This window comes from Boleophthalmus pectinirostris, unplaced genomic scaffold (genome assembly GCF_026225935.1).
Source record: "Boleophthalmus pectinirostris isolate CB_2022bp ecotype Guang Dong unplaced genomic scaffold, ASM2622593v1 HiC_scaffold_14, whole genome shotgun sequence".
Taxonomy (NCBI): Eukaryota; Metazoa; Chordata; class Actinopteri; order Gobiiformes; family Gobiidae; genus Boleophthalmus; species Boleophthalmus pectinirostris.
Genome location: NW_026571047.1, coordinates 8,032,708 through 8,176,886, shown reverse-complemented (window position 1 = coordinate 8,176,886; position 144,179 = coordinate 8,032,708). Strand labels below are relative to the sequence as shown.

The 144,179-nt window shown below is 38.5% G+C and overlaps 4 protein-coding genes across 7 annotated transcripts; 2 read left to right on the top strand and 2 right to left on the bottom strand.

The window, feature by feature from the left end:
- The first annotated feature begins 28,310 nt into the window (after nt 1–28,310).
- Nucleotides 28,311–41,085, top strand: LOC110173705 (tumor necrosis factor receptor superfamily member 13B). Of its 4 annotated transcripts, none has more exons than XM_055150062.1 (6): nt 28,311–28,447; nt 31,489–31,608; nt 34,118–34,234; nt 37,313–37,408; nt 38,602–38,877; nt 39,104–41,085. In XM_055150062.1, the coding sequence occupies exons 2-6, from the start codon at nt 31,494–31,496 to the stop codon at nt 39,370–39,372; spliced, it is 873 nt and encodes a 290-aa protein (XP_055006037.1). In that variant the 5' UTR covers nt 28,311–28,447; nt 31,489–31,493; the 3' UTR covers nt 39,373–41,085. The 4 variants fall into 4 exon arrangements, with proteins under 4 accessions (XP_055006037.1, XP_055006038.1, XP_055006039.1 ...); XM_055150063.1 differs by having other exon boundaries at nt 28,427–28,506; XM_055150064.1 differs by lacking the exon at nt 28,311–28,447 and adding an exon at nt 28,468–28,502.
- usp22 (ubiquitin specific peptidase 22) lies at nt 39,556–81,101 on the bottom strand. The gene is made up of 13 exons (XM_020939696.2): nt 80,658–81,101; nt 68,947–69,079; nt 57,074–57,187; nt 55,540–55,641; nt 53,189–53,355; nt 51,174–51,321; nt 48,465–48,567; nt 44,000–44,158; nt 43,538–43,664; nt 42,509–42,600; nt 42,372–42,434; nt 40,687–40,836; nt 39,556–40,612 (listed from the first exon to the last, which is right to left on the bottom strand). Exons 1-13 carry the CDS (start codon nt 80,775–80,777, stop codon nt 40,570–40,572), a joined length of 1,521 nt encoding a protein of 506 aa, XP_020795355.1. The 5' UTR covers nt 80,778–81,101; the 3' UTR covers nt 39,556–40,569.
- Nucleotides 81,102–83,159: 2,058 nt separating this feature from the next.
- On the bottom strand, nt 83,160–92,440 carry cops3 (COP9 signalosome subunit 3). Its single transcript, XM_055150414.1, has 12 exons — nt 92,077–92,440; nt 89,482–89,611; nt 88,268–88,380; nt 87,957–88,006; nt 86,533–86,625; nt 85,813–85,992; nt 85,596–85,736; nt 84,902–85,075; nt 84,745–84,831; nt 84,097–84,210; nt 83,900–83,980; nt 83,160–83,487 (listed from the first exon to the last, which is right to left on the bottom strand). The coding sequence occupies exons 1-12, from the start codon at nt 92,129–92,131 to the stop codon at nt 83,434–83,436; spliced, it is 1,272 nt and encodes a 423-aa protein (XP_055006389.1). The 5' UTR covers nt 92,132–92,440; the 3' UTR covers nt 83,160–83,433.
- A 1,114-nt stretch (nt 92,441–93,554) lies between these two features.
- LOC110173694 (5'(3')-deoxyribonucleotidase, mitochondrial) lies at nt 93,555–102,343 on the top strand. The gene is given in 7 exon segments (XM_020939713.2): nt 93,555–93,579; nt 94,086–94,230; nt 94,233–94,285; nt 95,916–96,016; nt 98,442–98,502; nt 98,637–98,751; nt 101,941–102,343. Coding segments are annotated over 6 exon segments (612 nt in total). The 5' UTR covers nt 93,555–93,579; nt 94,086–94,088; the 3' UTR covers nt 102,081–102,343.
- Nucleotides 102,344–144,179: the final 41,836 nt, after the last annotated feature.

The window sequence follows — 144,179 nt, the reverse complement described above, 5'->3', positions numbered from 1 at the left end:
AGTATCTCCACATCTGCTTTAGACAGTAAACCTTTGATTTTTGCGATGTTTTTAGATGGTAAAAGGCTGCAGTTGTTATTGATTTGATGTGGCTGTTAAAGTTCAAATCTGAGTTCATTATTACCCTTAGATTTGAAGGTTTTAGAGAGAGAGACTGGAGATGACCACTGACACTGTCTCTTTGTTTCTGTGGACCAAACACTATGACTTGTGTCTTGTCTGAGTTTAGCTGGAGAAAGTTGTGTTGCATCCACACACTGATCTGTTGGATGCAGTAGCAGAGTGAGCCCACTGGTCCATAATCCCCCGCTGCCAGTGAGACAAAGATCTGAGTGTCATCTGCAGAGCTGTGGTAGAAGTACAGTTCAGTTCCTAAGGTTAAGGTACACGTCATTGTCCGCATAGTGAAATAGATCCTCTGCATTTGCATCAGTGGTTGAAGAAGTACTCAGTTTTGTTACCTGAAAAGTACAGGGCGAACATGCATACACACAAAGGCCCAGGAATCAAATCCAGAACCCTCTTACCGGCAAATTACTAACTCCATTAAAAGTAAACACATCACATAAAAAAGTTAAGGTACTCAAGTACTCCTTTCAAAAGTATTTCACATGGATTTTGAGAAGTATTAAAGACAAAAATGCAGTAATGTTTATGATTTAAGCTGATTTATGGTCAGTGACTAATTTGATTTCTCAAAGCTGGGACTTGAACTAAACCCTTTCTTCAGGATTTCAGCGTAAATGTGCTAAAAGTAACGCACCATTAAATTCAAATCTCAACCCAAGAAAAAATACTTCTAATTTTCAATCTTTTTGGTACAGGTACAGTTATTCTTTAATTTCCTTATGCATTCTGAGCATCCTGATTATTCACAGGGATCAGACACGTTTTGCTTAAATACACGACCGTTTAAAGTTCCTATAGTACGCAAAATTGACTTGTGTTTTCGATTAGGAAGCAACATTATAACAGAGATCAGAAAGTCAGAGTAATATGAGTCCTTTAAGTACAGCACTTTTTTGTACTTCTTTCTTTGGCACCACTACATTAAAATTACCCCCAGACCAGCGTTCATCCAGAAAAATATGGCTAATACGTGTAGAACCAATCAACACATTCAAAATGTTGAAGGTGCTAATAATGCCCTAAATTTTACACTCAAGGTACTTAGCGCCTTTCAGCTGGCGGTGTAGAACTCTCCGCCAGCTTAATTAGTTTCGCTCCCTCTGTCTTTTGTATTCCTTGCCCTTCTTTCTTCCCGCTCAATATTGTTTACTGGATTCACCGCTGCGAACGGTAGCTGAGCCCACACGGTGTCTGGCACTTAATACATGACCGGGCACATTTAATGGACAAGATGGAACACTGATGCTGGCTAAGTCTTGATAAAAAACACCTCTGTTACAAGTTCAAATAGAGAGGTGAAGACAGTCACAAATAATACTTTCCAAGAACATGTCATTGAAGGTTAATAAAGAAGCCATTGTGGTCTGTGTAGGCGTTTAAAAGTGCCAGTACTACATGTTTTTCCCCATGGATTTGAGCAAAATCTGTCTTGCCCCAGTATAAATATAATATAAAAGTATAGGGTGACTACATTTTCAAAATCAAAAACTGGGACATCCCTGGTTTGGGTTAATTGGTAATAATAAAATTGTGAAACAAGTGCGTAATTAAGTAAAACTGTAATGCACTTGGTACTAATGTATCTAGTCCTGGTTTAGTCCCGGTCTAGTACCTTATAGTACCTGGTTTAGTCCCGGTCTAGTACCTGGTTTAGTCCCGGTCTAGTACCTGGTCTAGTACCTGGTCTAGTCCCTGTGTAGTACCTGGTCTAGTTCTGGTTGAGTCCCTGGCTAGTACCTGGTCTAGTACATGATCTAGTTCCGGTCTAGTACATGATCTAGTTCTGGTTTAGTCCCGGTCTAGTACCTTGTGGTGCCTGGTTTAGTCCTGGTCTAGTACCTGGTTTAGTCCTGGTCTAGTACCTGGTCTAGTCCTGGTCAAGTCCCTATCTAATACCTGTTGTAGTTCTGGTCAAGTTCTGGTCTAGTACCTGGTCTAGTCCTGGTCTAGTACCTTATAGTACTTGGTTTAGTCCTGGTCTAGTACCTTAGAGTACCTGATTTATTACTGGTCTAGTTTAGTCCCAGCCTAGTCCCTTATAGTACCTGGTTTACTCCTGGTCTAGCATCTTATGGTACCTAGTTTAGTACTGGTCTAGTACTTGGTTTAGTCCCAGTCTAGTACCTTACAGTACCTGGTTTAGTCCTGGTCTTGCACCAGGTTTAATCCTGGTCTAGGACCTGCATAGTCACATTTTGTGTTTTGGTCATTTTTAAGTAGCTTTTCTGTATTTTACCTAAACAAATGACAGTATATGCCTCTCTTTACTGTTCTTAGGGATCAAATTGGTCAGAAATAGGGATAACTGGGACATTTCTTGTTTAAAACTGGGACAAATCACTAGTTTTGTATAAATCTGCTGGGACAGGGGTCTATTCAAACATTCCACTTTTCCTACATGAATAATATTAATGTGATAGCCTATTATACATTGCGCTCGCAGATATCATAAGATGCTTGGGCCGGTGCAAAACACTTGATCAGAGAATACTTAAGGCCACATAGGATATCGGACAGTGGAAAAATGTCCTAACTGATCGCCGTGGGAAACAGTCATACCATTTTTAAAAAGAGCATAAGTCAGCCTTCGGGAAAATATCTAATCTAGAACAGAGGCTGGATGGGCCTTTTGTGCTTCATTCATTTTGTCATGTCTGCGGAGAACACCATATAACCTAAATAAATAACCAATCAAGTTCATTGCACTAGCTCAGGGCTTTTCAAATTGGGTGAATGTTAGCCTCCCCTTAGAGTAGGTAAAGACAGCCAAGTGCACGTTAGCATGATAGTTGCTGTTAATATTGCCATGACGGGCGGCAAAGACTCCAAGCTGGTCTCTGAAAGTTGGGAAAAGCACTTGACCTGTAAATTGGCTTGGTGGTCTCCATGGAGATATACACATTTAATACCATACTGCGGAACTAACAGATGACAGACCCACCAAATCTGTATTGCCAACTTATACGATACCTTATCTAGTGTTGTTACGATACAAAAAATTTAAACCTCAATTTCGATACTAAGGGATTCACTCAATACTCGATACCGATTATGATACCACAATGTTAAAATGCTCCTTTTCCAGTATACATAAATTAGTAGTACTTTCTTTATCGTTTTAAATTATGAGGTCTTCCATACGTTCTGATACAGCTCAAAATCATTCTAAAAGTGTTCAGGAAAGCTCAAATTTTGTGTTACTGTAACTTTTTTAGTATCGATTAGTATCCGATTTTGGATACTTTTCACAACCTTCTGTCCAATTCAGCCGGCGTAAAGTCTATTCATATACAGCAGTGCCCTCATTGGCCTTCATTCAACCACCTGTTTGTAATGGCACACCAGGCCTTTGTCATGGCGTCACTCACCATATGGCTACTCACTGAGATTATTTTTCAACAATCAATACTCCCTACATAACATACATACTTTTACAGCTGCTTGAATAATATTTTTATTGATGTAAAAATAGTACTCTTGCATGAGTAAAAGTTTTATGTTATGCTTCCCACTGTGAGTAAGTTTACAAGTGACAAAACGAAATGATTTAAACATTTGTGTTGCTTGCACTGCTGCTTAAGACATGATTGCATTTTCTCATTCTTATGTCTGTCTTAGAAAATAGCTCATTTTGGATATTATTTCATATTTCACCCCTCCAATAACATTAAGTTTAATTTATAAATCAGATGGTATGTCCTGATGTTATTCTTTAAATAACTTACACTTCTTACTTCACTACACTAGATTGTACTTCTGTTTGAGTAATATTATTTTGAAGTGATGCTATTCTTACTTGACTACAATTTTTGTTTTTTCTCATACAAATGATTTGTAACTATATTTACCGTACACTGAATGCCCAAGATAACGTCACCACAATCTCCCCTCTGATAAAATGTTGAAGAGGGTTTACTTAGATCATCATGTTTTATTGTTTGCTCTCTGTGCTAGGTCACTCCCTCTTCAGAGCATTATCAAATCACTATTAGTGTGCATTTTGCCAGGTTTGTTAAGTTGTTGTCCAGAGTTTTGTATGCATTTGTACAATTATGAAGAACTGTCATGTGGGAGCATGGGTGGCATAGGCTTGAGGGCGGAGCATTGGACAAAATCTTACAGCTAATCTAGGGTGACCAGAGTTACTTGTTTATGGTCATTTTCAAGCACAGTTTTCAAACATATTGGTCAAAAATAGGGACACCTGGTGAGTGCTGCATTCTATTGTACTCAGGACTCTGAAAAAACCAACCTCCACCTCGAGAAAGTGCAATGGAATGGCCATTCAAATCAGGGAAAATCTGGGTTCCGAAACATAAACTCAGGCTAGTTCGGTGCAGACCGAGTAGGCTGCACACTAAACTTTCTCGGGCATCTATATTTTCCCCAACTGTTGCAATGGAATGCATTTACAATTGATGTCGGGAGAAGTGACTTGGATTTATCGACTGCCGACATTCAATAAAATGCAGCTTTAGTCCTGGTTTAGACCTGAGTTGGTCCTGATTTAGACCTGATACAGTCCTAGTTTAGTCCTGGTTTAGACCAAGTTTAGATCAAACTGGTCAAAATAAAGTCTTTTAGGATATTTGTTTAAAACCGGGACAAATCATTGATTTTGTATAAATCCGGTGGGACAGGGCATGCAGGACTCAAAACTGGGACTGTCCCGGGTAAATAGGAAGGGTTACACGTTGCTATTCCGACATGCCGCCATTTAGATATTGACATCTAATTGTCGGAGTAGCACCATAAATGTCACTTTTTAAGAGTCCCATTACTTAGATTTTTTTTTTTTTTTATTGTCGGAGTATTGGCACTTCACTATTTTTCAAACATTCCACTTTTCCGACATGAATAATATTAATGCGATAGCCTATTATCTTAGAGCGTATCGTGATAGCCTTTGCGCTCCTGTATATCATAAGATGGGCCGGTGCAAAGCTCTTGATCAGAGAATACTTCGGCCACATAGGACATCAGAGAGTGGAAAAATGTCCTAAATGATCGCTGTCATGCATTTTAAAAAAGAGCATAGGCCAGCCTTCAGAAAATATCTAATCTAAAACAGAGGCAGCATGGGCCCTGTGTGCTTCATTCATTTCGTTATGTAGGCGATCTGCGGAGAACACCGTATATACACGTCGGAATAGCGATACTAAAACGTGTTGGAAAACCAGCACGTCTAAACAGAGGCATGTCGTCATGAAGGACACCAATAGGGATGTCTGGTCACCCTAAACTAACCGTAAGAAGGGTTTGAATAGGACCTAAATTACTGAAACATTCATGGATGAGCTCTAAAACGTCTTCATGGCATATTTTTGATCTGTGACCAATGTTATAACAGAGCAGAAAGCTAAAAAAAAAAAAAAAGTTAAACCTCACAGCTCTCTCACGTTGTATAGTGTACAGTCTGAAGAAGCCACGTTAGCTTCTAAATATTTCATTTGCGAAGGGCTATAGAACGCGTGCACTCTGTATGATATGAAATCCTTGGTGCACGTCGTGTTAGCGTCGATAGCTAGGAGCATCACGGGTGTTGTTTGTAGCACCTTCTGGGCGCTATAGCTGTTAGCACGTAGTCCATACTAGGAGGCATGTTTTACCCCGGGGTTGCAAAGCTGTCGTTCCGTACGGTGGCAAGTACGGATCAGCTCGCTCTACCCTCGATGTGTTTGTCTGTGCGGTGTTGATTACGTTTTGTGTTGTTATTGGATATTGGGTCTATGTGCCTTGAAAAATGTACACTAAGGATGTAACAGTATTCTAACAGTAGCCTATGTTTATGTCATGTTTTGGATCTGCTTGCTGTTTTATACAAATGCTTTTCGATTAAAGGTGCATTATGGAACTTTTCTGGTGAAGGGTCCGCCCCCTGTTTTTCACAATGGTGATGTTTTTGCTTTGTCCGGAATGTTGGAATAGTACATTAAGAATATCTGTCTCCATGGAAACAAGACGGTGAAAAATGTGACACAGCCAGGCGAAATTACAAGTCAGATCAGTGGAGAGATGACAATGCAATCATAATAAGTTCTCTTTTTTTTTGCAATAATATTTTGTGCAATGAAAACACCTATAAGTGAGTCTATACAAGCTACTGTTAATGTCAACATTCCAGACAAATCATAGTGCCCCCTAAAGCAGCCTTTAGTGCAAATATGTTTTTTTACTTTATGATAACTGCACCTTAATGAGCCTTTATAAAGCATGAAGAAAGACTTAATTCATAATGAACACATAATTCATTGAGAATGGTCCAGGCTCAGTGATTACTTGAGAAACATTTATTATGCTAAACTGACTTTTAAGATTGGCTTACTTACTTTTAAACATTGTCGTTTCATCATTGAAGTGGTACTTCAAGTTAGTCACACTGGTTTCAGTAATCCTCTGTAAAAAGTCCCTTTCTTTCCTCTAAGCCTTACCAAACACTCACTTTAAAATGTCCAGGATTGTAATGTCATAAATAGAAACCCTGCACAATTTTTAAGTCCATAAGCAAAAGCAAACTTCTTTGAAGAAGTACTGCTTGCATGGTTACTTTAAGTCTGGAAATGTTCCTCATTAATAGTTTAATTGTTTTTGCTGTGGTAATTCCCTCTGCTGCCAATAGATGGCAGTCTGCACCAGATCAGAGTATATTGAGGACAGTGGCTGTGAAATGGTGTCTGTTTTTGGTTTATATATATCTACCCAAGACCGTGTTTAAAGGCCAATAACAATACAAATATTGCAAATATTTATTGTTGTAATGAATAGCTAAACACTAAGTCCTTAATGAATTATTCACTGAGCCTGAATCATTCTTAATATTTTTTTTTTGTTTTGTGAATGGTGTCCAAATGGTTTACAGGCAAAATAACGCATTTTGTTTTTGCCTAATTCATTTTATTGTGAATGGCAAAACATTGTTACATCCCTATTGTGCATCCATGAAATATTTTGCTAATTGTTTTTTGGGGATTTTTTTTGCTTGTTTTTTTCCCTGAAGTCAAACTACCAAAGGCATTGTACAAACAAATTTGTAATCCGCAGAGTCCAGATGTCAGTCATTTTTACGTCGGATGCCATGGCTGATGTTTATGTATGCTAATAACACAGGAGCAGATGTTCCCGATGTGACAACTGTTGTGTGAAATATAACTGCTCACTGACTGTACCAGACAGGCTCTTGTCATTGTCTCCAATTAAAAATGCATTTTCTGGCTTCACGTACAAGTGTTCATCCCTGTGTGACTATGAACGTGTCAATAATTGTTTTCTCAGAAGGCGATAGTGAAGCTGGGAAAAGCTATTATGAATATTGAATTATTGTACATGGAATTTCAGATTACACATTGTGTTGATGGATTTGTGCAGCTTCCCAGAAGAAAAAGTAATTCTGTAAATTAACACCATGCTTTTATTGGAAGCTGTAAATTTGAGTTGACGCAAGCGTTGCTCAATAGAGACAGAGAAGGGTGGGTCAAAAGGTCAAATCAATGAAACAATTACACTAACAGTGGCGGTAGAAGTAATTTAATTTGATTAGTAACATTTTTGCACAATGGAGTGGTTAATGTTTAAATTTCTAGCAATAATATGGGTTGTATTCTATCAGTTAACTACAGTAGACTTTGCCTTTTTTTTTTTTTTTTTTTTGGTATGTTTTACAGTAAAACAATGAGTATACATACACTCGAGTATCCCAGTTATGATCAGGTTTTTTGAGTATCCTGGTTATGTGAGTCTCTGTGTAAATGCAGCCTCTTGATTTGAGTATCCTGGATAAGCCAGTATCCCGGTGATGAGAAACCAGGATACTCTTACTGGGTTTTTTGGAGAGTATCCAGGATATTGTGGCATGTACACGCAGTATCCTAATTTCTCAGAACTGGAGCTGTACTGAACATGTGTGAATTCTAGTAACAGATACGGTAGGAGCTTTCATTTTCCCAAAACAAATCAAACTATGGCCTATGGCCTTTTTAAGTAGTCATGTTTTATACCTATAAACAAAATAAAACAGTCTACTGTGTAATACAGCCACATTTTAACACCAGGCTCACCTCTGTGTCAGTCTGTGTTGCTCTCGAACTAAACTGAAGCTGTGAGGCTGTTGTATGTTTCTGTTTAAAAATGCTTTTTACTGAAGTTTTGACTGTTCCACACTTACGTTCTTATTTGGATGTGTGTTTTCTGTACCATAGTTACCATAGCAACCACTGTAATTATCCAGGATACTCTGATGGAGCATGTACACAGGGACATGAGTATCCTGGTTTCTTTGAGCGCATGGAAACAGCAGATCCAGAATACTGTCATAACTGGGATAAGATTCATAACCAGGATAATAAAATGTAAATTCACGCAATGAACTTCATGGAAACAACCAAATGATTAGGCCAAGTTACAGGTCATATCTGTGGAGAGGCATCCCACACACAGTAAGAATGCATCTGTAATCAAATACATGAAAGACATTTAAGCGTAATACTATACTGTGGAAGATTCCAGGGAGAGCGGTTCAGTTGAATTCATTAGACTTGGTAAGCCCGAAGCTCCTTACATGGTGTCTATTTTTCTTTGGTGTCTATAAAATATATTTGTTACCACATACACCAGTCTCCACCATCTCAACGTCGCACAGTTCCTAGTTACAAACGTACAAAGAGTACCCAAAAGCAAATTCTTACAGCTAAATACAGCACACACAAGAAGCGTAAAATTGAGCACAGAATTCTATCTCATAACCTTTTTAGCTACGCCATTTGGGGACTGTGAAAATTATACGTACATTAACGGTTTGCAAATGCCCTTTCAGTTAGTTAAATGGAGTGATTTTTCTTCACTGCTATGAACCCCGGCTTGGATAAATTACACTGCAGGAAGACATTCATTTACATTACGATTCTACACCATTTACTGCGCTTTGGGAAAACTGCCCACTTTATGTTTTCATTAGAACAAATGTGTGCTTAAAGGTCCTCGATTACGCAACATTGAGTCCTGTGGGATTTTAGCCACGTTAGAATGTTGTTCCCTCCTCAAAAATACACCCGGAGTTGAGTTTTGTTTCATTCACACATGTTTAAATAATTCTGTGTTGTTAGGGTGTCTATATCTCCAAAGCTCAAAATGCTCTGTTCCACCTTGTGATGCCATTAAGTTTTTTGTCTTAACTAGACTGCTTTACTCTACAATGCACTGGAATAACCTTAATTGTGGCCCATATATTTGTATTTACCCCTGTGTCGGCGGCAAGGTGGGGCATTTGAGGGCCGTGCCCCCCCCTAGCGGCCACTGGTGCCCCACCCCCCAACAGGCCGTTATTATTACTATTTTAAAATGATTTTGATTGGCGCATTTCACTTCGGGCCGAGGGCACAAACTTTACTGTGACATCAATGACATCACAGTCTCTGTTTATTTAGTGTAGTGTGATTGGACAACTGTCCTGTCACTCACGTCACGTCACGTCAACCTGCGCGTCAACTCGTAGCAGCTTCACGATTAGCGGCAGCTTAGGAAAATATCCTAACTGATCACCATGGAAAACAGCCATATATTTTTAAAAAGAGCATAGGCCAGCCTTTGGGAAAATATCAAATTGAAAACAGAGGCTGCATGGGCCCTTTGTGCTTCATTCATTTTGTCAATGTTGCAATCTGTGGAGAACACCATATAGCCTTAATAAATAACCAATCAAGTTCATTGTGCCAGTTTAATGAAATGAAACTCTTGGAGCCCAGCACACACTAATGACGTGTTGGAATAGCGATACTAAAAAGTTTCAGAAAACCGGCACATCTAAATAGAGACATATCGTAATGAAGGGATGTTGGAATAGGCAACGGACTCCCAGAACAAGTATAAGAGCACATAGACTAGCATACACCCATGGACCACTATAGATAGTATATGGTGTTTTTATTATTATTATGGTATCAGAATCAGAATTGAGTATTGAGTTAATTCCTTAGTATCAGTGAAATTGTAATATCAAAACAATATTAACAAAAAGTACAATATTTTCTGATGTACCGAGGCTTAACTACGCTAAAAGAATAGCTGTAATTCAAAGTTTGGCAATTCAAATGATTCTCATGAAGATGTTTCAAAACACAAGGGAATGCTTCCTGTGTTACTGATGAATTACATCAGAATTTGGAACAGAAAATGTAATATAGTCCCTTTTAAGGTTCTATTACCCAAAACTGACTCTTAGGAGCTATAAGCCAAGTTATAATGTTGTTACCTCCTCAAAAACAGACCTGGAGTTGTGTTTTGTTTCATTCACACATGTCTGAGTAAACCTTTGTTATTAGTCTGTCTACATCTCCAAAGCTCAACATGCTCTGCTCCACTTTGTGATGTCATGAAGCTGTAGTTTTCAAGTTATCAGCTACTTTTTACTTTTTGTTTAATAGAGACTAGAAATTCCTCGACTGAAATTAGCCAACTGATTCTTGTGAAGGTGTATGGATTTGTGTGTTAACATGCGTGAATGAAACAAAACACAACTCCACTTATGTTTTTGATAAGAATACTACATTATAACATAAAAACAGCATAATATATATAGGAAAAAAAAGTATGAGGCCCCCAGATTGCTAACTCTGCCACTGCTGACTGTCACAGGAATTAGACAACAAATCCAAAAGAACTGATGCGCTACAGTTTGAACCTTTTAAGGCAGGGGTGTCCAAACTTTTTTCATCAAGGGCCACATATTTAAACACAGACGAAGCAGAGGGCTGATTGAGGGCCGTAGACTGGAGTGCAGTACAGTGAATAACTGAAAAATGTGCATGTTTAAACACATTACAATGAACCATCAGTCTTTATTCCTGCTAAGATTCTTAAAACCAAACACTAAATATTAAATATGAGCTTTATCAAGGTAGATTTTCAAAAAACTTGCAATAAAAAGTTCATTTTTCATTGATGCAAGGCAATTTGGGCCAATTCACCTGGAAGCCTGAGGGCCATGAAAAATTTGTCTGAGGGCCGCATTTGGCCCCCGGGCCATAGTTTGGACATGCCTGTTTTAAGGGTTTAGAACGGGGTGTCAGTGAAATAAAAAAATTAAAAAAGTTGATTTTATCTGAGGTTTTTAGGTGCCGTCACACTATAATTATATCTGGGAGCTTTAATATCAGGCCTGTATCAGATGTAGATGTAGTAGATTTCAAACTGTCATTAAAAAGTGCTTCTCGGGATAATGACGACTAATTCATGCAGGGATATATTTAGTAGTTAGGGTATCATTATAATCATTGAATTTCTTCCGTTCATACCTATTCAGTGAGCACATGTATGTATTAGGCCGAGAGGCTAACAAAGTCTGAAAAACATCGTACACCGTGTATAGGCTATTTCTCTTGTCTTAGGACAGGGGCGTCAAACTGAAATTCAAAATAAAAAACTGGAACTAAGTCTTGGGCCAGACTAAATATTTATTGAAACTTTTCAACAACATCTGCATGTTTTCTCTTCTTTCAAGTTATGTAATGTTAAACCTTTTCTTATTAAAATAAATGTTTAATAATAGTTTTGATTAAACACTGAATCCAGAACAAGTATAATATAAATTAATAACAACATTTTAAATAAAAAATGTCTCTATAGTCTATCTGTAGCCGGCGGGCAGCTCTTATACATATTTGATATGATCTTGTGGGCCAAGTAGAATTATATCACGGGCTAAATTTGGCCCCCAGGCCTAAGTCTAACATGTCTGCCTTAGGACATGTTGCCTAAACAGAACAGCGATCATAATGCAGGCACACATTGCAGGCTGTAACAGTCGAATCACAGCTCATTATTGAGCATTTTATCCTTCAAACACCAAGAAGTGTGCTGTTAGCATACTAGTTATCATTCGTTTTACCGTAATGGAAAAATTAATTTTGCCCATTCTTAAAAAAAATATATGTATATATATACAGCATACAAATTAGCTATGTGGTACTTTTACAGTATAGTGCTGAATTGTATTACATTTATTTATTTGCGTATTTACTATGAATGATGTAACATCAAATTTGGAGACTGTCACATCCCCATTTACATCCACAGAATTCTACTTTCAAAACAGTCTTAAAGATCCTACGCAAAGCAAAGAAGAAATTCAATTTGTCAACTGGACAAACATTTATTTAGGTTAAAAAGGTTTCGCAGCTCTTTGTCCAGCTGACAAATTTAATCTCTTGCCATGGATTCTACCTGGAGAACTGAGGGTTTCTGCACATACATTGCGCAAAATTTAGTCTAAGCTACTTGTTTCCATGGAGATTTTACAGCTTGGCCTGGAATGTTCCATGGTATGACATTAAACATATACATCTAGCATTTATTCAATATGGGTATTTCCATTGCTCAAAAACACAATAACTCCTGTGAATAAGGGCGACTCTCCACAGATCTGAACTGTAATATAGTGCTGTGCTGTTGTGGACCCTCCACTAGAAATGTTACACAATGCACCTTTAAGTCATGTGATAATGCTGTTACCTCATGAAAAACATGCCTGAAGTTGCATTTCATTTCACACATGTTTGAGTGATCCTTTATTATTAGTTTATCTACATCTCTAATGCTCTGTTCCACCTTGCGATGTCACAAAACGGTAGTTTTTAAGTGAACAGCTCCTTTTACCTTTAGTTCAGTAGAGATTGGCAATTCCATGGCTGAAATCATACAGAAGATTCTAGTGAAGGTGTATGGAGATCAGAAAGTTGAAAATAGTGTTATCTGAGCTCTTTAACCACAGTGTCCGTCTGCTTGGTGCCCGTCCAGGATGCCCTCACATCACTTCTCACACATCTACCTCCGTATGACTCACGACTCTTAGCGGCCTTCCAATCTGCCCAGAGTAAACAGCTCCTCCTCCTCAGATCACTGTAGCGGGGGCGATGGCACTGGGCAGGCGAGGGGCCCACACGAGATGCAAAAGTACGAAGAGATCTGGTATTCTCGATCAAACCTCCTCTCAAAGGTGTTTAATATGTAGTGAGCTGGTTTCAAGTGCGTTTAGCCAATAGCAGGGGGCACGTTATGAAAGAAAGGTCTTTGCCTTACCTGATCTGACCTCTCTCAGATGTGACATTATGCACTAGATCTTGATTGTTGATTCAAATCATTTTCAAAAGCTGAATTTTTTGGAGTGGCTGTTCACCTTGCAAATAAAATGTGGTTCAGGTCAGTTGAGTTTTCCTGTTTGAACACGACAGCTTTGAAGTGATCTCATGTGTAATAGTTGTCACGTTTGGAGAAAGACTATTACTGAGTGGGCATCATTTTAAAAAATTACAATATTTTATCTTAAATAGACAGCTGATGTGATGATCTTTCTTTCCCAAAATGCCAGTTAAAATAGATTGCATTGGTGTTGTATTTGACGTCATTCGAGACAGAAATTTCCCAGGATTGTGATGATGATTGTCATAGAAACTCTGTGAAGTTTTTAAGTCCACAAATCATCGTGAGACTCGTTTTAAGTATTTCTGCCATCAAATCACGTTTATTACTGCTTACACCAGTGCTTCTCAATTATTTTCTGTCACGCCTCCTCAGAAGAAAACATTTTGCGCCCTTCCATTCTCCGCAGTGACTATATATCAGGGGTCTCCAACCTTTTTTCTCCAGTGAGTTACCTTTATAAAACAAAAATGCCAGAGAGTTACTAATTTCAGCAGTCACAAAGAAAAAGAGCCACAGCAGGCCTTAGATGAGGAACACCTAAATGCTTATAAACCATAAACCATTATCCATTTATTGGTCAACCAAGGCATTAAAATTATACATTTACAATTAATCAAATTTTGTATGTATGAAAAAGAAAACTAAGTTGTTGTGCATAAAAGTGGAGATTTCTGTCTACAACTGATTAATAATTGTGCCTGAACTGAAATGTACTGTTTTAAAATGTTTAGTAACCATTGGCATAGATGGATTGTCCTGAAAAGGGAAAAGGGGGCAGATAACATAAGATTTCTCTTCTTTCTGCTTCTTTTCATTCATTTCTTGTATGTTTGATGTTGTGACACTGTTGTCACAGTGTCTTTTTATACTTTATGAAATAAATAAATAAAACAATATATATATATATATATATATATATATATATATATATATAATATATATATATATATATATATAAATGAAAAAAACCAACAACAAAAAACACGTATTATCCACAATACATAGAATTCAGAAATCCTGTGGCGAGCTACTTTGTAGGGGGTGGAGATCTACTGGTAGCTCCCGAACTACAGGTTGGAGATACCTGCTATAAATAGTATCATTTGTATTCACAAAGCAGCATCATTGTTGGCAATATTCGGCACGTTTTTTCTGAAAAAACTTGTCAGCGTGATTAGGGTGTTATGTCTTTAAGCGATGCTGTAATTTATTTGGCTTCATGCTGTCCACTGCTAACATTTTTAGACACAGTAAAAACACCAGTCTTTCCTCGTCTCCCACCGTAGTCTCAGTGAAGCCGAGTGCTACATACATTTACACTTCGTCATATTTCCTCGTTTTAGCTTTCGGGAGACTGTCATTTGTTTCATAATCTCCTTCTTTCTCCGCCTTTTTTTGCATCCCTGTTATTTATTTATTTTTTCCATGGTGTCTCTTGAGGGTTTGTTCCAAGCCCCCAGGTTCCAAAATGGCCGCCCATTCAAGTCAATGGGCGGAGCTCAATGGCGCATCATCCCAGATTAGTTTACCATGGCTAGGTACTTCCGGTGGCTGTGGGCCGACCGAGCATGCACAGTAGTGCTCTTTTCTCCCATGGCCACACGCGATTGCACGCGACCACACGCACGGAGCGCGGGCTCGTGTATCACGTGATCGCTTTGACCAATCAGAGCAAGAGGAGCTAGAGCGGAGCAGAGCGGAGTCGGAGCTAACGTATATAAAGCATTTTTTTAAACACAAATGAAGGATTTTGAGCGATAAATAGTTTATGATCTAAAAATAGGTAAAAATCGCGCTCTATGAGAAAAATCTTGTCTCGGCCCATGGGACTTTTTCTGCTGAAGTTCCAGTGAGTGACACTACGTCAACTGGAGGCAGCTACAAGCTAGCAATACTGTATCCAGTTATTTTAATAGATCCATGGTTTGTTCACTGCACTTCATATCTCCTGCTCTGTGTGTGTCTGTGCTGTGTGCCTACGCTCGGTGCAATACAAATATAATGCAGCTGAGCTCTTTACACGTCATGTCCTGTGTTCTGTCCAGCCCTTCAGGCGAGTTTTAGGACCCTATGTGGCCCACGAGCCAAGAAGTTTGCCCACCGCTGGTTTAGATGAAGAAACAACTTTATAACATAGATAAGAAAATAGCACCGTATGACCCCGTTAAATAACAGTTAAATCACGCTACACAGTCTGGTCGTGGTAAGATAGAAATGGGAGAGGCTGGCCAAAGTGCACTGCAAAGAATTTGATTGCGATAGATTTATTTAAATGTTTTTCTAGCGCTCATGCTGCCCCCCACGTAATGGTGCTGCCCTGTCAACCCGTGCCTAGGACTGTCCCTGTACTGACAGTTCAGATACATGCCACAGTTGAAGTTTTTCATTCACTCTTCCTGTGAAAGTAGTATCAAAGAGCTGATATTATATTCCACAACTCGTGTCACACCAGCTCGCACGATTTGAACTAAAACCACATTTCCCTCCATTAATTATTACCGTGTGGGCAGCCAGTTTTGAAATGCTAATTCACACTTTTAGTTACAACTTGTCCAAATCATAGACTGTATGAAGAAGTGGCCTAAGCGAGTGTGACGTCACCCACAGCGGTCAGTGCCGCTCAAATGAAGCTCGACATGCTAACAGTTACTCGGAGCCAGACTTTAGATGATGAAAAGGATTTTTTTTAATGAACAAAATCGCAAAATAAAAACAGAAGGATCATGTACTGCAGGTTAATGCGAACATTTTAAGACCAAAATGACAAGCCTATCAGCAGCAGTTACAGAGAGAAGCGTGTAAGTCAATGGGAGCCAAAGTCAGAAGGAGCCGGAAGAGCCACATGTGATCTTCCTATTTGGAACACGGCGGCTTGTGCATTAGCTCTGTCCATATATAAATATAAACAGTCTGTGGCATGGGTCTTCAACATTTTTTAAGGCCAGGGACCCCCAAACTGGAAAGCTGGAGCAGGGACCCCCTACTATATATATGGCATACAACAGTGTTTTATATTTAATTGGGCTCAGTGTCTCGTAAAAACAGAGCTACTCTGTTACTGCACATTTGTGACCAATATGGGTAGAGCGGCCGGGTTGCAGTGAGATACATGTACAGTGATTTTTTATATTTTCCAATTCTCCAAAATAAAGTGTTTAGGTACAAAAATGTGGTGCAAAACAAAAAGGTGCAGCGAGGATAAGAGCGGGAGGTCTTCTCCAGCAGAATGGAAAACACAGGCGCCTTATATACTACTGGATAAAACCATTTAAAACTCTTAGGGATGTACAATTAACTTTAGCTGTATAAAACTAAATTAAAATCCTTCAATGAAATAACCATAACCAAATAAACCATATAAAACCAAAATACAAAAGATAAAACCATAAAAACAAACATCTAATAAAACACAACGTGACTAAACACAATTAAAAACGAGTGCCAATTCCCCCCGATGTCCGACGTCTTGAGTTAAAAGGAGTTTGGACCCCCGGGGAATCTTTTAGCCAGACACTTGGACACAAGACAAGTGTAAGGAAAAGCACTGACGAATAAACATACACACACGCACATAACACTCTCACACTTTAAAATAGCCACGACACATACGCAAACACACACAAGGCACAACTAATTCAAAACACGGCACATATATTGTACATTTCCAATTGTCATGTTTGGTATGTCTCCGCAGACTAGTGTATGCCATAACAGGAAGTGCCCGTCCGAATGGAACCACGTGATACCCGATAAAAGTTTTCAATAAATATTTTTAAAATGATACAAACGTATGCAATTTTTAATATGTGCAAATTAGCGTATCTTGTAAGTGCTGCGTGCTATAAAAGGTGCAATGTAAATATATATAAAGTGCAAAGTGAATGAAAGTGCATGTGTGAATATTCCTACAGTAACGAGCTGGTCATTCATTAGAACATTCAATACTCTGTTATTGTACATTCAATACTAAGTCACTTAACAAGTCCAGGCTTATCCTGAAACCGTGATCTGGAACTCACTTCATCTCCAGTTTAAGCCTCAACTCGTTCCATGATAGAAATAAGCTTGAGTCTGACCAAATCGAACTCAGGCCTGAAGTTTAAGCTGCGCTCTGTGTGCTCGCGGTGACTCGGAGAAGACCAGAGCAATGGAGCAATGAGATCACGGAAAATGGGCTCAAAGTGATCTGATTAAAAGAGAGAGGAGCCAGAGCACGCATGGACAAGAGTTTGATATGAGACACTGAACTTTTCTGGTCATTCTGATCTGAGGAGCGAGAAGAAAAACATGACTCCCCATCCTCTTCCGGCCGCCCCATAGACAGAGAGGAGGCTGGCTGCGGAGTGTGGAGTCTGGTTAATGCAGGCTGAAGAATGAAGTTGCCTGACTCCTTCCCGATGCGTGGTAATATGTGCAGAGCTTCCGCTGTGCTTAAAAGTAAAAGCTGTAACGAACCACTTCACATGTATCTAACAAGAAATGATCAAATCTGACAATAAAATCCCTGACAAAAATTTTGACAGGGAGCGAGAGATGAGGGGATGAAGAGAGAGAGACAGACGTGATGAAGGGCCACAGACAGAACCCACTGAAAACCTGTTCATCCTCATCCTTCAAAAATGAAGAAATATAAAAAATAATGGATTGAAATGTTCAAGTTAATGATGACATAACATTAACTTGAACTTTGTCTCTGCTGTTTCTCAGAGTGTACAGACCGAGCTGTTCTAACCTGCCTAAAAATGTGGAGAAAGATAACCCACCACCATGCGCCATGAAGGTCAACTTGTTATTTCCAGGACATACTGAAGTTGATCATTGTCAGGAAAATAGAGCTGAAACTAGAGAAGAGAAGTACAAAGAAGGGAAGAAAGAACAGATCCTCCTGTCAACTGTAGGTGGTTCAAACCCTGCTTGGACTAAGTCCTGTCACTGTGTCCTTGAGCAAGATACTTCACCTACCCATGTGCCCTTAAAGGTCCTGTATTACACAAAACTGACTCTTGTGAGTTTTAAGCCGTGGTATAATGTTGTTTCCTCATCAAAAACAGACCTGGAGTTGTGATTTGTTTTATTCATATGTTTGAGTGATCTTTTATTATGAGTCTAAAAGCTCATAATGTTCCATTCCACCTTGTGATGTCATGAGGCTGTAGTTTTCAAGTGAACACCTCCTTTTACTTTTAGCTCTGAAGAGATAGGTAATTGCAGGGAAATTATCTAAATAACTCTGGTGAAAGTGTTTGTGTGTTGAGTGTTTTCGGTTTGAGAGAAGAACACAGCCTAAATACACAGGATTTGTGTGAATGAAACAAAACACAACTCAGGTATGTTTGTAACATCAATTTAAAATTTAATTATGATAGCTGTTTTAGTAAAATGTTAAAGCAGTTTAAGCTACTATATTATGTAACTACTAGTATTATAAGCACCTCTGTCTAGGATGCAATGTGAAAAAGTCGTACAAAGAAGACCATTTCTAGACAGCTAGTTTCACAAGTAAATTCATTTAAATATTAGTCAACACCGACCATGAGAAGAACATAATATGACCTGGAAACCATACAGATGTTGTGTTAGACTGTAATAATGAGTATAATGAACAGTTGGATGTGCAGTGACTATATCAAGAAAGATGTAGGTGTTTTAATGACAAAATTACCAGACCAACATAGATTATGATTATATGTGATTATATATTATGTATGGTGGCCATACCAGCTTGTCAAAGCCTGATCCCGCCAGATCTCAGACGTTCAGCAGGGTCTGGTTAGTACTTGGATGGGAGACCACTGGTAAAATCAGGTGTCACAGGGGGCACCAGTCACAAAAAGAAAAAATGTGCATGAGTAATGGTGGTGGTCGGAGGTTCCAATGGTGCAGACTGGCAGCCTCACTTCCGTCAGCTGTGTTTACAATTGTAGCTTACCACCACCGGGTTTGGAGCGAATAAATAAGTATCTTTGTGACATATGTCTGTGAAAAGTGTTATATAAATAAACACATACTGATTTACTTAACTTATAATTTGAATGTTATGCTTGTGGTCAGATTTTCAAAAGCAGTTTAGCCCAATACGAAAGAAAAAATACATGGACAAGTGACAAACACATCAGATTTCAGCTGAACCACTGAGTGAAGTATTAAAACTGTTAACGGTCCTGTATAACACAAAATGGATTCTTGTGAGCTTTAAGCCATGTTAGAATGTTGTTATATCATCAAAAATATACCTGGAGATGTTTTTTTGCTTGCCACCACACACTACTGGATTTTTCTGTCTAAAACGATTTTTAAACATGCAAGTGCACACTACAGACATGAGGAGAATCTGATGGGATTTTAAATCTCCAATCACAAAGACTGCAGCAGGATATGTGTCTGCGGACCACAGGATATAAAGTTGTGAGCGCAATCGCGTCAGCTGTTTCCTGTCCAGAGTAAAACCACTCACTTTGAGACTCTTAAGTGTTCAAAAGAACAGAGCACTGCACTTCTAGTTTAGATACAACTCAAAATTGTGTTATTATTTGTGAAATGTGGTGCAATACTTCAGATGCATGAGTTGTAAAGCATAATAATAAAGATTGGCGATAAAGTTCACAGGAAGTTAGTCTCGATCACTAATCTGCAGCTTCACCATGATCTGTGCGCTGTGTGAATGTAAAAAGAAACACATGAAGAACTACTCTCACCTTTTTACTTTTAAAGAACACTTCACTTGGATTCCCAGCACTGTTTTGTGGACTGGGGTCACTATTTGTGGAGGTACAAATTCTCCGGATAATGTGGATAAGATGCTGCACTTTAAATTTACCACTTCATGAGAGGTGAGTAATAAATTCTTCTCATTATTTTCGCTATATCCCGAGTTTGTATCTTGCCCCTGTGTCCGTCACTCCTTCTTCCCCCGACACTCGCTTTTATTGGCTGTTGCTATAGCGTTGCTGTTTGGTGGTCACGATCTGACAGAACAGCTCAGAGTCACACTGACACCACGCACACGAGGACACAAAGTCGGGTCACGCCTCCCCGAACTCTAAGAGAAGCAAATCACAGCCAAAATCGGGCAAATCCTCCTGTAGTGTTAATTAAGCAGCGTTTCAATCGGAAAACACTGTTGCACCTTGTGATGTCGTGCGGTAATACATGGATTTTAAGATCCACACACCTTCACTAGAACCATTTGCATAATTTCAGCCCTGGAATTGCCCATCTTTACTGATCTAAAGGTAAAAAGAGCTGCTAACTTGAAAACTACCACTTCATGAAACAGCATTTTGAGTTTTGGAGATGTAGACAGACTAATAATAGAGGTTACTCCAGGTATGTTTGTGATGAGGAAACATTATAACAGAAACTAGCGTAATATGAGCACTTTAATGTGATTTTGATGTCTAGTTATTTTTTGAAAACTTGTGCTTGCTGTAGAGAGCAGGAGAGGGGGATGGCGACGGGACGGGAGGAGATGGGAAAACCACATGAGGTAGAGCTTTGATCACACAGTCAGACACTTTTGTTAATTCTGTGAGGAGAGAGAGAATTCAATCTCAAATACACATTCTCAGACACAGCTTGATGTATATTGTGGATGGACAGATCTTTCTCATAATAATAAAAGTTCTGTGAGCTCATTCGGAATGTAAAACAACATGGCAGAACTGTGACAAAAGATGTACATTTTTGCCTTTAGCTCCGTTTTTATCTTCAAACTTCTTTTTATGCCTTTTTCAAACTTTTCAACTGTTTTATGAAAATCACGTCAACACTTTTTTTTTTTCTTTGAGCCTAATTAAGAAACAGAGGTACTATATAATGCGTGGTGTTTTCTGACACAAAGACATTCTAATGCTCAATGCAGCAACTGTTTACAGGTTTTATCTTTCTGATTATAGGTGCCATTTTGAGGACTTTTCATCATTCAAAAGATAGAATTACCTGATCCCCGAAGGGTTGATCAGGTTTTGTATTCACCCTGTGTGTCTGTGTGTGTGTCTGTCCACCCGCGATAATGGATTGTCACTAAATTAGGTACATGGGTCAAGCCCCCATGCCCAATGCCGCAAAAAAAAAAAAAGTTTGGTGACGATCCGAGGTCATTTGAGGTCACACGGGTCAATTGAAAGGTCACACCATTATAAAGGATCGAAAATTTTGACAATTTCTGAACCATCTGCGGCCTAAAATATTCACCCAATCATCACACAAGTTGACACACACATAACCGGGTACACTGGATGTTACAGGTTGAAAAATCACTTGAAGGTCAAGGCAACCAAGGTCATATATGCGTTTTTGGTCATAACTCGGCGAAGGATTGAGTTAGATCAACAGGAGTGGTCTCAAAATCTATTTATAATTCTATGCATTTGTGTAGTAAAATATTAATAGTTTTCGAGATAATCACTAATTATAACAGTTCCTTTCTGTTTCAGTGTAGCCGTTACAATTCTAATGAAAACGAAAATCATTTCCATTTCTTGTTTTCCTGATGATTCACAACACACTGATCTACAGTCACACAACTAACATACAGAACTCATGAAAAATGACATTTTCGTTTCACACTAGTAAACACAGACATTCTCATGTGTGACCAATATCACACAAATGTTCATGGGCCTGTACAGATACACACATCACATTGTGGATGTAACAATCATGTAATATGGGCTGGACTCCTCATAAGCTGCTTCTGTGGTGATGAACTGACCCCAACAATGCCTCATGGGGACCAGGTTGCTATCTGATTGCGCTTGTTGTGTTCTGAATTGTTAATTGCTATGACAACAGTTCTAGTTTTTCATCACTCTGCAACCCATGGATACACTATAATATTATAATGTTGTTTCCTTATCACAAACAGACCTGAAGTTGTGTTTTGTTTCATTCACACATGTTTAACACACAAACTCTGCATATTTACGCTGAGTTCGTTTCTCAGACTGAAAACACTCACTTCCACCTTGTGATGTCATGTGGTAATACAGGAAAAAGCTGTTTGTCCTTCTGTAACTCAGGAGATCACACAGAGTCATTTTCATGTGAGAATCTGAAAATAGGTGCCCATGATCCATTGGCAGATTGTGGCGTAATTCGCCCAGCGTTGCCTCCTTGTCTTGGTAAATGTGGATTATGAATGTGAATGTGGGTAGATCATTAAAGTTTTTTGTTTTTTTTTACTTCCTATGAGGAGGACTCAAATATTCATTGAGTATTAATGTGTTTAATGCAGCTTTGTGCACATTTGTTTTACGTTTTACAGAAAAGAAACTTAAAACCACATGGCTCATTTGCTTAAACTATAAGCACCAAAAAACTGCTCACTCTTTGTGCGCTGATGCGGTCAACTTCTGTCAGATTAAAAGACATGACACAGTAGAATATGAGTGTTCTCTCTGTGACAGAAGATGTGCTGCTGATGCTGAGTCTGTTCTGTGTTTCTATCATGTTGGAGATGGTTCATGTGAAACCAGTTCAGAGATTAAAAGTCTGCAGGTTATACACATAGGCTGTATATATGAATGGACATATATTCTCTGTAGCATTTTATTAATGTTATAAATGATAAATGAACACAAAATTGTCTTTTAAAAATGATAACGTCTTAATGATATAGTCTTTTTAAAAAAAATGATATGCAGTGTTCTCCTCATTCTCATCCTCAGAACAATACTTTGCCCTTTACTTCGCGAGGCTCCTGATTACAGTAGCCGTAATGCTCTGACAATCCACCAAGCGATGCGGCTTCGTAGGTAACCAAAGTTGTACTAAAACATTTTGACAGATTTCTCAGCGCCATGTCCCACATTAAATCAGTATGAGGTCAGTAAGCACAACCAGAATTAATACATAAGGCGCACTGTTGATTTTTGAGAAAATTAAAGGATTTTAAGTGTACCTTATAGTCCAAAAAACAATGTATTTAAATATGCATCTTAACACTTTATACTTTTAGTTGATGACATTTCAGAGAAGGAATCTGTACTTTCAACTCTACTACATTATGGAAAGAACTGAAATGTAAAAGTATTTTTAATTAAAGCTTGTTGACCAAAATTCTGCACTTTTTTTAAAAAATCAGAATCACTACATTTGAAGCCTTATTGGATCCTAAACTCTGTGCAAAATACTTTTACTTTTTACTCTTTCAGTACATGTACTTTAATATATTTACTTAAGTCTTTCAAGACATTTACTTGAATATTATTTGTTCTAGTATTTGTACTTAAACTTACTTAAAGGTGCATTGTGTAATTTTCTATTGATATTAAACAGTTTTTTTTTATCTTCATGGAGACCAAATGAGACCAAGTTGCAGGTCAGATCTGTGGAGAGGCGACCCCGCTCACAGCCAGAATGTCTGTTTTTCTAAATATTTTTGAGCTGTAAAACCACCTGTGACTGAATAAATGTAATGTAAAGCTGTGGAACATTCCAGACAAAGCAATAACATCTCCATGGACAAAAACATTTGACAGACCCTGCACCAGAAGTTACAATGCACCTTTAAGTAGTTTTTTCATGTGATACTTTTACTTGAGTATTTTTTGCTCTGGTATCAGTATTTTTACTTAACAAAATGGAGTACTTTTTTCACCACTGTTCAATGATCAAGCAAAGAAGTTAAAAAAAAACAAAGTATGAAATCAGATGTGTGCCCAGTGGAGCTGAAAACACATGCACAGGGGCTGCCCAGACAGTTTCATTCTGACGTTATGAAAAACACTTACTCAGATTTAAGACTTCCTAAGGTATAAACCACAACAGAGTAAACACCGGTGCTGCAGTATTTTTATATTTACTGTATCATCTCAAATTTCAGTAAATATGAGAAAACAAATGAGCAACACGTCTTTACACAACCCACAAGATAAAAGTTAGAAAAACGTGATTAAAAATGCATTAAAGGTAAAATAAAACGCATATTAAAGGTGTATTGTGTAACTTTTCTGGTGGAGGCTTTTCTCTGTGGACATTTTATTGCTTTCTCTAGAATGTTTCACAGTATGGCATTTCTATCTTCATGAAGACCAAACCAGGCGAAGTTACAGGTCAGATCTGTGGAGAGGCGACCCCGCTCACAGTCAGAATGTCTGTTTGTTAAGGTATTTTTGAGCTATAAAACCACCTGTATTTGAATAAATGTAAGGTAGAGCTGTTTAATGTCATACTGTGGAACATTCCAGGCAATGACGTATCCATAGAAACAAGCAGTTGACGGACCCCCAGCAGAAATGTTACATGGCGCACCTTTAAAGTACATATGACAGACTAGACTACTCATTTCTCTAAAACATAGTTAAAGGTGCACTGTGCAACTTTTCAGGTTTGGGGTTCGCTACCATGGAAATGCGCTTGCTTTGCCTGTAAAGTTCCACACTACGGTATTAAACTTATATGAGAAAAACATAAATAAGATTTTAGAATTAGGGGTGTTTTTATTACTCAAAAATAAAGCATGCATTCTAAGTCTGAGTGGTGTCGCCTCTTCACAGATCTTACTTGTAAAGTGGCCTGGCGGTACTTTAAGAGTAAAAGTATATCTGTTGTTAATTTGTTACAATCTAGTGATACTGATTAAATAATGGTACATATTTAGAGTTAACAGTTGCAATATGAATCAATTTCTTATTTTTCTTAGGAATTTTGTTTGCAAAGCTGAATCTTGAAATCAAAGTCTTTAGTCAGGTCGTTACCTAGCCAGGCTGGCACCACTTAGTGCCTCCGCTCAAAGTCATTTCTCTTCAGCAACTAGGTCAGGAATTAGAATACACTAGATGGTGTGCAAGAACCTCGGAAGTGCGAGTTCGGGCACCAGCCAATCAGAGACGAGCCATACATTCTGTGTTGTTAACGATAGCTGAGATCGAGGATTTAAAGCCGGAACAAAGAGAATATTTGGTGAATTTTATCAAGGGGAAAGACGTTATTGCCCTTCTTCCTATGGGATTTGGGAAAATCTTAATATACCAGTTAGCAGTGTTAGCAGCGCATTACATATGTCACAACCAAATAGCAGCGATTGGTTAAATAAAAAAAGTACCAGCCCATCAAGCGAACGAATCCTAACGCTGCAAGGTCAGACGGTTTCCACGAAATAAAACCGGTTGATGAATCAGGACATTACCACAAACATGGTCATAATAATCCTTAAAATCATATGAAAAGCACTTTTGACTGTTCTGTCCAGTTGAAAAATGTAGTGGAGAAGAAAGAACAGATGCCATCTCTTAAATGTAGTGAAGTAAAAGTAAAAAGCATCCACATAAAATTGTACTTAAGTAAAGTATAGATACCTAAACCTTCCACCACAGATTTTTTTTCCATTATATTTATTGCATATCTACAAACATGTAAACATACATACAAATACACAGACAAACAATACACACAAAGAAAATGATTCAGATTGATAATTTAAGTTGTAACATGTAATGAGCTTGTTTATGTTTAGGTTTTCAAATGATTTCAAATAATCTTGCATTTGATCGAAAGATTTGGGATCAGTATTATTCCACTTACAGCAATGAACACAATATTTTCCATATAAAATTATAACATTTAATATATATGTGGGTTTTTTATCAAATTTTTCCCAAGCTTAATCCCCACACCATGTAAAGGTTTTTAAAAAGTTTTCAATTCTACACCAAAAAGAAAAAACATATTGTCTCTGCATTTTTGATGGCGGTTCCATTTTAGAAATTACAGCTACTTCTTGTATTTTTGTATTTTGTTGTTTTGTACATTTCTTCACAAACTGCCACTGAACTGATGTAAAACTATGAAAAATATTTACTACTATCCAACAAAACCGAGTCAGAATTAGAAAAATATGTATGAATCAAAGTCAAATGCACATTAAGCTATGATGTTAATGTACAAACAATGAAAGTATGATTAATAAAAAAATAAAAAATGAATTCCCGGTGGATGTAGGTGTATCAGCGAAGGTGCAGCTGGTTTCAGTACGTCAGAAAATACAAACTGATACCAGATTTGATTCAGCCTCACAGGCTGCACTAGCTCTGATACATGATGATGCAGGTGCTGGGTTTTAGGCAGTCACAATTCACATCAGACAGAGTTATTTTTGGTTTAAAGCAGACCTGTTATGCAAAATCAGCTTTTCACAGCTTTTGACCATGTGTATAGTAGCTTCCTTCAAATTTACCCTTTTGAAGTTGTATTTGGAGTGATTTGTGCATGTTTGAGCCATCTTTAACACCTTAGTTTACTTATTTTATTTGTATCACATACATTAGGTCACTTCTCTGTACTTACTTCTTCTACAGTTTTATTTTTTAGGATTCGGCAGTGTTGCGTAGTCATTTTAGCTCAAATGAAAAACATTCCACCACTTGCCAGCGTGATCTGCAGCTACTGTATCCATTGGAGGGACTGACAGCTACACGGCTCTTCGTTGTGATGACTTTTACTTCAACATCAGCTCCCATTGGGCACCACAGTTTTACAACTTAAAGTCAGCGGACTAGTTTTCTTCAATTAATTTAAGATGAATATTATTTTTATTGTTCCTTTATTTATTCAATATTTTATCAGGTAAGTCAATTGAGAACAACTTCTCATTTGCAATGACGACCTGACCAAGAGGCAGGATAAAACAGCAAAAACAGAATACTCTCACTCATCAATCATAACATGAAACAGTGAACTGAAACATGAAACAGTGAAATATTTGAAGTTATAAAAGTCTTAAAAGATCCTGTAAAATAATCATGACTGAGTTTTTAAAAGTTAACAGAGAAAACAAACTAAGATACTATTATAGATTAGATCATAACTACCGAATATAAGGCACACTTAAAATCCTTTCATTTTCTCAAAAGTCGACAGTGCGCCTTATAATACTGTATTAATTCTGGTTGCGCTTACTGACCTTGAACTGATTTTATGTGGTACACGTCGCTCAAAAATCTGTCAAAATGTTTTAGTACGATTTTAGTAAGCTACGAAGCTTGATGAATTGTCAGAGCATTACGGCTACCATAGTCAAGAGTCTCGCGGAGTAAGTCTGACAGAAGTTGACCGCATCAGCACTCAACGAGCAAACAGTTTTTTTCAGCGCTTATCGTTTATGCAAATTAGCCGTGCGGATCTAAGTTTTGTTTCTGTAAGATTTAAACAAATGTGCACAAAGCTGCATTAAACACATTGTGACTCAATGTATATTTGAGAATTACGCCACTATCTGCCAATGAATCGTGGATGCCTGGGCGAAGGATCAGTCTCAAGTGTCGTCCGTTTGTTTCACTTAATGCGTCTTATAATCTGGTGCGCCTTAAGTATGAAAATAGATGAGAGAATTCAACATTATTGATATTGTGCCTTATAATCCGGTGCACCTTATAGCCCGAAAAATGCAGTACATTATGTATTTTATACCTAGATAATAGACACAAACACAATATATCTTCCTATAAACAAGTGGATTTCAGCACTGAAACTGGCAACCCAAATGAGACAGTCATGTGAGGCTCATTCTGTTTTCATCTTACTAATTGTCTTGAGAACCAAAACAGAAAATGTAACAAAAACTACTTGTTCATCATGTGCAGTGTTTTTGTCACTAAGAGTAAAAGTTGTATTCGATTTGAATATGTTTACTTCGTATTTAGAGTCTCTCAAACAGAAAACACTCTGTTCCACTTTGTGATGTCATGCTGTAATGAAGGAAGCGCTCCACTGTGTTTTTAAACTCTATATATCGTCACTAGAATATTTTGGATGATTTCAGCCATAGAATCGCCAATCAGAACATTTTGAGCTTTGGAAAGTAGACAGACTAATAATAAAAGGTTACTCAAACATGTGTGAATGAAACAAAAACCCAACTCCAGGTTTCTTTTTGATGTGGAAGTAACATTCTGACATGGATTAAAGCTCAATTTTGCATAATATTGAACGTTTAAAATGGTAAGTTGTGGACAGCAATGATAGCGCTGATGACTAAATAGGTGTGAAGTCAAGATTTTCGTGAATTTCAGTGAGTGTGTGTGTGAGGGGAACTCCCACAGCACAGAGAGTTGCACTTAGACAAATGAGCGTCCATTTTGAAGGATACACAACACACGCACCATCACACCAGATCTGCACTTTACAGGTGAGTGACTCATCTATAACTGCTGAGACTCAAACTCACGGACGGAAATAAAAACGCAAGTATGATTATGTTTTTGGTCATTATATAGTTCTAGTAACTTCATTTTCTGCCACTACATAGGTGCACTGTGTAACTTTTTGGTTGGGGATCTGTCACCTGCTTGTTTCTATGTCATTGGAATGTTCCACAGTATGACATTAAACAGCTGTACCTTACATTTATTCAATTACGCATGGTTTTATAACTCAAAAATACTTAGAAAAACAGACATTCTAACAGTGAGCAGGTTTGCCTCTCCACAAATCTGACTTGTAACTTGGTTTGGTTTGGTCTCCAAGGTAATAGGTTTAATGCCATACTGCGAAACATTCCAGACAAAGCAACATCGCCATGGAGTAAAATTTTCAGCCCAAATCTGTATCAAAATCAGCATGTCTGAAGCCTTATAAAACCTCAAAGTCTGTGCGAAATACTTTTACTTTTTACTCAGGAAGTTGGTGTCAGGTAGTCATTTTAGCTTTTAAAACCTCAAAATCTGTGCAAAATACTTTTACTTGTTACTCTTAAAGTACATTTTTAATAGGTACTTTAAAACTTTTACTTAAGTCAATTTTTTTCCATGTGAATAAGTATTTTTTGTTCTACCAAAACTCAATCACTGCTAGAGAATGGCAAACTTTACTTCAAAAAAATATTAAGGGTCCAAAAAATGACTCAAGTAAGTATTTAGGAAAAAAAGTATTTGGAAAAACTACTACTCAGGGAAGAGTAATTTAAAGAGTAACATCTGATTTATAATTTGAAGTGAATGTAATTGTAAGGACAAAATGTTAAACAGTACACAAAATCTGCCATTTTCAAGAAATTGTACTTTTCTAGCAGGGTACTTTTACTCGAACGTAATGTTTTTGTTGAAGTAACAGTATTCTCAGTTCAGTAAAAGTTTTGGTTACTCTTCCCTTCCCTTTTTGGACTTCAAATATGAGTTAGCTTTTCCATTTTTTGTGTCTATCCCTTCAAAATACCAGCTTCTATGCATTATTGAACATTTTGTCTTACTTACTTTGTACTAACTTACTATAGTTACGTCCTGAAGTTACTCTTTAAGGGCTCTTACTTGCGTACTTTTCCCAAATACTTTATTACACATACTTGAGTCATTTCTTGGACCGCTAATATTATTCTGAAGTAAAGTTACAGTTACTCGAGTACAATTTCCAGCTGTTCTACCCACCTCTGCCAAGACCAAGCCAACAGTTGCCATTCTCTAGCAGTGATTTGGTTTTGGCTTTTTTCTAAGATCATAACCAGATGTGTTTCAATATTTGTCTGTATTCAGCTTGTCTTTTGGATTCGTTTGAAGTGGCAAAACCTCATCTGCTGTTAGGATTCCCTGTGTTAGTTGGCATGGCAACAACAGAGAGAATAAGAACAAGAAACAAAAACAAGAAGAAGAAACAAAACCAAATTGTGTATCTCGGTATTTTGTCGTCACACGTGATAGAATTCTCAGTTTGCTTAACATTAAAGGTGCACTATGTAACCTCTAAGGTAGCGGGTCTGTTACTTATTTATTTCTTTGCCTTGAAAGTTCCACAGTAGGGCTTTAAACCTGCAGTATCTCCATTGCATTTGTTCAATTACAGGTGTTTGATAGCTGTAAAATACCTTAAAAACAAGAATTCTTACCATGTGCAGGCTTGCTTCTCCATAGATCTGACCATATTTCCATGGAGACAAAAAGGTGACGGACCCTCCTCCAGAAAAGTTACACAGTGCACCTTTAAACCAATAGAAATTTTAAAATGCTAAATAGTAAAGTTAGCGTTTCTTCAAAACTATTGTAGTATTTACCAGTAGGGACTTATTAGTGTATGTGCTTGTTTTGGCACACTTCAAAAATGGTAGGTTTCCATGGTAACAGTCATTTTTGATGTTCCATGCTGCGCTTTAAACATATTTAGTTTTTGTTTGTTTTTTTCGTTTTTTTTTTTTTTACATTTTTACTGTTATAAATGCTCATTTTGTTGAAGGTGCACCACAAGGATCAGTCATGGGCCTTCACTTTTTTCACTAAATATGATAGCAGTTGGATTTAATTTGAGGAAATACACAATTTTGTTGCTTTGGGGTTTTGACATTAGCCAGATTTACACGCCTTTAAACAATTACTACCCGAGACTGTCAAATTTACTGCTAATACCACATTGTTACACTAACTGTTGCATTGTAATGGTGGTTGAAACTTTTGATTTGAATACCTTATTTTTTAGTTTGGACAGATTTAGTATTGTTTTGTGTACTAACCACACTCAGCAAATTCAGTAATGACTACATGGTCTCTGAAGGCAGTGGAGGGCGGAGGAGCTACCACGCCTGACCAGCTCCCCCAGCAACAGAGCGTGACGCCATGCATTTGAACCCCAGTACAGGGAGATTCTACTACAAATCAGCTACAAGTTTACTATTAATTATTGAGTGAATGCTTGAAAATTCTGGTATGTTTCAATTTCGGTGTTTATTTCTTATTTTGTATGTTTGCTTATTTATTTATGTTGGGTTCAGGCCGCGCTTTTTGTCAGTAAGCCCAAGGTTGGCTTCAATAGGAAAACTGAAGTGGGGATTGGTGAGGAAATTAATAATGTAATGTAAAACTATTTGAGAAAGCTGTAGCTGGAAATGTGTTATGAAAGATATAGCACATCTTCATATTGCTGTTTATTTATTTAATTTGTATTTTATTTATGTACAACTATTTGAGAAAGTTGTAACAAGAAATGTGTCTGAAAGATTGAAGACGTTTTCATATTGCTGTTTATTTATTAAATTTTATTTATTTTTTAAATTCTTATTATATTTTACTTTTTAATTTATCTATTATTAATTTATTTTAATTATACATTTATTACTATTATTTTTTATAATTATTATTTTAAAAAAACTTTTCTTTAAATCTATGTTTTGTTTTTGTTTTTTTGTTTGATTGTTTGTTTCTTAATATATATATTTTTTTAAATCTATGTTGTATGTATGTTTCCCAGGGCTCATGGCTAAGGGCTGCTCTAGCGCTCAGTTCTGGGACTCCCTGCTTAACACCTGCATGCCCTGTCACCTCATCTGTCACAAGCAGGATATCATCAGCAGATGCAAAAAGTTCTGTGGTGAGTGTGCGATGCTGTTGCTCTACCTGGAATGTGCCACAGTGTAGCTTTAAACCAATCTATGCCCATTGAGAGTGAGGTCAATGAATCAGGTGAGATCAATGTGAGACCACTCATAATGACAAAATCATTTTTGACAAGATGCACTTCATTTGTTTAAAGTGCATGGCAGGTTAGAGTACTGTTTCACTAGAGCCAAAAAACAAACAAACAAAAAAAACACAAGCCAAACCAAAATGCAAAAACTAAAATGCAATACACAATAGTGATGAGAAAAATGCCTTCCTTCCTTGTAAATTGTCTCTGCGTTTGCATAGAATTCTCTGTATTGATGACATACGTAGGGGGATTCTGTTTTAGAAGTCTCTGCTACTTCCTGTTTTATTGTACTTTTCTTCTCTTTTCTGCTTTTTTCCCCCACAAACTGTGACTCAACTGATGTAAAACTATGATAAATATAGACCACAGGTACTACTTCACCAAACTAGAATTAGAAAGGTCCAACAGTATATTAAGCAGAACTGACTCTTGAGAACTTTTAGCCATGTTATGTATGTATATATGTATGTTACCTCCTCAAAAACAGACCTGGAGTTGTGTTTTGTTTCATTCACATATTCAATTCAATTCAATCTTTATTAAGAGCACGTAGTATCTGGTTCATAATATTAAAAAGAAAAGAAAATAGTAAGAGTAAAAAAGTTAAATACAGTGTATGTTATAATGTTTACAGACAAGAGCGCCAGTGTCTCCACAGCTTAGAGGTGAATCTGACAGAGCTCCTCACAGGACACACTAGAGCTTCAATGATTTGATTACTCAGATTCGTGGCTCTACATATAAATGAATAAATACAACATCTGATTGTGACAACACAGGGTCTCACACCACAATTTACAAACATTTCACTGGTGCTAACAGAACCTCGGCACTTTCAGTAATATTCTCCAAGAATCGTTATAGGCCACTGTCAAACTCTATTTCTTGTAGTTGTGCCAAAGATGCGCAGTATACATACATACATACATACATACATACATACATACATACATACATACATACATACATATGTTAGAGTAACCCTTTATTATTAATCTGTCTACATCTCCAAAGCTCAAAAAGCTGTTCCATGGAGTGGTAGTTTTCAAGTTAACAGCTACCCTTGACCATTTTTTAGTAGAGATTGGCAATTGCAGATCTGAAATCATCCAAATGATTCTCATGAAGGTGTATGGAGTTTAGAAACACAGTGGAGCACTTCTTTTACCACGTGACATCACAAGTTGGAACAGATTGTTGTTTGGGAAAAGTATTTCGCCTAAATATACAGGGTTTGTGTATTAAACATGTGTGAAAGAAACACAACTCCAGGTTTGTGACCAAGAAACAACATTATAACGTCTAAAGTCATTGATCAACCAACGCGTCAGTCTTTAGACCAGGGTCTCCAACCTGTAGCTCAGGAGCCACCAGTAGCTCTCCACCCCCTTCCAAGTAGCTCGCCAATGGATATCTGAATTCTGTGTACTGTGCTGAATAAGTAAAATTTGATTAATTACCATTGTAAATGTATAATTTTGATGTCTAACTGTGCACTAATAAATAGATTTTATGTTTCATAGACATCTAACTTGCCATGGCTCTTATATTTACTCACTGAGTGCGTATACATGCACATCAGTGTCCCGGTTATTAGCCATATCCCGGTTATGGCAGTATTCGGAGTACTGCGTATACATGCACCATGAAGAAACCAGGATACTCAAAAAACCCAATCATAACCGGGATACTGATGTGCATGTATATGCACTCAATGTCTTTGTGACTGCTTAAATTAGAAGCTCTCTGGCATTCCCGATATGTAAAGGAGCTCACTGGAGGAAAAAGGTTGGAGACCCCTGCTTTAGACCCTTCATCTGCTTCAGTGCACACCATTGCTGGAAGGAATCTCCAAGAATCCCCTTAGTTTAGCTTTGCTCCTTTTCCCCTTTTCTTCTTACAGCGACTTCAAAAAGGGACTTTCTTTTGCGGCTGAACTGATCGTGGATTCTTATCTGCCATCGCAAGAAACTTTATGCCAATTGTGAGGCAGCTACAATTCGAAAAAGCTGCTAAGAACCGCTGCGTTGGTTGAGTAAATGGCGTCTTGTGTATGTGGAATACGTGTGAGGTGTCTGCAAACCACTCAATCCCAGCCCACCGGCAAGTCAGTTACAATAGAAACGTAGGGAGTTTGTTGACAACCTAACAGCCAATAGATATTATTGGCTGATGTTTAGCTGGTCCCACCACGTCCACGGCTGATGGATTTTCATTCTTTTTTTCGGTCATCATAATTATAATGCTAGTTTGAACTTTCAGTGACAATTTGAAACAAAAACAAAAAATCCTCCATACAACCTTTAATACATGCATACTGTGGATAATTCATTCCAGGCAAAGCAATAACATCTCCATGGAAACGAGTAAAGCTACAGAGTGCGTAGTTAAGTCTCCTTTGTCTTTTCAGTGATCTCCCAGTGTAATGAACGGGTGCAGCACTACTATGACGGATTACTCAAGACTTGTGCACGCTGTCCTGAGAAATGCACGGATCAGAACGATGGGTGCCCTCGAAACTGCCTGAGTGAGTACAATTCTACATCATACTACAAATACTCATGTACAGTGTGTGCCCTGATGAACTACAATGTGTTCTAAACAACTGGATTTCAGCATTGTATGAGATTATCGGCACTCCACAATATCCAATCATGTTCCAGAATCATTAGAGATGCATATCACATCTTCACAGAGATCAAACCAGAGCAAGTTACAGGTCAGATCTGTGGAGAGGTGACCCCGCTCACAGTCAGGATGCCTGTTTTTGTAGGTATTTTTGAGCTATAAAACCACCTGCACTTTAATAAATGTAAGGTAGAGCTGTTTAAAGTCATATTGTGGAATATTCTAAGCAGAGCAGTGACATCTCCATAGAAACAAACAGGTGACGGACCTCCAACCAAAAAGCAGTAGTGGAAGAAGTATTCAATTTGTTACTTAAGTAAAATTACAGATGCTGAAGCAGAAAAATACACACGAAAAAATCTGCTCAAGTAAACGTCTTAAGCATAACGCATTCATTTAAATATGTACATCAAGAGAAAAACGTAAAAGTATTTCCCAGATTTTGAGGTCTTATAGGGCTTCAAAATATTGATTTTGATACAGATTTGTGTTGAATGTTCTACAACAGAAACAATTCAATCAAAAGTTTTTATTTGTATATTTTTGGCAAAAAAATTAATCTGAGCTTCAGCGTTGGTTGGAGGAGGACAGGAAAAGGGCCGGGCTGCCTGGTGGAGGGAGGAAGAAAGCGAGTGAGGAGCTTGAGCTAAACATGCGGGAATATGGGTTATCAGCAAACGAGCACGCCACGAGAGAGTGCCCCGCAAAATGATCAGGAAGATGGCAAAACAAATGTGAGTGATATCAGAGATGAGGAGTTTGCCGCGAGTGCTGGCAGGAATCATGCTGACAAGGTAGGCAAAAGTAGGCCATCGTATAACGGCGACGTCTCCTACGATGGTTTTTACATAAAAAAACGTAAATTATAGTCATACTGGTTAAAAGAATTTGAGTACCATATTTTCCCAGGTTTCCAAATTGCTGCCCGGTCTCAAATTAATGCCTGGTCTGTTAAGTGATTGAAACAAATAAACACCCCGGCTATTATTTGGTATTTTACAGTATACAGATTTTAAAGTGGAGACTTTTTACTTTTACTTCATTACATCTAAGAGCAGGTATCTGTACTTTCTACTCCTCTACATTTAACCTTTTTTATTAAGGCTTATTTGTAACATGTTCATAGTTTGAGCAAATAAATATAAACAAATAAAAACAGGGAAAAAAGACACAATTCTGCACAAATTGGTATCAAAATCACTACATTTGATACTTTAAGACCTCAGAATCTGCACAAAATACTTTTACGTTTGACTTTCCAAGTGCATCCTTAAACTGGTATGTGATACTTTTATTTTTACTAGTATATATAGTATATATATATATATATATATATATATATATATATATATATAAAAAATTTTTTTTTTTGCCCTGATATTTGTACTTTTACTTAAGTATCAACCACTGTTTAAATGACACATTTACATAACAAATACACGAACCATGAAAATAGCAAACGATGAGTGAAATGAAAGTTCTTTGTGTGTCCTGTGTGGCAAAGGGCAAAGGGCAAAAGGTGAAGCAAGATGAAGCAAAGCCGACAATCCAAAATTACCAAAAAATAAACACATCATGACAAAAAAAATATAAAGTAACAATAACAGATTATCATTTTCATCCTTCAGTGCTACCTTTAAAAATGTAATGTTTTCAAGTAGAGCTATTTTAAGCCAGTAGGGGGAGTCAAGAGGCAATTTTTTCTTAGGCAAAGTACATGGATTTAACTCAGCTGTACCTCAAATGAATTTATGTTGTGACAAGCCAAACGTTGTTGGTCATGTTTGTGAATGTGCGTGTGAATAGGTGAGTGGTTCCTTGATGTGCTTTGAGGTCGAAAAGTGTTAGATATAAATATGACTGTTTCATTTTAACATGTTGATAGGGAGGGGAAAAAAGACAAAATTCCGCACAAATCTGTATCAAAATCACTACATTTGACGCTTTTTTACTCTTCAAGTATATTTTTAAACAGGTACTTTAACATTCACTTAATTACTCTTTCTCAATCTTTTTCATGTGATACTTTTACTTAACTTTATTTATTTATTTATTTTGCTCAGGTATTTGTACTTTTACTTAAGTATCAAAACGGAGTACTTCCTCCACCACTGTTTAAATGACACATTTACAGATCAAATACACAAACCATGAAAATAGCAAATGATGAGCAAAATGAAAGTTCCTTGTGTGTCCTCTTTTAAATAGGAAAAGGGCAAAAAGTGAAGAAAGGTAAAGCAAAGCTGACAATCTAAAATTACTAAAAAAAATAAAGGCATCATAACAAAAGTAGAACTTTTTAAGCCAGTAGGGGGAGTCAAGAGGCAAATTTTTTCCTTCGGCAAAGTATATGGGTTAATTCCGTTGTACCTCAAATGAATTAATGTTGTGACGAGCTAAACGTTGTTGGTAATGTTTGTGAATGTGCGTGTGAATGGGTGAGCGGTTCCTTGATGTGCTTTGAGGTCTTTGATGGTAGAAAAGTGTTAGATATAAAAAATGACCATTTAAAACCTTTCTTTGTTCAACCAATGGGAATTTATTTTTTGTTTTTCTTGAAAGACTAAAGCAATAGCCACATTTATCACCATGAGCCTTCAGGACCATCTTATAACCATCTTATTTGGATAAATGCATGTTTGAGGACGGTAAATCTGTATTGTCCTGCATTTGTGTCTTGAGTTCTGAGAAAATGTCTGTTTTCACCTACCCCCTATGTCCGCCCACTTCCTTATGCTCAGATGCTATTAATAAAAAAAAGAAAAGAAAAGGATATGGTTAAAATATAAATCTGCTTCTGTGAAATGCTCCGATCAGGCCTGCAGTGTGAAACAAGAAATCGATGGTTTCTATGATTAAGACACTTCAGATCAATACTGCGTTTTACAGTGAACAAAACAAAATGTATTTTTCTTTTTCTTAATTCATGTTTATACACGTTTAATAATTTCACTATATTCATTTCATCCTCCCACAGAAAGGACGACAACTGCTGCTGCCAGAAGAATGACACTGCCCCCTGCTGGCGCCAACGCACACAGCACCCTGGACCCTAACATCGTGCTCTACCCAAGTACTGATTCAGAACACACAAACACAAACACACACAGATGCTTTTTTGTGTGTGTGAAAGACTGTCTGTTTTCACCTACCCCCTATGTCCGCCCACTCCCCTGTACTCAGTTGCAATCAATTACAATTAAGACAATTCAGATCAATACTGCGTTTTATGGTGAACAAATACGTAATGTCTTTATTTTTCTTTTATTTATGTTTGAAATCAGCTGCCCTCCCCTATGAGCTCAAAAAATGTCCAAAAATTTCTAAAATGACCAAATGAAAGAATCGAAAATTTTAGCTCAATCCCTTCAGTCGTTTCTGAGTTATGGTCTGTTGAAATTTTGGGGCCATGCTCACTTTTTTGGAAGCCTACATTTATAATGTTTGAGAGACCATAACTTCATACAAAATAGAGCTAGGAAGCTGAAATTATTATTGTAGATTCTTGGTCATAGATTCTAAATCTGTTGTCAAATATTTGGTTTCTTTATTAAGGGGGGAAGCTATGGGCTCCCAAAATCTCACATTTGGTTGCCGATCATTTTTTATTTTTTTTGAGGTCCAAGAGCTATTTACTCCAAACAGATATTTATAAACTAATTGTTGAACCTGAATATTTGAGAGAATAACAATTTCTGACAACAATCTCACACTTTTCTGAGATTTCATGTGGATGGTGTAGAGTCCCAAATAAGGTCACAGACCAAATGTGACCTTTTTGGCCCCTTCTTTGGACCCTTGGTTCCACATGTGGGCAGTTAGATGTTGATAAAATTTTTACCAGAGAAACTTTGGCATATTCTGATTAGTTTAAAGTAATAAAAACATCTACTATTAACTTCCTTCATTTCAAACGGAATCTTTGAAAATGGGATCACAGGTCATTTTTGGTGGGGCTTAGGTACTTTTCCACCTGCTAGAAAGGTTCAATTACATTTAATAGACTTAAACACTAGTTGCTTGTTATAAGGGAAGACAATTGGAGATTATCTGTGGTACATTGCTTGTGATTGTATTGGTGGCACAATAAAACACTCAGCTGCAAGGGACAGTCTTCAGGCAATTTTAGATTCTTTCATTTGGTGATTTTAGAAATATTTTGAAATGTTTTAAATCAAATCTGAGATGGCTCATAGGGGATTCCTTGAAAATGGCTGATTTCATATGGACTGACCCAATATTCATTTAATCTTCATCCTTACACAGAGAGGACTACCACTGCTGCTGCCAGAAGAATAATAACTAAACCTGTCCAGACACTGCCCCCTACTGGCGTGACCACACACAACACCGTGGACCCGGGCACCTTGGTCCCTGACATCCTGCTCTACTCTTTCTGGGCTCTTTGTTCAGTGCTAGTGCTGACCAGCCTGGCTGTAGCACTGAGGGTCATTCTGAAGGAGACAAAGTCCAGATCAGCCAAGACTGGAGATAAACGAGCTCAAGTTGCTCTGAACATGGATATGGTTCTACCACAAGAAGGTTGGGATTCAAAAAGTAGCATTCTAATATTTCTTTCTTTGTAATAAATGTGTAACAATATGCTAATCTCAGAGAAGACATTTATTAGTGTTTTGTAATAAACTTAAAGGCGCAGTATCTAATTTGGGTTTAGTAGGTTAAAGATTTAAAAAAGTCAATTATTTTATGATTTCTCATTTTTACACGTTTTAACAGGTCAACACTGCCCTCTCCTGTTGTTTTCCAGAAACGCAGCTCAGATGTGATCCCTCAGACTGCTCCATTCCCACTGAGAACTGCGTGTGTGTGCATTGCTTCCCTGATCTGAAAAGCATGGACCAGGACTGTCCAATCATAGTGGCTCGTTCAAACCAAGAGACGGCGCCGGAGGTTCAGCATGCAGGAGATGAATGGGCTGGCAGGGACATCTACACTTCAGGCTCAAATTTGCTTCATGTGGGAGCCGTGGGCTGGAGTGACTGCATATATTCAATACATAATGATGGGTGTCAGTGAGTTCTTACTGAAGGAATAAAAGGATAAAATGCAACTACAAAAGGTTTATTATTATCAGTGGACAATATGTACTGTCAAAACCTGGGCCTTCCTCTTCAGAGTACAAATATTCAATAGAAACATTTGAGTTCATATGAACCTACAAAACATCCAAACTACAGGAGAGCTGAAGGAGACACCATGTGACATGTTGGAGTTTGTTTTATTCGAGTGTTTTTCACACGATCCAGTTCTTGCAGCAGTTACATGTGAGGAATGATGACCAGACCAAACTATTGAGGTTTCACCATAGTCTCGAACATACAAATGTACATATTACATACATACATGTGAACAGTCCATCAAACTGTGATACCAGCTCAGACGGCATGCTTAATGCAAGTACTGATTCAGTACACCACATAGGACATACGCACGTGCACACTCACGTGCATACTCACTGCATACTCACCATACACACACACACACACGCACACACACAGTAGATAGAGCGACATGCGGCACACTGACACTGCAGGAGCAGCTCACACTCCACTGACAACAGCCTGTAGTTTACCTGAAAGAGTTAACCAACATGTGAAACATGGACACCACAACCATGAGGGTGAAACCAGACAAAAGAACAGCCAACAGCTGAACACAGAATGTGCACTTTTTTGCTGTGGTGTAGAAAAAGAATGAGCGCACTATGCAACACAAACAACACTGAGTGTAAGAATGGACAAACAAGTAGGTACAGTATGTAGAAAAATAGATTTCCTCCATTCCTCCTTCAGGACTGTGAAGTACGAGGGACACAAAGAAAAGTATCTACAGTCGTGACTCACATCAGTAACAAAACGCTGGCACATTGTCCATGAAGAAGAATCAGAACGCGTTGCATTGAGATCAGAATACACAATGACATTATTTTGACTTGACATATTTGGTCATGGTGCGTTGCGCAAACATGTAGAGTAGGAGTGTGCTTAGTGACAGGTGCAGAGCGACAGGTGAAAGCAGCTCTCACACAGTCACACCTCAGTCCTCCAGGAGAAGTCCAGATTCACAGTTGAATGTTGCAGATGTGTCTGCAGTGTAGAGCCACAGTCTGGGCCTGAGCCTGTACATGATACTGGACTGTACACTCAGTCGTACACTAAGGGCTTTTCCTTATGTCCCATGCACATGGAGCAAAGTCCGGCCTCTCCAGGGCTCTTACTCGTACTCTAGGAACTGCTTGTGGTAGAACAGCAGATACCTGAGAACACAGAGGAACACCAAGTCAGATGCCCTTCTACACATACAGTGACATACATTTACAGTGGAGCTCACCCCTCACTGTCCAGGACGTCCTTGATGCTGGCCTTAGTGATGATGGCATCATCACATTTGAACCACTGGTCCTTGTGCTGCCTTATGAAGGTCGTGTAGTGACCGCTCTCTAGTGTACCCTGGTGGTTTACCACTGCAAACAGGCTGTACCTAATGGAGAGCACAACAGTCGATTGAGTTCAGCTAAAATCTATCTACCTTAAGAGGAGAGACATCCATGCTAAATTATAATTATATCAAGTCTAGTATCCCTTGAAAAAAGAACCAGCTTCTGTTCTAATAACAAAAAATACAGTGTCATTACCTTCCACTTAGTTTGTACATAGATGTTTCATCTTGTTTTCTCTGACACAATCTTTCTGCCTTTATTTTCTACTAATTAAAAATTATGTGAAAGTTTGTAGTGAAATACCTATATTCTTCTTTTATTTGTGTTGAAGTTGAAAAATTGTCAGATATTTTGGTTAAAGATGGGGTATTACACTTCTATGGGGTATTCATTAACTACCAACATATAACATTTAGATCACGTTTTATTGTTTGAAAATGCTATATTCTCAAAAAAAGAAACAAGTTTTAGTATGAGTTTTAGTCACTCCCCCTTCAGAGCACTATCACAAGACAATCAGCGTGCATCCCGCTAATGAAACTACTGCACATCAGAGTTGTAGTGTATTGTTTTGTATCATGCTTTTGTATATCTATAGAAAAGTCTGACAGAATCGCATTGCTTACCGAAAGGAAAAAACATAACATAACATAACATGATAAAAAGCTCCAAAAAGTGGATGAAACTTAAAACATACCATGCTGTTTCTAAGTTTACAGTATTTGTCATTACACAATACCAGTGGTGGAAAGCAACAAAGTACAAATGTAGAAGTACATATTTAATGTATCTGTACTTTACTTATGTAATTTTAATGTGGCTACTTCTTATTTTTATTTCACTACACTTGAGAACGTGTATCTGTACTTCATTTTAGACATCCCTACTTTGAGCAAACCAAATACACAAAAGCGGCTAGAAAATTAAAATCAGTACTAGGTTAGTTCTGGTTTACTCTTGGTTCAGTCCTTGGTGTATGCAGCTCAGAAGTTTGATATAATGTCGGGTTGACAGGCGGGTGTGGTGTTGTACTGCACGGGTGCAGGTCTCCAAAAATGGGCCCATGCAGAACTCTGCGCTGTAGGGCTCCATTACGGAATAACTGCATCTTCGGTTTGTTACATAAAAGAGGAAAATAACAAAAGGATGACAGCAGCAATAAGTTTTCAGAAGGATGCAAAAAGAGTTGTAACTGTCCTGTGTGAGAAAAGTGTATAAAGTGTGTGCTGAGGGGTTTACAGCCTTAAAACAGATATAATCATTGTAAAATATAAAGCTGATTACTTCGTGGATTTCAACTATCGCGGGTTATTTTTAGAACGTAACTCCCGCGATAAACGAGGGACCACTGTAAATCAAATCTGCCAAATTATTTATTAAAATCACTACATTTGATGCTTTAATTGTTTGAAAAATCTCTGCAAAATACTTTTTACTCTTAAAGTACATTTTTAAGCAGGCATTTTAATACTTTTAGATTTTTTCATGGGATAATGTTAAACTATTGTATCTATACTTTAAGTAACAACCACGGCACAATATTGTATTTGAATATAAGTTGGATAATTGTACACACTTGTTATCATTGTTGAATGGGTCCACAGTCTGCTGATACTGCCCGTTCATCCGGCTCTCTTTACTGTGACAAAAATACAAGAGTTTTACTTCAAGCCACAACAGAAACGCGTGCGTGGCGTCAAGTAGCGTGCTCACCTGGACGCCATGAACGGAGTCATGTCCAGCTCTAAGGGGAAAGACACGTACGTTGTGATCTTCCGCCGAAGTTTGGCCGAATGCTCAAATCTCTGCGCACACAAACACAAGGACATTGTAGGTTAATGTTAAACTTATCACAGAAAATACTTTGCTTTATAAAGTAATGTGAAGGGATGGGACAAGACACAATTTCCATAAGACAAGACACGAGACACTAAGAGACTCTGATATCATTTCTAATAGGTAAATAGTGCGATTTAGTTCACAAAGTTGGCTTCAGAATTTGATTTAATTCAGTGAGTATATTTGTTGCCATTGTTCCAAAAGTCACTGCTAGAATGACTTCTCAGAAGGTGCAACTCGCCAGCTCTTACCTCTTTTTTGTCTAATCCAAATGAGAAATAAAAGCTCAGGAGATTATTTTTCTCATGTTTACAGTCTTATGGCAATTTTTTCTCATGAGATCTTGTCCCATCCCTACTAAACCAGGATAAAAACAGGACTAAACTATCATTTTACTACCAGGCATTAATAGTGAGACACAAAGTATAAACCAGGACTAAACGATATATATGGAACCAGGACTCAACTAGGGCTATACAAGGATGTTTTGGAATCAGGATATAACTAAGACTGAAATAAACTATTCCAGATCAAGACTATGATTAAACCAGGACTAAACCATGATTAATCCAGGCCTGAATCAGGTCTAAATATTTCTAAATTAAGAGTAATGCAGGATATTACCCAGCCTTAAAGCAGACCTAGACCAGGACTAGACCAAACCAGGTGTAAAACCAGGCTAAATTATGAATAAACCCAAACTAAACCAGGACTAAACCAGATCTAAACTCATACTAAAGCAGGGCTAAATGAATATTCTGGATTAGCCTTATTTTACAATGCAAAGTCTCAAACTAGAACTAGACCATTCCAGGACTAAAACGGGTATAAAACAAGACTAAAGTCATATCATATCTACTCCGGTTTGAGTGTTACAGACTGATGGTGAGAAAGGCTACGCACTTTGAGATGAAAGCAGGCCACGATGGGCAGCTTCTTCATGGTCAGCTGCTTGGTGGATTCCTGGTAACTATGGCAACCGCTGCACTTGATCTTTGCGCTGCTGCCGAGGTGCTCTGGCCGGGTGAACCTGAACACAACCAACATTCTGGGTCACTGGATACAAGAAGACAATCTCGTTTAAAGCAAGTACATTTTTTTGTTGTTGTTGTTTTGTTTCTTTGATAACTTGAGGGGGAGGAGGAGTGGGTTCTGGAGCGCTAAAGGGGAGAGAGAAGGGGAAGGAGAGATGGTGTCTGGAGGACTAAAGGGGAGAGTGAGGGAAGAGGAAGTATGTGGTCTCTGCTTTTATGTTAATGATCCAATGTGAGAGAAACCTGATACATGCACAGAAATAAAACTTGACTGACTTACTGGAAAATGCTTAGTCTGATCAAATATACCCTCTGGTGACCCGTGCTCTACCTGCGCAGACAGTCTGTGAGGGTGGTGGCTCCGCTGGTGTGGCTCTCTCCGTTCAGAGCGGCTCCGTCTCCCCCAGGGCTCAAGGGCCAGAAGGGCGTGGACGAGCCGGGCAGGTCCAGACTGATGTCCCAGAACGGGTCTATGGTGGTGGACACGCCGCTGCAGCACACAAAAGCACGCATATTGGGTTTCTGGGACATTACACTGACTTGCATTTTTTTTCATGGAGACTGAGCCAAAGCTTAACCCTAGTAACAATGTGCCCAACCTTAACCAATATCATAAACATAACCTATTTCAACCCACATCTGAAATTTTTATATCACATCATGCATCATTCAGTTCTATAGTTAATGGCCTTTAAACATACTCAGAAGTAACTTTGTGCCATCAAGTTTTAGAACTTAAAATAATGCATATGTATTGAAAGGACACATTACTTTCCATCAGTATCTAATGTTGGCACACCATCTACTGGTAGCAGTGGGAATTACCATGAAACTAAAGCAAGTCATTAAGCAACATGGAGTCTAAGTTAATAGTATAGCCCAGGTGAAAAGGGTCCCAAAGTAGGGCCGGGACCACCTCCTCGGGGGCCCCACAATCATTACAATATAATGCATTTAATATGAGATAAGGCTCCAGGTTATTTTGTTCAGAAAAAGTCCTGCCCCGAGATTGAAAAGGTTAAGAACCCCTGGTATAGAATAATGTAGTATACTAAATAGTGAATACTAAAATAAACTAAACTGTATACTAAAAAAAAAAAAGAATACAGTTGTAGTGAACACAATTTGACTGCAGTATAGTGTTGTCAAGATACTAATATTTTAAACTCAATTTTGTTACTAAGGACTAGACTCACTTTTAGGGGTGTAACGATATCCAAGTCTCACGATACAATATTGTCACAGTATGAACCACACAGTACAATATTTATTACGATATCGTGGGGAAAGCTCACAATATGGTGGGGAGGCTCATGGTTCATTAGGGATGTAACAATATCTAAAACTCTCGTACGATATTTTCACGAATTACATCTCAGAGTATGATATTTATTGCGATATTTTGTGGAGGCCAACAAAACTGTTAATATGCTACTTTTTCTCTTAAAATGCCTTGACAAAGAACTAAAGACTTAAAAGTGCTTAGAATTGTTATTTCTTCATGTAGTCTACACTGAAATGGCGCAAAGGATCATGGTCTATGTAGTTCCCACTGTCTAACTCTTAATTTAAGCAAATCTACATTGTTATCAAATTAGGCATTTAAATCAACAGATTAATTATTGCAGATTACTTCAAAACATCCTTACAAGCTCCTTCAGGTGGTACACAGTCCTCTCTTTTCTGTATTATGAGTCTCTTTAATACATATTTTTATCCTCCTTTGGATTAATCCTTGTTTGGAACTAGGACAGCAATTGTGTATAAAAAATGTGCTGTTAGGACACTAGGAATTCGATGCAATTGCAATTCGACATATTGTGAGAAATTTGACGATATGATATCACGATATTTCAGTTATTGTTACGTCCCTACTCGCTACTCGTGCCAATTCTGATACAAAGTCTTCATTTAGATAACAGAATGTGATTTTCAACATTAAATTATATTACTTTCTTTTATATTACCATGCGGCCTTATATCTCTACTATAATCTTTCAGTGGTATTTGTAAGTTCCATAATGGTTCATACTTGTTTTTATAAAAGGTAAAGCTAAAGGTATTCACTAAAGGTTCATTTCTGTCCTGTGAAAATGACTCTTTTAGCTCCTCCTTTCAATACTATTTTCAGTATCGATTAGTATCCAATTTTCAATACTTTTGACAGCCCTACTTCGGAAACTCTTACAACAAGTTTGATGATGATTTAGGCACTTAAAAACTTTGCAGTAGTCTGTCTGGATTTCTGTCTGATGCCACAATCCAGGAAAATTTGAAGGAGTGATTTCTGAGGCTCAAAGCGCAAAGAGCACCTCATAAACAGGATTAATAAAACAAGTGGGTGGAACTTTAATGTAGTCGGCAATGGCCCAGGAGGGTTGTTCTATTATGTTAGCTTTCATATTGCTATGGCAGATCTCTATGGATGTCGCTGCCTGTTGAACTTGAACGTGAATAAAGCTATAGATACGTCTAGCAGAACTGTCGAAGCAGAGCATAAAAGATTGCGCTATAAAACTCGCGGCAATGATAAAAGATCGAGCTATAAAACTTATAGCAGTAATAATATAGACCATGACAGATTTTGGACAACCATCCAACAAAACTAGTGTCAACTGTTGAGAAGACAGGCTTTTTTTTTTCTCTTTTTTTTCCCCATCAGCTACATTGGGATCAAACTGGGTATTTAAATCAACAAATTAATTACTGCACATTACTTCAAACTGCAAGCTCCTTCAGGTGGTACACATAGTCCTCTGTTTTCTGAATTATGAGTCAATTTTGTCCTCCTTTGGGTTAGTCTTTTGTTGGAACTAGGACAGCAGTTGTGTAAAAAATGTGCTTTTAGCTTACTAGTTGTTGGCAGCTTTACCCTGATGCCAAAACTACGCTCTGAAAGTTGTGTAAAGACCTTATAAACTCATTGTGGTGAATAATTAGGACGCTAGAAATGCTTAACGTAAGTGAGAAATAACTTTGGACCGCTGCAAACTGTTTAAAATGAACTACTTCTGTTCAACATGAGCTTTCAAAGTCAATTATGTCCAGAATTGATCTTTTTAAACATGTGGCTTGTGTAGCCAGCAGGTGGAGCTATAGTTCTCCTTGAGACTATTGCTGCAGTGTTGCTAATGTGGCTGTGATTGATGGTGCAGTCTGCGCTCCAAAGCAGGCCCTGTACTGGAGTTCACCTCAGGCCAGAGAATTACCAACTTTCTGATCGCCACAACGAACTCTTTCTCTTACAAGGGATTTGTGGTAAAAGCCGAGTAAGCTGGCAAACCCAAGACGCAGCAGTATTGTGAAGTAGTTTCCTGTGATATTTGAGAACTGTGTGGCGTAGGTTGAATTAGAATAATAGTGGGAATTGTTCAAAGGGGGCTGTTAGGCAATATTTAAACTGCAGAAAATGAAATATGGCAGATTATCATGTACAAACCTGAGCAGAGATGGTTACTCTATTCACAAAGTTAGATAAATGAAACGTACACGCAACTTTTGGATTCTGCCGGCATGGGGAGGTCATTGCTTTGCCCGGAATGCTCTACAGTCTGGCATTCAACTAATCTATTCTAGTTTTTGATTTCAAGAAACTTTACAAAACATGCATTGTCATTTTACTGTTAGAAAAGCAATAACATCTCCGAGATGAGAAGAGACGACGATGTACACTCTTCCTGAAAATGTAAATAGTAAAATTGGAGAATGAAGCACAGAGCAGTGGGCTGATTGTTGATAGAAGCAATGATGTTTTGAATATAGAAATGTAAAGATCACGCTAAATACAACTTCGAGATGGAAAATGAGAAATCTAAACAACTATAACCAAAAGTCGATTTGCATAATAGTGTGACAAAAATCGACAAAACCCCAAATAATTGCCAAAACCAAGCTTTTTGAATCACTGAAGGTGCACCACCTTTTATATTCTCTATAGAAAGTGATGTAATGATGTTCAAATCCCGCAATACAATATTTTCACGATATGCGTCTCATGGTACGATACTGATTGTGATATTTTGGAGGCCAACTGAACTGTTAATATAGAGTGCCCCAAAAATTTGACATCATTTCAAAGGCCAATACTGTAATTTTGGCAATCTTTGTTGAAATAACCTCAAATTTTCACAGAATGTATAGTAACAGATCAAGATGTTATATTTAATGTTTTATTTTTGTTCTATTTTCAGGTTGAGCCATGCCGTTCACTCCCAAAGAGAAGTCATTTTGCGTCTTAGAATATGCTCGCACACAGTCACCCAAGACTGTGCAGCGTGCCTTCAGTGCACAATTTGGAAAAAAATCACTAACAAATTTGGACTTGATGCAAAAAATGTAAAGAGCAAGGCTGGTTATGCGGGGCTAAAGGACCTGATAGACCAACATCAACATCTTCATGGAGCTAGATGTAGTAGTTTTCAAGATAAGTGCTTATAAAATTTTGTCAAATTTTTTGGGACACACTGTACTACTTTTTCCTTTTAAAATGTCTTGACAATAATTTGGTTCTGTCATAACTCAAAGAAACAAGACTTAAAAGTGTTTCATAACATCATTTCTTCATGTTGTCTGTGGTGAAAGCAAAGGATCATGGTCTATGTATTTTAGTTGATGCTGCGCCATAAAAATGAATTTAAGCAAAGAGACTTGTAAATCGTCACATTGTGATGGTCCATAAAATTGACAAAATGATATCACAATATTTCGATGATTGTTACATCCCTAATTGCAATATCGCTCCTGCATGAGTTGGGCTTTCTTCTCTAGTTTTGCTGCACTGTTGTAAAGGCTCTTACTGGCACACTTGGCAGGTGACGTCAGACTGCAGGCCCCCGGTGAAGATTTGGTCGATGATGCAGTTACAGTGGTTGGGGTTGTTGGCCTTTTTGCCGTTGTCATCTGTGCAGGGAAAAACAAGACAGTCACGCCGTGTTAACTTTCTCTGCACACGGACACACAGCTCTTCTATCTGACAGGTGCAGGAAACTAGCTGTGTCGAGGGCAATTTCTCATACAGGTGTCAATACCGAAAACGTTTACCAAGATACTGAGATTTTTCAGAAACAAAAAGCGAACAAAAAGATGCAAACAAAGTGACAGGTGGGAAAGATTTGACTATTTTCACTATTCATTGTAATGCGTAACTGTAATTTCCCCAGATATCGGCATAGGTCCGATATCGAAAATTTTGCTGATGACAATATTTTCCCTGCACTGCCTCAGTCTGTGTGTTCAGTACCTGTCCATTCAGAACCACATGCTTTGATAAAACTTTACAAAGATGAGATCTGGAGCCGTATTCTGTCTCCCTGATTTCAGAGGGCGTGATTGACAGGTGGATTAACCAATCAGAGACACCCATAATCTGAGTCAAAAACAAACATGGCTGCTATCGTGTAAATAGGAGGGAAGGTTAAGTTAAAAAAGACTGAGAAACAGTGTAGATTTTTGCTGAATTGCCAATCGAAGCATCACACTCTTATTTAACTTAAAATCATGCATTATCTTCTGAATAAGGATTTTCACGCTTTATGGTCCAGTTCCAGTACCTCTGGATTTAAACAGACTGCAGAAGGAACTGGCTGCTAAGGCAAATTCTTGTGTCAGTCCCAGTTTGTCCTCAGTGCATCAGATTTGTAAAAATAAATGTATCTGGTAAATTAATTCATATTTTACAATTCAAACACAAGTGCCAAGTTCATTTGTAAACTTCGTTATGACATAAATTTGAGCTGTACTATAGTTGTTAAAGGCTTTATGTCAGTTATTGGCCAGACAAATATCGGATATTGGCATTGGCTCAAAAATTCCATATTTTTTCATCCCTAGCTTGAACAATATGCTAATCCTGCCACACCACAAAACTAACGAATTATATAAGATCTGCCATTTTCAGGGTTATAGTGTTGTTACATAATCAAAAACATACCTCAATCTGTGCTTTGTTTCAGTTGTGCATGTTTGGGATAATCCTGTATGCAACCCGTTGTTCTACTACTCTAGTACCTATTGTACTTTGACTTCCCTCCCCGGCATTCAAACTCTCCCCTTTTCTACACAGCTTATCAACTTTTGTGCACACAGGCTTTCAGTTAGATGCAATTGCTGCACTAAACAATAACCCAGACAGACAGTAGATGGGAGTCCTTGCACCCTCGGATTGTGTTTTGTATTTGACTTGTGTACAAAGGCTTGAATACTGCACTATTAAAAGGTCCTGTATTGGACCAAATTGACTCTTGTGAGTGTTATAATGTTGACAACTTGGAGTTGTGTTTTGTTTCATTCACACGTGTTTGTGTAACCCTTTATCACTAAATCTGTCTAATCCATGTATCATTCCTTTTTCAAAATAAAACCAACACTTTTCTTCATTATTTAACTCCAAAACCAAAACGAGAAAACTGGTAACAATTAGTTTCCCGTTTCTGTGACTTAAACTAACTACATATGGACTGAACCAGGACTAAACCAAGATTAGCCCGGAGGTGTGCCCATGTAGACTGTCGGGTGATCAGGACTGAGACCCGGGACTGAGACCCGGGACTGAGACCGGGACTGAGACCGGGACTGAGACCGGGACTGAGACCGGGACTGAGACCAGTTTAGTCGTGGTTTAGACCTGTTTTAGACCTGTTTTAGACCTGTTTTAGACCTGTTTTAGACCTGTTTTAGTCCTGGTTCAGTCCTGGTTCAGACCTCGTTTAGTCCCATTTTAATTCTGGTTCAGTTCTGGGTCAGTCTGTATGTGGTGCAAAAGTCTGGCATTGCAGTTTAAGTCACAGGCCGATATCTGTTTTTTCCATTATTAATTTAAACACAAAACTCGAAAACTGAAAAAAACATTTTTATTTTTTTGTGGATCTGGAGACAAATAATTTAAAAAAATTGTTGTTTTTTCATTCTCTTATTTTTGATTTTATTTTGAAAAACGAAAGAACAAACGATACACTGATTCTGTCTACATCTCCAAAGATCAAAATAATCTGTTCCACCTTGTGATGTCATGAAATGATAGTTTTAAGGTTAACAGCCACCTTGCCCTTTTTGTTCAGTATTGGCAGTTCCAGTACTGAAATGATCCAAATGGAGTGTATGTAAATTATGAAGAAAACATCTCTCACAAAACAGCATAACAAGGACCCTTTAACAGAATTTCATATCTTCAGATGAAAAACAAATTGTAATTCAAATGGTGCACTGTCCAAATTTTATGATGGAAGGTCATCTGCTTGTCTCTATGGAAATCCTATCGCTGAAATGTCCCATAGTGTGGCATTAAACATCTATCTCAAGCCCCTGTAATTGAATAAATGCAAGTAATATAGGTTTTTTTATTACCGTGGAACATTTCAGGCAAGGGAATAACCTCCACGGATACAAGCAGGTAACTGACACTCCCCCCAAAAAGTTACACAGTGCGCCTTTCATTTTTTGCCATGTGCATACTGCTTCAGCTGATATTGTAAAAATATATAATAGTGTGTATAGTAGTATGACTCGACCTTTGCAATGGCGGTGGAGCACATCCAGCGCCGCGATGAGGAACTCGTGGGCATCCTGCTGTTCGTAGCCGGCCAGGTGACGGGCGTGGGTCCACACCAGGTGCAGCAGCCGGAACGGGATGTGAGGCGAGCGGTGCCCTGAGTAGAACTGGCACAACACGGACATCCAATGTAAAGGATATTATACATTACATTTCACAAATACAAAGCTTTTCATTATTCAGGACAGACGAAAAGCTTTTGCATCTCTGTCTTTGGTGTTAGATTTTGGAATGATTTGTGCCTAGATCTGAAATTCTGAAATGCAAAAGAAATGGTACTGATGAAAATAGTGAAAAGTGCTAATACTCTTTCTTTTCCTCTTCCGTTAATAGTCCATGTAAACTAATGTGTAAAAGAAAACTGAAAAATGTAAGTTATAATTAGGAAAGGGGGTAGGATTAAATAAATTCTACTCCTTCTCACTCCTTTTAAGTCATGTAAACTTACTTACTCTGGCCTTTGCATGTCCATCTATCATTTTGATACTCTAGTGATGTTATTATTTGTGACATGATTTCTATTTTATAGTGTACATGTTTTTTTCCAAATTTTTTTATTGAACACTTTTAACATAACCAGAAAAACAGAGTGCACTGTATTGAATAGTGCTAATACAGGTATGACAGTAGTACATAAGGAGACATGTGAATATCACCTCCGCTCCCCAACCACTGTCTGAAACATACCAAAATAAAAATAAATAAATGATAAAGTAAAAAAAAAAAAAAAAAAAAAAAAAAAAAAAAGTAGTAATAGATATTGTATATTTATTTAATTAATAAAAAAAACTAAACAAAAAAACACAGGGATGCGAAAGGAGGAAAAGAGCTTAATTCATCTGTCTTTTCTAGTAGACATGTAATGATAACACATTTGGAAGTTCATGTTTTGAATTCTGAAGTACACATTTATATAAAATATTTTTGCAACTTATTATTACCATTTATATTTTTTCCCTTTGTTATTACTTGTTGATCAATAAAATCTAAGTGTGATATATTGTACAATAAAAGGATCATACTGGATGCCATTATTTGAACTGATACAATAACCCTAAAGCAGGATGTACCCCACAAAAATACTGTACGTATATAATATTTAACAGTCTTGCTAATGAACATGAGCTGCATTTAATAAATGAAAAAGTCATTGCACTGATACCAATATCTGGAGTCAACCCTCTACAGTTCAGTTGTTTTATAAGTACCAATGGGAAACTTTTCATTTTTCAGTACTAAGAAAATACACAGTACACACAGTGACGGTGCCATTTCATCTATGTATTGAACAATAAGTTGATATGGTATTTACCCCAAATGGTAACTTCAGCTAGGTGGACATTTTCAATTGCTTTTCAAGCACTAAAGGAAAAATGTAGTGTGGTTGGGGGGACTTGTTGCCTTTGAATATGATACGATGAAGGGTTTATCTAGGTACATGGAGTTCAATAGTTTTGTTTTCTTGCAGAGAACACAAGACTTCAGAGCAGCACATCCCACGAATAAGCTGATACTATCCATGCCACTGCCATCTATGGTCAGTGTACTAAGAATCTGCTAACTAAAGAGCCTCTAACCATGGTTTTCATCAAATAATGTTACATCTGTCTTGCCCTAGTACAGCTATATTGTAAAAGCAGGGTCACAATGAGACATAATGTGAACCAGGAAGTAATACTGGTGCACTGCCATGATAATTTTTGTTAGCCGTAACATCACTCAAAAATCGAGACATTATGGTAAATAATTAGGGTGCTTACGGTGCTCAGAATGTCTTAGGACAATGAGGAATAAAGTTTGACTACTGTAAGCGATTATTAAAGACGATAAAAATCTGATACGGAGCCTTTAACAAGTACATACATACAAAATTGCACCCAGTAATAGCGGCTCTCCAGCAGCTCTCTATTCCCCAACCTTATTGTTAAAGCCATTTTAATACTCTATGCAGATATTCCAGAAGTCTCCTTTTACCTCTTGAAACAGCTGGGACATCTCGCACACCAGACACGAGTTGCTCTGCATTTCACACTTGTGCCGGTCAGACAGGAAGAAGTCTCTGAGCAGCGGCGTGTGGGTCAGCGCCTGGACGATGCAGTTCATGAAGCAGGTGTTCCCCAGATTTATGAGCCCACGCAGGCCTGCAGCAGCACATCACAAGACAACTATAAGCTCAACTGGCTAGTGCTTTTGTCCCGGATGCCGCAGTGTGGAGTAAAGCTGAATGACTTGGGAAAAATATCCAATTGTGATTTTTCTAACAGGCATTGCAGTTAGATTTGCAATTTATGTTTTAATAACAGGATACTATTCAAAGTAAAGCTGGGTATCATTAAGAAGTTACCGATACGATACAAACCTCAATACATAGGCAATGATTCGATTTTTCTACGCAGTGCACTTTCGATTCAATATATTTCAAATCGATTTAATACGGTTCAGTAAAAAACAAGGGCTAAATCATGGCTGTAATACTAAAAGTCTTAATTAACCACTAAGTTTGTGCAAAGTTAATATGAAAGACACCAATTTTACTCATGAAAACTTGAATATGTTAAATGTGCTCCATAAACAAGTTAACTTTCTCCAAACAAGCAACACAATTGTAGATCGCCCACAACATAATTTAGTAAAATATACCAAAAAATACTCTTGATACAGTATCGATACATTGAAATTAAATTAATCAACACCATATATTGATATATTTGTATTTTTATACAGATATTTCAATATTTTTGCAAACCCCTAATTCAAAGCTGACATTTTAAGCATGTCCAGAAGAGTTGACAAAATACTGAAAAATGAAATATCAAACTAACATAAGAATCATATTTCAGGACATGTTTGTACAGATCTAAACTACAGGTTTAGCAGTTGTTTTTTTTTTTGCTTTTTTAAATTTTTTTTATGTAGATTCGAGCAGCAATGTCATTTGTGGAAAAAATTAAGGTACTTTAAAAATGGCAGCCTTCGCGATTTGCAATTAATATTGTAAAATCGGTTCAATGCTGATAATTGGCCCCAATATTCTTTCTGCACTGTTCTCATCTTTGTTTGTCCATGTGGCATTCCCAGTTTATAGATGTGATGGACTGAGGACAACTTTGATTTGATATCCCAAATCTACATTTTCTTAATTTTAATTTTAAATGTTTAAAGAGGAAACAACTTTTTTACTTCAAAACTGTTGAACAATTGTGTTTTAATAGCAATGTCTACTGTTCCTAGTCCTTTTTTGGCAACTTTTGTACAAACTAGGTATATGTGTACTGTTTCAAGTACATGATGACATCACATATGACTGCCTTGATAACAGCCACACATTTTTGATCACAAATGCCTGACTGAATCACACTGTTCCGCATAAGTCCAGATTCCTCCAGGTACTGCCCAGTTTAGCAGCTCTCTCTGAAATGTGGTAGTGGGCAGTTTAAGTGTTTAGTCACACTTGAATATCGTTATCGGCAAATATTGGTTATTGCCGGCCACAACAACAACACAAATAGCGGGTCAAAATAAATCCTTATTGGACCATCACTAGCTGCAATCCTAAAGTAATACCCTAGTGGGCCCAGGGCAAACGATTGTCAGAATGCAGCGCAGCAAAACAGAGAAACAGAGTAGAGGATGCTGGGTAATTCTCACTCCCTCTAAATGGGACGGTGCCAGGGATGTTATTGGCCGAGGAGCAGCAGATCCCCACAGGCGCAGACAAGGTGTTAAACGTATGCTACAGTTTCACACCCACATGCTGTCTCACAACCACCGCTGCTGCTTCTGCTCGGAGAACCGCCTGGATTTGTCAGGCTGTCATAATATTTTTACTAAACCAATCTGCACCTTCTCTTTATAGCGTCTTATTAGTGTTCTTAATGCCACAATAAAAAGCGGGTTGGGTTCGCTGTAATTGCAATGCTGATTAAGCTGCGAGATTAGTTGTGAAAAGAGTGTACACGTAATAGATTATCTAACATGATTGAACACAAAAGAGTAAAAAGGTCCTAAATTAAACAAATGGAGTCTTGTGAGCTTTAAGCCATGTTAGAATGTTGTTACCGCCTCAAAAATCTGGTCTTGCATTTTGTTTCATTCATATGTGTTTGTGTATTGCTGCAAAGCTCTCAATTGTCTGTTGTGATGTCATGTACTAGTAATGGTAGTGGTAATTTAAGTTAACAGCTACCTTTTACCTTTTCTTCAGTAGAGATTGGATAATCCTGCTCTGGTATTTTTATCATAACAGACCCTTTAAACATGGCAATGTAGCAAAACTGTATGCCTCTTCCTCAACACATTTTGATATATGTGACCAACCATCTGACCTATTGTACAGTTAGAGGTGATTCTCCTCCTCTTGGGGTTATGCCGGAGCAGCTCCAGCTCCCTCTTTGTGGGCTCCCAGGTGGAGAATTTCTCTCCAATTCCTGGAACAAAAACAAGCACTAAATGAAAACGCAAGTACAAAAGCAAAGTTATGCTCACACGTCCAAGCCTTTGCAAATGTACAAGGCTAGCATGTTCAACGAGAATACAATATACCAAGGATTTTGTGTATAACCGCTTATTTGAATAAGAAGGAAAACAAAAACACTTTGAATACAGATTGCTTGTTGTTGGTACAAAATATTTGCAAGCAATAGGTGCTTAGATTGTTTTTTTCAGTGTTCTAACTTCAGGAAAACAATCTTTTATCATTAGATAAAACTCCAGCCCACAAGATCCTTAAAGATGCATTATGTAGCATTTCTGGTACAGTTTGTCTCCATGGAGATGTTACGGCTTTGTCTGAAATGTTCCACAGTAGGCAAGTTTTTGCCTTATATGAAACAACTAAGCATTCATTCTGAATGGGCACATCTCTCCACAGATCTGACCTGCAACTCTGCCTGGTGTTGTCACCAGCTGTGTCCATGGAGATAGATCAGTTCGATACCATACTGTGGAACATTCCACATAAAGCAATAACTTCTCCATGGAGACAAAAGGTGGCAAACCAACCAGCAGAAAAGACAGTGCAATTTCAACTCACATAATTGTTATTAATTGATAATTTACCCCATAGCTTTAAAAGATCAGTTTCAATGTAAACTTTGTACCATTATATGTAGGGATGCACAGAGATCTCAGCCCGGTATCAGTATCGATTAGTACACATGACTGAGTAACAGAGGAATTGGTCAAAAACACCAATAACAGTTGGCTGATACATGCTCTGGTAATGTATATAAGTAGCGGTATATACATTTTAGAAAAAAACATTCTAAAAAGGCAACTTTATAGCAATATTTCTTTATTCACAATATACTAATGTGGAATCTTGCGAGCTTCTACCCATGTTACAATGTTGTTGCCTCATCAGAAACATACCTGGAGTCGTGTTTTGTTTCATTCACACGTTTGAGTAATACTTTATTAGTCTGTCTACATTTCTAAAGCTCAAAATGCTCTGTTCAACCTTGTGAGGTCATGTAGTCATGCAGCTACCTTTAACTTTTATTCAGTAGATTGGCAATTCCAGGTCTGCCCTTAGCCAAATGATTATAGTGAAGGTGTACGGAGTTTACAAACACAATATGGCACCTCCTGTATTACCACATGACACCACAAGGTGGAACAGAGTGTTTACTGTTTGAGAGAAGAACTTAGCATAACTATGCAGGGTTTATGTGTTAAACATGTGTAAATGATACAAAACAACTCCAGATGTGTTTCTGATGAGGAAACATCATTAACATAGATCAGAAAATAGCATTATATGGGACCTTAAAATAACACAAACAAAATATCGGACCAAGCTTTTCCAATAATATCAGTATAAGCCTAAAAGTGGTTTGTCCCCGATTATGTAATTTTTACCTTGCATTTTCCAGGCCTTCCTCTGTTCTTCTTTGGCAATCTGTTCCATGTCCTTGTCGTAGATGTAGTCTTGGCACATAAAGCAGTAAATGCCCCCATACAGCAGGTCAATAGCTGTGGACAAAAACACACAAAACATCAAATCTGCCGAATGTCAAAACTCCTCTTTCCGCGGAGGGTTTTCCTCTCTGAAAATTGTTTGTCAGGCAGCTGTGAGGCGACTTTAAGCTGTGCGAAGTGATAACGGGTTCGCTCGGGGTTGCCAGGTAGCGACGCTTAACTGCTGACTTCTCCGCTATCTGTTCACACAGTCCAGACATAAGGAATCAAAAGGTGAGAAGAGAGACGATCAAATTATATATATTTTTTGTCATCTGTTGTTCAGGTAAGAGAAACACATGGATAAAAAAAGATGAGAGTAGTTAGTTAGAAGTAAAATGTTCAACAAAAAATGTACTTTCGTGCTTAAACCCTGATCGGAAGAAACCTGATGAAATGCGAATGGTCTATTTTCGAACTTTTTTCACAAATAAACCGCATCCAACTTTAAACAAAACACAACAGTTCAATCAGTCAGTCGGACTTTGTTTGGCGCGTTCACGATGACTCTCAGTTTTGTTCAGTTGTGGCATGTAGGGAGGGTGCTGTCTGGGACGGCGTGTTCGGAGTGACTCAGTTGTTCAGTTGTGGCTAGAAGTGGCACATTGCACTCGCATTTTCATTTTCATTCCTCTGTTCCGTTCCTCGTCCGTGTGGAGTGATGAGTGTGGCTGCGGGTGTTTTTCGCTGTGTGGTCGCTGTCTGCTCCGTGTGTGTTCGCGTGCACTGCGGGTCTTTGTATTTTACTGAATTCGTGCTGGGACACCCGAGTGCATTCGTGTATAGGGCACTCTGGATTGTGGGGTGCGCAGTCGTTTTTTGATGGGGTTGGAGGCTTATGAGCGCGGCCTATGGTGCAGAAAATACGTTGGTTAAAGATGCATTGTGTGACTTCTCAGACAGAGGTTCTGCCACCTGCTTGTATCGATGAAGATTTGATTTCTTTGCTTTGAACATTCTGCAGTATGACATAAAACTTAATTGTGCAGTTATTCAATTAAGAGGGAAGGTTATTGCTTGAAAAAAAATACTACAAAAGCAGGTTCAGCTAGTTGAATCAAGGAATCTGTTCTATGTCTTTTCAGTCAATTTCCTGGTTGGGCTTTTAATTGGCTGTAATAAAACTCTTTAGATTGATGTTGAGCTTGGAAGTTCTACATTCTTACTGTGAGTGGGCACATCTCTCCACATATTTTAAAATAACCTGCGAAGTAGACTCTCTTTAAGTCATGTTAGAGTGTTGTTACCTCATCAAAAACATACTTGGAGTTGTGTTTTGTTTCATGAATATGTTTGAGTACCGTTAATCCTTTATCGCCAAAGCTCTGTTCCACCTTATGATGTCATGTGGTGGTAGTTTTTTTAAGTTAAAAGCTACCTTTTACATTTTCTTCAGTAGAGATGGGCCGGTTTTACTTTGTAGTAATCGTCTGACCTCGCAGCGATAGATTTTGTTTGCTTGACGGTCGGCGGGTACTTTTTTTTATTTAACCAATCGCTGCAATCGGGGCTAACTGGTATATTAAGCTTTTCCCAAATCCCGTAGGAAGAAGGGCAAAAACGTCTTTCCCCTTGATAAAATTCACCAAACATTCTCTTTGTTCTGGCTTTAAATCCTTGATCTCGGGAATCATTGCCAACACAGAATATGTCTCTTCGCTGATTGGCTGGTGCCCGGACTCACACTTTTGGGGTTTTTGTTTAACGTCTAGTGTATTCCGATTCCTGACCTAGTCACTGGAGAGAAATAAAACTGAGCAGATGCACTAGGTGGCGCCAGTCTGATTACATTTCCAGGTGTGACATTATCCAAATAATTGTAGTGAACATACGTGGTGTACAAAGTCACAGTGGAGAACAACCTGTATTACCACATGACATCACAAGGTGGAACAGTTTGAGAGAAAAAACTAATAAAAAGCCTAAATATGTAGGATTTGTGAGTTAAACATGTGTAAATGAAACAAAAAACAAATCCAGGCATGTTTGTGATGAGGATACAACATTCTAACATGGGGTATAAATTGTGGTTGGTTGGAACGGGGGAAAAAGGTCAAAAGATTGTTATTCTGACCTTCACTGATGAGAGGTTGTGCTCACTAGTGTGTGTGAAGTGAGGAGAGAATCAGGAGTGAATCTCGCCAAACGCCAGCTAGATCCAGTAAAGCCCCTGTGCTATTGCAAGACAGAAATGAACTCCAACTATGGATGACGGAAAAGGTCTGTACCCATCTTTGAACTTGCTGCTGCTGCTGCGGGGAGAACTTGATTTTGAACCATGAAAGAAAAGACCGCAATTGTGCACAGGCAGTTTACACCATCGCAGTTTGTGTTGAACTTAATTAGCAAGTCGCAAAAGCTGCAATTTATGATACAAGAATTTCCTTCACAAACAATATCTTGTTGTCTTCTGCATAAAAACTGCAAAGTCTAGGTCTGTACAAACATGTTCTGAAATGCGATTCTTGTACTAGTTTGTGGGGTCATATTTCAGTCTTTTTGTCAGTTCCTCTGGAAGTACTTTAAATGTGAACTTTTGAGAATGTTTAGTACCGTAAATTCCGGATTATAGAGCACACCTGAATATAAGCCTCATCAACTAAATTTTAACAAAATTGTAAAATTGTACATATATAGGTGTCCATGTCTTCAAGAACATTATCAAGTTCGGGCCATCTGCTTTTAATCGCCTCTGAAAGCTTTTGTCGTCTTTTTGCACTGAGTCAGTTTGTCACGCTGCCGTCGCCAAAATCTCACCATCGCTCCACTGATGCAGAGCTCATGTGCATCAGCTCTATTTCCTTCTTTGACAGCCACATCAATCGCCATTAACTTAAAAGCTGCATTATCTGCATTTCTTCGTGTGTTTCGTGTTTCTTCTTATGAGAGTGTGCGCATGAAGCGCAAAATAACTGTTCAAAACACAATCAAACGAGCATCTTCCTCAGCGCATCACCCCCGTCTCTCCCAGTGCTCTACCGCACATCTCCTGCAAGAGCCGCTGTCCTGCCTGTGTCATGTCAGTGTCTTGGAGGATTTCAGCAGATTTCAGACTCTCTCGGGCGGCTAGGCTAGTTCTATCAATTAGGTCTGAGTGGATGTCCAGCTACTAAAGTTTGAGACATTTCTTCTCATTATTTAAGCATACAGGTAAGACGTATCCCGCTCACTAATGTTCATTTACAAATTAAAAGGAACCTACATGTTTAAAAAACCCAGATTCAGAACCAAGGTTATGGAGCGAAGTGTCGCTGTGAAAGGAGTTCACTTATGGAATAGTCTTGACGAAGAAATAAAAGAATCAAGTACAATGATGACATTTAAAAAACATAAAATTGAATGCACTGTGTCTATATGAAAAAGAAAACTAAGTTGTGTATAATAATGAAGATTTACTGTTTGCAACTGATCAGTATTTGTGCCTGAACTGATATGGAGTGTTTAGTAACCATCGGTCTTGATGTTCTGTCTTGAAAAAGGAAAGGGGGGCAGATAACATAAGATTTTTTCTTCTTTCTGCTCCTTTTCATTCATTTCTTGTGTGTTTGATGTTGTGACACTGCCGATGTCTTTTAATGCTTTATGAAATAAATAAATAAATAAATAAAAATTCTGCAGCATAACTTACTTTATCACACGGCGATAAACTATTTGAGTGCACTGACAATATTACTAGCTAGTGTAGCAACTTCATGTTAACCCTAGATCCATGTGTTAACCACACAGATAGCAGTGTTTTCTGCACTCAGGCTGCATGCATCCGCTGTGTTGCCAAAACCATAAACCGTATATATGAATGGACAATATGCTAAACAAAGAATCCATCCATATATTCGCTGCATTGTTTTATTAGCGGCAGGGTTCAAAGTGTGAGAAAAAAGTAGTGGCTTATAGTCTGGAATTTATGGTACTAGGTTTCTGTTCAAATTAAATTGCAAATGCTTCTCAAAAAAATGTAATATTTTCCCTAAATCAATCTGTATTTCTATAGTTCTCTGATTGGATAAAATTGTTTGTTCCAGGCAGTTGTTTCCTTGTGGTTCTCAAATAAGCATTTTAACAGAACTAGAAGAAAGAGAAATCAGGTACAGGCCCTTTAAAACTGAAATGTAATCAGTGCTTCAGTAATAAGGATCCATCCATATTTTTTTATTGTGGCTAAATATTATGAACTATATACAGTACAAAATCACAATGCACTTCCTTTTTAGCCTTCACTTTGACACATTTGGTCTATTCTTTCCCCATCAGCTCTGTGCCCTGTAGCTACCTGTTTGCAGTTGCTATAACAACCTGCCTCCCAGCTTTTCTCTCTCATCCCCGGTAGGTATAGAGAATTAAAACAACTGAAAAAATACAGGTTACAGGAAAGGAAAGACAACTGAAATATCTTCTGAGTGGTCTGCGGTTTGTTCATCTTGACATTTGTGATCCTCAGATAATCAGTCAGTACGGAACTTCAATAGAAGTAAATGTCAATTAGGTAAAAGCTACAATACCAAAAGGGTCATCAGGTAGCCATGGGAACAAGATGAAGGCTAAGGGAAAGTGATGAGAGGAATGAGACTGCAGGATGATGTGAAAAACCTGCTACTCATGGACTGCATGGAATTTACATGTATTGTGTAGCATAGAATTCCTTTGTCAAAACTGTAGCTTTACAAAACTTAAATAGGAGTAATACCAACTTGAAGTTCAAGATGCCCTATATAACCTTTCTGCACATCTCCATGGGCATGGAATTACTTTGCCGGAACATTCCAAATTATGGCATTAAACTTGTTCATCTTCATGGAGACGAGCGACTGACATCACCAGGCTAAGTTATGGGGCACATCTGCGAGAGGCAAGCCCGCTCACACACACAGAAGGGAAGAATGCATGTTTTTTTAAGATATTCTATTCTTCTAAATAAAACCTATTAGAGCCTGACCGATATGGATTTTGTTGTGGCCGATATGAAACCGATATAATGGGAGTTGGCGCGGCCGATAGCCGATATAATCACCGATATATTTAGTGATGTAAAAATTCACTGTAAATCTTGAATTGTATAAAAAAACTTAGGTTTGGGTCTAGTGGATTTTAAATTGGGTTTATTTAAGCAACATTTATTGTTCATCTGCCTCTTTGTGTCATATTTACAGACAGTAGATCACATTCTAGCTACTAGTGATGGGTAGCAGGACTAAAGCAGGTCTAAACCAGGACTGAAAAAGGACTAAACCAGGACTAAAACAGATCTAAACCATGTGTAAAACAGGACTAAACCAGAACTGAACCAGGACTGAGTATCGGGACTTGGTCTCCATCTCTCTCCATCTCTCGAGCCCAAGATTAGTCCTTGTTTATTCATTTTATGCTGAACTACAGCCAAATATGCACACACAGATTTCTGAAAGTTTCGTTTTGAGCCGTCAAACTACCATGAGTCTGCACGCGACGTGAAGAGAAAAAAGTGAGAATAAGAGAAAACACGGCTCCCAATAAGGAGCAGGCTCCCGTCGTTCCCTTCAAAGGGCCGTTTCGTTCGCGACCGACCCATCACTACTAGCTACTAAAGTAAGCTACCGCTATTAGCCTTTAGCCGTAAATGCTGCGCGCTGCGGTAATTAATTATATGCATAAATGTGGATCATTCACAGCTCATTTACATATCAATGCAGGTCCAGTAACAAATATACGGCCAATATAGTCACTTTACAATAGACCAATAGAAGAAAACAGTCTGTTTATGTGTCAAAGCAGTTAATCGCTAACCTAAACTAGCTTCAAAGTCGATGTATTTCCAACACTCAGCGCTCACACAGGCTCCTCTCACATCACAAGTCTGCACTAATAAATGTCCTTTTAATCCAGACTCAAACCGATTGTCTGTAAAAAGAAAATAATCTCAGTGTTGAGCACGGCTGCGGGTGTAAACAAGAACACGTGAGTGAAGTGACGTGACTCTGGGGGTGCATTCAGGGACAGTACGGACACACAGACTGACAAATGACTCTGTAGATAAATACTGATGTGGAGCCACATATTAGGACATTTATCTGTCTGTAAATTGGATTAAATAAACATAATGTAGAGAGTCTAAGATTTATAACATGCCCACGTGAAATATCGGCCCATATCAGCAAGCATATCGGCAGATAGCCGATATCTCTCCGGGAGCCCATATCGGCCGATAATATCGGTCAACCGATATATTGGCAGGGCTCTAATACCTATTGTATTTGTATTAGGGATGTGCAAAAATATCGAAATATACATATCGTCACACTAAATTTGGTGATACAGCATCGTTCTTGTAGGCTGCTGTGTCGATATATAGATAAGACTTTTTTGGTATCTTTTAGCATTATTTTTTGTGACCGCACGCCAATTTTGTTGCTTATTTAGTGGAACTATACTTGTTTATGCAATGCACTTGAGATATTCACTGTTGATTTGATTGTTAAACCACCACTTGTGCAAAGTCATCAAAGAAACATTGCTAAAATGTATTTGGTTCTGAAATAACAGCACTATAATTTATCAAGTGCAATATATAGAGTATCTCATGGATCTCCTTATCATGAGCCATGTATCGTGTATCGAATTGTGAGGGACCCTGTGATTCCCAGCCCTAATTTGTATTATCCACGACCTGCAGATTCATGAAATATTGTGACCATTGCCATAGCAATTAACAACTGAAAGCATACCAGTTTGTCATGGCCTGTCATCTCAGAAGCTAAGCAGTGCCGGGTCTGGAGAGTACTTGCATGGGAGACCAGAGAACATCAGATGCCACAGTGGGGCGCCAGTGGAAAAAACTGCTGTGTTCTTAGGCAAGGCACTTAACTCACATTGCCTATTGCCAAGTGGAGTGTGCATGCATGATTGGTGGTGGTTGGAGTTGCAGATTGACAGTCTCGCCTTGTCCGTCCCAGGGCAGCTGTGGCTACTATAATATCTTACCACCACAGAGTGTGGAGTGAATGAATAATGCTCTGTAATCTTTGAGTCTCCAAAACAAGCGCCATATAAACAAGAAAAGGTTATATAAATCTGATAATTTATTATTTTATTATTATACTCTTGTTTATGGCTTTAACAGGAAACTAATACTCTTTAAATAGTTTGTGATTATGGACATTGTATAAACTGACATCAACAATTATAACCATATAATGAGTCCTCCTAACAGAAAATGCTGAAAAGGCTTGAGCAGGGAGGAGGAGTAGCAAGAAAAGGGGCCGTGCTGTGTTTAATGGATTCCAGTTCCACTGGGTTTGATAAAGACAACTTAATTACCTCCTCACCGGTCTGTTGGGATCTGGCCCGATTTTTCCCTCCCTTTTAGCGCCTTTTCTGTTTGGATTCTCACCCTACTTCTTGCGCTGTTTTAATTCAGCAGCTAACCTAATTAAAGCCACAATTACCCATGGCGGGATACACACAAATATCAGAGGGGGGTCTTTCCTGAGCCAGTAGATTAGGCGTAGAGTATAAAGAGGCATGGATCTCCGCATCTGCCTTTGTCATGGATACAGTACTTCACACAAGGCTCAAATTCTATTATGTGCAGAATAGAAAAATAGAGTGGGATTGTGGCTTAAGACAAACAGACTGATGCTGGCATTTGCAGATAATGCTTGTGTTAGCAGAGGCAGAGGAAAGGTACAGTCATCCAACCAGGCTCCAAGCTCTCCACGTATTTGTGTTTTCATATGACAAATGCAATTGTTGTTGGGTAATCTTGTGTAGGGGGTTGTGAATTACTGCCATTATTTGTGATGCGCTAGTAGTTAGGGCTGTAGTCTACCAAAATATGTACTTGTTAACTAATCATTTTATTTTGATTATAAGAGATTTAAATAGTACAATGACAGAAAGCACATTGCGAATGAGTTTAGCTGAAGATTTGGTGTATGTGAAAAGTAAAAATGCAGATTAAACCCATGATTCACAACTGTTAATCTATCTTTATATAAATACATAGTTTCTTAGTACTTTTTATGGATATTTTTTGCATGAACTCCCAGGCAGGTGTAGTCTTGAGTACAGCTGGGGTCAGATCATCAACTATAAAAAAGTGGACTACTCAAGTGTGACATCATCCACAGCGTTCGGCTCCACTCAACGGATCTTGCGATGCTAAGAGTTACAGGGGCAAATTTGGAGCCAGGTTCTGTATAATGAGTAGGAATTTTTACAATAGACAAAATAACAGAGTACAAACAAAACTGCAGAATACAAACAATTTAAGACCAAAATGGCGAGGATCTCAGCAGCAGTTACACAGAGAAGGGCCACAATATTCCAGTGGAAGTCCATGGAAACCAGGGTCAGGAGCCAGAAGCGCCTGCATGCAAACTTCCTCTTTGAAACCCGGTGGCTAGTGCGTTAGCTATGTCCATTTATATCAAGCCTACGGGTCAGATACATAGAGATTAGGGATGGGCATTCGATGAAATTTTCTTAATCGATCGTCGGAAGAATTAATGACTGATTATCGATTAATCATTAAAGTTTTTATATAAAATGATCATCATTATTATTACTATTTGCACTACTAATCTGCATAAATAAATTCAACTTTATGACATATAAACCGTAACCACTCTAGAGCCACATCAGCCGTTTGAGATTATAATGTGTTTAGTTCAGTTTTGCGCAACTCTCACAGAACGAAACTTAAAACCGCATCGCTAATTTGCATAAAATAAGCGAAGATAAAACTACAGCTCTTGTGTCGCTGATGTGGTTCAAATTCTGTCAGATTAAAAGACATGACTCAGTGGAATACAGGTTAGTGTGACCTTATTTGCATTTGTCAAAACCAGGACACCGTACGGGGGGTGGGAGGTGGGGACTCGTCATCAACATTGCGCAACTCTCACCTGGCAAAACTTTTTCACACTGGACACCGAAACGTGTGCTGCTCTGTGCACATGAACTCACACTTGTCCCGACCGGAACGAAGCGTGGAATTTCTTGTACAAGACACTGTTAAATACGCATTTGCGCTTCGGTACGTTGCAGACTGACCGACTGTTTGTGTCTGCTTGCTACATGTACGGACCTGTTTGGTCACGCTACGCACAGCAATCTACATTCGGTTTGTCGATTAAAATTTACGTAATCGATGAAATTCTTAATGATCAATTATTGATTAATCAACTAATCATGCCCATCCCTAATAGAGATACATAAGTTTTGAGAGATTTTGCCACACCCTTTTTTTAGTTGACTAATCAATTGGCAAGGCATGTCTTTTGTCGAGCATGAATTTTATAGTCGGCTACAGTCTTACTAGTAGTATTAATAGTATGACGACATTGTGTTTGAGCATATTAATGATGATTGGAGCCATCTTTCAGTGCCAATGGGGCTTCCCAGGTGCAATGAGCACCACAACACAACAGATGACCTGAATACTGAAAAGTGTGAGTGCTAGTCCCTCAGCCACTGTACAGTGATGTAATGGGGCACATAGAAAACATTAACATTCCACGCATAATTCCCCATTCCTTTTAAACTCAAGTGTACTCCGATTTGTCTAGTAATTTTCACCAACTTTCCCAGCATTAATTTTTGAAGCGCGTTTTGCTAGCTACAGGCCATGTGTGTCCCTGTGGGAGTAACACTAATGGGTTACGGCCAACTGTTCTTAGTGTTCGGCAAACACCCACCACTTTCTCAATGCTGCAGATTGTGCGTGTTTGATGCAAATATTTATTCTGGGGCCCGACACACAACTTCCCTCCTTCGCACACACTATGTACATATTTAAAAAGACAGATGAACAGTTGTGCCATGTATTGACTCAGAGGATGTCATCAATACAGGGCACGGATGATTACGTAATGGTGTTCTTTTTGCATAGATTTGTGGCAGTGAGACGTTCATTAATCACTGCCGTTTTAGAAGACAACGCCAAGGAAGTATATGTCAAGACTGTAAATAATGTGAGAAATATCTAAATATAAAATGATTTATATATACATTTACACATCAATCACTAAATCTAGAGGCTCAACCTAGCATAGCAGCAGCATACATAAAGGTTTCTTGTGCATTTCAAGATATTAAAAAGTTGCAGTAGTCTAGGGCTGTAAGTCACGATTACTTTAGTAGCCGTGTGAGACTAGTCTGTGGTTATATTGAAGGTAGAAATACGGTGACTGAAGACTAGCAGTGTTTCCTGCAGAAAACTGGTTAGTCAATGCGGTGACCGGTGAGGTGATGGAGATAACAAGCCGGCGAAAGTGAGAACTGGGGCGAGACCACCGTAGTTTTGCGAGGATTCACGTGGATCGGAGGGACGTAATCAAGGCAGCCACCCTAACTATAAAGCTCTGCGGGAAACACTGACAGACTAGATAGAGAATATTTGTGTGTGTTATTGATCCCAAATTGTTCCTTTTTGGAATTTGAGTTAATAGTGCTGCTGCCTTAGTTATAAAAATATGTTTTGACATGTGTTTCTCTACTGAACAAAAGGTAAAATGTAGCTGTAATTTGAAAACAACTGCTTCATGAGACCGACTAATAATGAATGGTTACTTAAACATGTGTCAATGAAAGAAAACAACTCCAAGTACGTTTTTGATTATACAAAAGAGGACCTTTAGTAGTTGACTTATCAAGAGTCTGATATTCTATTTTTTGCATCCCTACTATGGTCTACTTCCTTTTGAATTTGAAACTTAGAAACTCTGCTTGAAGACATAGCAGCTTTGAGGAACTCTGACTGGCGTGGCTACCATTCTATGCATACAGCTCATTCAATAGGCTCTATAGATCTTTTTCACAATGGCCGAAAGTGCCGCGATGTAGGGTAAACGTGACTTACAGTAAGGCATTTCTATAGCAAAATATCTGTGGAACTATCACTTTCAAACGTTGTAAAAAAGGTCTATTCACGCTTACGTCACAAACCAGGAAGGCGTTGGTAAAGATGCGATTACAACTTCCCAGGTCAAGGTTTCTTCATCTCCATGTCATTGTAGGGTTCTGTTATGTTCAGTTAATCAACAATTGCAACAATACCTCAGTTTTCGTCATTTCCCCACTGACACACAACGCCACATGCGATTAGAAGAGATGAGGGCGCCAAATTCAAGATGATTACAAACAGCAACGTATGCAGTTTTCATTTTACCACTGATCACATTTACTTCAGTGGGTTTAAGTCGGTTTTAATAGATCCACGTTAGGCGAGCCCAGTGTCGGTAACCACCGGAAGTTGTAATCGCATCTTTCCAAACATCTTCCTGGTTTGTAACATAAGCAAGAATAGAGCCTATTTTCATGAATCCCACTCATAAAAAAGCCAAGTGCGAGGTGTATTGCACAAGCAAAATCGCAGCATGGCAATTCAAAACACCATTATGAAAATTAATACAGTAATTCATAAACACAAAATAGATTTTACATCTCAACGGGTCATTCTTCATACGATACAGTCTAATCATGTACTTGCCAGGGTTCCATGAGGACAGATATACAGGTGATATCCAGATCCCCCCTGGGGCTGGAGCCTGTTGCAATTATCTTGCACTCTCTTGCATAATCGCACTCTCCGCCACTCCTCATTATTTTACTTGATTAAATGGATTACACTTTGTCGTCGCCATTATTTTAACAACACTGTCATTTGTAAACTCAATTAGCCATTTAGATGCATATTTAGCCATATCGTTAGTAGCAGGAAAAGTGAAAGTGTTAATTGTAGTACATTATAATTGCAACAAATAGAACACAGACAATATTTACATTACAGCTTTACGTACCTAAGTTATGCCTTTTGCTCTTGGCATGTTCGTGGATGTGTTTTTTGGCAAAGCAGGCAAAGAAGACGCAGTACAGGCAGGAGTGGAGTCTGTTGAGGTGGGCACCGCACATGTGGCAGATACATGATTTGGCCTGAAAAGACAAAGAAATAATTTTAAATTCACAAAATGTACTTTGTTCAGCTTTCAATTACATATTTAAAAACATGAGTCGTGTTAAGTTACATTTAGGCATGAGATGATTTTGACATCTGGTGTCATGATTATCATGGCCAAAATAAATACGATTAATGATTATATCATGATATTTATAAAAGTTGATGACAGTTTTAAAATGTTATGGATATGAAGAATTATATCATGAATAGGTTCCATATTTAAACAGCTGTTTTAGTCTTGTAGTCTTGTTATAAGTGAAAACAATAACGATCTAGAAGAAAAGATCCTGGTGATAAAATGGTGATTATCTTAGTTGGCGATTATCACGATTATATAAAATGTCCCACAAACGATTATCATCTACCCTTTTTAATCATGATATTATACTTTTGTTCATGCATGTTTGTTTGAACCAGTGTTACCCACAGGTTAATACCAAGACTATGACGGCACAAGTAGTACAATACAATTTTTGTACAAATGTCACTTATTGTCTCTTCTAAGAAAAAAAAAGAGCATAGATACCAATTAAATATATGGGTATCCATGACAATACTACCAGGATAAAGCATCATTTCTTTTACCCACTTATTGTTCAAGCTTGTTTTTAGACTACGATGGCTAAAATAGGCTTTGGGTAGCCACCATAGTCTCTTCTATTAATGAGGAACATTTAGACACGGCCGTTGAAAAAGGAACTGTAGCCTGCACTCTCACCGTTTTAGAAAAGGGAACTACAATCACAGTTGAACCTGGGTTGCCAGTGTCTAAATCCACACAGAGGGGACACACAACAAGTGTATATGGAGAGGTCATGCCTCACGTGAAAGCTCAGAACCTCCAGAACTAGCTACACTAGCACTGGTAAATGACTGGCTGTAGGTGCTGGGGTTTTGGTAGTGACCATTCATTAGAGAGCCATGTGAGGCTCATTCTGTTTTCTGATTATATGCAGAACCAAAACGACAAATTATAACAAATAAATGGGTTATCATGTCCAATGTTTTTGTAATTACTGTAAGAATAAATCAGCAATATGTCCATTCGCATGCGAAATAAGGAAAAGCAGAATGGAGGAATTTTTTTGGCAAGCTTCTCACCTTAAATTTCAAATTTTTCCATCCATTTACTCTAGGGTAAAGCGTAGAAGATCGAGATGCTCATAGTCATTTATTGCCTTATATTTTCCATTTAGACTTGAAATGTGTTTTTAATGACTGCGGGCCTACACTGCAGGTGCACGATATGGGGAATAAAAACCAAATTTTTCTGACAAGTATTGCAGCATTTGAGAGAAGGCTGAAATAAGAACTGATAAACTAATATAATCACCTTGTAAGGGTGTAAAAACTAAAAGGTCTTGTCTTCATTTGAGAAAAAAAGCTGTTCATTTACCTGCAGGTGACAATCTATTACTTCCAATAAATGCAGTGTTTGAGATACTCAAAATTATGATTCAATTTTGATATTGATATTTTGAAGTTCATGTCATCCACATTCTCTGGGGTGTGAAGCTAACTGGAGGCACAGCTCTGTCTGAAGCTCTGCAACTCAAGTTAGACTTTAATAAGAGCTTTCTTTTTAACACAATCTGATCAGAAAGAACTGACCTACTTGAAACTATAACAGGGGAGATCATTTTATGCTCTCATAATGTAAAATTTCAGTCACTCGCATGTTTTTTGTTAAACATCAAACACCTAAAAAGGACCTTGGATGCTTGTATCGTTCACAGGCTCCTGAAAAGGTGTCATATGTGTCAATTTTGTGTTTTTCTAATGTTTTCAGACTATTTAACAGCATTTGCTCATGTGTGTAAAGTATCACCATGGTAAATGCTGAACATTTCACCATAAGCATACATGTAGAACCCCCCCCATTGATGTCACTGCAAAGTATCAATACTGAGCAGACATACTGTACATGTAGAGGTTTTTTGTGGATTAATTCTGTGTGTTTAATATTACAGCAGAAGCATAGTGAAATGAATCCTGTTGCCCTCTAAGGCATTTTGTTCTTTTAATATTTGATTCATCTTTTTCTTACTGTACGGCTGATGGAGCCCATGGCGATCATGTAACGTATACGCAATCTAAGTGGAAACCTATTGCAACATAGGATTATGAATTATTAATGCTGCTATCTGTACATTCTGTTTGATAAACCTGATGTGCTGTGGGGAAAAGGACGGAGAGAAAGCTAGCAACAGTTCAAAAGAATGTAGATAAGGGGCTAGCATGTCAATGAGTGGTAATGAATATGAACAGGAGACAGGAGCCCAGGAGTGGAGGAGAGATGGGAGGATTTGCTTGGAGAAAACATTGAAGATAAGCGTTTTATCAATTCAGCCAAGGTAAAATTAATGGCTGGACTTTGATGCCAAGACAGCAGCAAGTAAAGATGTCAGTGATGGAGTGAGACTGATGAGTTGTCGGGAAAATATCAAATCTGGGGTTGGGACATTAGGTCTCATTCAGGAAGCGTTCCTACAAACAAATTTGTGCTTAAGACCTTGTTACGAACATTTTTGGCATTCACTAAACTTTTTAACTGAAAATGTTCTTCTGGAAAAACAAATCCTACAAACAGTCAGGAGCACAACATAAGAACAAAAATTCTACCGCTTTAAGATATTACTCTGCAACAAAAAAAATTAAACTGCAAGTTCATTTGCGAGGCGTTTTATAGCGCATGAGGTCTATTGGGTCGAACAGACTTGATACTTGCTGCAGTTAAGTCTCAGTCTGTCCCAGCCCCAGTGCTCTCCAAATGGGCCACTGTTACAGTCCTGCGCTTGGTCACTGCCCATGGACTCAACACCTCTGCACCATCATCACCCTCCATGACCAGAACACACTCTTATGCACCCTCAACCCAGTCCCCCTTCCTCGCTATTTATCACGGGCCCACGACTTGCGAAAAGCACGATAAATACGATAAAAGTGCCCGCTTAGTTCAATAAGTTGGTACCTTAAATATTCTCTCCCTGTGTTTGGGTTCATGTGAGTTTGGACATTTGAAATCGCTGCTGAAGCTGTAAAATTATCATAGTCTGTTTTGACTGGTAGGAATTTGGCTGTTTAAGAACACTTAAGAATCTAGTGCAGAGTTTCTTTAAGTGGAAGTTATGAACATTTTTTAATAAAAGATTCATGAATGAGGCCCAATGTTTGCCTGGGATCCAGAATACACTTTACAAAGATGTAAGTCTGGGTTGCGGTGAATATATTAGAGTTTAGATGGGCATGATTGAAGCATGGTCTATCCGTCTCAAATCAAATATGGCTGCTTATGAGAAAACAAAGAAAGTATTACAGTGGACTGAAAATCATTGTGGATTTCTGCAGAATCAAAGAGCGAAGCACTAATCTCTTTATCTGAGGCGAGAGAAATTTAATTTGTTCAAAATAATGGATGACCAATGAGCTCCTTCACTTCACATGCGTCACTAAAATAAACTCATCTGATTGGACGGGCATGTTTGAGCCAGTCTTGAGGTGTGATGGAGGGAGAAGTGACCAGACTGACATCGCTCTGTTTAAGAAAATACTGAGAGATATAGTGTAACCTTGCCAGAGGAGGACTGGAGGCACTGAGGAGGCTGAGAGTTCTGCTGCTGCATGGGTGACAGGAAAGAAAAAGGGGAGTGTATGAATGAATGGCTTTGAAGTTCATTAAGAAGCAAAAGCTAGAAAATACTTCTAGGTTGAAGTTATAGTTCAGATAAACGGCATAATTGCAGAAATATTAATAAATACTGCACTGTAATTGGTAATAGCCTTGTGTTTGCTCTGGCTATGTGGAAATAATTCAGCCAAGCCAAATCTTGTCTTAAAGCGTTTTACAATAGGCCATTTTTCAGCCTACGGTGGCAATTTAAGAAGAAGCGTTGAACTAGGGTTATAAAACTTAACATCTCAATAAAGTTTAAAGTATTGTCCACTGTAAATTTGTCTGAGAAAGAAGGTTAAAAAAGGAGTTAGATTTATTTTTTTCATGAACTATTGTGTGTTTTTACTTGATTGGCTAAAATAATCATATCAGTTTTTGCAGATATGTAGGAATTAGAATTGCTGTACTGTTATCGCACACAATAGTTATTTTAATGTCTTTTCTCTCCATTTTGTTGATTTGCCCTTCCTTTGGCATAGTGGAGAAAAAAAATAATGGACCCATAATTTTCTCTCAAAGCAGTCGTGACAGCCTTCCTATTATGCATGTGAAAAATGACTTTGCCTCTAGTGTGTTTGTTTATAGGCCGTAGTCAGCCCTGAGGTGTTCAGTCCAGGCATAAATCCCAGAATCCCAATTGTATTTAGTGCTTGGCCTATAGAGAAGCCAGATTCACGTTCAGGGTCAACTGTCCCTGTGGAGTTGTGAATTCATTTTGCTTTCTTATCAACATCGCTTTATCATTGGGTCAATAGTAAACACTGCCACGGCTATCAATTGTGTACAGGAAATAAGCAGATGGTTTTGTATAGATGGATAATGATTTTCATAATGGGGAAACAGCCCTTGGCCATCTTGACTGCTAGCATATTCTTTAAATATGTTATGCCAACTACGGATGTGCACAGAATTAATCAGTTTTGCAGTTCGTCTTCATTGTACGTTACAACATAAATCGTAACAATTTATCATTTCTAGAATTTAAGCATCAATATAGACTCAATTTTATGTTGTATGTTTTATTAAGGTTTTAAAATGTAAACTTCAAGGAGCAAAAGAATACAATATTAAATTCAAATAGATAGCAAAAGTATTAGTGATAAACAGATATATAATTTGGCCAATACATCAGGCGACATTTGCAATAGTGCATGGTCTTCCACATGGGCAGATATTGGGTAAGTCTGAGGTAAGTATAAATTAGACAATTTGGGGAAAATTTTAAATCTGCCCTACAATTGGTATCGGCATCGGCCATGAAAAAAACCCATATTGGTTGATCTCTAATAAGAATAACTGTTTATTTATTAAATATGGAACAGTGCACATTAATCAACAAGTGTGAAGCATGTAAATGTGCCAGAGTAATTGTCATGCGCAGTCCCATTGGCAGGTTAATGGCAATTACAAGAATGTGAGAAGCTAAATGCAAATAGGGGTACATCTACATTGCAGCAATTGTGTGTGTTGTGCAGTGCATCTGTTATTACATACAGTACGTTAGGTATCTTAATCAGTGTGGGTGACCAGTACAAATTTGTGTTGGCCTCTAGGCCCTTGTGTCACTGAGCAAAACAGTACACCCACTTTGCCCCCAGTACAACAGGAAGGGTATGTATTAGGGCGCGACCGATACATATCTGTTGGCCGATGTTATCGGCAGATATAGGCACTTTGAGACACATCAGCCTAAATCTTGCTGCTATGGGCCAATAGTCCACACGGGCATGTTATACCTTATTATAAATCTTAGACTCTTTATATTATGTTGATTTAATCAATTTTACAGACAGATAAATGTCCTAATATGCAGCGCCGCATCAATATTTATCTGCGGAGTAATTAGTCTGTGTCTGTGACACCGTCCTGCCCCTGAATGCACCCCCAGAGTCACTCACTCACATGCGGTTGTTTACACATGCAGCTGTCAACATGCTGATGATATTCTTTTTATGGACGATCTTTTTGAGTCAGGATTGAAAGGACACTTATTAGTGAAGACTTGAGGTGTCTGTGTGAGCGGTGAGTGTCGGTAAATGTGTCGGTTTTGAAGCTACTTTTGTTTCTTTCTCATTGTTTAGCTGCTGTAGCTCCCACACATAAACAGCCTGTTTTCACAGACATTGGCTTACTGTAAAGTGACTATCATGGCTGTATATATGTTTCTGGACCTGCATTGATATGTAAATGCACTGTGAATAGAGGTGTGAATGATCAGAATTTACGCATATAATTAATTACTGCTATGCACATGCATTTACCACTAAAGGATGATAGTGGTAGTTTACTTACTTTACAGGCTAGAATGTCATGCTAAAATGCCATTAGGCCGAACTACTGTCTTTACATATTACAGTATAGAGGCAGAATAACAATTTTGGCCCAAATAAACCCAACAGAACCAAACTTAAGATTTATAAATCAATTGAAGATTGATATTGAATTTTTAAATCGCTAAATATATCCAGTTTTATCGGTATCATATCGGCTGCAAAAAATCCATATCGGTTGGGCCCAAGTTTGTATAAAAAGTCAAGCAGCACGATATAATGCAAAAGTATCGATACTGCAATATTGGCCAATAAATAACTTGTATCACAACAAACTAAATACACCAAGGTTCTCGATTTGGCAGAAATGTACTGATTTTATGCGTGATTCTCCATAGTAAGTCCTACAATAGCCTTTGCTTTGTCTTGACAGAATTAAGTAAATGACGGCAAATAAATTGTGTTACAAAGTACATGAAAAGATCACAATAATATTGATATTGCAGTTGTTAACAGCCATATCGCTATATTTTCCAATATTATAAAGCCCTAATAAAAACATGTCAGATTACTGTTCATTAATTTGTGATTCGAACAGTGGACTAGTTGAAGCGATAAGTCTACTCTACTAAGTTTCTTTCTGGTCAAAAATATCGTAACACTAACCTTTTAAATTGTAACATGCCATCATGGGCATGCAACACAAGAAAGACTGTTAGTTATTCCAGTCACACTTCTTTCCATGCACAAGTGCTTAGGCAGCACATGAATTATGAAAGGCCATCAATATGCAGCGTCTTATCCCTACTCATTCTTCCAACTGCCAGTGCTGTAAGTGCGGAGGGATTCTCTTCGGTCCACGAGGGCCTGTATCCTTGGAAGAATCTCTTGTCAGCTCTCATGTTGGGACATCTCCAATTCCAGAGTCCACTTATGTTGAATGTGCGCAGCCTGCAGGCGCTTCAAGTAAAATCCAATCTTACCGAGTGTTTCATCGTCAACCAAGCAAAGATTTGATATGGCTTGCATCTTTTGGCCATCTTGTTGTGCCAGCCAGAAACCTTAGACTGACAGCCAAGAGCAAACTGACTGAAACGGTTTATGATCTTTCAGTCGCAAAATACTCACTTTTAGGTTGACTAAAGATCTAATAAAAGACATTGTCAGAATATGGAGCAACAACATATAAGCAACATCAACTCCTACTACCATCAGCGTGCATCAAAACGAAACACAGATGCCAAGGCTGCAAGATTAATCACAGTTTGAATGGACGCAATTAAATCGCAAAGGCTACATTGCTAAAAGATTGCGAACACTGTAGTATAGATCTGTACAAATGTTCTGAAATGTGATTCTCGTATTAGTTTGTCAGTTCAGATTTCAGTCGCTGTAAATTTTTTGGATGTAATTTGCGGCGCCAGACGTTTGGGAATTTCAATTCTAATTCCTTGCATGACTTTTGGGGTACTTGTGACATTATCAAAAAGGCCAAATGGGGAACATGAATATTCAATGCCCCCAGTCTCTTACCAATCACAAGCGAAGCACCTTCTGGTACGTCAAACGCTTCATAGGTGTAGCTAGCCACATCATTGTTGTAGCAGGCTTTAGTTTGTTGTCACGTGGTAGGGTGGCAGAAATACACTGCAATTTGTTAAAAAAAAAACACTGAATCCATCTGAAAACCACTTCAGCGACATATGCAAGGCCCACACATCACTCTTAGAAGGTACAAAGCTCTGAAAAGTTGATTTTGCATGAGATGGGCCCTTTAAAGAGGGCATATTAACCATCTTTTTTGAGCTTTTACCATATTAGAACATCGTCCCCATGTTTTGATGAAGGAACAATTAGATCCATGCATGATTGAGTAATTTGGCAATCTCTCCTAGGCCTGTATCAAAAACATAATACAAGACAATACTCTACAACTTCACAAACCTAAATAGATGTGAAGAACTTTAATTAGCAGAATGCATGCCGATTGTAATGTGATAACATTTTGAAGAGGGAGTGATTTAAGTATGGAGAGCAAAGGGAGGGGTGACTGAGCGCAGCTAGAACTATCAGCCACCTCAGCCACTCCCATCTCCCTCTTCACCACCAGTATCTACACTTCCAACATCAAAACAAATCCCATCGCATCTTCTGTCTGTCCAAGAACCTGATTACAATTTGAGAGCTGAAATGTTTTGAATGTCTATGTGGCTTTTTTGTGCTGTGTAAAGTGACAGCCATCTGCCGACAGGATGTTATGAGAGGCGCAGGACTGGGTAATGGTCCGGAAAAACCCCAGTTAGAAGCTTAAGTGGGGACATTATCGCTCTGGGAACCGAAGCTGACATCATCTGCCTCCTCCGCTCTCCACGGATCTACAATGTGAACTTGACAAGTGCCACTCAAAATTAACAAAAGTATTTTCTATGGACAAAATTATAAAGGTAGGGAGTACACAGTATGGCAAGTGTAAATGGGATTGCCAGAAAAGTGTATGCAGAAGTCCCCTTGATTGATAACGGTTCAGTTGGGCATCTAATTTTGATTAAAGATCGTCCAATATTAAGTCTTTTCATGGTTGATGCAAGTACGCATTGTTTCAGAGAAACCCATGGGCGATAAGCTCTGCCAATATTTTGGGGTAAATATGTTGGGTCGATTGATTGTTTTCCCCAAATTATGTCGTTTAAATTTACTGGAAACTCCCCCCAAGCTCTTTTTGTTTTTACCACAAAAGTGTAAGAAAGCTTTGTAATCACGTTTTGTGCAGCTCTCTCTTCTCATTAAAGTGTTCATGTAAAGCTTTGTGTGGATTTTTGAAGGCAACGAATTGACAAAACAAAATGTCGGCATATGATGGAGATTTAAAGTCGACAGCCGCTACTCTAACCAAATATCAGCCAACAGATATATTGGCTTTTATTTAAAACCAAGGAATAGTGCAGTTATGTTAATTGGTTGGCATTCTAATAGTTTGAAAAAATGGGATTGGTTGAGGGATACTTACACTTTTTGCACTACAATAAAGCAGTTACCAGCTCCAATTGTCAGTATTTGCCTGGACAAGTTTACGTAATGTGCCTTCTGACACTTACCCCCACCAAAAAATCTTCCAGCATCTGAGCATAAGACCAATTTCAAACGGCAAGTCGGCTGTAAACTCTGTCAAACGTGCCTATTTTTATCCTCACTGTACAAAGCCTCCAAAACTGACTGCATTGTGCGACGGTGTAAGCCCTGTGCGATTCGCGCTTGGATCAGAACAGCGAACAGAGCCAGAATCAATAGAGGAATACAGTGCCACGGGGAGGTAACGAGCAGCAGGAATCATGGGAGCTCTCCTGCCAGGCTCCCCGGCTTCTTCGAGTGGGGGTGGTGGGGGTTGGTGTGCGCAGCCAATAAGACTTTTTACACACCCCGCGAATGCTGTTCACTCTACCTACCTCCGTGCGAGATGACAGGGCCCCTAGAACAGAAGCCGAGCCCACACTGCGGATAGAGAGAGACGACTGAACGCCAAGTTAATGTATAGAATGAAAATGAGTCACCGATTCCCCTTTCTCTCTCTCTGAATGAGGCCAGCTAGAGCATGATGTTCCTCTGCCCACACATGTACGCGTTGCCATTGCTTTTTGCCATTTGTTGAATTGGCCTTGCATTGCTTAGACAGAAGCGAGCGGATCCTCACAAGACGGTTAAGGGAGCAGGTGAAGCGTGAATAAATAAAGAACAGATTTTCAAGCTCTTTTACATTAATGTCAGTGAGTAAGCATGGGTTTTGTAAGTGAGATTGTGCAGGCCTATTCTGTTCAAGCATATTATGGAACGGTAAGGGCTTTATGGTTATATTGTTATATTGCAGGGCCGGGCAATTGCGAGACTGTGAATTAGTCATGTTTAATAGGCTATGACATGGTTGCTGTTTTTGTTTTGTTTTTAATCAAGAAGTCCATAGCCAATTCCCTGAACTCTGCTCCAAACCACATGTTTTTACTGACAGAATTTGGAGAAAGAAGTGTGTTTTTTGTGTGATAAATGGCACTGATTAAAAGTCTCTATTGTTTTTGTTCATAAAATCAGTCCTAAGAGTCATTTTAATAATATTTTTGAAAACACTAAATCAAAATTGTATTGTAATGTAAAATTTTTCAGCGTGTACTTTCTATTTCATAAAAAAACACTTTTGAACACAATAATCTTGTTTTTTTTTTATTGTTACTTAGTCACTTTATATAATGTGGGTTGGTGAAGATGGCCGTTTTCTTGTATTGATCGATCACAATTCACGATTTGATCTTATTTTCTCTTATTGAAAACAAATTAGCATGCCTCTCAGTGTTACATTTTAAAAACAAACTTTTTCACTTTTAAAATCGAGGCATTTAACACAAAAACAGTCAAATTTCCTCCTACAAAGACTGAACTCTACAGCCAATTCTGCGTCACTAAAAGCAGGTGGTTTGAAGCAGAGTCGATCCAATTCTCAGCTTAAAAAGACCCAAGCTGGTTACTGACAATTTAAAGATATTTAACCCAAATTTTATTCAAATTCTTCCAGTTGCACAGCCATATATGGAAACAAAAATAGTCACTGCCGTAGTCAAAGCTGGTCAGCTGTGTAGTGAAATCTGAGCAGTGAAATGTCAAGAGTGAGTGCGGTGCATGGCGATTGCACTTTAAAAACATGGAGGAGCACTGTTTAATTGATTTAAAAAATGTGCAGGAAGAAGATTTGCATTTTAAAACACATCCTGAATTAAAAATGTGTGTCTAAGCGCAACCTATCATATCACAACTTTTGAAAAATAAATGTTATGGTTTATCAAGCGAATATTTTATGACATGTCTATTAGTAAATTGGTAAGAGCAGCAAAAACGGAGAATGTGATTATGACAGGTTTAAATACTGAGGTTTAGTGTTTTAGTTTCATGTTTGTTTATTTGTTTTTTAATCATCCAGCACTTTTCAGAGGACAATTAACAAGCCTTTTAGTCTTGCAGTTGTATAGAAGGGGCTTGTGTGGCAATTACTGAAGAATATTTTACATGAAGTACGCCTGAACTAGGGTGGTCTTTTTGAACAGCAGACAAAGATCACTTCATCTACTTGCAGGGCATTACATTGTATTAAATTCGATGCATCTAAGCTTTGTGTGCTCTTCGCCCTCATGCATTGCCATTTAGGGATTTATCTTTATTGCTGGTGTCGTTTTGGTGCAAATAAGCTCGGTTTTCGTATAGTCTGTGATTTACTGCACTCCCTACTACGCTATCTACATCTAGACTGCTGCTCCCAGTCAAATGATGGTAACGTTAGGACGATGTGATGACAGTTTAGGCGCAGTGCCAGCAAAAAAAAAAAAACACCACACATACATACATACACACACGCACACACGAGATGTCGAGGACCACGTTTGGTCCTTTGCATTTCGCATTTGTAGCATCGTGAATGGTGATTTAATGGTTTAAGATGAACTATTAAACGTGGGTCGTAGTATTGTAGGATGCTGTTGTTTTGGAAGGGCGGGGAGATGCCCACGACCACGCAGCTTCCCTTCTCAACCCACTACTGTCCTCCTCTCTCCGCGCAATTGTCACTCTTGTTACCTTGCGTTTTCTGCTCTCGGCCGACCCACTCCACACGAAACACTGATAAATAACCCTTAGGTTCTGCTTCCAGTTGTCCACTTTGAAACTGTTGACATGGGGGCAGCCCGCGGGACTCATGGTAGTCACAGCATCCGGCTTTGGTCCCCCTCAAGGCGGCGAAACCTGCTCCAATCCCTCGGCACGGGACACGCCAGCTTGGTTATCCGCCGACAGCTAACTGGTCATGTCCGGGGCTGCGGCGGAGTTACTCATACGCAGTGTCCGAAAATAACAGGTTTTTCCATCCTTTCCGAGTCAGAAAATCAAAATAAAGTGAGTCCCGACGTGTCATAGAAGCGCGGTTCCGCCACAATCGTAGTATTACATGTTAGCACGCTGGCTAAAGTTGGTTAGCATTGGAATTTCAACAGTAGCTTACCACGGTGTATCGCTTAAGCCCGCCCCCCCGCGCGGATCTGACCAATGGCGAGAATAAGCTGCCTTTGATTGACAGCTGGCACATCCCTTCGAGTCCCGCCCTTTTCGAGCGTGTGCTGCGCCGTGATTGGTCCGTTTCCCGCGTACCACATCCGCCTCCAAGAAGATGCTTATTCATAGACATAAAACGGTAGATCTCGCATTGATTACCGCTGTCTGTTGGCACAAATGCGTCGATAACGTCGCCATCTTGGTACAGGGGTAACGCTGCTTTAAATAAATGAACATCAATTGGAGACAAGGCGATATCAGTATTTCCCACAGACCAAGAAGCATCGCCTCCCTTTCCCCATTCAGCCCTGGTTTAGTCCTGTTCAGTCTTGTTTTAGTCCCGGGCTCAGTCCTTTATTTATTTAATTAAATTCAGGTACATACAGACAACATATACCAGGGGTGTCAAACTCATTTTGGTCCGGGGGCCGTATCCAACCTACTTTGATCCCAAAGGGGCCAGATCAGAAAACTCATGTCATATAAACCCCAAAAATAACAAGTTCAAATATTTGTGCAGAGAAACACAAATCTATTACAGAAGTCTTTTTTTAATTGATGAACTCTTTCTTTTACAAAACACTATAATATTATGAACAACCTGAAACTTTAAGAAAAATGCAATTTTTCTTAAATGTTTTAACATTAACTTGTATGCAAATAGGAATAAGTCAATTTTTCTTGGAAAATCCTGCACTTGGCGTCCACTTTTCTCATTTTTGACATTTTGCTGATGAGGTCAAAACGATTGTCCTTTAAGAGCGTTAAGAAAGAGGCAAATCTTCATTTATGCTGTTCTGGTGGGAGGGGCCACTACGCTAAGCACCGCAGAAAATTACCAATATTTTAATAGAAACTATAATTTAAATATTTTAGTAGAAAATCAGCCGAGGGCCAGATTAAAGGTCTTGGAGGGCCGCATCCGGCCCCCGAGCCTTATGTTTGACACCTGTGACATATACAGTACGGGGGTGGTTCGCAGTTGATTATACAGGAGAGCAGAAAGAAGGTAACCAAAACTAAACTAAAAACAAGATAATACCATAAACTAAATCAAACTATCAATTAAAAAGTTGTCTCAAGATGTAGGGGAGAGTTATATGGTTATAAATATTTCTTATGAATATTATATGTTTTAGCCGCTTTTTTGATTTGAAACTGTTTTATTGTTTGAAAATATTGTCCCCGGTTCAGTCACTCTGGGTTTAAAACACAACCTTTAGTATCATAGGCCTACAAAATAAAATCTTACTTATGAAAAGTTATTCTTTGCTCTTTCGTCTTCTTATTCCGCTCGTCCTCAGGTTCGCAAAAGTCCGGCATCTTCGTTCGCTCATACTGTGAAAAACTTTACCTTTATACCAGGGAACCCCCCCGTACCAAGATGGCGGCGGTATGAACGCATGCCAAAAGGCTGAACGCGAGATCTACCGTTCTATATCTAGGATGCTTATTGGCTACGGGATAAATCAACTTTATCGCGTCAATCAAGAACAGTACTTTATAATACAATACAGCTGCAGTAACTTAAATTAAATAAACATGAATTCTATTTCGTTAAAAATCCCCCAAACAGTGCGTTATTCTTAAACAATTTATTATATAACAGATCCACAATCGCACAGCTCAAGCTCCCAGACGACATGACAGTTTAAGTTTCACAAGCCTGTCAAAACGGTTTTCTGTACAGTGCTCAAGCGACCTCTAGTGGATCCGACCTAAAAAAAAAAAAAAAAAAGAAGAAGCAAAAAAGGGGGAAAACCAATAACGTACAGTCAGTGCACCAGATCATGAACACTTTTCTATTGTGGCGAGCAAATCACGGAAGGGCATGTCCATGTGTACAGATCTGATATCTACAAAAAGCTGGAAAAATTATGTTTGCGGATTTTACAATTGTCAAATATATTTAGGGTTTATAGCCTCCTCGTCAACCAAAGATGTATCAGAATCACCTCACATATGTAATGCCCCTCGTAACGGCCATCATGCAGCGGACCCTAAACAAACAGTGAGAATATTCACACATAGTTCAGAACAAAGAAGTCCAGTTTTTTTATTGATGGGTGAGTTTTGTAAATGGTGGCGCTCCAATCTGGACAAGATAAATAAAACTGTTTTGTTATCCTTAAGACACTGTGAAGAAAGAATAACCAAACTTATCATCATTCCACACACTTAGAATTTCCTTGTCCAATGTCCTTTATGTAATAGAATGTTTGTTTTTCCTCTTTATAAAAATTCCAACTCATCCCGGGAAGAACGTTTTGAGTGGCTGTGGCGTTCTGTCCCAGTCCAAGGCCCCTCAAGAGTAACTCGATGTTTTGCTACCGACGTCGTCCTCCTGTGATCCCATACTCTGCACGACAAATTAGAGGTAACGTACATTGAGAATGCGAGCAAATTAAATTCTCAGACCTAAATATTAAAGAGCCTCCATATATATGAGTAAAAATACAGATATATCATCTCAGCAGTGTTCTGTCTGCACCTTATTATAAGCTTTTTATTGTCCATGAATGAGGACGTGTGTTACTAGCATGCCAATAGTTGGTAACGTTACGGTAAACTCTTCTTTTGTCTTGTAAAGTTGTGAAAAACGCATATAAACGCATCGTAGTGAATAATTCTAATGCTTGGAATGCATAAAGTAAGTGAGGAATAATTAACTAGTTCTGTTTTTCACATTTTTAAGAGAGTAAAAATCAGGTACAGTGCCTTTAATTTCAGGTAATACTTCTGTTATAAATTGTCATAATACAATATCTTACCTTTTGCACAAATTGTGGATTTACTGTAATTTCTTGATCCATAGATTTTAATTTTTCATCCAGTTCTATACATTTCAACATCTGGAATATAGAAAATGCAGCCATTCATTTTCATATGCACAATAAGAAATCGCTGAGAGGTTTTAAAACAGAATTAACAATAAAAACTAAACAAAAAATCTAAAATGTAACTATACCTCTTGGTCAATTTTGTGGAGCATTGCGGGGTTGTTGTATTTTTCGGGGTTATCGTGGAAGCACACCATGCCGTCCTTTTGGTTTATGCTAGCATAAATTTCACCATCTTCGATCTACAAAAAATGGGTACAGACATTTGACAGATTAATACATTTTGTGAATTATTATCTGGTTTGGCGAGATTGTACCTGAAGTAAATACTCATCATAATTTTACATCAGTCAAGTGGCAGTTTGTGAAGAAAAGTAGAAAACAAAAGATTGGAAAATACAGAAAGTAGCAGTGCGTTCTAAAATGGAATGTATATCTGTCTTCAAACAATTTACACATAAGGAAGGAATTTTTCTGACACTATAAACACTGATTAAACAAAATAAAGGTGTTGTCATTTATTTTTATTTGTCAAATCATAGCTGTTGTGTGTTTTTGTTTAATTTTGGTCCTTGTTAACATTATTGGTGCTAGTTAACAGTTGTCATATCTGCCGCCCATGCCCATCCAAGAAGTTAAATGATCACCAAAATGACAAAAAGGTAATTTTTTAAAACTAAAATCTTAAATATAATGATGTTAACTTTGTTTAGTCAAATGTGTACTCTAATCTGTCATATGCACGTTAATAAAGTAGTTATAAATGTACAACCCACCATGTGTAAGACGTATTTCTCTGCCTCTTGAGGACCGGACAGCTGCACCCGACTGGCCATATCTTGCAAAGACAATGTCAGGAAGGTCTAAAGATAAAAATAAAATCATTAATACATTCAAGTCAGTGGAGTACTTCTCATTTGTAACCTTACCCACCTTGGTTAGCCTCTGTATATTCTTCTTGTAAAGCGAGGAGAGGCACTGTTTGACCAGGCCCGTGTTGTTGTCTCTTGTGAAGGTCTCATTGTGTTTGTTGACCAGATTCCGCAGCTCGGCGGGGTTGTTGGTGCTGTAGACCTGAGCTAACTCGTGGTATGCGTTGCTCAAGGGCTAAAAGGACAGAACAGAATAATCAGTAGGGCTGAAGTCGATTAACTGGTCTTTATATTAGTCCACCAAATTTTTATATTAGTTGACTAATTATTTTTTGTAGATTTTAAGGATTCATATGGAACAGCAGCAGAAAGGTGGTATGGAGTGACTTCGCTAAACATTTGGGAGTTTTTACATATAAACACTTTGTTTCTTGGTATTTTTTAGCACTTCTTTCTTTTGTTTCCGCACTGCAGTTCATTTTTGGTCAAATAAATAGAGAAACTTAATCATTTTGAGAGATTTTGCGCCCCCCTTTTTAGTCGACTAATCGATCAGCAAGACATAGTCTATAGTTGACCACAGTCTTAATAGTCAGTCATGTAATGTTGGTAAAGCTGACTATTAGGAATCTATTTTGCTTCATAGTATGTAAATTCAGTAATGTTCATCTTTCAGTGTTTCAGCTGATTCTTAACATCTGAGGATGCAAAATGTTATCGGTCTTTAAAGATAAAATCCCATACTTTGTTCTTACCTTGATAAACCTCCCTACTATTTGTGATGTGTATTTTGGCAGCTGCTGCACTTTGCCGTGAAGAATGAGTGACACCAGAATGTACTTTTTATAGGCTTCCAACATGATGTGGCTCACTGCCATGGCTGGAGTGGTTATTGCCTGGAACAACAAAAATATGTGATACATAAATAAAGAATAAAGGTCAAAAAATTATAAGTAAGGACTATGCAAATACCTGTTCATAAAAATACAGTGCTCTTTCAAAGTTTTTGAGGCCTGTGTAGATCATGCCACCGTAGTAGTAGTAACATAAAAAGTGCTTTGCGTCGTAGGCTCCATTCTCTTTACAGATGTCCATCATGTCCAGCTCCAAGAAGGGCAGAGCAGGCTTAAAACACTTCGCTAACAAGCACAACTGCAGACACAAGCACAGGATTTAGTACTTAAGACAGATCCTAAAAGACATGACTCTTAATTACATGAACACATACTGTATAATAGTGTTGTCATAATACTAAAGTTTCAAACTCAACTCCAACACTCAGGAATAGACTCAAAACTCTGTCTGATGTCACAATGATACTAAAAATGTGACATTCATAAATTAAAATAATCATACTTTATTTGATATTACCACATGGCCTTATATCTGTGTGGTACCTCAGTCATACAGGTTCCATTGTGGTCCATGGGTGTATACTAGTCTATGATACTGATACAGCTCAAGATCATTCAGGCTATTGAAGAAAAGTTCATTTCTCTCCTATGAATGTGACCTTTTTTGATACTAGATACTCAAATGAGTATCTAGTTTTGATACTAGTTTTAGTATTGATTAGCATCTGATTTTCGATACTTTTGACCACCCTACTGTATAGTGCAATTTGGAATTTGTAATATATTTTATTTCAAAAACAAGAATGTTAAACTTAAGACATATAAATGGGTATCATACCTGACACAGGTCTGCGTGGACTGAGGTAAGCTGGTTTGTGTTCATCTGCATTTTGTCTATTGCCTGTTTTAGGACGACTACACCCCTCAAAGGCTGCCAAAGGGAGAAAAACAAGTTATTCATCTGCAAAGTCAGACGACCTGAGGCGCCGAAGCACGAGGAGGAGGTTTGAAGTATCAATTCAAAAGATCTTAAAAGCCTATTTCTAGTACTAAATCAAATTATAAGATGGATAATAACAAGGAGGTGAGCCAAGACACACACCCAAAAGAGAACACTAAAATACTAAAATGTCAAACTTTTTGTCGATTTAAGGAATAGACAGATGCTCAGTACCTATTCTGATACTTTTCTTTTATATCACCATGTTGTCTTATATTTCAGTCGTCCAGGTATGCTTATACTTGTTCATTCAGTTCATTTCTGTCCTGTGAATGTGACTTTTTTGGTATTGATACTAGAATACTGATACTGTTTAAATGAATATCTAGTGCTGATCCTAGTTTTTGCAGCAATTATCTGACTTTCAATACTTTTGACAACCCTAAAAAAGAAAGGTTACTAAAATCTATAACATTAAACCTTGACATTTCCTTTGCAGCAAAACTTTCAAAATGTAAACTAACTTTTCTTTTGCCTTGCATCAGTATTACGTAACAGTATTAATGCTGTTTGTGTTGCTTTAATTTATACGTTTGGCCTGAGGGATTAAACTCTCCTAGGGACGACTGATTGAGTACATTGCTTCACAGATTACGAATAAATTCAGCTTTCTTTCTTCTTCCTCTTGCGTTCACGTTGAAGAATTTGATGACGTCGTAATTTCAGATGGAGGGCAGGGGCAAATGTAACTGTACGGGAAACTCGCTGGTTTTGAAAGAAGTAGTAATTACAGAGATATTATCCATAAACCGAGTCAACTAATCGCCATGGAATTCTAACCAGTCCTCCAGCTCAGTTTAAAGGTTCTATGTTACACAAAACTGATTCTTGTTAGCTTTAACCATATTAAAATGTTGTTACGCTCTCAAAAACATATGTGGAGTTGTGTTTGTTTCATTCACAGATGTTTGGGTACCCCTCTAAATTTACAAATCTCAAAATGTTTAGTTCCACCTTGTGAAGATTCTGAAGAACTCTAAATATGCAGGGTTTGTGTGTTAAACATGTGTGAATGAAACAAAACACAACTCCAGGTTTCTTTGTGATGAGGAAACATTGAAACATAGATCAGAAAATAGTGTAATCAAGGTTCTTTAAAGCAAAATCTGAACTGTTTTGAATGTGAAAATTTCGTCAAATCGGTGCATATAACAGAAAGATATGAGACATAAATAAGTCACTGAAAGCTACCAGCGGAACAATATAAGAAGAAGTACAGTGAGTTGTCTAATAAATCTAGAGTACCTTTTGAATAGGCTTACCTGCTTCCTCTCGACTAGGGCATTTGTTAACTGGTGGCAGAGACCAGCAACTGAAGCAGAGACAGAACAAAGACAGAAGACAAGTTCATTTAGAGGTGCAATTTACCAAGACCTATGACCCACTCGCATTCTAGTCTATAAACATGTCCACCGCCCGCCTGAAGAAGATCTGTTATGCTAATACACCCTTTCTATTTTCTGCTAATGACAAGGTGGGAGCTAATAGCCTAATTAGCGCAGACATCTTTTGTGCCAATTAGGGAGCGGTCAAAACCTCTTGTTCAGACGCCCTGAGAGGAATAGGTGCTTACAAGTGTCTGTTGCATATCTGATGTGCTCCCCGTTGCAGGTACTGATGAAGAGCTGAACTTGGGAGAAGAGCGTCTCAAAGTCCGGGATGTTTGGCATGGAGAACTTGACGAATCTGCGGCGAGACGGAGGATGTTTAACGAGTGGTTCTGGCAACTAGTCTATTTTGAAAATCTAAAATAGTTGTGGTCAAAATCATCACACAAAGACATAAAAAAAGACAGTTTGAAGAAACTGAATTACATTTTCAACAGAAATCACCAGAAGAACACCCAATCTAGTCTGATCTCAGAAGCTAATCAGGGTTGGGCCCGGTTAGTGCCAGACTGGAGACTGCTGGGAATATCAGTTACCACAGTGGGGCAGGAGTGGCTCTACTGAATAAAAGCTTTGATATAACTGATGGACATTCGCCATGGCTACAGTCTGTTGTGTTTACAGCATGTATATCCATTGACATGCACTCTACCCACCACATTATTTTTATTTATTTATTTTTTGTTTAATTGCCATATATTCTTATAACAGTTCAAGATATAGAACAGAGGTCTCCAGCCTTTTTCCTCGAGTGAGCTACATTTATAAAACAAAAATGTCAGAGAGCTACAACTTTTAGCAGGTGTAAGAAATGTAGTATATAAAACCCAGGGCAAGCCTTAGATGCAAATATAACATAAACCATTATGCATTTATTAGTGCACAATGTCAGGCATCAAATCCATACATTTACAACGGAAATTAATAAACACAACATGTTTACTTGACATAGAGAAGACAAAACTTGTCAGGAAGGGTTCATTTCTGTCCCATTTCTGTTTTTTGGCAACCCTAATTGACATCATCCTATTCTAAAATCTGAAAATGAACATACTCCCAAATGGGGAGCAAAAGCCACTTTGTCCTATTGATTAAACTGCACTTTGCCATAAATTATCAGAAAGGTAAATTCCCAAATATGGATCCTGATTATTTCTACTATTGACAGGGCCCAATAACATGCTATATAAGAGACAAAAATCTGCAGTTGAACAAATATTCCTTTTACCTGCCCCCCATGTAAATAATATTGGCCTATAGAATGTTGTGATACCATCGGAATCCCAGCAATAACAACTACGGTAAGGTCACTAGTAAACTTATTTCATCAGAACACTGCTGGTTTTGTACATGCTCCATGCATTAGCAGTCACAGGACACACAGGACAGGAGTACTTACAGCACGGCCAGGACCCCTAAGGAGTGTTCCTGGATGTCCAAGGCCCCCAGCACTGTGTCCAGGTGGGACAGGTTTTTGGCCAGCAGCTCCCCGCTCTTGTTGATCAGCTCACACAGCTGAGTCATCTGACCTGAACACAAACAACATCAACCTCTTAGCTTTTTTTTTTTTTTTTACATTTCTGTATACACTTGAGACACGTTCAATTTTGACACAGTAAATAACAGAAAATAAAAAGCTAGAAATGCAAAATCTGTAATTGCTGAAGCGAGAAGCGAGCCACGAGGAACAGGTCATGTGAATAAAGTCTCATTATTTATCTTGCATGAACTGTCAATAAAATTTGAACGGATGCAATTAGCAAATCGCAAATACTGCAATTATCTTAATTTCCTCCACAACAAGAACAAAATCTCCTGTCTTATTCTACATAAAAACTGCAAACCCTGTAGTTTACTGTACAACTATGTTCTGAAATGTAATTCTTGTATTGGTTTGTCAGTTTACATTACAGTCAGTTTTTTGTAAATTCTCCAGGACATGTTAAAAATGAGAACTCTGCTCAGAATCCTGTTATTAAAAACATTTATCACAAATCTAATCACAATGCTTGTCTCACGATTAGGTACTGTAAATATTTTAGTTCACTAGTTTCAAAACTTTTCTGGGTTTACACTAGTTCACAGAACAATATTAAGGAAGTTCTCTGGCTTTACTCCACATGTGTCAAAAGTTACCTACTTAAAGGGCCTACATTATCAATGAGCTATGTTATAATGTTGTTTCCTCATCACAAACAGACCTGGAGTTGTGTTTCATTTCATTCACACATGTTTAACACATAAATCCCTCATATTTAGGCTGAGTTCTTCTCTCAAACAGAAAACTATTTTTTCCACCTTGTGATGTCATGTGGTAATACAGGAAGTGCTCCACTGTGTTTTTAAACTCCATACATCTTCACTAGAATCATTTGGATGATTTCAGCCCTGGATTTGTCGATCTCGACTGAACTAAAGGTATCACAATGCAGAACAGAGCATTTTGAGCTTTTGGAGATGCAGACACACTAATAAACCTAGATTACTCAAATGAAATGAATGAAACGGAACACAACTCTAGGTATGTTTTTGATGAGGTAAAGGCATTATAGCATGCTTAACGGAGCTAGGTATCATTAAGAAGTTGCCGATACAATACATATATCAATACAAAGGACACAATACAAAAAATGTTCAATACTATTCTATTCGACATATTTCAAATCGATTTAATAAGGTTCCGTGAAAAACAAATGTTAAATCATGGCTCTGATACTAAAAGTCAACTAAGTCCACTAAGTTTGTGCAAAGTTAATATGAAAAACACCCATTTTCTCAAAACAGTAAAAATGTCAGCAGTTGAAGCTCTTTCTAGGGCTGGGTATCATTAAGAAGACGCTGATACGATACATACCTCAATACATAGGCCACGATACGATACATATCTCGATACAGTGGGCTTTCAACATAATACAATATTTCAAATCGATTCGATATGGTTCAATAAAAATAAAGGCTAAATCACGGCTATGGCACTAAAAGTCTTATATTAACCACTGCACCACTGAGCAAAGTTAATAGGAAACACAAACATTTTAATCATCAAAACAATGAAAATGTCAAATGTGTCGCTTGAACGAGTTTCCTTCCTCTAAACAAGCACCAAAGCTGTAGGGCTCTAACAAAATAATTTAGTAAAATATACCAAAAATACTCTTGGCGATACATCAATACAGCAGCCCACAATATCGATACTGTATCATCAAATTAAATGATACAATATATTGATATTTCGATATTTTTGCACATCCCTAGTGCTTAAAGCTCACAAGAGTCTACTTTGTGTACTATGCTACCATTAAATTTTGCTTTATATTACGTTGTGAGGTGGTTAGTGTTAAACCCACTTATAAAGATTGAAATATGTTTTCTACGTCGACTTTAATATCCAATTCAGATAGCACAAAATAGATGAGCCAACTTGTCATTCATACAATTCAAGTCGTTTAATACGTCTAACTATATTTATCTGAGCAAAAACCGACGCACAGATGTTTATAGTGGTGCAGAATGAGCCCGTTAGTCATTAAAAGCAGTTGGAAGTGCAGCGGGGTTCTTATAAATCGCTCGGTCAAGTGTCCTGTCAAGGCCTTGCAACAGTGGCACGGCCGGGGAGATTGACAGGCGCCTTTCAACCAATCAGATTCACGCATTCCGCCCGTCAGCCAATCGCATGAGGCTGAGGCGGGACTACCGGCAGCCAGTCCCCAGAAATTATTTTCCAGATCAAAAACAAAAAGTATAATTCTGAAGTACTGTCATATTCGATTTGCAATGTAGGATCATCATAGGTTATATTGGTGTAAAATGCATCACGTAGCGGTACTTTAGACAACTCTCGCAGCGTTATTAAGTCATTTTCGGTGTGTGTTTACATGATAAAGCAAAAGAGGGCTCTGGCCAGTTAGGCTGCCTAGCTATCGGCAAGGCATTAGATAGCATAAGCTAGCTCTCCGGCTAATACTTTCCTCTTGAACAAGTTTGCCGTGCCTACCTTGTGCGGAGAGCTGCCGCACATTGTTCACAAACTGCTCCAAGGCTGAAGCCATTATTTCCAGGGTCCAAGGTGGAGGTGATGAGCACTGTTTTTCATTCAAACGTCAGAAACTACTCCGTCCGGACTGAGACTGGGGGCCACACAGCCGCCACTGGGGTACAGGTACCGCGAGATCTTACACGCCGAGAGACTACAGCAACGAGATTTCCACGGCAACGGCTGGAGCCTTAAAGAGACATTCTGCTGGAACAAGACGACGTATTTTTGTTTACGAACACATAAAACATCTGAATCGAATGGTATACGTGCATTAGTGGACCCACAAAGGATTATTAAAAATGACAGTGTGATATAAAAAGGAGGAAGGAAGTGACGATGCGGTCTGTGGCTGTGCGCTGTCAACAAAGATCTGCTCAAATGGCAGAGCTTTCTCTCCTCAGAACAGAACAGAAAGACTTTTTACAATAGAATATAGACAGGCAGCTACTCTTTACTTTATACTTTATATATTATAAATTATTCCTGTTATTCATATTTTTTGTTTTGGTTTGTTTTAGTAGGCTTATGTGCATGGAGAATCACTGCCAATACCAAATAAATATTATATCATATCCTACCCAAATAAAAATTCATCTTCATTAAAACTTTTAAAATTACTTTGCACTTATTGCTGTGTTTTAGGTTGGCAGGAACACAGTGGTAATTTGCCCACCAAGGGTCAAGGTCAATCCCAGTGCATGCTATATTTTTGTGCTTGAACAAGATACTTAAGCCGTGTGCATGTGAGTGATTCCTGATGGTCACAGGGGCTGATGCTGGAGCAGATCTCACTTCTGTCAGTCTACCCCAGGCCACATCTCCACATACACAGCTACAACCTCAAAGTGTAGAAACAACAATGATTGTCAGGCTTGTAAAATATTACATGGCATGCTCTGATATAGACAAACAAAATATACTGCAAGAAAGGATAAAAAAAACACTTTATTTAATTTTATTTTTATATACATAGATGCATATGGGACCAGAGTGGCACACATTTTATTCCATTGACTATTAAGGAAAGGAAGTCTGGATGGTGTGCTATGAGCAGATATCCACATTTATAAAAGTAGGCCTACATTTAAGTACATATTCTATTGTAGTAGTTTTCTGAGTAGTTTTCTGACACCATAATTTTAGACTACGTTTACTCAACTTTGGTGATATAAGCTAGACATCTAAAATTTCACCTCAAAAGCTTTTTCCCCACTGTGACTAAAGTTGAAAGTGCATGTAAGGCAAATCATATTATATATCTTATTCTATTCAGCTTGGTCACTTTTTATTTCTAATTGATTACTGTGCTTCTCCACCTACTCCCCCTAGTTAATCAGTCATTATTATTATTATTGTTTTATTACAGTGTATCACAGTGTAGAACGTAAACCTACATGCCCATATGCATTGTAGAGAGTCTCTCCTGCCTCAGAGGATCTGTGTGGAGCAGCCATACAAGCACACAGTGTCCAGTGTTCAGATTGTTCTCCTGTGCTGCTGTTTTCTTTGGGGTTGCTGAAGTGGCATTTCCCTGTTGTTTTGCTTATATTGGCACGGCCGCAGCCTCATAAGCGCAGCCCTACAAACCTGCTCCAAGCTGTAACAGAATACACTGCCTGACCAACGAACATGTTCACCCCTGGCATGCGGCACTTTTGACCTGTAGCCTGTTGTGCTATAGTTAGCCCCATTCCGTTAGCTGCACTCCAGATGACAGCAAAGCGCACTGCTGTGAGAAACCGAACCCAGTACAACCGAAGCATTTACTGTGGACAAACTTTTTAATGAGCGAACACTTTCTGGAGCATCCATCCACGTATGCATGCGGACATCAACCCGTGCGTCCATCCGCTCCTGTCCGGTGAGCTTTAACGTCAGTGAGCTTTGATCTGAACGGTACGATGTTGTTGTCTACTACACGCCTACTCGGAAGTTTCCTCCGTGATCCTTTTAAGAGGATTTGCGTAAACATGTCTTCCTCCGCCGCGGCACCGAGCAAGAAGAGACTGCGGGTCCTGGTCGACATGGACGGGGTGCTCGCCGACTTCGAGGGGGGCTTCTTGAAAAAGTACCGCGCCCGATACCCAGACGAGCCCTACATCACTCTGGAGGAACGAGAGGATTCTGGGTTTCCTCGCAGTACGGTCAGCTCCGGAGTGACCTAAGCGTAAGTGCGGTTCCCGTGAGAGCGCATTGATCGTGTGCCATTTTTTGTGCGTAAAGATGACCCCCTTTTACGCACGCAGTAATTACAGTGATGTTATATCCATTATGTCCATTCATACCGGGTTTGTAGGCTAGCTGGTATCCGTTTCCTTCTATTTGAATGGAGGGAGGATCACCTAATCAGCTAGCAGTCACTGTAAATCCGGTTTTACGCATTAATTTAACCTGATTAAATCTGGAATGTTTTTTTATTATCTCGTGAGATAAGAGCGTTTATTTGTCCCACAACGAGGAAATGTCGGTGTTGCAGTATTAGTTCCAAAACAGGAGGAAATCAATCAAAAGATAAATAATGATCTAACTACTACAGTATTGTAAATTATGCAAAAAGCCATACGAAAATATATGAGGCTAGAAAATTACTATGTATAATAACTTAGTTTTGACTATGTTTATATAGTATTCAACAGGAATTATGCGTTATGTTTAGTTAGGCCAGGCTAATTTAACCTAATCACATATATAGAACACACAACTCAGAAATATAAAGTTTTAAAGTGCATATGACGGTTTTTATTTCTAATTATTTTTATTTTCTAGTTATTGGGCCTACATGGTTTGGTGGGAAAGTGTCAGTTGTAAATATATAGGCCATTATAGTACAGTCAAGTGACAGTTCATGGAAACGAGCTGATAAGAAAAGTAGAAAAATACAGATTACAGTGCTAAGTTCACAAAGATAATACTTCTACCATTGTCATGACCATGGAATATTATCTTAAATGCAGGGAGGGCATTGTCCTGGCAGTTTAAACATCCACTGAACAAAATAAAGGTGTGTATTTATTAGTATTGGCCCTTACATTGTGGTTGCTTGGTCATGCTTGGAATTTCCTGTACTTATGTCATATCTGCTTCCCATGTCCAACCAGGAAGATAGATTAAAAATGTCATGAAAAAAAAAAAAAATACATTACTAGTGGGCAAGTATTAGCACTGAAATGATTAGTCTTACCTGTCACATGCACTATAAAGATTCTATATTATGCAAAATTTACTTATGTGAGCTTTAAGCCATATTATAATGTTGTTACCTCATCAAAAACAGACCTGGAGTTGTGTTTTGTTTCATTCACACGCTTGAGTAACCCTTCATAATCACTCTGTCTACATCTCCAAAGCTCAAAATTCTGTGTTCCACCTTGTGATGTCACGTACTAGTAGTTTGCAAGTCAACAGCAACCTTTTATATTTAGTTCATTAGAGATTGGCAATTCCAGGACTGAAATGATCCAAATCATTCAAGTGTTTTCTGTTTGAGAAAAGACTACAGCCTGATAAATATGCAGCGTTTGTGTGTTAAATATCTGTGAATGAAAGAAAACACAAATCCAGGTATGTTTGTGATGAGTAAACATTATAAAATAGATCAGAAAACAGCGTGAAATAACCCCTTTGAATTATAGGTTACAGTTTACAGTAGACACATGCAACATACTGTATTTTGCCATTCAAAACCCGGTGTGTTTCACTCACAACACTTGTACTTTCTCTTGCCTGTCTGGTTTCTAAATGGCTTTGTGTGTGTCTGTGTTTGTGCGTGTGTATCCTTTTGTGTGTTTTGCTTTCAGGACAAAGCCATAAGTATCTGGGAGTCCAAGGACTTCTTCTTAGAGCTGGAGCCTTTGCCCGGTGGAGTGGAGGCGGTCAAGGAAATGGCCAAGATGGAGAAGTACGTCAGTCATTTGTGGTCTAACTCTGGTATTTAAACTAATGGGGCTGAGGAAAAAATATCCTTGTGTCATTGACGTGAAAGCATCACATGGGTACTGTCCTAATGATGAGTGAGTCAATGTGAAGAAAAGAGATGGAAACACAACACATCACAATATTTTATAAGCCGATCATATTTAAAGGTGCACTGTTTTTATGGATATGTCATTGCTTTGCCTGGAATGTTCCACAGTATGACATTAAACAGCTCTGCTTTAAATTTATTCAATGACAGGTGGTTTTAGGGCTCAGAAATATCTGGAAAAACAGGCATTGTGACTGTGAGTGGGGTTGCCTCTCCACAGATCTCCATGAAGATAGAAACGATTAATGTCATATTGTGAAACATTCCAGACAAAGTATTAACATCTCCATGGAGAAAAGCATTTGACGAACCCTCGTTAAAATGCAGATGTTAGTTATTATGGTCTAGTCAGTAATATAAATAATCAGGTTCAACATTTTGTGAATTTTATGTCAACACAATGATGACAAACTGGCTCTTGCCTCATCTGGAACTATGACATCATCACTTTCTATAATCTGAAAACCACCACAAATAGTAAAACTGCTGCAAAAGAGCAAATAAAAGGCGCTCTGAGTAACTTTTCTGCTGGGGTGTTGGTCACCTGCGGTCTCCATGGAGATGTTCTTGATTTGCCTGGAATGCTCCACTGTAGGCGTAACTTCTCTGCATACTGGCTACAGGATTTATATACAAGAAAATCTGACACAATACAATATCTCTGAGGGCAATATGGCAACTTTGACCTTTTTTTCAATATTTTATTTAATGTCTTCTTTACTTTATTTCTTCTTTTCAAAAACAAAATTATAAGCCTTTAAATAGTAAATTAATGAACATAATAAAGACAGACTTTTAATCAGTGACATTTAACACTGACAATAGTTACATTTCCTCCAAAGTCTTCAAACCACAGGCTTTTACAGACAGAGGACAGACTGTAGACTTCTCCTTTAAAAAGACCAAAGCTGACCACTGACCATTCCAATCTCCTTCTTTATTATAATTTGATTTCTTGCCTAGTTCTGTGCACCTGGTCTTGCTGATTTGGCAAATACTTCTGTTTGTTTATATGAAAGTGCATATGACCGGTTAGACTACTAACAACATTGTATTTGACATTTCACTAGATTTTACTTGTTTATATATTTTTTATTAGGTCATGGACAGCTATGTGATATAAAGGTATTTTGGTTCTGTTACTTAGCAACCACGGTGTTTATCAGGGTCAAAACCTCTAAATCCCACAATAGATATGATTTGACAAATAAAAATACATGACAGTACCTTTGTAGCGAAACCCCCTGAATGAAGACTGACACTCAAACTGGCGATTTTTAGATTTAATGGCAATAAATCCTTCAATCTTCTTTAAGAGTTAAAAAGGAATACAAAATACAGGGTGTAAATACGCATACAGAAAACTCAATGCAAGTTTGATTATTATTTACATTCATCTTGACAACATCAAGCAACAATAACAGCTAGAGACACAAAGTTATTCAAAAGAAATATTTAAATGGGCGGCAGTAGCTTAGTTGGTAGAAAGTTCGTCCACTGATCTGAAGGTTGTCAGTACAAATCATGCTCTTGACATAAAAAACATCATTGGTTGAGCGGTCAGACCCACAGGTTGGCTGGTGTGATTCCAGCTCCCACAGATGAACGCTGTCGTTGTGTCCTTGGGTAAGACACTTAACCCACCTTCCCCCAAGTGTCTGTGTACACTGGTGTATGAATATGTGTGTGAATGGTCGTGTGGTTCCTTGTTGTAAAGCGCTTTGAGTGCCTTGAAGGTGGAAAAGCGCTATAGAAAAATGTGACCATTTACCAAATCAATAACACACCTTTGTGTTTCTTCAGAGCTAAACAAAGACATAGAAAATATCTAAAAAAAATATATATATATATATGTATACATACATTTGCTCCACATAACTTTTTTCCGTTCTAGTTATCAAGGTAATTAAATGAAAATAAACCCTTCAAAATAAAAGCGCTAAACATAAACGCATAAGTTAATGGTTAACAACAGAAAATAGTGCAATATAAAAATAATAATTAAAAATGTCACAAGAAGTTTAAACCAAGACAAATTATACTATAGGTTATTTACAACCTTTATTTTGTTAACTGCCACAAATTGGTACATAAATTGTCCCTGCATTGTACTTCTTCTCAACTTTTTTGCCACTTAACTGAAAGCTGTTATTAAACCCTAGGTACTATCAGACTACAAGTCATAATGAGAAAAGCATGAAGCCTGTCATATGCAAATTAGGTCTTGCACTTGTTTTGCTTTCACCCACTGTCTCATTGCATTACATTTTAATTACCATGTTTGTATCTGTCTCTGCAGCACTGATGTCTTTATTTGCACCAGTCCTATCAAGTACTACAATCACTGCCCCTATGAGAAGGTAAGAGCCACTGCCATATATGTCCAGTGTGTTTGAAAGCTGCTTATGCTCTCCCCTGTCTGTCGTATCTGTGCTGTGTGTGTTTATGTGTGACGTGTGTGTGTGTTTGTGTGTTTGTGTGCGTGTCCCTCCAGTACGCGTGGGTGGAGAAACATTTCGGACACGACTTCCTCGAGCAGGTCATCTTAACCAGGGACAAAACGCTGGTCTGCGGAGACATCCTCATTGACGACAAACCAGACATTCTAGGTGAGAACACACGGGGACCCCATGTGCACACGCTGTTCTGAAGGGGGGGACGGAGGGAGAGAGAGGGGGCACGGAACAGAGGGAGATGGGGGGGGGGCAAGTAGAGAGAGAGAGAGAAAAGGAGAGGAGGGAGAGCGAAAGAGAGAGACAAGAGAGGGTGAATGGTGGAGGAAGGAGAGATGAGAGAGAGGGGTTATAAGAGAGGAAAACTGAGGCACAGAGAAAGAGAGAGAAAAAAGAAGAGAGGAGGGAGAGAGGGAGGGGAGACAGAGATAGGAGGGGAGAGGGAGGGAGGGAGAGAGACGAGGGACGGTGAGGAGGGTGGAGGAAAGAGATGGTGAGCGGGGGAATAGGTGGAGGGAAAAAGAAGAGCGGGAGAGGGTGAGAGAGTGAGAGAAACAGAGAGGGGGTAGAGAAGAGAGAAAAGGCAAGGAGATAGGAGGAGGGGGGGACAGAGATAAAGAGAGAGGAAGAGAAGATGGAGAGAGAGAAAAAAGGAGAGAGGAGGGAGAAAGAGCGAGGAGGGGGAGGGAGTGAGAGAGTGAGAAAGAGAGGGGGATAGAAGAGAGGGACAGAGATAGAGATAGAGGGAGTGACAGAGATAAAGAGAGTGAAGGAGAGAGGAGGGGAGAGAGCTGGCAGAGGGAGAGAAAGAGAGAGAAAAAGAGGGAGGGGGTGAGAGGGAAAGAGAGAGGGGGGGACAGAAGAGAGAAAGGGAGGAAGAGAGGGACAGAGAGAGAGAGCAAGAGCGAAAAAAGGAGAGAGGAGGGAGAGAGAAAGAGAGAGGAGGGGTAGAGAGCTGGCAGGGGGAGAGAAATCGAGAGAAAGGAAGAGCAGGAGAGTGTGTGAGAGAGAAAGAGAGAGGGGGACAGAACAGAGAAAGGGAGGAAGAGAGGAAGAAGAGAGGGAGGGACAGAGATAGAGAGAGACAAGGAGAAAGAATGGGGGTAGAGAGGGAGAAAGAGAGAATAAAGACCCAAATCCAAATGATTTTAGTGAAGGTGTATGGAGTTTAAAAACACCTCCTGTATTACCGCATGACATCACAAGGTGGAACAGAGTGTTTTCAGTCTGAGAGAAGAACTCAGCCTAAATCTGCAGGGTTTGTGCATTAATTAAACACACATGAATGAAACAAAACACAACTCCAGTGTGTTTGTGATGAGGAAACAACATTTCAGAACATATCGTATATAGAGCATAATCTGTGCCCTTTAACATTCACCATTATTCATAACCCCAATACACAGTTATTGGCGTTATTTAGTATTCGTGTTACACAAGGTATGAAAATGTCTACATCCAGTCCAAATGCATTTTCCAATACATGGTCACATTATTATATACATTGATAGGTCAGGGGCATGGATGTAGAGTGAATAGCGTTGGATGGGGCGCGCTTGACAACAACACGGTTACATAAGACACTCTGACAGCACCTATTAATGTTGTTTTTATTATGTGCGCAAATGTCCCCACAGCTGTACGCACAAACCATACAAGCCTCTAACATTCAGATGGCATAATGCAAAGTATGTCACAATCATATGGATTTTTTTTTTTTTCCATGACCCATATCGTTGAGAATCCAGAGGAACCAACGGTTCATCAGCTATGCCGATATTTTTGGACCAATATGAAGGGCTGATTTTGATTCTTTTAACACAAAATCACATCATTTAAGTGTATTAAAAACTCACCCGTAGCCTTTTTTTCAACATAAATCTCACTATGAAAGAACAGTGTAGTCACATTTTCAGCAGTTGCGCCAAATGTTCAAATCAAGTTTCATGATTATTCCTACAGAACAAAATATTGGCCTGTACTTGAAATTTAAACTACTACTTTAAGCTACTCTACTGCTGATTCGCTAAAAAGACTAAATATCGGCCTAATATATCGATCTATCTCTATTCTGATATGCATAGTATTCTTGCATTTGTTAAGTAGTTTGAATGTTTTCTCAAATGTTATTGCTCCTGGGTGTGTTAGACTTTGCGCCTTGAATGGACTTTTAATTTGCGTTCATAATTCCATCATAATTGTTTTCTAAAATACTGCGACTATACATGGTTATGTCAAAATATTCAGAGGGCCCAGTAGTTTAAAACTGACTTTTGTGGAGCTTTCTACCATGTAATAACTTTGTTCCCTCATCAAAAACATGCCTGAAGAAGTTTTATATAGGAGTCATCCATGCAGGTTTGAGTAATCTAGCGATCTATCCTAGGGCCCTATTCGAACCCTCCTTAGAGTGTATAAGACAAAACAAACCTGATGTTGTTTCCTCATCAAAAACATATATGTAGTTTTGTTTCGTTCACACCTCTGCATAAATAGGAGTTCTTCTCTCAAACAGAAAACACTCTGTTCCACCTTGTGATGTCATGTGGTAATACAGGAGGTATTTTTAAATTCCATACACCTTCACTAGAATCACTGGATTAATTTCAGTTCTGGAATTGCCCATCTCTACTGAACAAAAGGTAAAAGGTAGCTGTTGATTGTGGGAACTACAACTTCAAAACAAAACACAACTCCAGGTATGTTTTTGATGAAGCAACACCGTCAATTTTGTGCAATATATGATCTTTTTAACTAAACTAAACACCCTCCCAAAGCTTTACTCCGCCCCTATGCAAAATCTTAAAAATCCTCCAGAGTGGGGGGTGCCCAGTGGGTTGGAGGGAGTAGGTGTGGGCTGGTTGGGGGGAGTGGGTGTGGGGCGGGCTCTGGAGCAATGATTGACAGCTGACTGACAGCCACAACACCGGTGCGCTCCAGACTTTGAAACAGAGTGGACATTTGTGCTCGGATCACGCCGTTTCCCTTTTCTCCAGAAACGGCAGGACATCACAGCGACCAGCAGAGCCAGATGGGGGCGGGGCTGAGAGGGGCTCCTCACGTACCGCCATAGACGCCAGTAGCTGTGCTCGTCTCGTAATAACCTGCATCTGACTCATTGGCGGCCATTAGTCCAATCGAATATTATGTACTGGCCGTAACTGATCCTAAAGAGGCCGTTACAGACACGTATATTTTAACTAAACTAGCACTAAAATGCCACAATAAGGCCAAGGATAGGTATACACTTCTATCTGAGACCCATTTACACAGTTAATCAGTAGAAAAAAAGTGATTTTAATGTTTAGTGGCCCTTTAAAAGCAAAACATCTCTTCTTTATCCAGGTGTGGAGTCCAGTCCTTCATGGGAGCACATCCTGTTTACAGCCTGTCACAACCAGCACCTCGGGGAGAGCTGTCCACAGAGACGTCTCACCTCCTGGGACGACGACTGGAGAGCCATCTTGGACAGTAAAAGAAAATGACCCCTTAGTCGCCATGGTAACTGTAAACAAGCTAGCAACAAACCACTGTAAATCTGGACTTTAAACGGACAAGAATTTCAGCAGGAATATTCCGAGTCGCTTTGCTGGAATGGCTGTCATGCACGTTTTGACCACAAGAGGGGAGCATAAGACTGTGTGTAAAGTGGTAGACACCCGCTACAACTATATAAAAGGCATATATAGTTCAAATGAGAAAGTTTAAAGTTACACAGTTTAAATAATTTTGATATTTTTTATTTTAATTCAGCAAGAAGTCACTACGACACATATACAGTAAAGGTCAAAGGTTTGGATACACCTTATCATTCATAGTTTTTCAAGTTTAAAGTTTACTACTGCTATCTATATCAGAGGTGGACAAACTTTTTGACCCGTGGGCCATAAAGCGTTCTAAAATTTGACAGAAAAGCTGGACCAGGAGCAGATGGATGTTTTTTTTTGTAATCCAAAAAACAATCCCATAATTGAAAATCATTACAAAGCATTATAACAAAATATCTGTCTTTCAAGTCCCACGGTATTTACTGTTTATTGAAATTACTTTTAAAAGACAGAAAATTATTATTATATTACTATTATTCAAGTTTGGTGGGCCGGATTAAAAAGATTAAAGGGTCGCATATTGTCTCCGGGCCGTAGTTTGCCCACCCCTGGTCTACATTGTAAATACAAATTGAAGACATCAAATATATGAAGCAAGAAGTATGGAATTATGTAACAAAGAAAAACATCATAAAATTCCACTGTGTAACTTGCCTGCAGTGGAGTTTACCATTTGCTTGTCTCCACGAAGATGTAATTTCTTTACCGAGAATATTCCACAGTATGGCAGTAAAAAAAAACATAGAGACAATTCCTTTGACGCCTCCAGACAAAGTTACAGGTCAGATCTGCAGAGAGACGATCCTGTACACAGATTGCAAGGATTTTTTTTTTTTTCTTGCATAAAAATTGTAATTGAATAAATTCAAGATAGATACACTTCATGCCATAACGTGGAACATTCCAAAATAGCAATAGCGTCTCCATGGAGACAAGTAGTTAGACAAGTTACACAGTGTAGACAGCCACTCCCACCCCCACCTAGTTACACAGTGCAAAAAGTTACACAAGTTTAAAGGGACAGTTCAGAATTTTGGACATGGGGTCTGATTTCCTAGTGAGCCAGAGTACTGTAGATATGTGGAGACACTTTTTGAAATAATTCATCCAGTCCTTGTATTTGGAGAGGTCACTGGTGCTAGGCTAGCGCAAGTCAATGGCCATCGTTAGCCTGCCACTAAAAACACTCTTACCCACTCCACAAAGCACCTGAGGCAAATCTATTATTACGCCAGACTGTCTGTGTGAATGTCTGTGTCAGTAGAATCATTTTAGAAGTAAAACTAACCTTGTATCGCATGAATCATCACATCTTGAGGGACTATGTTCTCAGCAGCAGCGGAATGTTACTCTGCTCTAGTTAGTTGTGATGATAAGAATCCATAACTGGAACAGGCTTCTTCTTGTACTCTATGTGTCTCTATAGCAGCTGCAGGTAAACAATCTATTACAGAGCCATTTGGTGCTAGGTGATATCAGTCTGCCACTGTCGAGCTTTCTATCAGGAAGTACAACTCGCTGCTGCTACTCAGACATAAATCCTTCAAATGCAAGGCTGGTTTTACTTCAAAAATTATTCTATTGACACAGACATTTACATTGACATTCTGGTGTAATAATAGATTTGCCTCAGGTGTTTTGTGGAGTGGGTAAGACCTTTTTTAGTGGCAGGCTAACTATGGCCATTGACATGCGCTAGCCTAGCACCAGCGACCTCTCCAAACACAAGGACTGGATGGAATATTTCAAAAAGTGTCTCCACATATCTACAGTAGTCTGGCTCACTAGGAAATTAGGTCCTATGTCCAAAATTCCTGAACTGTCCCTTTAAATAACTCTAAATGTGTCTTATATGTAGCCACCCTTTGCGTTGTTGACCTTCTCTCAGTGAGCTTTATGGTGAAGTCTCCTGCAATGGTTTTCACTTCACAGGCATGCGGTGTCAGGGTTCACAAGTGTAAGACGAATGTTTGAAACAATGAACAAAGCAAAGGTCAGCTATTTTATTTCACGTTTTGAGTTATTTCACACTTTGTTTACTGCATTCCACGTTCGTTCATTCATAGTTTTGATGCCTTCAGTGAGAATCTACAATGCGAATAGTCATAGTCAAAATAAGATTTAAAGGAATAGTGACTGATTTTTGGAAAGTGGGTTTAAACTATTATTTGGTACTTGACAGAATAATTTAAAGGGTCCATTTTATGCTGTTTACTCATCTATGTTATAATGCTGTTTCTTCATCCGAAACAGACCTGAAGTTGTGTTTTTTTTCATTCACACATGTTTAACACACAAACCCTGCGTATTTAGGTTCTTCTCTTAAACCGAAAACACTCTGTTCCACCTTATGATGTCATATGGGGCAGTCCTAGGTCACTTTTTTCTTCACTCTACTGCATACTACGTACAGCTTTACTAGAATCATTTGGATTGTTTCAGCCCTGGTATTTCCAGTCTCTACAGAACTAAAGTATCTGTTAACTTGAAAACTTCCACTACATGACATCACAAGGTGGAGCAGAATATTTTGAGCTTTGGAGATGAAGACAGACTAATAAAAAAGCGCTACTCAAACACGTGTGAATGAAACAAAACACAACTTCAGGTATGTTTTTGATGAGGCGACAATGTTGTAACATGCACCTTAATGTATGCTTATTATATTTTAAATTAAAGGGAAAATTTAGTCACCACTTTTACAAAATACTGCTGCACTATCCCTTTAGGAGACCTCATAGTTTATGGTGCTTAGTATTACATTTTACACAAAAATCTATGCATTTAAGTTATTATATATCTATAAAGGATACAGCTGAATACGCACATACTATAGACTGTAAGCATGTTGCCAAAACCACAAGTGTTTTTCAATACAATCCACATTATATAAATATATATATATATATTTAAAAAAATTCTAATATGAATTTAAAATTCTGAGAAATTGTGGAATTATTTTTTGATGAATGCAGTGTGTAGCCAAAATGGAAAAGAGAAATCACTAATATATATTCACAAGACTGTAATGTAAATAGATGTTAAAAATAGGCCATATATTGCCATAGGTGGAGCTGATTCTTTTGTTTTGATTTGAGGAGGCATTACTTGAAGCGTGTCAGTTTTGGTGTCAGTTTTTGCCTTTTTGAGTGGTACTGGATGTGACTATGGCTGTGGTGCCTAGTTGAATGTGTGTTTAGTTTTGTCACAATACTGTTTTAACAATCTTTTATTCCATTTGCATAAAACACTTACCAAAGAAGAACTATGGGTTATGTCGTGTATAACTGCATTTTCACGTACAACACATACAAAACAGAGATATATTTAACTCCAGCACTGACTCCTGTGAGCTTTAAGACATGTTGTAATGTTTTTCCTCCTCGCAAACAGACCTGGAGTTGTGTTTTGATTCATTCACACTTGTCTGAGTACCTTTATTATTAGTTTGTCTACATCTCCAAAGCTGTTCCATGTTGTAATCTTCTGAAGTGGTAATTTTCAAGTTAACAGCTACCTTTTAACTTGATTTAATTCAGTAGAGACTGGAAATTCTAAGGCTGAAATTACCCCAATGATTCTAGTGAAGGTTTAAAAAAGGAGTTTAAAAAGTGTGTTTTCTGTATGAGATCAGAAAACAGCCTAAATACAGGATTTTAGTGTTAACCATGTGTGAATGAAACACAATACAACTCCAGGTCTGTTTGTGATGAGGAAGCAACATTACGACATTTGGTATCTTTTAGGGATGTAACAATATCCAAATCTCACGGTATGATATTTTCACGATATACATCTCACGATATGATATTTATTGCGATATTTTGTGGAGGCTAACAAAATTGTGAATATGTTACTTTTTCCTCTTAAAATGCCTTGATAAGGCTTAATTCAAAGAACTAAGTTTTAAAAGTGCTTAGAATTGCTATTTCTTCATGTAGTTTGCAGTAAAACAGAGCAAAGGATGGGATCATGGTTAATGTAGTTCCCTCTGTTTTTTTGGCTTTTGCTGCACCATAACAATTCATTTAAGTAAAGAAACTTGTGATTTGATATACAGTACTGTGACAGCCCACGATATTATTGAGAGACTTTTCATGATATGATATCACAATATTTTGGTTATTGTTACACCCCTGTTATCTGTACATTGCTTAAATCGGTTTTAAAGTGAATACATTTTACTTTTACTTTATTACAGCAGCTAGAGCAGCTGTGTGTACTTTCTTCTCCAATACATTTGTGAATGAACTGAAAAGTACTTTTCATATGGTTTGAGGTTAGTTTTAGCTCATTCAGAGTCACCGCCTGACTAAAGGTGAATAATAAAATATCTTACATTTAGTGATATCAATTTGAAACTTCTGCAGTTTACTCACAGAAATGTAAAAAAAATTGACAATATAAAACTCAAAAATCGATGGAGCCAGGTTTCAATGTCTTTCTTATTTAGTATGTGAATAAACTAAAATGAACTGAAATTGCTTGAGAGCTGATCTATATCCTATGGGGGAAATGCATTTTGAGAAAACAGCCTTTGAAATTACACTGCCCCATATAACTCTATAACTGCAGTTTGATTAAATGAAATATTACATCTTTCTGTGCAGATTAGAAAGTTGTGTGATAGACCAAAGTGACCAAAAAACAAAGTGATTTCGGCTCCAGTGTCTCCCCTTAATTTGACTTCTATGAAAACACCGTGACAGTTTTGTATTTGTGGTCAGTTCCCGTGTCCAAACAATACAAATTACTGTTAAGATCCTCCCCTGACTGCCGCACAGGTTTCATAAGTAAAGCTTGTGTGTGAAAACTAATATTCACTGTGTTGCTATGAATGGTGGAATGAATCATCTAATCAGAAAGTACGCCAGATGGACGTCGTAGCTGTTATTCCATTGCAATGATCTGAAGTGTAAATTGAACCAGGAAGACCGCATTTCTTTGCAAAGCTGTGAGTCACCTGCGAATGTCCCTGAGTTCAGACCGCCGTGATTGACAGGTGCATCAGCCAATCGGAGACATGCATGGTCCATCGGTATCAAAACAAACAAGACGGTTCATGAGGAAAAGAGGAAAAAAACATGAACTGTGTACAGAAGTGAAATAAGGGAGTGTGACATCACCCAGTTAAGTGAAGCTTACTAAGGCTAGCAGTTAAAGGAAAGAATTTGGAGCCAAGTATCATAGCAACCAAAGAGCCAATCCGGAGAAGTCCCCTTCCCTTTTCCACTTAGCAATGCTGTCAATCAAAAGCTGGTGGGAGCAACCTTGGGGAAATTTGTCTGTTTTTAATATTAATGTTCATATATTTATTTTACGAACAAAATAGTGAAATAAAAGCTCCAGGATCACTAGAGCTGATTAATATGAACATTTTAAGACCAAAATGACAAGCCTGACAGCAGAAGTTACAGAGATATGGACAACTTTTTTTCAATATAAAGCAAACTGGAGCCAGAGTCGATGGAGCCGGAAGTGCGTCCATTCTCACTTCCTACAGTATTAGTCTACGGGAAAAACATATCACAGTGGACTGAAAAACACTGTGCGTTTCTGAAAATTCAACGAGCCAGAGAAGTTTGATTTTGCTTGTAAATGATGTATGACCAGTGAGCTCCTTCGGTTCACATGGTCACTGAAATAAACAAATCTAATCGTCACAGTTGCCATGGCAGCAGAACCAGCAGCCTCCTCATCCTCTCCATCTTCTTCTCTTCATGACCACCAGCATCCAGGCCAGAGAAGAGACATGTCCCATAAACACAGCCTGCAGACACAAGCTGTTTCCAGACTGACCATCTGACCACCCCGGACACAACCAGCTGGGGAGGCAATCGGGACAAACATGTAAACTCTCCACGTGACATAAAGGTCCTATTGTTTGGGGCACCTTGCCCCCAGTGTTTGCGTACACTGGTGTATGAATGTGTGTGTGAATGGGTGAGTGGTTCCTTGTTGTAAAGCGCTTTGAGTGCCTTCAAGGTGAAAAAGCGCTACAGAAAATTGTAAACGCAACAGATGTAAATGCAAACAACTGTATTTAAAGAGCCTATTTTGTCCATGTATTGAGTAAACTTTATCTTGCTCCAGTACAGATATCAAAAGGAAGTTTGGAAGTTTCACTCCAGTCTGACGGTGAATAATTAGGACACTCAGAATGCATAAGGTAAGTGAGGAATAACTTTGGCCCACTGCAAATTGTTTCAAATGAACTACTTCTGTTTTGTAGTTTTTAAGTAAGTAAAGTAAAAAATCAGGTACAGCGCCTTTAGCCTCTCTTGTAACATTGGGGTATTATCGGTATCATAAGCCGTGAATTGTGTACCATGTCCTGGACCTTGTGATTCTCCCCACAGAGATGAGTCACAGATTGCTATATTCAGCAATCTGTGACTTAACATAACCACTCTGCGTGTATACAAGAGGCTGGTTAGGTGAGGACTTTTTGTACCCTACAGCTAATTGGATAATATGGTGGAATGTTTGACCTTTGAACTTAGGTTAGCGGTTTCCCAATTTGTACTTTCACGTTTGTGTTTCCAATCATTCAGGTCAACAAGTGTCAAGTGTTCTGTCCATGTTCTTTACAAAAACGCAATGCATAATACAATTTACCACAAGCCCAAAAACGAAGATTATTTTGATGTTTTACCACGGTCAGTGAGAATTCCAATGGATAACTGCCGTGTGTTAATTCATGGGTTTTGGGTGACATTGCAGTATTTTATAAGCCAGTACTATTTAATACAGATAGGAGGCAGGTTTTGGAGTAATACAGCATGGTTTGGGTCTAATATAAATGATCAGGTTCAGTATTTGGGAATTTATGCTTCCAATATTTCAGAGCAAAGTACAGTGTAATCAATAGGAAAAAACTGTATTTCCCCCCTGTCTGGGAGTATGACATCATCACAGTCTATAATCTGAAAACCACCAATACTGCATAACACACGAGCAGAGGCGGCGCTACCACAAGGCAAAAGTAGGCAGCTGCATAGGGCCCCCAAACTTGGAGGGGGCCCCAACCAACTGCCCTCAGTGCCACTAATGGCCTCAGAACAATTTGATTTTCTCTCAATATGACATTAAATGAGACTATTTTACTTTTAAACAATAATCATAAGAAAAAAGTAACAATAATAATCATATGTAATGGATGTAAACGAAAATATAACTGTACAGGTAAAATAATAAGACAAATTTCCAATTCACCATAATTCAAATAAATAAAAATGTGCATGTCTTAAGAACAATGTGGAAAAACAGACAATAAATATATTAAAAAAACAAGCAAAACAGAACAGAAAAATATTGTATTATAGTGAGGGCCCCAAACTCAAGTTCACCTAGGGCCCCGAAATTACTAACTCCGGCCCCGCACACAAGTAGTCCAGTAACAGCCAAATCACCGTTCTGTATCAGTCAGCTGCTCTTAAAACACTGAAATAACTAATATTTAAGACATTGACAGGCAGTGGAAAGCTTTTCAGATTCACAGGTGAGACATTTCATTTCGTTTCTAGCCATGATATAAGCACTTTAAACAACTTGGAGCAGTGTGTTCTGCAGTTTTAATGCACTTTGTGGAGGAACACCACTCTCCACAAAGCTTATTCAGGGATAATCAGCTACATGGTAACTAATGGCCACATAATCATAAGACCTATAATTTTATGTCAAATCAGTTTTCTGAAACTTTATAAATCGCAAAGTTATTAAAACATGAATCTTGCTTTTTAAATATGCTTTTTGGACTGTGAACAACTGCATTATGGATTTTACTTCTGCAACGTACAGTCACTGTTGAGTTCCATTATTGCAGGGTTTCAGATGACGTCACAGCATGCATAGGCCGATATTATTGAACACAGATGAGGGGGGCTTGTGTACTTTCTATGTACACAAGCAGCAGTTTCTTTTTGGTGTTTTTTTTAGCTTTTATCCTGTCCATTTATTTTCATTTCTCATTAGATAGAAAAAGGAAGCGGACAGAGCGTATTTATCTGAATTGGTTTTTAAGTGCCGTATTGGTTCCTGCTCATTGCTGTTTTGCTGTTTTACAGTACAATCTATTATTGTACTGGAGGCAAACGCCTATTTGCTGCTTTCAGTGAATGCAGGGTAATCTGCTTAGTCTTTTCTTTTGTTATCCTGCCTGTGATTTCTTTGCCCACTTGAAAAAATAATGAAGGCACTGTACCTGATTTTCACTGTCCCAAAAATGAGTTTATAAGCCCTGGCAATGCTAACAACAGCTAGCATGCTAACGGGCACTTCCTGATCGGGCTTGGACAGCGCCTTGGACCTCCTGTGTTTTTGGCACTTCTTGATATTTGCACAACGAATCACTTTATAATTTTAACACCCTAATTACTCACCCTAAGATGAGTTAATGAGAGAGGCTCGCTGTCACAGTAATGCTGACAACTAGCATGTTAACGGTCACTTCCTGATTGGACTCGGACAGCGTCTTGGACCTATTGCTTTGTGGCACTTCCTAATATTTGTACAGTAAATCACTCTATAATTTGAACACCCTAATTACTCACCCCAAGAGGTGTTAATGACACAGGCTTGCTGTCACAGTAATGCTGACAACAACTAGCATGCTAACGGGCACTCCCTGATCAGATTTGGAGAATGTCTTGGATCTCCTGCTTTTTGGCACGTCATAAGATTTCAATTACGATACTTGGAAGAGAAAAAGGTTTTATCATTTGAGCATTCTAATTACTCACCGCAATGAGTTTATAAGCCAACTAGCATGCTAATGGGTACTTCCTGATCAGATTCGGAACAGCACCTTGGACCTCCTGTGTTTTTGGCATTTCCTAATATTTGTACAATGAATCACTTTATAATTTGAATACCCCACAATGCGGTAATGAGAGAGGCCAGCAGTCACGGTGATACTAATCAAATACTAGCATGCAAACGGGGACTTCCTGATTGGACTCGGACAGTAAAACGCTTTATAATTGGATAGAGATGGTACACAGCAGACTTATTTTAACATTAAAAGCTGCAATATATATGTACTGTGGTTACTGTAAAAACAAGTGAAAATAGCCTGGGTGTCTTCACGTGTGCAGTCATCCAAGTCTAGAACTGTAAGTGTACTGTTTTAGTTCAGCTAAAATAGTTCGGCTATTCAAAGTATCCTCTAAAGTACTATTTTTATATAATTCTATAATTATAAAGCATAATTACTGGAGACTGGTGATAGCAATGAAAAGCTTAATTAGTCTAAAAGTGGTTGGGGTACAATGACGAGACTAAAATAGGAAGTAAACAAACCTGGCATGTGGTTGTTGCCGTGAAAACAAAAATATAAAATTGATCTGTCGTTGATGAAGTTTCTTAAAACCTCCTTGGACTTGAATTCTTGCAAAGCATGCTTTATTGATTTCTTTTTTTATTTGGGCTGATTGGGACCTGATGAGTGCAAAATCAAAGAATTATATTTTTTACATGTTGTAGTTTCTGAGAAAAATGAGGTCCAAGTGTGATATATAAAACGTAAATTTTATGTTTTAATCATTTTGATGGAACACAATAAAGTTTCAAATGAATAATGATTTGCAAAAATTAGTTATTATTAAGTGTCTGAACAACCCAAAATGTGATGGACACCAGATCCTAGGAGGCTACAGGCCCAGATTACACTATTTTCTGCTGTATTTTTTATAATTTTTTTTAATTGTTTCCATCAAAAAAGATATCAGCTTTTAACACACAAATCTTCAAACTTCAGCCCTGGAACTGACCATTTCTACAGAACAAAAGCTAAAAGGTAGCTGTTAACTTTAAAACTACTTCTACATGATATCACAAGGTAGAACAGAGCATTTTGAGCTTTCGAGATGTAGACAGACTAATAATAAAGGATTATTCAAACACATGTGAATGAATGTGAAAGGTTGTACCAAATAAAAAGATAAAAATGTGCAGAAATCTATGTTCTGTGTATGCTTGCTACTCTTTTTGCTATTAACATTTATTGAGAAATAGAAAATGGGAGACTGACAACTAGCATGCATTCATAAAGCATATTTGAATTGTAGAACATGTTTATTTAATTGACAACTGTACAATTTTCAGATTTCAAATGATTTATTCTATTCACTACTTCAGAGCTGAGATAATGTGTGTGTTATTCTTTTTCATGATGTTGGTGTTACTCAAGTTCAATGCCTGCAGGAGGAGTCACCGATTTACCCGGATACCACTGGAAGAAAAATTGTAACTGGTCCATTGCCATCCCATTATATTAACCCTTTGTTTCCCAAGAAACATTAGTCCAAATTTAAAACACTAATCTAGAAATTATTACTAGTGAAGTGTTTATTACTCACTGAATAAAAAATATTGAAAAAATATATTAGTATTACAAAAATTCTTTGAATATTTATTCTTAGGCCTTCACTGAATACCTTGAAGGCTCTGAGGGTTCACCTCTGGTATGTTGACAAAATGTTATAAGAAAAACATTGCAACTGACAACGGTATAATTTTCAGACTTCAAATGATTTTACTATTCACTACTTCATACTTGACAACTGGCAACTGAGAAAACGTGTCTAATTTTTTTTTTTCATGACTGAAAAATATGCGTAACGTATGTTAACACAATGTTATGACAATAAATTTAAACTGATGCCTGTACAGTTTTCAGATTTTAAATTATTTTACTATTCGCTACTTCCTACTAGACAACTGACATCTGAGAAAACTTGCGCGTCATTCTTTTTCATGACAGAAAATATGTTTTGTATGTTGACAAAATGTTACGACAAAAAAATTTCACCTGGCAACTGTACAATTTTCAGATTTTAAATGATTTTGCTGTTCACTACTTGACAACTGACATCTGAGAAAACATGTGTGTCATTTTTTTCATAACCGAAAATATGCATTGTGTGTCATGCTCTGAAAATACCTGTGAAATGGTTGCCTGGTAGCACCTCCTGCTAAAATAACTAGCATCAGCGTGTGCATAGTCACGTGTGCGTTGTGTTTGTGTACATGCAGGCTGAAGTGATGGGTCATGCACCAGACACCCACAGCATGAGTCACATCAGAAGTTCATAGAGCCATGGTTACGCCTCCGGTTACTTTACACTTTACAGCGTGTGTCATTGTGCTCTGGGGCAAAACATCGCACCATCATGAGGGCTGCATGGTCATGTGGACATTTTTACTTTCTCTTTTGTTTATTTGGAACTCTGTGGACCCTTAGGCAGTACTGAAGCATCATAAGATTATTTTTTGAACAATTTTCAATTTGTTTTTTATAGTTTAATCCATTTTGTTAAAGATGCACTATGTAACTTTTTAGTTGGGGGTCCGCCACCTGCTTGTTTCTATAGACAAGCGATTGCTCTGTTTGGAATGTTCCGCAGTGTGACATTAAACAGCTCTACCTTACATTTATTCAATTACAGGTGGTTTTAAAGCTCAAAAATATCTAGAGAAACTGACCTGTAACTTGGTCTGGTTTGGTTTCCATGAAAATAGGAAAGTTTAATGCCATACTGTGAAACACTCCAGACAAAGCAAGAACATCATAGAGAAAAGCATTTGACGGAGCCTCACCACAAAAGTTACACAATGCACCAATGCACCAATGCAACAGAAACGGTTGATTGTTTTGATTTGTATTTTTGTTTGCTCAGATTACTAATTTATTTATTTATAAGGGAAGCCCCTTGAGATGTAGCATCTCATTGGTGAGGGGGTCCTGAACACATTAACATTATTTGGAGCTTTGAAGGTAAATGGTGGGCGCCTCCCTCGGGAGGTGTCCCAGGCAGGTCCCACCGGGAGGAGGCCCCGGGGAAGACCCAGGACACGCTGGAGGGACTATGTCTCTGGGCTGGCCTGGGAACACCTCGGGGTCCCCCCGCAGGAGCTGGAGGACGTGTCTGGGGTGAAGGAAATCTGGGAGTCCCTGCTTAGGCTGCTGCCCCCACGACCCGGCCCCGGATAAGTGGAAGAAAATGGGTGGATGGATGGAAGTTAAATGGTCTGTGGCCACTTTCTTTTATTTTATTATAGGAACATTAAAAATAGTTGTTCAGTGTGATGTAAATGATATGCTGATCTAACTGCAATCAAAAACTTTATGTAGAGTGGGAACTTTGAGTAATAACATTAAAACGCAAACTGTAAAAAGTGTAGCTGTCTTCTGGATGTAAGAGAGAGCCAGTTGAGTGATGAATACATCTGACAGTGATGCGTTCTATAGGGACATCTTAATACAAACCTACATATACTATTATAAATGACATCTCACTTGTCTGCGTAGTCGAGTATTGGTAGAAGTTATTGTGAGGCAATTCTTTTTCTGACAGATAAAGTGAAACAGTTAATGTTCAAGCATAGTATCCTCAGCTGGTTAGAAACTTTCTTTGTTATTGAATCTATATGTAAGTTCAAATTAAGCTGAGCATCTAAAACAAGACCTTTAAATTGGTGAACTTTTACCATTGGGGTTCCATCAATAAAGTTAATGTGTTAAAAATAAACCCTCAGTCTTTTCAGCAGATCTCAAACAATAACAAAAAAATACTTTTACGTTTCAGTTCTGTTCAAAAATGTAGTGGAGTAGGAAATACAGCATCTGCTTTCAAACGTAGTGAAGCAAAAGAAAAAAGTATCTGCTTTAAAATGTACTCAAGTAAAGTACAGACACTTTAAATGTATACTTAAGTGCAGTACTTTACTTCTTGTACTTTTGTTGGAAATAGCACACCTCATATTTACTCTCTTAAAACATAGATCATTTGAAACAGTTTACAGTGTCCAAAGTTATTCCTCCCTTACCTTATGCATTCTGAACATCCTAATTATTCACCATGATGAGTTTATAAGTTTTGCCCTCACAGTATTGCTAACAAAAACTAGAATGCAAGTGGCACTTCTTAATATTCAGACAGTAAAACACTTTATAATCAGATGCAGACAGTACACAGCGGACTTATGTTGACCTCAAGAGCTGCTTATATAACAGATCTGGACTGGGGCAGATTTTGATCAATTGAAAAAAATCTGGTACATGGGCTGTAAAATGAAAACGACTTCTGTACCTGGAGATGTAATCGCTGCTAACTGCTTGAATTGTTCCACACTGTATAAACACGGATTTAAAGTGTAAGGGTGACATACAGGCAAAAAACACCAGAGAGTCTATAAGCAACTAGCAGAGAAATTCCTAGGCTCCTTGTACCTTTAGGTTTAGAGAGATTGGCAATTTCAGTGATGAAATTATCTGAATGACTCTAGTGAAGATATATCATGAACTGGGTAAGTCATTTCCCCTCTGTCCTGGCTCATGACCGACTAGTGGCCGCTCCAGGTACTGCAGCTTCTGAGAGCTTGGGCCCAGAAAGAATTCTCCCACAGAGCGCAATGCTTTTTTTATGAATTTAAACTGCCTGTGTTCAGAGTACAGGGCATCCACAACTTTCACAAAGGTCAAATTTAGTAGGGATTTCTTTCTATTTTCACAACATAAACTTTTTAAATTCTTAAAGTGCCTAAAAGTTACCTTTGTAAGACTTAGCCTAGCCCCTCTCTGAGCCTGCTCCTAGCTCTGCTCTTGCAGCTCTCGCTCTGATTGGTCCAAACACACCAAGCCGTGCACATTACAGATGTCACACAGGTGGGAGGAACCTGCTTGGATTGAGGACATAAATGTGGAAGAGAAAATATTTTTTACCACCCATGCTCCAATAAGTTAGCCTGATTCATCAGCTGGTTTCACTTCGTGGAAACCGTCTGAACTTGCAGCATTAGAATTTGTTCGCTTGATGGTAGGTGGGTACATTTTGTCATTTAACCAATCGCTGCTATTTGGTCGTGACGTATATAACGCACCGCTAACGGGGCTAACTGGTATATTAAGTTTTTCCCAAATCCCGTAGGAAGAAGGACAATAACGTCTTTCCCCTTGATAAAATTCACCAAACATTCTCTTTGTTCCGGCTTTAAATCCTCGATCTCGGGAATCGTTCCCAACACAGACTGTATGGCTCTTCGCTGATTGGCTGGTGCCTGAACTCGCACTTCTGGGGTTTTTGCGAACCATCTAGTGTATTTTGATTCCTGACCTAGTAGCTGGAGAGAAATGAAATTGAGCGGAGGCACTAGTTGGCACCAGCCTGGCTAACAATAAACACAGGCCATTGAAAACAATACGACGCCATATTGGGTTCACCTTCCAGATTTTATTAGAGTTCTATGAGATATATGGAGTTTAAAAACACAAAAAGCACTTCCTGAATTACCACATGACATCACAAGGTAGAACAGAGTTTTCTGTTTGAGAGATCAGAATAGACTCAGATTAAATATGCAGGGTTTATGTGTTAAACATGTGTGAAAGAAACAAAACACAACTCTGGGTCTGTTTTTGACGAGGAAACTACATTATAATATAGATCAGAAAATAGAGATATGGGCCCTTTATCTTGGGGATAAAGGACATATATGTAAGTTTTTGAAAGCTCAGAACCTTCATAACATAAAGTTGTCTGCCATGTCCAGAGTTTTTGTAATTAAGAATAAATCAGCATTAGAATTGTTATCAGTAAATATTTATAACATCATACCTGGGGACGCAGTTAGGTCACATTTATGGAATTTTATATTAAAATCTTACAAACAGTTCCTTTATGAAACATCGTGTATACTCCAGGAAATTAGCCAAATGCAAAATTCCAAACACGTAAGTCTGAGCGAAAGTGAAACTATATATAATTTCCAATTTTTCTGGAATTTTTCTGTGTTGTGCAATTCTATTGGGCCTGGCCTGCATCTGTTTTGTCGTTTGGTCCAAATGCCAGTGGCACATGGAAATCCCATCAGAGCATTTAATCAGAGGGAAATGGGTTTGACGTGATGGGAGCGTTCCGGAAGTGTCCCTGTTTTTGGTATTACTGCTTCACATCATGCTCTGTGGGCAGGGACTGTGGGGAGGAGAAGAAGAGAGGGAATAAAGACACAAGATGGAAAAGTACTGTAAGATGATGCAACAGCAAATGTAATGTAGGTCTGAACTAAAACTAAACTAAATATGGACACTATTGCTAGACATTCTAAGCATGGAAAATAAGAGAACATGCCTATAAACTGTAATTTCTTCTGTTGGAAAACAGGCAACATTTTCAATATTTGTAACAATATTACAATATTTACCTGAGTCATATGTTACATACAGAACTGATTCAATAACAGTATTATAACACTGCAGAAACATGGCCCTGCTATGTGATCATAGTTTATATTTTCCTGTAACCTTGCACTGCAACATGGATTCTCACGATATCTGTGAGTTCATAAACTCATGAGAATTCATAGAATTTAAGTCAAAGGCCAAGCACCAAAATGAACTTCAGCCCGTATTAGCAAGAATACTTGAGAAAATACAGATTGTTTAATTTTGGATGTAACAAAAGTTAGATTTTTTGGCTCGTTGAGCCAGGTTATCTTGACTACCGTTATTGTTTTGTGTTGCACCCAGGGGTGTAGTGGGCGTACCACGTACATCGTCCACCCACTTCTCCCAACATGAAAAATAAACAAAGCAAAACAAAAAAAAACCCAAAACAAATATAAAATAGCTACAATTTAAATGTCAAACTGGAGCAAATGGCAATGGTGAAAACAACCTGCATAGACTCGTGATATCTGCAGTTCTGTTCTATGAGACATGAGGGACCAGGATTGAGCCAGGACTTAACCAGGTCTAAACTGGGACTAAACCAGAAATGAACCAGGACTGAGTGTCAAGACGGGCCCAGAGGTGCGCCCACTTAGACCATCAGGTGACTACAAGTGAAAGGACTGGCGCAGAGTTCCGCTCCCCACGGAGCTAAACGCAGCCGTCGCCTGATCGCGCTTTGTGGACACTCTGCGCCGGGGACTCGGGTTCTCCCTCTCTCTCTCAAGTCTGAGATTTGTCCTGATTTAGTCCTGTTCAGTTCTGGTTTAGACCCAATCCTGGTTCAATCCTGGTTTAGTCATGACATCGATGGCGTGATGATTCGTGTATCCCCACATAAAAAATCCCCACTGCACCACTGGTTGCACCGTATCACCGAAGCACATTATAGTTTGCGAAAACTGTTCACTGACAATGGCCACATTTACATAATTTTTTTTAAAATGTGGAATTAATTGTTATTAATTGAATACTATGGAATTAAAATATTCTCCTTTGAGTTTAAATGGAAAACACGTTAAATCTTGTTTATTTAATTCCGCTTAACGTCTGGAGGTGGGGAAAGGTTCTGATTGGACAGAGACACGAATGCATATATGTCGACCGGAAGAAAACACACTTCAACTGCTATCGGCTTTTTTATCATGTCGGTTTGTCGTTACACCACAGACACAAACATGATCCAAACTTTTTTCGCAGTCATTCTGATGATAATGAAGCACCAGCTGGAGAATTCTCTCATCACATTTTACGTCTGAGCTGAGGAGGAGAAGGGAAGAGTGTCGGAGAAGAGAGGAAGAAGACAAACTGAGTCAACGGCTGCTCTACCTCAGCCCACTCCCACATCCCGCTCACAAATCCAAAGAGCAGGGAATGAAAGTCCGAAGCGACGACTGGTGGAGCCGGATCGTCCGACCCAATGAGCACGCACCGAACGACTAGAATCATTTTTAAGAAGAAACGTTTACCGGTACATGATCGAGGAATAAATTAATTGAGCTTTGAATAAAGCACCCTCTTCATCAGTCATTTTCACTAGGATATAAGTGTTTACATGATCTTTTTAAAGCATTTTTATTCAGAACAAAATGATTTTTATTCGGAATTAAAGCTCTCTCATGTAAATGTGACAAATGCTATTCAAACTTTTTCTAACTCTGGTTTAGTCCATGTTGTTATTTCCACCTTTATTTATTTTTAGCTTTACTCTGCGATGAGAGAAAATATCAAACCAATAGTGCCATAGCGTATTAGAATGAGATGATTCAGTGGTTTTAAAGCAGATGACATGTTTGGCCTGTCTCACCGAGGTGACAGTGATTTTCCATTTTCATGACCGGAAAACAACAACAAGCCAGCAGAACATGTGCTTGTGTTTTTATGGTCTTTCCAGGACACTGCCTGCAGCCAGCCCGCCTATATTTGCTTTGACCTTTGACCCCTCTGTTCATCTAACCGCTTTATGACTTAGAGAAGGAAAGTTACCAGCTGTGCACACTGCTACAGACACAACCGAAAGTCTGAGGTGTTGATGTGAAAGCTTTCTACAGGTGTACAGCAGTTGCGTGTTATCTCCAAGGTCTTCTTCCAATTTCCTTTCTTCCGCAAACAGTCCAAAGGCAGCAACAATAAACTCACATCACCTTTAGTTCCTCTATCTGCACACAACAAAGAGAAACATTTCCACTGGTGCGAGTGCTTGACAACGCAAGGAAACTTTGGATCTTCCACCTATGCAAGCATCTGGAAAACTTAAACGGACCTATATTACGCAAAACTCACTCTTATGAAATGTAAGCCGTGTTATAATACTGTTACCTCATCAAAAACCTGGAGCTGTGTTTTGTTTCATTCACGCATGTTTGGGTAATCCTTTATTATTTGTCTACTAGGGGCGGGACGAGACAATTCATGAGATAGGGTTCACAAGAACGAGACAAGATGAGATTTTGCAATCATTACCTGGTCCCCAAAGGGTTGACCAGGTTTTATAATCACCCTATGTGACTGTGTGGCTTTTTGATAATTCTGCCATTTATTGGCTGATTGTCACCAACTTTAGTACGTGGGTCAAGCCCCCATGCCCGATGCTGTAAAAAAAGTTTGGTGACGATCCAAGGTCATTTGAGGTCACACGTGTCAATTAAAAGTCACACCATTATAAAGGATAAGCAATTTCAGCAATTTCTGAACCATCTGCAGGCTAAAATGTTCACCCAATCATCACACAAGTTGGCACACACATAACCGGGCTACACTGGATGTTACAGGATGAAACCGGTCAAGGTCATTTGAAGGTCAAGATAACCAAGGTCAAATATGCATTTTTGGTCATAACTCCGCGAAGGATCGAGCTAGAGCAACGGGTGTGGACTCAAAATCTCAGAAAAATTATTATCTATTTATAATTCTATGCATTTGTATAGTAAACTATTCATAGTTTTCCACATAATCACTAATTATAACAGTTCCTTTCTCTTTCAGTGTATGCCTTTAAAACTCTAATTGGAACAAAAATTATTTCCCTTTCTTCTTTTTCTTCTTCGTCACAGAACTAAAATATACGGAACTCATGAAAAATTACATTTTGGTTACACACTAGTAAACACAAACATTCTAATGTGTGACCAATATCACACAAATGTTCATGGGCACTGTACAGATACACACATTGCATTGTGGATATAACGTGATCGTGTAATATGGGCTGGACTGTTATCTCTGATTGCGCTTGTTTACAATAATCTGATCTAGTTATAAAAATGTCCTTTTAATAACCTATGCATCATATGTTTTAAACACATAGGCCTATTTAAACACTTATGTAAATCCCTCATGCATCACTACTGATTATCACAATGTACGCAATATACCATACGTCTATTACACTTTATTTTTATTATTTAAAAGATTCAACTAAAATTGGACCTGCTCCTCTGCTCTCTGTGCCGCTCCAGCTCCTCCCCCTCTCCGTCTGTTTTATACCCACACGTGCTGACTCTGTTTCTTTCTCACTTTAAACTAAGTTAAGGCCTAAATAACTCTTTGTGGACCTTTTTAAAAACACTGCATGTTCCGCGCTGTCCATTGGTGAATTAGACGGGACATATTTTTTCTTTTTGTACAAACTTTAGCACTGATTATTTGCATCAGTCCAGTCCTATCACTTTGAACTTTAAAAGCGATCTCTGTCAGAAACTTTCCAGAGCTTGAATATAAAGTATGAAAAATGTAAAGACCGAGATTTCACAAGTTAATCTTTCCCATGTGCACACAATCTCAAGGCAATCTGATCTCTCTTGTCCCATCCTTACTATCTCCAAAGCTCAAAACGCTCTGTTCCACCTTGTGATGTCATGAAGCGGTAGTTAAGTCAAGTTAACAGTTTCCTTTTACATTTTGTTTAGTAGAGACTGGCAGTTCCAGACTTAAAACTATATTTAAAAGATTATAGTGAAGGTCTATGGAGTTCAAAAACACAGTGGAGCACTTTCTGTTTTACAACGTGAGATCACTACTACTCACTATGTCTATTACTATGTCTTTTTCTATTAATACTGCTACTACTACTACTGTTTCTATTACTATGTCTTCTACTATTACTGCTATTACTACTAGTACTACTACTGCTGCTGCTGCTACTACTATGTCTACTACTACTACTACTACTATGTCTATTACTGTCTTCTACTACTAATACTGCTACTACTATTGCTGCTACAGCTACTACTCTGTCTTCTACTACTACAAAAACTGCTACTATTACTACTGATGCTGCGACTATTACTGCACTTACAACTACTATTACTACATCTTACAATAAGAGATCACAAGATGGATTTCTGTTTGAGAGAAGAACTCAGCCTAAATCTGCAGGGTTTGTGAGTTAAACACATGTGAATGAAACAAAACTCAACTCCAGGACTGTTTGTGATGAGGGCACAACATTAGAACAGAAAGCAATGTAATATGGGCACTTTAAAGGTACTGTACAATATGTCACTTTCTGGAGATGGCACGTCACCTGCATGAGTCCGTAGAGATAAAAGATTAAAACCATAGTTCACAATATTCTCCACTGAGCTATTTATGTTTTAAATCACACTGGAAAATATAGCAAAAATACCAAAACAACATTTCCATGGAAACAAGCAAGAGGATGCACTCCTTTAGGCCAAAGAATGTGTGGAGACGCAAGTCCACACAAAACAAGGATGCATATTTTTCAATGCAGTAAACACAATCAAAACCATAAAAGCATGGTTTTACATTTGTTTGTTTTTTATTTATTTATTAGTTTTTGCTAAGTATGCTAAGTAGGGATGTAACAATATCCAAAATATGTAATGTCGTATCGTCAAAAGTCAAATATGGGCAATTACAAAATATTGAATTACAAGTCTGTTTACTTAAATTCATTGTTGTGGTGCAATAGGTAAAAAAAAAACAAACAAACTAAAAAACAAACAAACTAAAAAACAAAGGGAACTACATAGACCACATTGCATTGCTCTGTTTAAGTGCAGGCTGCATGAAGAAATAACCGTTATTACGCACTTCTAGATGTTATAACATTTTTTTTTTTTTAAATAAAAAAATGGCATATTCACTATTTTGTACACCTCCATGAAATATTGCAATAAATATCGTACCGTGAGAGGCATATCATGAAAATATATCTTACTGAAAGATTTGGAGATTGTTACATCGGTGATTCTAAGATCTAATTCTTGATTATCGGACAATAAACTATTTTCTAAGTAGATGCAGACAGTATAGAGTCTATACTATAGACAGTACAGAAGCCCAAGCTACTGTATATTCCCTTAAAGGGAGAGTTCGGAATTTTGGACATAGGACCTCATTTTCTAGTGAGCCAGAGTATTGGAGTCATGTGGAGACACTTTTTGAAATATTCCATCCAGTCCTTGTATTTGCAGAGGTCGCTGGTGCTAGGCTAGTGCATGTCAATGGCCATAGTTAGCCTGCCACTAAAAACAGTCTTACCCACTCCACAAAACACCCGAAGCAAACCTGTTATTACACAAGACTGTCCATGTGAATGTCTCTGTTGATAGAATAATTTTAGAAGTAAAAACAACCTTGCATTTGAAGGATTTATGTCTGAGCAGCAGCAGCAGTGAGTTGTACTTCCTGATAGAAAGCTCAGCAGCGACGAACTGATATGTGAGAAAATAGTCCCTCAACATTGTGACAATTCATGCGATGCAAGGTTTTATTTCAGACATTATTCTATCAACACAGACATTTACATCGATACTTTGGAGTAATAATAGATTTGGTTCGGGTTTTTTGTGGAGTGGATAAGACTGTTTTTAGCTGCAGGCTAACTATGGCCATTGATATGCACTAGCCTAGCACCAGTTTCCTCTGAAAATACAAGGACTGGATGGAATATTTTAAAAAGTGTCTCCACATGTCTCAAACACTCTGGCTCACTAGGAAATGAGGTCCTATGTCCAAAATTCCGGACTGTCCTTTTAATTCACTTGATTCTTGTGAGCTTTTTGTTATATTACAGTGTTGCTATCTCCTCAAAAACATACCTGGAGTTGTGTTTTGATTCATTCACACGTGTTTGAGTAACCACATGTACTATCTTGTGATGTCATGCAGTGGTCGTTTTCAAGTTAACGGCTCATTTTTACCTTCAGTTCAGTAGAGATTGGCAATACTGAGCCTGAAAGTGATTCTAGTGAAGGTGCATGGAGTTTAAAAACTGAGTAGAGCACTTCTTGTAGTACCACTTGTGTTTTCTATTTGAGAGAAGAACTAAAATTGCAGAGTTTTGTGTGTTAAATGAATCAACTGAAACCACTCCAGGTCTGTTTGTGATGAGGAAACGACATTATAACAGATCAGAAAATAGCATAATATGGGATCTTTCAATATATAGGAAAAATCACGTATAAGTACTTTGAAGTATTCAAAGCACGCGCATATATTTGCAACGCAGAAGCTGTATTTCCTGTCTCATTACGGCTCAGGTATCGGCTCGTCTGTGTCAGCTAATCACATGTTTTCAGCAAATCACCTGTCACACCGTTTCAGCTAAAAGCCTCCGGTCCTCATCCCTCTATCGTTTCCATAGCAACAAAATAATCATCTCCGACAGGCTACATGCTCCAAATATTTTTAATTTGATTTCTTAGGAAGGTATTTTTACTCATTAAATACTCCTCAATCAAATACTACTACTACTAAAACTACTACTACTACTGCTGTGTCTGTTACTATGTCTTCTACTCCTAATATTGCTACTACTAATACTTCATTGTCTATTACTATGCCTTCTACTACTAATAATACTGCTACTACTAATACTACTTGTCTATTATTACTATATCTTCTACTATTACTACTCCTACTCCTATGTCTATTACTATGTCTTCTTCTACTACTAGTACTGCTACTACTACTATTACTAATTTTACTACTACTATGTCTATTACTATGTCTTCTACTACTACTAATACTGCTACTCCTGCTACTCCTACTACTACTTCTACTACTATGTCTATTACTGTCTTCTACTCTTACAGCTACTACTACTATAACTACTACTACTACTACTACTACTGCTACTACTTCTTTGTCTATTTATATATCTATATCTTCTACTACTACTAATGCTGCTACTGGTACTAATTCTACTACTAATTCTACTACTACTATGTCCAATACTGTCTTCTACTATTATAGGTACTGCTGCTACTACTACTACTACTACTACTACTATGTCTATTACTATGCTTTCCTGTACTAATACTCCTACTCCTACTACTTTTACTACTACTACTACTAATGTCTCTATTCCTATGTCTTATACTTGTACTGCTATTACTACTATTACTACTAGTACTGTTACTACTACTATGTCTACTGTCTTCTACTACTATTAATACTGCTACTACTAGTGCTGCTGCATCTACTACAATGTCTATGTCCTCTACTACTATTGCTACTACTACTATGTCTTCTACTACTACTACTATTACTATTACTACTACTACTATTATCTACACTATCTAGGAAAAATTATCTGCAAAATTGTACTTCTCTAAGTAGTTTTCAGACACTATATTTATTTATTTATTTATTTATTTATTTATTTTTATTCTTGGGGAGGTATTTTTACTCAGTAGAAATACTCACTACTACCAGTACCACTACTGTGTCAACCACTACTACTACTACTACTACTACTACTACTACTACTACTACTACAACCTTGCCTAAATTGTACTTCTTTGAGTAGTTTTCAGACATATTTTTTATTTTTTAGCAGGTAATTTTTTTTCTCAGTAGAACTACTACTACTACTACTACTATTACTACTACTACTACTATTACTACTCCTACTACAGTTACTCCAACAAAACTATTACACAATTGTACTTCTCTAAGTAGTTTTCAGACATTATATATATATATATATATATATATATATTATTTATTTATTTTTTTTTATTTCTTGGGGAGGTACTTTTACTCAATAGAAATAGTACTACGTCTGCTGCTACTACTACAACTACTACTACAACAACAACTACTACTACTACTACTACTACTACCAACTCTTTAACTTCAAATTTAATCTTAACTTTCAAATTTAATCAGATACATTCATACAGTTATTCTAACCTTAGTTGCTTCCCTGAATACTTTTTTTTGTACTTGTACTACAGTAATAGTATTTGAAGTACTCGTTGGCCTCTCTCTGTACACATGACACGTGATGTATACACGGTTTGTCCACATGCTAGAGTCGATTCTCTGACTCACATTTCCACAGTCTGTGTTTTTGTGAGCCTCTTGTCAAATGATTCATCGTGACATTCGTTTACCTACCCCGACCATCTCTCCCTCTCTCTCACCTCTCTCTCATTCTCTCTCCCTCTCTCTCACCTCTCTCTCATTCTCTCTCTCTCTCTCTCATGATCTCTCTTTTCTCTCCCTCACTCTCTATCCCTCTATCTCGCTTTCTCCTTTTACTTCTCTCTCTCTCTCTCTGTCCCTCCTTGCTCTGTCTCTGTCTCTACTCATCCTTCTTTCTTTCTCCCTCTCTTATATTCTCCCTTTTTCACTCTCCCTTTCTGTTTCTCTCCCGTATTCTCTCTCTTTTTACTCTTTCTCTCATCCCCCTTGCGCTCTTTGTGCCGCTTTCTCTCTCCTCTCTTTTCTCCCTCTATCTTGTTCTCTTTCCCTCTCTCTTTTCTCTCTCATTCTTTCTTCCTCTCTCTTTTCTCTCTCTGTCACTCTTTCTCCCGTTCCTTCTCTCTCTCTCGCTCCCTCTCTTGCTCTGTCTCTTTCATCCTTCTTTGTTTCTTTCTCTATGCCGACCATCTCTCCCTCTTTCTCTCACCTCTCTCTCTTGCTTTTTTTTTGGCTCTCTTTATCTCTCATGATCTCTCTTTTCTCTTCATCACTCTCTATCCCTCTATCTCTCTCTGTCACACTTTCTTCCTTTCTTTCTCTCTCTCTGCTTTGTTTCCTCTCATCCTTCGTTCTTTTTTCTCCCTCTCTTATGTTCTCCCTTTTTCACTCTCCCTTTCTGTTTCTCGCTCTTATTCTCTCTCTCTTTTTTGCTCTCTTTATGCCTCTTTCTCTCTCCTCTCTTTTTCCCTCTCTCTTTTTATCCCTTTCTCTCTCTCCCCCTCTGTTTCTCCCTCTATTTTGTTCTTTCTTTTCTCTCTATCATTCTTTCTTCACCTCTCTTTTCTCCCTCTCTCTCTCTGTCACTCTTTCTCCCTTTCCTTCTCTTTTTCTCTATCCCTCTCTTGCTCTGTCTCTTTCTTTCTTCCTCTCTCATGTTCTCCCTTTTTCTCTCTCCCCCTCTGTTTCTCCCTCCCTCTTGTTCTCTTCGTTGCTCATCTCCCTCTCTTTTCTCTCTGTCAGTCTCCTTCTCTCTCTCTCTCTTTTCTTCTTCTCTATCTCTGTTTCTTTCTCTTCCTCTCTCTTTTCTTCCTCCTACCAATCTCCCTCTCTATCTCTGTTTCTCCATCCCTCCCTCTCTCTTCATTCTCTCTCACTCGCTCGTGAGTCAAACCTACAGCTGACTGTGTAAACTAACACAGCAGCTCCAGGGACTATTTTTGTTAGCATGCTAGTTGTTGTTGGCGTTACCATGACAACAGACCTCACCTCTGGCCCATTCACAATTCTCTCTCTGCCTCTCTCTCTCTCTCTCTAGCTCTCTCTTTCTTGCTGTCTCTCTAGTTCTCATTTTTCTAGCTCTATCTCCCTCTCTCTAGTTCTCTCTCTTTTTCTCTAGTTCTCTCTCTCTCTTGTTCTCTTACTCTAGTTCTCTCTCTTTCTCTAGTTCTCTCTCTCTCTCTCTCTCTCTCTCTCTCTCTCGTTCTCTCTCTCTCTCTCTAGTTCTCTCTTTCTCTAGTTCTCTCTCCCTCTCTCTCGTTCTCTCTCTCTCTCTCTAGTCTCTCTCTCTCTCTCTTTCTCTCTCTCTCTCTCTCTCTCTCTCTCTAGTTCTCTCTCTCTCTTCTCTAGTTCTCTCTCTCCCTTGTTCTCTCTCTCTTTCTTGCTCTCTCTCTCTCTCTCTAGTTCTCTCTCTTTCTCTTTCTCTCTCTCTCTCTCTCTCTTCTCTCTCTCTCTAGTTCTCTCTCCTCTCTCGTTCTCTCTCTCTTTCTCTAGTTCTCTCTCTCTCTCTCTCTCGTTCTCTCTCTCTTTCTCTAGTTCTCTCTCTCTCTCTCTCTCTCTCTCTCTCTCTCTCTTTCTCTCTTTCTCTAGTCTCTCTCTTCTCTCTCTCTCTCGTTCTCTCTCTCTTTCTCTAGTTCTCTCTCTCTCTAGTTCTCTCCTCTCTCTTTCTCTCTCTCTTCTCTAGTCTCTTCTCTTTCTCTAGTTCTCTCTCTCTCTCTCTCTTTTCTCTCTCTCTTTCTCTAGTTCTCTCTTTCTCTCTTCTCTCTCTCTCTCTCTCTCTCGTTCTCTCTCTTCTCTCTCTCTCTCTCTCTCTCTAGTTCTCTCTCTCTTTCTCTAGTTCTCTCTCTCTTGTTCTCTCTCTCGTTCTCTCTCTCTTTCTCTAGTCTCTCTCTCTCTCTCTCTCTCGTTCTCTCTCTCTTTCTCTAGTCTCTCTTCTCTTTCTCTCTCTCTCTCTCTCTTCTCTCTCTCTTCTCTAGTTCTCTCTTTTCTCTAGTTCTCTCTCTCTCTCTCTCTCTCTCTCTCTCTCTCTCTCTCTTGTTCTCTCTCTCTTTCTCTAGTTCTCTCTCTCCTCTCTCTTGTTCTCTCTCTCTCTCTAGTTCTCTCTCTCTCTCTCTCTCTCTCTCTCTCTCTCTTTCTCTAGTTCTCTCTTTCTCTAGTTCTCTCTCTTGTTTCCTCTCTCTTTCTTGCTCTCTCTTTCTCCAGTTCTCTCTCTTTCTTGCTCTCTCTCTTTTTCTTACTCTCTCTGTTTTTCTCTCCCTCTCTTGCTCTCTCTCCATCTCTCTTGTTTTCCCTCACTCTCTTTTTTGCTCTCTCTCCCTATTTGGTTCCTTCTCTCTTTCTTGCTCTCGCTCTCCCTCTCTCTTGTTCTCTCCATCTCTCTTGTTCTCTCTCTCTTTCTAGTTCTCTCTCTCTCTTCTCTAGTCTCTCTCTCTCTTGTTCTCTCTCTGTTCTCTCTCTCTTTCTCTTTTCTCTCTTTCTCTAGTTCTCTCTCTTTAGTTCTCTCTCTCTAGTTCTCTCTCTCTCTCTTGTTCTCTCTCTCTTTCTTGCTCTTCGCTCTCTCCTCTCTTGTTTCTCCTTCTCTGTTCTCTCTCTCTTTCTAGTTCTCTCTCTCTTTCTCTAGTTCTCTCTCTCTTGTTCTCTTTCTCTAGTTCTCTCTCTCTTGTTCTTTCTCTCTTTCTCTAGTTCTCTCTCTCTAGTTCTCTCTCTTTAGTTCTCTCTCTCTCTCTTGTTCTCCCTCTTTCTTGCTCTCGCTTCCTCTCTCTTGTTCTCTTTTTCTTTCTCTCTCTTCATAAATCATTTCTAAACTTTTTCTCGTCAGGACAGAAGATGTCGACGAGTCACGTTTCCAAAAAAAAAAAGAAAAAAAAGAAAAGAAAGAACTAGGTTAAGAAGTGTGAGTCACATTTGTGCTGAAGTAAATTATTTACTCTTCAATTATTTTGTGTTATTTGTAGTTGTTGTTGGCGTTACCATGACAACACAACTCACCTCTGGCCCGTGTGAAGTTGTGAAAAACACTTCTACAACATTCTTTTTTTTCTCTCCCTTTACTCCCCTTTCTCTTGTTTTCTCGCCTCTCGTTCCCATCTCTATTTTTGTCTTTCTTTCTCCCTCTCTCTTTTCTCCCCTTATCAGTCTCCACCTCTTTCTCTATCTCTGTGTCTCTCCCTCCATTCCTCTCCATTCCTTCCTCCCTCCTTCCCTCTCTCTTTCCCCCTCTATCTCTTCCTCTCTTTCTCTATCTCTGTTTCTTTCTCCTTCTCAATTTTTTTCTTCTCAGTCTCTTTATCACTTTCTCTATCTTTGTTTCTTTCTCTTTTTCTTTATATCCGTTTCTCTTTCTCCCTCTCTTTTCTCCCTCTGTCAGTCTCTTTATCTCTTTCTCTATCTCTGTTTCTCTTTCTCCATCTCTATTTTCTTCTTCTATCAATCTCTTTATCGCTTTCTCCCTCTCTTTTTCCCTTGCTCTTTCCTCCCTCTATCAGTCTCCACCTCTTTCTGTCTCTATATCTTTCCCCCTTCCCTCCCTCTTTCCCGTCCTCTCCCTCTCTACGCCCATTCTGTCGTTCTCTCCCTCTTTCTCCCTCTATCGGTCTCCTGATCTCTTTCTCTATCTCTGTTTCTCTTTCTCCCTCTCTCTTTTCTCCCTCCGTCAGTTTCCATCTCTTTCCCAGTCTCTGTATCTCTCTCTCTCCCTCCCTCTTTCTATCCTTCTCTCCCTCTTCCTCCCTCTGTCTCTCCTTTTTCTATCGCCTCTCTTTCTCTATCTGTTTCTCATTCTCCCCTCTCTATCCCCTCTCTCTCTCTCCCTCTTTCTCACTCACTTTCTCTCTCTCTCACTTTTTCTCTCCCCCTCTTTTTTGCTCACTTTTGTCTCACGCTGACTTTTTCTCTCCCTCTTTCTCTCTCACTTTCTCTTTTCTACTCTCCTTCTCTCTCTTTCCTTTTCTCACTCACTTTCTCTCTCTCTTTTCCTTTCTTTCTCCCTTTCTCTGTTCCACTTTCTCTCTCCCTCTCTCGCTTTCCCTCTCTCTCACTTGCTCTTTCCTCCCTCTATCAGTCTCCACCTCTTTCTGTCCCTGTATCTCTCCCCCTCCCCTCCCTCTTTCCCGTCCTCTCCCTCTCTAGCCCCACTCTGTCGTTCTCTCCCTCTTTCTCCCTCTATCAGTCTCCTTATCTCTTTCTCTATCTCTGTTTCTCTTCTCTTCTTCTCCCTTTCTTTCTCTCTGTCTCTCTTTGCTAATTCTATCTGTCTCCTTTTCTCTTTCTCTATCTGTTTCTCCTTCTCTATCTCTGTATCTCTTTCTCCCTCTCTCTTTCCTGCCCTCTCCCTCTCTACCCCCACTCTATCCATCCCTCTCGCTTCTTCTCCCTCTGTCAGTCTCCTTATCTTTTTCTCTCTATCTGTTTCTTCTTCTCCCTCTCTCTGTCTCTCTCCTGCTTTCTTTCTCTCTCTCTGTCTTTCTCTCCTTCTTTCTCTCCCTCTATCAGTCTCTCTCTCTTTTCTCCTTCTCCTTTGTTTCAGTACTGTATGTATCCCAGTGAATGACTCACTTTCTCTCTCTCTCTCACTTTCTCTCTCTTTTTCACTTTTCTCTCCCTCTTTCTCATTCACTGTCTCTCTCTCCCTGTCTCTCACTTTTCTCTCCCTCTTTCTCGCTCACTTTCTCTCTCTCTCTTTCTCACACACACATACTTTCTCTCTCCCCCCTCGTTCTCCCTCTCTCCCTCTTTCTCACTCACTTTCTCTCTCCCTTTCCCTTCCTCTCTCCCTCTTTCCCTTTCTCTTTCCCTCTTTCTTGCTCTTTTTCTCTCCCTCTTTCTCTTTCTCTCTCTCTCTCACACACACACACACACTTTCTTTCTCCCTCTTTTTCACTCATTTTCTCTCTCATCTCTCTCTCTTTCCCTTTCTCTCTCACTTTCTCTTGCTCTCTCTTTCTTACACACGCATAATTTCTTTCTCTCTCCCTCATTCTCCTTCACTTTCTCTCTCCCTCTTTCCCTTTCTCTCTCCTTCTTTCTTACTCTTTTTTTTCTCCCTCTTTGTCTCTCTCCTTTTCTCTCCCTCTTTCCTGCTCACTTTCTCTCTCCTTCACACACACACACACACACACACTTTCTCTCTCCCTCTTTCGCGTTTACTTTCTCTCTCCCTCGTTCTCACTCACTTTCTCACTCTCTCTCTTATTCTCTCTCTCTCTCTCTCCCTCCACCCTCGCTCTCCGTTCCCTGCTTCTTCTCTTTTCTTCCTCTCTTCTCTCTCTGACCACTGACTCACCGTATTTTTCTCATCCTTCTTTTCAGATCTATAGATCCGAGTTGTTTACTCGACAGCCCCAAAAACCTCTTAGTCATCAAGAGTTTCATTTATTTATTTATTTGATTTTTTTCAGCTTTTCTGTGCCACGTTCCCTCGTCAAAAACACGACGGGAGACTTTTTTCGATGTCATCCTCGCGTGTATGTGTCTGTCGGCGATCTCTCCCGGGCCTATTCAAACCATGCTTCCAGTTAAGCTGTAAGATTCCGTCCCAATTCTCAGCCCACAAGAGTACGTCAGCCGCTCTCCCACACCACAGTTCTCCAGAAATACACAAAAACACGAAACGCCACAGCTCCACAAACCCGACTCGATGCGAAAACAACAACAAAACAAAAAAAGGTAACACGGTGATCTGATTTAACTTGTATTTTGTAACTTTTGTGGTGCTTGTCTGTTTGGAGATGTTATTGCTTTGTCTGGAACGGATAATACCACATATTAAAGGGATAGTTCGGGATTTTTGACATAAATCTGTATGGCATCCCCGTGAGCAATGTCGTGCATCCACACTGACTTACCCCCGACAGCGTCCAATGAGCTACTGGCCGTTTTCGGTGCTGACGAAAGTAGTCCGGCAAGTTGGCTGGGGACTGTATAATAAAGTGTTTTTCTTCTCAAAACAACATGTGTTCTAAAGAGTGATACATTTGCATCACAAAACCATCGTCGCCTAAAAAGTCAGACCTCATAATCGCTTGGCACTATTTTCTTTCCATTCGTATCACTGTGCGCGGCCGCCAGGTGACAGCCGCACCTGGGGTAAGTCAGTGTGGATGCACGACACTGCTCAGGGGGATGGCATACAGATTTATGTCAAAAATCCCACACTATCCCTTTAATAGTTATTTAATAGTAAATAAGTGCTTAATTACATCTTTGTTACTATTTATTTAAAGTACTTTCAGTGTATTTTTGTCTATTTTGCGAGTACTAACCCATTAACGATTTTATTTTGATTAAGGTTTTGGAGATTACAATAGATGTTTTTGTGCATAGTGCGCCAAGAGTTACAATAGAATGTTGCACAGTATGGCTTTAAACTTTTCAGGTCAAATCTGTGGAGAGGTGACCCCGATTCAGTCAGAACACCTGTTTTTCGAAGTCTTTTTGAGCTATAAAACCACCTGCAATTGAATAAAAGTACAGCTTTAATGTCATACTGTGGAACATTCCAGGCAGAGCAATGACATCTCCATAGAAACAAGCACAGAGCAAAAAATAGAGTGTTAAAACTAACTCTCACGGAATAAATTTTAACATTCTCTCAGGGTGTATACAAGTCCAATCTGTTTTAGAGTTAATTAAACATTTTTGGTAATGTTAATTAAGTAACACTGGACCAAAGTTCTTGTTTAACCCGGAAATCAAGAGTTATATTAATGTTTTGAGAGTAAACTGATAACACTTTGTAGGCTTATCTGATTTAGCTAAACAACACACAGAGGTGTTTTATTTTTACACTTTATTTTAGTTCATTTAAGATGAAATCAGGTACAAAACTGGTTCAAACTGGTCTTCTCTCACGGGAGTTTGAAATGGTGGGTGGGAGGAGCCAAATTAACACTAAGGGAAGTTGAATTAACATGAGGGAAGTTGAATTAACACTAGGGGAAAATGAATTAACTTAAGGGACTTCAACCATATCAACTCTTGCAAAAAAAAAAAAAAAAAAAAAAACTCGAACCTCCATTTAACTTTCAAATAATTAAAATAACACTTTTTATGTTAAAACAACTCTGAAATATTTTACCCTGAAATTTTAACCCTCCAGTTTTTGCTGTACCGGTGGCAGACTTTCAACCAAAAAGTTACACAGGGAAATCAGCCGCCCTCCCTTATGGGCCATCTCAGATTTGGCTGAAAAAATGTCTAAAAATTTCTAAAATCACCAAATGAATGAATTTCAAAGTTTAGCTCAATCCCTTGAGTCGTTCCTGAGTTATGGCCCATTGAAATTTTGGGGCCATGCTCACTTTTTCTGAAGCCTTAATTTATAATCATGTTTGTGAGACCATAACTTCTTTGGACCCTCGGTTCCCCATGTGGGCACAGTTAGATGTTGATAAAATTTTTACCAGAGAAACTTTGGCATATTCTGATTAGTTTAAAGTAATAAAAACATCTACTATTAACTTCCTTCATTTCAAAGAGAATTTCTGAAAATGAGCTCTCACAGGTCATTTCTGTTGAGGCACCCCCCTTAATAAAAATACCTAATATTTGACAACATATTCAGAATCTATGACCAAGAATCTACTATAATACCAATTTTCAGCTTTTGTTTAATGAAGTTATGGTCTCTCAAACATGCTTATAAATTAAGGCCTCCAAAAAAGTGAGCATTGCCCGGAAATTTCAAAGGGCCATAACTCAGAAACGACTGAAGGGATTGAGTTAAAATTTGAGATTCTTTCATTTGGTAATATTAGAAATGTTTTAGAATTTTTTCAGCCAAATCTGAGATGGCCCATAGGGGAGATTCCTTGAAAAGTGCTGATTTCATACGGACTGACCCACAGAGCACCTTGAAGTTAGGCCTATTCCACATTTGGTCACTCAAATCATGCACATGTTTGGAAATGGAATTCACGGAAATGTGGGCATCTCAACAATTTTACACTGTTGCTTTTTGATGATGAGTTTTCATTCTGTTTGTGTACAGTTTTCTATTTTTGTCATATAATTAACCAAAATAAGTCTTGCCCCAATACACATAAGTATTCAAAAATAAGTCCGCTGTGTATTGTCTTCATGGAATTATAAACCGTTTTTAACCCACAGAGAGAAAGAACGTGCGCTTTTAGCATGATGGTCGTTGTGAGCACCACCACGTCAGCAGAACCCATCTCTGGCCTCTCAAAGTTTGAATGCCTGGAATGTTCCACAGTATGACATTAAACATCTCTATCTTATTAGTGCATTTATTCCTTTACAGGTGGTTTTATAGCTCAAAAATAATGAGAAAAACAACATACTGACTGTGAACGGGGTCGCCTCTCTACAGATCTGATCTGTAACTTGGTCTGGCTTGGTCTCCATGATGATAGAAAAGTAGAATTTTTGTTTTGTTTGTATGTTAAAAATTTAGTAGAATAGAAAGTACAGATACCTGCTCTCAAATGTACTGAAGTAAAAGTAACAAGTATCCACTGTAAAAAGTGCTTAAAGGGCCCATCTCATGCAAAATAACTCTTTTCACATTGTATCTTCTGCACATAAACAAGCATAATTTGGGTTTTGAAGCATCCATTACACAATAGTTATGAAATCTTACTGATTTCTTGGAGGCAGTCACAGACCAGGAACTATGAAAGGCCGACTATTGCTCATCCCCCCGCCCGTCCTGAGAAAGCACAGGCCCCGCCCTCCAAACGTGATGTAGGCTCTGAGTGAGCCGCCCTTCCTCCGCCATCTCAGGGAGGGAGGGGGAGACAGACGTGCACCCTGATAGTGCTAGGAATAAACTTTTATTCATCATAGTGATACAGCGCGTTCAGCCGCATGTATTGGACCCAGAATCAGTCACACAGATCTGATTATCTTTTGCATTTATGGAGTTCGCAAACAAATTTCTTGAGCTGTTTTCTGCTGTTAGGACATCCAACAACCACACAATTACGATGTCCGAATCCCAAAACTAAAATATGACAATATCAGAACCAGAAACAAAAGCGATATGGTTCAAAAGACGAGAAAAGACTGGCTTTGTCAATAGACGCATTCCACTGGGAAAACAAACATGGAGGTTTGATGCTCACTTTTTCGGAAAATCCTTCCCAGTATGCATTGTGTAATGACCGGAAGTCTGAAATTCTTGATGTGTCTATTAAAGAACAATGCATTTAAGCAAAGGAACTTATAATTCGATATATTGTGACATTATATTGTGATATTACTGTGAGACTTCTTATGATACGATATCACGATATTTCAGTTATCACGATATTTCCCTGCTACTTTCACTTTGTTATGTTCCAGCGCTGTCTATTAGCCCAGCTTCGAGTTTTCTCAGAAATAAGACAGGGACATTGAATTGACATAACCTATTCCCCGTGATCATTCGATTCATTCCACTCTGAGGCAATGAGACTTCACACATCTTGGTTTCATTTTTCATGGCTTTTCAATGAAGCTAATAGCATGCTACGGATGGACCTCCCTAATGAAGTCCAATTGTTCCACTTTGCTTGCTTTAAAAGGGAAACTGTCATGCATACTTGACATAACCTTTACTTGGATCAGAGGAGGACTGCCAGAGGAGATACCAAGAAAAGCTTTTTTTCTAAGCTCTGGTTCTAGCACAAACTGTGTGCAGATAGAATGAATAGTTAATATCCATCCATCCATTTTCTTCCGCTCATCCAGGGCCGGATCACGGGGGCAGCAGTCTAAACAGAGACTCCCAAACTTCCGGAATGAAGGAAGTCTGGGAGTATAGAAAATGGATGAATGGATATTATTAACTACTCATTAAGTCTAAACACAGTTTCTGCTTAGAAAAAAAAAAAAAAAAAAAAAAAAAAAAAAAGTGAACTTAGTTAATAACATAAAAATATAAAAAACACAATCAAAATGTGTGGGTGTATGGTTGGTGCGATGTATTCACAAACTGCTCGTGTTCGATTGACAGGTATCTATAGTTTTCACACAAAAAAGTGAATTTAGTTATAAAAAAAATGTGAATTTAGTTAATAAAAAAGTAAATTTAGTAAATAAAAAAGTGAATTTAGTTAATAATATAAAAAACACAATCAAACTGTGTGGGTATGTGTTTGGAGCAATGTAATCACAAACTGCTCGTGTTCTGCTGACAGAGACCTACAGTCTTCACAATACTTGAAATTTGTGCCAATTTTGCCTATTTTGAGATCATAACTTTTTCTCAGCTCATAATCTAATCCTTCAATTGCTCTTAAAAACTGCTTTTTAATCTTTGGCTTCAGATCACTCTACTCCACATAAGATACTTTCACTCTGATCTCACTCTGTCCTCCTTGTGCATGTTCATGAGGGAGATGTGCAATATGTGCCTGGTCGGCGGGCTGGACAGACATCAGTTGTATGTAGCCGCCAAAAGCTAAGGCTAAACTAACGAAGCGCCACGGAGCTCGACCTATTCACTTAAACTGGCGATCATGTTTACACTCCAAGGCAGCTGTGGCTTCAACAGAACCTTATAGGGCTGAGTAACATTCAGAAGTTGTTGATATGATACATACCTACATAGGCCACAATACAATTCATATCTCGATACAGTGCACTTTCGGTTCAATACGATATATTTTGATTGGATTTGGTTCAGTAAAAATGTCTAAATGTCTAATCATGTCTAAATCGTGGCTGTGATACTAAAAGTCTTTGTTAAACCACTTCTTGGGTAAAGTTGATATGAAACACAAACATTTTACTCATCAAAACAGTGAAAATGTCAAATGTTTTGCATAAATGAGTTTTCTTCCTCTGACTAATCAAAAACTGTATAAAATACAAAATAATTTAGAAAAATATATAAAAAATACTCCTGGCCAATATATAGAGCAGCCCATGATATCGATACTCTATCATCACATTAAATGATACGATATACGATATATTTCAATATTTTTGCACATCCCTAGTACCTTCCCACCACCAAATGTGGAATACATGAAAAAACACTATTTAAGCCTAACACTGCTTGTATATACCTACAGGTTTACATGTCATGTACAAAACTTTAGAAACAGTTTTTTCAGTCAGCAAAGAGAATCAGGATGTAACGCCTACACACAGACTACACACTCTCATCCTAAAAGCTAAAGAGACAGGCTAAGAGCTAAGGACATTTGAGTTGATACAACTGTTTTTTTGTTTTTTTTTGTTTTTTAACCATATGTGGCAGCAAATGTGACAGAAGACCTTCCAGAGGAAATACTTTGATGGAACGAACACAAGGGACAGTTGGACTGTGTGAAATGAACTGTTAGTTTTTCCTGTATGAGGCAGAAGACCTTCCAGAAGAAACACTTAGAACAATTTCCTGTTGTGTTCATTTGAATCCTGGACTCTGCTGTGATGCTTCAGGACACAGAGGAGAGACACTTTTGGCTCTTCCACGGGATCTGCTGACCCTGCTAACTGAGACATAAAGGCTAACTACAGCCTGCAGTGGAAATGTTGCTGCAGCAAAACTTGAATTTACCTCTTAAAGTATCTCTCTCTCTGTGTTGCTTTCTCTCTCTAAAATGTATTTTTGCAGGATTCAGGTGCTTTTTTCCAGGTTTGCAATCTATAAAATAATCAATATTAGATGGAGACAGTGTTCAATGGTATGTTCTCATTTACTAGAAAATGTCAGGTACACAGCTCGCCACATCCTCCCCATAGCGGGCCTTGCTTCGGTCTGCTTCAGGTGGAAAAATACTGCAGTTTTCTACGTGCGCTGGGACCCATCCGCTCCTCTTTTGTTTTGCTGCTTTTACCGTAGCATCCAGTGTGTGTAGCGGGCTGAACGGATGAGCAGGTCCATCTCCGCCACCAACAACAGCATTACTCTGCCATCCATCTACTGAGATACAAATATTACTGTTGACGCACTGTCGCCCGCGCATCTGACCCTCTTAATAGCTCGCTCCGTTTCCAGACATTAGACCGAGCCTGGAAAATTTTCACTGGGGTCATGGCCACGTCACGCTCAGTCCTGCTCTAAGATATTTCAACACAGATTTTCAATAAATGAAGACTTACAGGACTATTTGTATGCTAAGTAAGTCCTTCACCTGCGTCAGATTTTATAAATAGAAGAAATAGCTGGAGGCTTGAGACAGCGGACACGCCCAATTCAGTTCATATGCAGCTGTATTTATTGTGTGACTTGAAATAGTGCACGTAATTATGATACGCCAACGCTTGTGTAAACATAATGGGAAGTCATCATGGATGTCATTATTTACAGTGTAGAAAATCACATTGTTGTGCAGTGGATTAGATCAATGTGGTCTCTGAGCAATACTATGAACTATGACTGTAACTAGAAATATGTTGCCAATAACAACACATGTAAATATAGCCAAGAGTAGCACCATAATCAACAGTTGCAATTTACTTAAACCCATTAAACCACAACAATCCAAAACTGTGTGGATCAGTGCAGTTCGGACTTTGAAACAGAGTGGACATTTGTGCTCTGATCACGCCGCTGACACGTAATAACCTGCATCTGACTCATTGGTGCCCGTTAATCCAACCCGAAAATTCAAATGTACTGGCCATAGTTGATCCTAACGAGGCCGTTACAGACACGGCTTTTGACCCAAAAGTCAGATTTTTAACAAATATGCACTAAAATGCCAAAATAAGGCCAGGGACAGGTAGACATTTCTATTTTAGACTCAGTTACACAAGCCTGATTCATCAGCTGGTTTCACTTCATGGAAACTATCTGACCTTGCAGCATTAGGATTCATTTGCTCGACGGTAGGGCTTTTTTTATTTAACCAATCGCTGCTATTTGGTCGAGACGTATGTAATACGCTGAAACGTTCATTGGTGTCCAAGTAATTGCTGGCTTCACAGCTCTTCACTGATTGGCCGGTGTGTTTACAACTTCCAGGGTTCTTGTAAACCATCTAGTGTATTCCGATTTCTGATTTAGTTGCTGGAGAGAAATGAACTTGAGCGGAGGCACTAGGTGGCGTCAGCCTGGCTACAGTTACACAGCTAATCAGCAGAAAAAGTGATTTTGGTGTTTAGTGGCCCTAAATATGTCTAATACGTACAGTATATCAAAAAACAAGATGGGATTCACGAGCATGATTCCATGAAAATCCAAAGTTAAAAACATTCTTCAGAACATTCCCCATAGAGAGTCAGATGTGTTTTATGCTGTACTGTGGATGATTACAGTCAATGGAACAACATTTCCATGGCCAAGTAAGAATCAGGTTTATGGAGATGCAAAAGCCTACTCAGGGTAGGAACATAAAACATGAAAGAAAAAAAAAAAAACAAAGCTTTTATTTTTGTCTATTTTATGGCTCAAATGTTAGCACTAGTCAATCAGCGAAGAGCCATACTTTCTGTGTTGGCAACGATTCCCAAGATCGAGGATTTAAAGTCAGAACAAAGAGAAAATTTGGTGAATTTTACCAAGGGGAAAGACGTTATTGCCCTTCCTCCTACAGGATTTGGGAAAAGCTTAATATACCAGTTAGTCCCGTTAGCACCGCATTACAGACGTCACAACCAAATAGAAGCAATTGGTTAAATAAAAAAAAGTATCTGCCTACCGTCGAGCAAACGAATTCTAACGCTGCGAGGTCAGACCTTTTCCACGAAGTGAAACCGGCTGATGAATGAGGCTAGGTAAAGGCCCTCCTCCAATCCAAATAAGAGTCAGGTTTATGGAGATGCAAGCCAGCTCACAGTTTGGACACATGCTTTTCTATGTTTTTCGGTGCAATAAATAAAGGTTTTTAAAAAATGCTTTGACTAAGTTACATATTGTGTCTTTAAATAAAATTATAGCAAGAAAAAACTTGCCTGGGATCCAGAGTACACACTTCTTCAATACTTTAGTTGTGAGTCTGTTTTCAAATGGGGTTGATTGACAGGTGGATTAGCCAATTAGGGACCTTGCCCTTATCAGAAAAAAATATCGAAAAAAAATATCACAGGGGCCGAAAAACATCAGATTTTGACAGCATCAATGAGCAAAGCAAATTAGATTTTATTGGTAAATGACGTGTGACCATTGAGCTCGTTTGTTTCTCATGTGTCACTGACGGCATCATGTTTGGCCGGAGGGACCAGACTGATAAAAAAATACAGAGAGATGTCAGATTTAAGTGTGCATCAGTTCATTTCTTCTGCTCCAGGGGTATTGTATGACATTCATCACAATAAATGAATAAAAAAGATTAAAGTGGCAAATAAAGACTGTCATTTCTACCAGTAAACAGTATTGCTTTTCCAAAACGTAAAGGTGCATTGTGTAACTTTTAGGTCGGGGTCCATTACCATATTTTCTGGGCTATAGGGCGCGGTTTAAAGCCTCCAACCCAATCAAAAAAAGACTGCATGCCTCGTAATCCAGAGCGCCCTATACACAAATCCACTCCGGTGTCCCAGCACGACTTCAGTAAACTACAAAGCCTTTGTTTGTTTGTTTGTCATGTGTGTTTGCAGCGCATGCAAAAAAAGCGAGTGCAATGTGTCGCTTCTAGACACAACTGAACAACTGAGTCACTGCGAACATGCCGACAATCCAGCGATCCCAGACAGCACCCTCCCTACACGCCACAACTGAACAAAGCCCAGAGTCACCGTGAACGCGCCAAACAAAGTCCCACTGAGCCATCAAACTGTTGTGTTTCATTTAAAGTCCAGTGCGGTTTATTTGTGAAAAATGTTCTAAAATAGACCATTTAATGACCACCATATAATCCAGAGCGCCTAATAGCCTAGAAAATATGGTACATATTTGTTTCTATGAATATGTCTTTAGTCTGCCTCGAATGTTCCACAGTATGACATTAAACACTTCTATTTTACATTGATTCAGTTACAGGTGGTTTTAGAGCTCAAAAATAACTAGAAAAACAGGCATTCTGACTGTAAGTGGGGTCGCCTCTCCGCAGATCTGACTTGTCCCCCGGTCTGGTTTGTTCTCCATGAAGATAAAAAGATTTAATGCCATACTGTGAAACATTCCAGACAAAGCAGTAACATCTCCATGGAGAAAAGCATGGAGAAAAGTTACACAATGCACCTTCACCGAATCTTTTGGACGTGTTTATTTGTAAGAGCCGTTCAAAAGACTGGCTCTTTTACTATTTATTTATGACAGAAGCCAATGTGAGAATTTATTTGAACAACAAAATAATCACAGCGAAATGACCATGACCAAATGGTTCAAGAGTGGGAGTGTGTTTACCCACTGAAATTACAAATACTGTTATTATGGTGCCAAATGTGTTTTTCTTTGTGCAAACACTTTCGCGCTCGTTAACCAGTATAAAACGCATAAAATTTAGGGGAAAAAAGGAGATCTAATTCCAGCTGTTTACATTAAAGGTCCTATATTACCTTAAGCCATATTATAATGTTGTTGTTGTAGCAGAATCGACGTATTCTGCTAGTATAATTCCATTTCAAGATTTCACTGTGAATGATCCAAGGATATTTCCCATCACATGCCTTCCACTTCTGAGACACATGCTGAAACTAAGTGGCTGTAATTGGAACAGAAAAATTATCAATGTGACCCTGATGCATTCAGACTGAAACTAGCAAGGACTGGATCTTAGGATAATAATTCATGTCAGACTATTCAGGATTGTTAATACCAACCATTTTAAACCGTATTTACCTGTATTTTTTCCATGTATCTGAACAAAATATGTCTCACCCTAGGACACATATATTGTTTAAGTAATTACCGTTTGATAATCCATCACAGCAAAAGTCTTCTGTAGTCTCTGAGGTTGTGAAAAGTGCTTATAAACTCGTCATGGTGAATAATTAGGATGTTCTGAATGCATAAGATAAGAGATTTTTACTCCATGGTGAAAGAGATGTTTTATGCCATACTGTGGTTCGCCCACCCCTGCCGAAATAAGTTTTAAGATTGTTTGAAGATTCTAGAAAAAAATCGAAATGGATTTAAACAAGTCAGTTTTCAGGATCTCGTGTTCATGGTTTTGTTTTAGGTGTTTGATTTTCAGTAAAAAGGTCAGAGTGACTTACTGAAACAGGACATTTGTATGCGGGTGCTTGCGGCTCCCGCTGACTTTGGCTCCCACTGACTTCCATTAGAATATTGTACCTGCTGCTGTGAGCCTCGTCATTTTGGTCTTAAAACGTTCGTATTAACCCACTCTACATGATTCTAGTGTTTTTATTTTACTATTTTGTCCGTTACAAAAAAAAATCCTAATGTAGCCTGGCTCCAAATTAGCCCTTGTAGCCGCTAGCGTTGTAAACTTCATTTGACTGGAGCTGAACGCTATGGGTGACGTCACACTCTCTTAGGCTGCGTTCAGACTGCAGCCTGAAGTGACCCAAATCCGTTTTTTTGGCCCCTATGTGACCTGTATCTGATCTTTTAATGACAGTCTAAGCGACACAGATCCGATTTTTTCAAATGGGACCCAGGCCATTTCAATATGTGCTCCTAAAACCGATACATATCCGATCTTTTGACATGCGACTTCAGTCTGAATGGCAAAGCGCATTCATCCGACCTACACATTATCAGCAATGAACTCCGTGTCAGTGACGTGAAGCACATCACCACTCACCACTCTTGGCTACGTCTCCACATCCACACGTTTCTTTCAACGGACGTTCCTTCCACTGCCCCACAAAACACCACAGCCAAAAACCTCATCCTTCTCCTTCTCAATCTCCTCCTTAAAACAAGTAAGTTGTTGATGTTCTGGCTCCGGTACGAGAGGAACTTTAAAATGTCCAGGTGCTCAATGCTCACGTCCATGTTTGGACCACTTCCGTAAACACAGAGCACGCTCACTGCGGTTGACGTCATCGTGTCCTTCAGTGCACATGCAGGACACTTTTGGGCTGTTTACTGTTCACACTGGAGATCACATACAAGTCGCATTTAATTGGAAATGTGAACGACCTCGCAAAAACATCGGATTTCATAAAAAATCCGAATTGCACATTAAGCCTGCAGTCTGAACATAGCCTTAGTCCACTTCTTAATTTACAGTCTATAGCAGTAGCTGTAGTTTCAACTGAGTCAGTTCTTTCTAGTCAGATTGTGTTAAAACTAGTGGTGGGACATTAACGCGTTAATTACGATTAATTAATTACAAAGAAAAGAATGCATTAAGGCAAGGCAAGGCAAGTTTATTTGTATAGCACAATTCGTACACAAAGTAATTCCAAGTGCTTTACAGAATAAGAAATAAGTAATAAATATTAACGCGTTTTATCATTTTTTGCATGCCAAACAATGCGGAACATCTGTCAGTGCATCATGTCATGGTACGCCAATTATACTGACGCACACAGTTCTGAACAATGGAGCGTGAAAGCTCTCTGGGTCTGCTGGACGGTAAATTTCTATTCACAAAACAACCTGATGGAAGTATTAACAAAGACGTTGTTTATTGCAAACTGCAGAGAAGAGTTTGCAGATCACATGTTTGGAGGAGATAACTTTTCTTCCCTTATCTGACTCCTTTGATTTGAGGACAGTGTCAAGTATTTTCCATCTTTTTTAAGAGCACTACTTCTCTAGTTCCACCTCTACTTAAACACAGTACAATACCTTTCCACTTTTCCCAGTAGCAGTACTTTAAATGTTCTCTATTACTTTGACCTCTTTCGTCCGAGTGCTCGTTGATGGAGAAGGATTCACAGACAAGAAGAGTTCAATTTACTTCTATTTATTGAATACACTTATTGAATATTGAATATAACAAAGCAGTAGGGTTCAACTACCTGTCCCTATTCTGATACAAAACCTGGGATCGGGACGAGTGTGCCGCCCTCGTCTTGCCTTTCTAACCCTGAACCTCTTTATATGGGCTACGTTCAGACTGCAGGGCTTAACGCTCAATTCCAATTTTTTTGTGAAATCCGATGTTTTTGCGAGGTCGTTCACATTTCCAATTAAATGCGACTTGTATGTGATCTCCAGTGTGAACAGTAAACAGCCCAAAAGTGTCCCGCATGTGCACTGAAGGACACGATGATGTCATCCGCAGCGAGCGTGCTCTGTGTTTGCGGAAGTTGTCCAAACA

Excerpts from the sequence above, each read along its gene's own strand:
- LOC110173705 (XM_055150061.1), top strand. Across the intron at positions 31,609-34,117 it reads CAGATGCAAAAAGTTCTGTG|TGATCTCCCAGTGTAATGAA; the intron begins GTGAGTGTGCGA and ends TTGTCTTTTCAG. Across the intron at positions 38,878-39,103 it reads TATGGTTCTACCACAAGAAG|AAACGCAGCTCAGATGTGAT; the intron begins GTTGGGATTCAA and ends GTTGTTTTCCAG.
- usp22 (XM_020939696.2), bottom strand. The coding sequence starts at position 80,777 with ATGAGTCCCGCGGGCTGCCCCCATGTCAACAGTTTCAAAGTGGACAAC. Across the intron at positions 69,080-80,657 it reads CCGAGAGCAGAAAACGCAAG|GCCAAATCATGTATCTGCCA; the intron begins GTAACAAGAGTG and ends TTGTCTTTTCAG. Across the intron at positions 42,601-43,537 it reads TGGCCTGCTTTCATCTCAAA|AGATTTGAGCATTCGGCCAA; the intron begins GTGCGTAGCCTT and ends TTGTGTGCGCAG.
- cops3 (XM_055150414.1), bottom strand. The coding sequence starts at position 92,131 with ATGGCTTCAGCCTTGGAGCAGTTTGTGAACAATGTGCGGCAGCTCTCC. Across the intron at positions 88,381-89,481 it reads TTAGGGGTCCTGGCCGTGCT|ATTCGTCAAGTTCTCCATGC; the intron begins GTAAGTACTCCT and ends GTCTCGCCGCAG. Across the intron at positions 83,981-84,096 it reads TCCACAAAATTGACCAAGAG|ATGTTGAAATGTATAGAACT; the intron begins GTATAGTTACAT and ends TCTATATTCCAG.